Here is a 121896-nt window from a genome sequence, read left to right on the forward strand (position 1 = left end):
GGTGGGGGGGCAGCTGACAATGGTATGAGGTGCTTAAGTTACTTTTATAAGCACTTTTATAAAGTTACTTTTATAACTGGATAACAGTTATAAAATACTATAGTGCTCCCTCATTTATGGCGGGAAATAGGGCAAAGTAGCCAACTTTATTTGTTTACATTTATATATATGTACACTGTATATACGTATGTAGTGTGTTTGTATATATATATATATATATATATATATATATATATATATATATATATATATATATATATATATATATATATGTGTGTGTGTGTGTGTGTGTGTGTGTGTGTGTGTGTGTGTGTGTGTGTGTGTGTTTTAAGGCTGTAAATCCGCTCACAAATACACTTATACATGTTTCTTTATACATGCATAACATTTCTCAAATTTTGTTTGAATTTTAACGATCCAAGTACTAGACTGGACTAAGTCTAAAAAGTGACCCAATTCACCTCTCTGACCGTGCGTCGTCCTGGTGCCGTTCAGCTGTAGCGTATTTGTATCCTTGTTAAAATATTCCTCCTACTGTCGTCCTCCTCATCCAACTTCTCGAACCATAAATTCATGTCGTTGGTTTAGCTTCATTTTCTTCTTCTGTTGTTTATTGGCGGTTTGCAAGCAGCTCAAGCAGTTTGCAGTTCGCTCGCGACGACTTGAAGGACATTGATTGATAACACAACACAATGGCTGGGCTTTCCTTCAGTCAAGAAGAACTGTTATATTCTATATTTGGACGGCATTTGTCTACTGAGGGTTCCTAATTGCTGGAACCGGCATTTAAACACACAGAAGAGATGGAGCTATACAACACCCTCTACTGGTAGCAGTAGTAAATACAATAACCAATATACAACAGATCAATGATATATCACTTTAATACACCACAAGGACACAGAACACATTTTTTTTTTAATTTACACTTTACAATTGAGTGTGTAAGCTTTTTTACACTTGTAAAACAGTTAACAATGGTAAAATGTTATTTGAAATTTTGAATTCAGAATTAAACAAAATTTTCTCGGAAAAAGTGCCCATAATGTCAAGTATTGTTTTTTTTTTGTTTATTTTTTGTAGTTTTTTGCAGGGAACACAATTTACAATTAAGTGCCTGTTTTTACAACTGTATGATAATTAAGAAAATATTACTTAAAATTCATAATTTGACCAAATGACAAAATGTGTGTCTAATCATTAAAATTTAACATGTAAAATTCAGTATTCAACCAACTTTTCCGGGAAAATATGACTCTACTATTGTTTTTTGGAGGGAGGATTTTAGTGCTTAACTTATTTTTGCAACTGTATGACAGTTAAGAATGTTAAAATATTGCTTTAAATTCAGAATTCAACCAAATGTGTCATATGTGTATATTTATACATATTATAATCAAAAGAAAAAAATTACAAAGAAGTGGTTAAATAATTTTTACAGTTATAGGACCATTAAGAATGTTAAATTCTGGCTTAAAATTCAGAATTCAACCACAGTATCGGGAAAAAAAGTCTTGTTTTGGGGGGCTTTTTAAGATGAATTGGTAAACTTGTATGCCAATATTCTAATGTAAAGGTTTTATGATGCTACAGCATGCTGGAACATGGACCCACAACAGGAAACTGTCCTATCACATGCCGATCCAGGTTGCTATATCAACAATTGTAACAAGGTAGCTGCATTCAAGCCTACATTGATGGAAGAATAAACTCCTTGGAGCAGGTAATAAAGCGATGAGCCCATACAAACCAGATGGTAATACTGCACACCTGAAATAACTACGCTTACCGCCACATGATCAATCCCAGGTTACCATCACGCTGTAATTGAGTTCATGAATTCAGCTGGGGACTGTGACAGTGTTGTCCTGTTGTGTTGCGTGTTGTGTTGCCGAGACAGATTACACAACACGCTAATCCCGGCGGGGGCAAAAATGGCGCTATTTCCATTTTAATAGCCATTATTGTCATTGTCAAGGTTACAGCTGCTGCTCTGCCTGCTGACATTTTGTGTCTGTGAGGTGATGATGATGATGACGTGCAATCTGCCCTCTGCTATACACCGTTATTGGATTCCCTTTCTGTATTTATGCGTTTAATCCACAAGAAAAGGTAACAGAAGGAACAGGGACATGTACGGTACATCCAACATTAGCCCTGCAATCATCCTTATCACATCAGTTCAACTACTTCCTCAAAACGTTGTATTATAGTCAATTACTGTAATTAATGTAATTATTATTTGGAGTGAATATTTGACTCAGAAGGCCAACTTGTCCAATTCAAATAGAATGCAATTGACTATATGTGACCCAGAACAACAAAATCCAGTGAAAATTTTTTATATTCCATGAGGATATGCTATTCACCAACTGAATTCAAGCTGCATTTTGGGCTGACAAATGTCTGACATTTCTCCAGCCAGTTTGTCGATTCGACAAATGCAGGCTCTGAATGCTATAGTGTGGGCATTTTTTTTTCCCGTAATGAATTCATCATAATTAATACAATAACGTCCCTAATCATTACACAATAATGCTCCACACAACTCATTGATTTGTGCAGCATAGCAACATGACAGAGTCACTCACTAATGAAGCAACTACACTGCTGTTGTTCTGTTGCGACTAAATACTGCCTATTTGACGGATTGTATTGTTGCTGTTGTGTAGTTTTGCACTGTGCTGGAGAGCCAGTACGCAACAGTTGTACTACCTGGATATGTCCCACAGAAAAGGGTGTAAAATCCTGATCATTTAGAATAGTAATATTGAATCAACATGATCAAGACAGAGCAAATCTGTTTAGCATGTAAGGGCATTTAGATCAACAATACTATCTGCCCCAATGGCTGGACGGGACACACAAAAAATTAATTTTAATTTTAATTTTAATTTTAATTTTAATATGATCAAGACACATATTTTTCAGTAGTAACGGAACTCAATTGAATGACTAATTAAAATTGTAATGTTTTGTATAATGTTCTGAATGCTTGTCCAATTATGGCTTAGTATTTATAATACAATATAATAATACTAATAATGTGAATAAGACAGGACAACTTTGATGCCTTTCCCCTCTTTCAGTTCTGTTGCTAGCTCCCTAGCATCCAAAATGTGTTTATACCGTACTTCTAAAGGTGGTTCTTCACAGCAGTCTTCAGTCAAATGAAAGTGAGGCGGTGGTCGATATCACATACCCCGAAATTATCCAAACTGGTCACAGCATGCGTCTGCTTAAAGGGGACCGATTATGCTCGTTTTCGTCATTTTGTATTGAGTTGTGGACTTTTCTACGGCGAGTGGTTATCATACCTTTTGGAAAAGAAAACAAACGTACACTTTTGACACGATGAACAGACAGCGTCAACAAAACGTTTTGGCATGACCACTATTGAACAATATCGAGCTAACTCTATTCTTGTCCTTTTTCTTCCTTTCTGAGATGCAATCCGCTATACACTTTACAATAATTTCTACTAATTTGAATTAACATGTTGTTAATTTAAATGTTCACTTTCAAAAAAATCAAACCACGTGTCGTAATGTGGTGTCCGAAGGCCAACACAATTCAGGAGGCAGACTTCAGTTCGCACATTTAGGCACATTTATTTAGTTTGGCAGAGAAACTTATGGAAAACACTAAAAATAAAAAATAAAAAAATTGGAAAAAAACAATGACTTGACTTCCCAAAACAACAAGAAGAAAAAAAGTATTCGCTCACATTACTGAAATCTAGTACTGCAGCCTCCCTATCTGCCCAGAATGTCCCACTTTCGTCCATAGGTGAGTCTACAAAACACATCTAATCATGAAACTCTTAAAACTGGATTTCAACACCATCATCTGATGCGACCCCACTGCTACTACTAATCTCCATAAAACATTAACCCATACACATATTTCCCTACCCGAACCCAAGATTAAATACCCATCCAACCTTACAACCTCCTCCCCCCATCCCCAGTACATGGTATGGTCTAATGACATCATCAAACCTACAAAAACCAGAGACTCATGGCGGCTCCTCCCCAAACATTCCTGAAGGTGACTCCCCTGGAAAGTATCCCCAGGTAAGACCAACTCTGTACACCTGTTCGAATCCCAATTTAGCCTGGATTAACACAGGACTATTATCAATGACATAACAATGAAATCCTGAATACAATAATACCAGGAACAAGTGATGAGTTCTAACTCATTCACTTTGTCACACAACATAGCAGATCATAATTATAAACAACAGATCATATTTAAGCAAAGTTGAAAAATCATGTCAGTGACCCTTTCTTTTGCAATTTGAAGCTCCACTTCGAAATCCAATGTGCAAAATGTAAAATTTTGATCAGGAGTGAATGTGTGGTTTAATGGTTGGAAAAACGTCAGCTTTTATCGACCAATGTCAAATTATTTAGTGGGGCTAAAGAATATTTTAGTGAGGCTTCAGCCCTCCTGAAATAGACCTAATGACACCACTGGACTTGACAACATTTCTCCAGTCAGCGTGTCGACTTGTCAGATGTGGACTTACTGATCTGGCCGTCAAGTTCAATTAGAATAAAATATGACTAATTAACTGGGACTACGTCAATATAATAGTCAATAGTCGGGATGAGAGAGTACACCACTATCTGTATCTGTTCACACATCTAAATTATCTGTGGCTGTGGGGTAACCGGGAATGGGCGGAGCTTAACGCTGTACATTATTTCAGTCTGAAATTGATTTGGACTGATCAGAGGTTGCTATATGTATTGTTTATTATTCAGCTGTATATGTGAGAAGTTATATTTTAATTATTTATATACAGTATATTGTAATTAGGGATGTCCAAAATTGTTTTTTTTTTGTTGCCAAAAACCAATATGCAAATATTGTCCAACTCTCAATTTCCGATACCGATATATAAGCTGATACCGATATGTGTGTGTAACATGACAAATCTCCTGTGGTGCAATGAACACATATGTTTTATATAAATCGTTTTTCATGATTGGGAAAAAAAATCTGATATCACTATCAACCGATATTGCAATTTTAATGCTGATTATTTTACATCTCTAATTATAATTATAATTCATATGTATGAGCTCTGTGAAGTTGGTGGTTCATGCAAACATGGCATAAACATGATAATAATCTGTCAGCCTTGCTGATTGAACTGACTTGAAAAGAACCATCAGTGACTGATGCACAATCGTGCCCGCTGCCCGTGTACCTCGTAGTTGTGAAACAAGTTTAAGATTGCAAAGATTGCATATTGCAATATATTGAGAGGGAGTAATATTTTGTGTATGGCTTATGTCAGCGACACACGCTCTTATACAAGTGTACCTAATGTTGTGGCCAGTCATGATCACGCATGTTACGGAGCAAGTTTACCAAGTACAGTAACTTTAAATACAAACCAAAATAGTAGCGACCCAAAGAATATATATGTGTGTATATATGTTTTTTGTGTGTATACATATATATGTGTGTATATATATATATGTGTATATATGTGTGTGTATATATATGTGTGTGTGTGTGTGTGTATATATATCTATATATATGTGTATGTGTGTGTGTGTGTATGTGTATATATATGTGTGTATGTGTATATATATATACGTATGTACTATGTGTGTATGTGTATATGTACTATGTATGTGTGTTTATATATGTGTATATGTGTATGTATATATATGTGTGTGTGTATATATATATATATATATATATATGTGTGTGTGTGTGTATATATATATGTGTGTGTGTATATATATACGTGTATATATATACGTGTGTGTATATATATATTTCATTCTCTCTCTCTCTCTCTCTCTATCTCTTTCTTTTGTGCTTTATTCTACCACATGTTGTGCGTGTTATTGATTTCCTGCCGGTGTCCATAAAATTACATTTGGAAAAATAGACTATTCTCTCAGGATCAATATAAGGCAGGTGATTCCCTGATTATGGCCTCTTTTTTCATCTGAATATCTTCCCAGGAACTACTTTAAATCTTTACTGAGAACAGCGGGGGAAAAAAACAAAGACATACTTTTTACTTTTGTTATTTGTGGCACTGTCATGGCCAGAAAAAGGATTTTCAATACCTATTTTCTGCAGCACAGCGTACTTTACATACCGCCTTCAGTATCAGGGCTGATGTCGCAGTGTCATGTGAAGTCACACAGTTGCGTCAATAATATCAAGGGTTCTGTGTAAAATGCAAAGGCATACAATCTTCTTTGATGGCTCTCATGCAGCAGTTGTGCCAAGTTGTGCAGGTTAGAAGAAAGAATGACTAACAAGATGCATGAGTTCCTTCATTGCAAAGCTCACTCAGTCGTATCATCGCCTGAGAAAAAAGTTCCAGTCGGAGTTGTGGCTGTTTTTATTGTGGTCTACCTTTTGGCCCACCCTCCAGCGGTCCTGCAGCCAGTGAAGTGGACATGGAGGAGGTTTAAACAGATGGCTAACGAAGTTTTTTGAAGCAATAAAGACTCTTTTTGGATAGAGCATAAGTCAAGTTGGACTGGGACCGCTAAAGCTGAGGAAAGGAGGACGTTTGAAGTCAAATCCGAGACCTAACCAGTGATATCAATGTGAAAAAGTCCACCATCACTGAGTGAGCGTCCAGATGTTTGCCTTTATATTGTTTACCATACCTGGCTCAGGGGTGTCATTGCAAGTGTGACTGTTTAAAATGTGGTCTTAGGTAGAAGTGAGTCAAAATAGCTACACAAGCTCATCTTCTTCAGCGTCGTCATTAGCAGCAAAGAAGCGCCGCAAGTAAAATGAAAGGCGCGTCTGTCTTTGATGCACATCTTGAGAAACTGTGAGAACTGCTCAGATTAATTAAGAAAAAAAAATCTCTCACTTGTCATTCTAGAAGGTTTGCTCAAAGCCCAAACACCTTGTGATATCACACCTTTACTTTTTGCCGCTTTCATCCCCCACAAAGCCTGGATTGACATTGCATCTTTAATATTTGACTTGAGTTATGACTGGATAGCGAGTGACTGTGACAGAAAGATAGGTCACATGTTTATTGTTTATTGTTGTATTATTTGGTCTTACTTTACTTTTACATTATTTTGATAACTGCTTATCAGGGTTCAAGTCTTACTATACCACCATACCATAACCATAAAATATCAATTACATTACTTTTTTACCAGATCGGTCGAGGCCTGATGGGCAGGTTTGGTATTCAGGAGAGGAACGCAGAAGGTGGTTGACTTTACCAAAATGATGGAAATGGCTGTAGTGAATACTTTCTTCCAGAAGAGAGAGGAACATAGGGTGACCTATAAGAGTGGAGGTAGGAGTACGCAGGTATACTACATCTTGTTTAATCTGAAGGAGATCAGTGACTGCAAAGTAGCGGTAGGTGAAAGTGTAGCCAGACAGCATAGGATGGTGGTGTGTAGAATGACCCTCATGGTGAGGAAGATGAAGAGGCCAAAGGCAGAGCAAAGGATGAAATGGTGGAAGCCGAAAAAACAAGAGTGTTGTAGGATTTTTAGGCAGGAGTTGAGGCTCTGGATGGCCAGGAGGTGCTTCCAGATGACTGGACAACTACAGCAAACGGGATCAGGGAGACAGGTAGGAGTGTACTTGCTGTGTCATCTGGAAGGAAATTAAACAAAGAGACTTGGTGGTGGAATGAGGAGGTGTACACAGCAAAAAAAAAAAAAAGTTAGCTAAGAAGAAGTAGACAGGAGTAAAGAGAGATGAATCGTAAGGTGAAAGTAGAGGTGGCAAAGGCCAAACAAGTGGTCTATGATGAACAGTAAGGAGGGACAGATGGATCTATACTGGTTGGCAAGGCAGAGAAATGGAGATGGGAAGGACATGCAGCAGGTTAGGGTGGTTAATGAATGAGGAAAACGAGAAAGAAGGAAGAGTAGAAGAGGTGTCTGCTGTGGACCAGGAAGTAGCAAAGATTAGTAAAGAGGAAGTTAGAAGAGCATTGAAAAATATGAAGAGTGGGAAGGTACTTGGTCCTGATGGTATATACCTGTGGAAGTATGGAAGCGTCTAGGAGAGGTAGCAGTAGAGTTCCTGACTGGGTTGTTCAAAAGGATCTTAGGTGGTGAGAAGATGCCTCAGGAATGGAGGAGAAGTGTGTGGGTGGCCTTTTTTAAGAAGAAGGGTGATGTGTAGAGCTGTGGCAACTACAGAGGTATAAAGCTAATGAGCCATATTATGAAGTTCTGGGAAAGAGTAGTTGAAGCTAGACTAAGGACAGAAGTCAACCTCTGTGAGCAGCAGTATGGTTTCATGTAAAAAAACAAACAGTACTACAGATGCAGTATATGCTTTAAGAATGTTAATAGAGAGGTACAGAGAAGGTCAGAGGGAGCTGCATTGTGTCTTTGTAGATGTGGAGAAAGCCTAGGACAGGGTGCCTAGAGAGGAACTGTGGTATTCTATGAGGAAGTCTGGAGTGACAGAGAAGTATGTTAAAGTAGTATGAGAAGTATGAGAAAGAAGGGTTGGACAAACCATACTACCGATTAATCTAACCAACGTCTCTTGAATGAGCTGAACATTTTGACGTTGGATTGGTTGAGAAATGTAGGAGGACTAGGCAGATAAAAATGTGGCAGAACAAGAGGTACAGAAATAAATATATTAAAATTTTCATAGAATCTAAAAGTGTGGCCCACATCATGATGTATTTGAGCAGCATTGGCCTAAAGGTTAAATAAGCCAACTTGGCATCGGCCACAACCTGGACCGGAAGGGGTGGGGGCATGCAGCACTGCCCCCTCTTTGTAACCTATGACTTCTCCTCAGGCGCCACAGCTGCCAGCTGCTCCAGCGTGACTAATTTCATATTTTCCTTTTTTTTTTTTTTTTTTTTACTGTATGGGGGGAAAAAATGTCCTACATAATTATTTTTTAGAATTGGGAAAATAGTATTTAAAAATAACACAAAATGATATGAATATAATCAGGTTTAATGTGGAATATTTATTTCAAAAAACTTAATATCCATCTACAGGAGCAGACTTTAAGACTAATTACATCCAGATCTGATCTGATGGTCCCCACAAGAGATTTAAGCGCCGGAAGTACAAACAAGGCCTGAACGGCGCACACGTTTAATTAGGTGCATCAGCTTTAACGGCAGCAAATATTAAAGCTTATATCAGTTTGAATTAGGATTAGACACATAATCAAGAGGAAAAAAAGAAGGGTGTAATTAACGAGGCGATCGATGATGGAGGTAATTACAACAGCGTTTATTCTCTTATCGGCTGAAACTGCAGCACAGGCGTTCCTTTATGAATATTTTGTGTTTTGTCGCAGGTATTTCATACGGAGTGGAATCTGCAATCAATATTAACTCTATGTCTAGCGACATAGGGGAAACAAATGAAAATAAAAAGTCAAACTACAGACCAGAAGTACTCCATCCAGTTCACCGTCATGGTCGCACTATGCAGTCTCGCTGTAAGTGCCTATCGCCGTCCTAATTGCTTCCCTTTGGCTCCATGTCTGCTCCACTTTTCTCTCTGCATTGGGATCATTTCTTTATCGGACACTCTTTCCTTGAAGGCTTTTGGCCTCATCTCTGCATCTCCCATTGCCCCGCTTGCTCCCGCTCCACAATTATACTGATTAAAGTCCACATTTATAACTGGGGCAACATCAATCAACTCTTAACCACCACCTGTGTCGATGACGTTCACAGTGGGTTGCAAACATTGTTATAAGTCCCTCGTTTAATCATCACCTTGTAGTGAGAAATGGAAGAGTCCATTGAGTTGGGAGAATGGGAAAATTGAGCTTTATTTACCATATTCAGTATTACATATGTACAGTACATTGCAGTCCAATTTGTTTACGCCGCCATCTTGGATCACATGCCAAAAACGAAATCTCATGACTGCTTATTTCTAAAATCACAAATACTCCAACTTGCTGATATAGTTCATCTTCAAACAGCTTAAATAATGCATAAGGCTATAAACAACCAATTCCCTAAAAATGTCATCCAATACTTCTCTACAAGAGAGGAGAAATATGATCTAAGGGAAGAAGTACATTTGAAACACTTCTATGCTAGGACTACGTTATGCTAGCCATAGCATTTCAGTATGTGGAATCAAACTATGGAATGGATTGAGTAAGGAAATCAAACAATGCACAACGATGAGCCAATTCAAGAAACAATACAAGCAGTTGATGTTTGCTAAATACAAGGATGAAGAGTCTTGAACCAGTCATGATGTGCTATATATATCACTATATTGACACTTACTATGGTACCCATTATGGCATTGGATGCTCATATCACCTTGTACTTCGGTACAAGGTGCATTATTATTTAAAAAAAAAAAAAAAACCTTAAACTGTATTACGGGAAGCAGGAAGTGAACAAATGTAACAGTTACTGATTGTAAAAGTACCAGATGGAGGGGTAGGATTTAATAAGCTTTGCTTCTTCCTACTCCTTTTGGACATGTGGAACTGGGAACTGATTATGGGATGCATTCAATTGTAACCTGATGCATGTTCAAATTAAATAAAACCATTACCATTACCATGATACTTACAACATGCATTGCGGCATTTTGTTCGTATCGGATTTGCTGCGCTAGAGAAAGATTCATGAAGGGCAATGGACCATACCGAGATCTCTGGATTTTACGGCTTAAAGACAAGACTGTCGTCATTTCAGAGGTGTGGCTCCGTAATCGACTGCACTGCACACATCACAGTCTATCAACACAGAGGCACATCAATGGCTCTAATTTCATGACACAGCATAAGGTGGCGCAGGGCTGTGTTAAACCCTCTCACGCCTTCTCTCCTCCCTCTTTGCCACTTGTGTCGGTGGGAGGGATGGAGGGATGGAGGCGTGGGTGCGCGGCGCGGCGCTGCTCACAAAATTTGCAAAGTGCGCTGGCCACGCCACATTGGCACGGCGTAGGCGTGGCCCCCAGGTAAGTGTGCCGCCCCTGAGCCTGGTCGATGAAATTAGAGCCCTCTGTGCTTCTGCCGGTGTTATTTTACATCCCTAACAGTCATTTCTGGATCCAACAGCAAAACAAACATTCAAACTTAACATATAGCACAGTGGTTACCAAGGTTTTTGTAGTGCCCCCCTTTTGGAGACTAAATTATTTTCACTTCCGAGCCTGGTGACATCATAATATGAAAATTAGATGAGTTAATTTACGCCTGTCACAAACTGATGATTTTTCTCATTTGTAAGTATGACTTTATGTATTACCATTTTCAAGCTACAACCTTTTGAAATAGTGATATCAAAACTGATTATTCAGATTATTCATTATTCAGGGAATCAAGCATAACACACTTCCACGACATCCACTTTTGGTTTTTTTTTTTTTCATTTTCTATATTAAGTGACAAGGTACATATTTATCGGTTCTACAATGGTGATATTTAGTTGATATTCATTCATTCATTCATTCATTCATTCATTCATTTTCTACCACTTATCCTCACGGGGTGCTGGAGCCTATCCCAGCTGTCTTGGACTGGACTGGTGGCCAGCCAATCACAGGGCACATATAGACAAACAACCATTCACACTCACATTCATACCTATGGACAATTTGGAGTCGCCAATTAACCTAGCATGATTTTGGAATGTGGGAGGAAACCGGAGTACCCGGAGAAAACCCACGCATGCACGAGGAGAACATGCAAACTCACACAGCGATGGCCGAGGGTGGAATTGAACCCTGGTCTATTTAGTTGATAAATGATTACATTTTTTTCAAATTGTGGTTGCAGCAAAATAATGTATTTATTTTTTGTTATTTTGTTAATTGATGGTTTTGTGGGGGTTTTTCCAACAAAACTAAGAAAAAGTGACATTAAATATTCAGTTGTCCATTCATTTGGTATTTGTGATTATTTTTGCATCATTTTCTGCATGTAAAATGTGTTTGTGTTAACATTTTTGGGTGTCTGGAACAGATTAATTGGATTTATTTTATTTTCTGTTACAAAATTGGTTAGAGTCCAGTAGAAAATCCAATAGAAAATTATAAAATTTTTGACCACAAACCATAGGGCGCACCACAAATGTCATTTACATTCATGCGGAAAAATTCGGACACCTCTCGGGTTGTCTATGTGTTTAGTATTTTATTTCCCCCGTTCGTCTGGAGCTGAATGTTGGCTTCCCTGCGTATGATTGTTTTTTGTTTTTTTTTGTACAAGAGCCAGTCTTTGAATGAGACAATCTCCTCGAGACTGAAAGACAGCAGCCGCCCTCAGTCTATTTGAGCAGTGAAAGAAAAGTCCAATCTGCCTCAATGATTACTAGCTGACCCACACAACAAAGAGCCAGGCACACCTTGAGGCTTGGGGTTCGTCCAAGTGCCAGATGTGGTTCAGGAAAAAAAAAATCATAAAAACAAAAATGATAAACTTTAGCAGCGTTAGCGATGTGAGCTTGTGAGCACAGTGCTAACCTTTCACACACATATTTAAAGCGATGTCACGTTATGCTAGGTTAGCCTATGTGAAGCCTGTTTTTTGTTTTGTTTTTATAAAGCTAGCCTACATGAAGTGGTGGAGCGGGCTCAAGAAGGAAAAACTGCAACTTCAAAAGTAGAGATAAGAAACAACAAAAATTACATAAGCAAGGTAAATATTGAGTGTTTTCCATAGGACTGCATTTCGTCAAATTTGTATAATTTGCTATGATACATTTTCAATCATTCATCATTGCTTATCCTCGCGAGGGTCGCATGGTTCCTGGAGCCTATCTTAGCTGTCTTCCAGCGAGAGGCGGGGTACACCCTGGACTGGTGGCCAGCCAATCACAGGGCACATATAGACAAACAATTTGGAGTCGCTAATTAACCTAGCATGTTTTTGGAATGTGGGAGGAAACCGGAGTACCGAGGGATGGCCGAGGGTGGAATTGAACTCGGGTCTCCTAGCTGTGAGGCCTGCGCGCTAATCACTCCTCCGCCGTGCAGCCCCTACCGCTTAGGGTGAAACATTTTCAAAAAGTGACAAAAAATGTGAAATATGAAAACTACTATTTCTTATGGGCATTCGGAACTGATTTTTTTCTATTTTTGTAAATATTCCCAAATGTTCTCAATTTGATTTAGATCAGATTCCTCTGGCAGGCTAACATTGTGAACTGCAGCGCTGTCCCGTTAATAAAGCTAGTCATTACCACGCAGACGAGGACCGTCAGTCATGACGGATTCCCCCTGCAATATTTCCACATAGCCAGCTGCCGCCCCTGCACAACCTGATGCTCCTTTGTTCCATTGGAGCAACTTTGAAAGCCATCAGTACCATCAAGGTTACATTTTTTCTCATCAGAGAATAAAACTTTCTTCCACCCTTCAACGTCCCACGTTTGGTGCTCTCGTGCAAATTCCTAACAAGCAATTTTTATGGCATTTGAAGGATTTATTTTGTATGGATGTATTTTCTTTTCAAATGCCTTCCCTCATAGATGCCGTCTGATGGTTATTGGACTGCAATTGGCACCAGGAACAACCTTAATTTGGGCCGAGAATGGTCCCAATCGAATACTCGGGCTCAAGGTCGGTGATGTTTTTTGGAGTCCACGACTTGACCTTTCTGTTCCATAACCCTCAGTATCAAATGACGTTTCAAATGACTGCGTCCAACCTCAGCATCAATGCCGTACTGTGAGAGGCCTTGCTTATGCAGCAACAGTCCAAGAGCGTCGAAAGGGAGAAACTGTGTAGTGATTTGGCAACATTGCTGCATCACATGACACATGTGGGAGGCGTCACGCTTTGGGAGGGGATATAAAATCCAGCAAACAGACGATTTTTGCAATTTCCATTTGCATGTACAGTTGATGTCTTTTAGGCTCTGCTGGGAAATGTGTTGGAAAATGATATTGGCAAAATCAGTCGATTTATTGGCTGGCTTGACTTCAGCTGAGATTAAATATTATATTCTTCTGCTGAACCAATGTTAATCCCATTACAACTATGAAATGTTGACTCTTTAGCTTTGTCGCAGAGAAAATGATGGATTACGTCAACATCTATTATCATGCAAGAGTCCAACAAAGGCTTCCACTCTATGGATGAAGGCGGCGATGAATGTGTTGAATGAATGTTTGCATATTCCCATTGCTTGCATGGGTTTTCCCCGGGTATTCCAAAATTATGCATGCTAAATTGTCCATAGGTTTGATACATGCCTGTGTGCGGCCATCTTGAAAATATGTTTACCTGGTCCTCATTTCCTATATTTGTTGCATGTTAGGTTATGGTTATTGCTAAATAGTGTGAATGATACAATCTTCTATTTATTCCTCTTATTTCGACTCGTTTTTCAGTTTTTCGCTAACTACTCCTCCATTTCTTAACCAATTCAAACAAATCTAGCATCAAAATGTTCAGCTCACAGGTGAGGTCCGTTGTATGAATAAGTTAGTTTTATTTTGAGAGTAATATTGAGTGTAGTTTACAGCCGTCTTGGCATTCTTACGGGGCGCTGTAGCTCAGACAACACCTGCCACCTCGTCGCTGACCTTTGGGTCTTTCCTGTTTTATTGGATTCCCTTCAGCTGCCCTTTAGCCGTCAGACGATTATGAGTGATTATCTGATTTGACCTTTATGCCCACAAACTTCCCTTTTTTGCTGGAGAGTTTTAGTAAACTCCTGAAAATGGATTCTGGAGAGTCCACCTAGTTAAAGCTCATAGATCCGTTGAAATAAGGGGATGCAAATTAGGTTGAGCGGCAAGAATGCCGCTATTGTATCGGGTCTCATTGGCTTGTGCAGGTGTAGTTGATTTTTGTGGCCAGCGAGTGTATATTACACCAATGGGAGCCTGCAGTGGCCATCTAAAACAGTTTGTGGGAGGACATAAAGAAAGCGGCCAAAGTTGTCCTGTCGGGCCGTCTCCGTCAGGTTAAGCGCTTCAACTTGTGGCAATGTGCTTGCCAATGAGGTCGGTTAGCTGCAGAGTGTCCAGACGTCTCCCAGCAGAGCGAAACCGGCCCACGCAGCCGACTGCAACGCCGGCCAGCTTGAAGCAACAGCTCCCCCTTCAGAGAATGGGCGGACATTCCAAGCAGGCGAGGCCAATTAGTCAACTTGAGTCCAGATGTGGACCCTTGGGGAGACTTTCCAGGGCTTTTTTTCATGGTAGTCAGCCAAGGAGAGCTAAGATGCAAATGTAAACCACAGCAGCTCAGATGAGTATAAGATGGGAGGATTAACTCATGGAGCAGACTGAAGGATCTCTTTTTCTAAACGGTTCCGCTGTATTTAATTATGTATGCAGTCTAAAACAAGTACATTTAACTCCACTTGCTCACATCTGGAACTTACTGCAGAGTGGAGTCTGTTTGATTAGTTGAGGTAATTATATTAACTTGAAGCTAAAGCTGAAATACACAACACTCCCTGGGAGTATACAAAGTCTTTTGTCTGCATCTCCCCTAGGGATGCTGTGATCAGGGTTTAATGCTGCCTATTGCGATGATTCAGGACTCAAACCGGCCGATACCAGGTAATTCCTAATGGAATTATTTTTCTTTCTCGTTGGGCTTTTCCCTTCAGGGGTCGCTACAGCAAGTCAATCTTCTCCATTCTTCTGCATCTGTTTCTCTCACACCAACTACCCTCATGTCCTCCTTCACTACATTCATAAACCTCCTCTTTGGTCTTCCTCTACGCCTCCTACCTGGCAGCATCCTTCTACCAATATATTCACTATCTCTCCTCTGGACATGTCCCAACCATCTCAGTCTGGCCGATAACTGACTTTATCTCCAAGGCCTCTAACATGTAATGTCCCTCTGATGTACTCCTTCCTGATCCTATCCATCCTGGTCACTCCCAATGAGAACCTCAGCATCCTCATCTCTGCTACCTCCAGTTCTGCTTCCTGTCTTTTCTTCAGTGGCACTGTCTCTAGACCAAACAACATAGCTGGTCTCACAACACTTTTGTATATATAATTACTAATGGAATTAATCATTTATTAATGGTGGGGACAGTTTGGCGAACTTCCTATGAGAGCATCCCAGATCACTACCTTATTTCATGGAAAATGCATGTCACTTTAAATTATTGTTATTTATTCTAAATTAGTTAAATTATTTGTACAAATAACTGTTTACGCTGTACATTGTTGTTCATATTTGATGTCATCTATTTATTCTCCACATTATTATTTATTATTTATTATTACACAGGAGCCAGGCAACGACATTTCGTTGGCAATTTCACTGCTGTGTTATTGTGCAATGACAATAAAGAAAGTCTAAGTCCTACATTGTATACATTTTTTCCTCTAGTTTTACTCTAGAGTTACCATAGGTGTTTCATAATTAGCCATGGGTGTGTTACTGGTTTCATCTTAAAATATTTGAAATTTGTCACAAATGGCGATGTAGATGGGGGACAATGACTTCTGGGTGAGCGTTGTGAGTACATTGTCTAATAAAGATATGTTCCGAAGTACAAGTACAGGTTTAAATCCGTGCATTAATGTCAATGGTAATTCTGGATATGGCTATGGAGGGACTTTATTTTAAAAAGTTCTTGGATTTGTTGAAGTGCAGCAGCAGCTTGATACATAAGTCCACATGGACAAGAGGTGGTGTTTGTTGCCATTGTGTGAAATGAAGCACTTTGGTGAAAGCTAGGTATCATCTCCAGTAACCCTCAGCTGACTCGCTTTTTAATACTCTCCTCTCTCTTTGCATCCTCCACAACTTCACCTCAGGGCTTTGGAGGCCATTGTGAAAGACTGGCCTGAGTCCCCCAGTCCTCAGCAGGCCCCGGGGGGGTGAGCTCAGGGTTGACTGATCGCTGGATTTCACCGCAGGCTCCCCACAATTTGGGGATTGTTCAAGCAGCTTTGCTTTTCCGCTGAGACCCATGTGGATTAAGGAGGCCTGCACAGCTTCTGGTGCGGTAAAGTTGGCCCCACATGGCGTGGAAACGGCGCGGTCTGCCACACCTTTGCCACGCTTCTTCCTGCAGTCCAGCATCAGCTGTGGATTCTAATGTAGGTCGGCGATATAACGAAACGCTACTTATGTTGGACAATAGCGAGGATTACACAAGGAGAAGCCTACTTTCACATCTCCCAGAGGTCAGGAGGAAAGTAATTGCTGGACTTTTTATACTTAATAAGCTGGAGACAAATACACAGCCTCCACAGTTTGGCCTGAAAAGTTAAAAAAAAAAAAGTCATCAAGATTTTTCCTCTTTAATCCTTTCTTCTTGCTTCGAGATCTCCAAAGTACAAGTACTTGAAAGGCTTTTAAGGAAGCGTGGAAAGGAAAAAGTGTATGTGTTGGGAGGGAGGGGGATTGTTACGCTACTCCCGGGAATGTAAAGAAAGAAAAATACGCTCTGTAGTTGCTTTGTCTTATTTTTTTTATTTGGACTGAGATTTATCAAACAACACACACTAAATGTAGAACACAGCAGGTCCATCCAGAGTCCAACACGTGTTTCACTTCCCGATGACTCCAAAGGTAAAACAGCCAAAAAGATGGCGGCGGTAGACTATGTTGAAGGTCAAACCAGTTCTTATTTCTTGCCTGACAAGAAAATGCAATTCTACAGAAGGAGCTTTCATGTGTGTCATGGTCTGGGGCTGCATGAGTGCTGCTGCAAATGGGGAGGTACAGTAGTTGATGGGAACCTTAATTTCGACATGTACTGCGACATTCTGAAGACATGCTCTCTGAGTGCTGGTAGCATCCATGGTGCAAGGTTGCATGAGTGCTACCAGACTCTGGGGAGCTGTGATTCATTCATTGAATCCATGTCCAAGAGGATTAAGGCACTGATAAATAACAATGGTGGTCGAACTAAATACTGTATCCACACCAGAGACACAATTTGGACATTTGGTGTGTTAAGTCACTTTATATTTATTATATTATATTATATTGTCACTTGAAAAGACAAGATAGCTGTGCAAGATAAGCTAGGTCAGGGGTCAGCAACCCGCAGCTCTAGCTCGTTCCCTGGAGCTTTTTGAAAAATGTTTGAAAATGGAAAAAGATGGGGGAGGGAAATATCTTATTATTTTAATATGGTTTCTGTAGGAGGACAAATATGACACAAACATTCTTAACGTTTTCGTTTGTCGTCTATTGTCTATCATCTACTGTTGCCTGCTTGTTAAGCCCTTTGAGGCTCTTTTGTGATTAAGGGCTATATAAATAAACTTGACTTGACTTGACTTAACGTTTTCCAATGCTGTAAAAATGTGTAGAGTAAATATTACATTTCAACATTTGCGTCATAGCCTGTGACACACGGCAGGCTGTTGTAAACAAACTGGTGGCTGTGTGATGGGTCATGGATCCCAAAGGGAAAAAGAGAAAAATAACTGAGCAGAACAGAGGATTAAACGTTTCTTGGACCCAGTCATTTGCATTCATTGCATTCATCTTATATGCCCGATGTTGAGAAGCTGACCAGTCATGTCCGAAAACATAAAACGGGTAAGAACACAATCCTGTCATAGGCACATATTTAGTAACAAAGTGGCTGTTTTTATAAAGTGATTTCTGATTTTCATCAGTATATATTTGGAATGACACTTGACAAGGGATATTATTGTGTTTTGTTGCTCGGGTCCGAGTGTTACAGGCATTTGCCTTGGACAGCTATGTAGGGTGAACTTGCACGACCTTTGAACCAGGAAGTTTGTCCGGTGTGAAATGCCTCAGGGCTGGAATGTTAAAATAAAGTTGGTTGGAAGCAACAAGTAACATTTTCCTCCTCTGCTGAAGTCAGGTCGCCCTTACTAGGGTTCGGAGCTCAATAACACTGATAATTTAACATGAGGATAGCTACGTTGGTTAGCTAAATACTTTATTCATCTATCTACCTACCTAGCTACCTTCCTGACAAGTTAACACGAGGATAGCTATGTTGGTTAGCTAAATACTCATTATATATTATATTAATCTATCTACCTGCCTATGTACCTGACAATTGAACACAAGCATAGCTATGTTGGTTAGCTAAATACTTTATTCATCTAGCTACCTACCTCGCTACATGACAATTGAACACGAGGATAGCTACGTTGGTTGCATGTCAACAGAGAAGTGGACAGCTGCTGGGTTTTACCTTTGCACTGACTTGCTTGGCATTTGCACAGAAATCAAATTTAAACTGTATTCTTTTGATTTTATATACTTTACCTTTTCAAAAGGCTGCTGTTTTATTTTTATAAATGCAGGCTGCCTTTTATTGCACTCTGTTTTTTGCGCAGATAAGGGGCACGTTATGCACGTTCCATTTTGTTGTTTTTTCGAATCCTCAAAATAAAAATCACATTAAAAATCAGTTTTCTTTATTGCATTTCTTTAATTTAATGAAAACAATGAAACATAATTTATTAATATTGCAATGAAGTTAAAGTTGAGGCGGCATGTACAACAGCGTAGTCAAGTGGTGCGTCATTCCCTACAGGATGTGCTGCAGGGAAAATTAACATTTAATCATGAAGGCTCGTTATGTATTTGTAGCCAACTTAGTCATTTTGGTAGTAGGCTAATATAGCGAATATAGTAGATACATACAGCATGTGTTGCCTTCATTAAAAGGCTTTGGATTAGAATTTTTTGCGGCTCCAGACATATTTTTATTTTTAGTTTTTTGTTCAATGTGGCTCTTTCAACATTTTGGGTTGCCGACCCCTGAGCTAGGTTATATCCAAGTTCACTTGATATAGTATTGTCACTTTAAGAGACAAAATACCTTAGCAAGATAATGTAAATGCCAGAAGAGGGAATCCTTTCTCAAAGCATGATAGCAATGTTAGCAACACTCTGTCACTTCCACTTTCCCACGCCACATTCCCCCTCACATTTCCGACACTCCTACGCCGCTCATCATCATCATCATCTTCTTAGCGCCAGAAGAGTGTTGCGACTATTAAAATGAGCATGCGAAAACACTCTCTTCTCTGTGATTCACTTAGCGTTCGCATGCATGAATCAGCTGGTTCACGGCGACCTGCATGATGACCCGACATATCTAACCATCCGTGTCTGACCTGACCTTGAATGCATCAATTGACGGGAAGGATTATGTATGTTCAGCATGTTCACACACAAAAAAAAACACACAGCACAGACATACAGTTATACTGACTTTTGTATCAGGTTTGTCTTTATATTTAATTACATTTTCATTAGTAGAAAAAGTGTGAATTAATTAATTACAAACTAATTATTTATTTATTACATAATCTATTTGATTTGATCAGTTTGTTATACATTTAATAGAATTTTGTGATATATTATCATAGTGTTTACTATCTATGTATGGCAAGTATTAATAATTGTAATATTTATTCCATGACAAAGTAAAATATAATATTTCATGACCTTTATTTATTTAATTATATCACCCTTTAAAGCAGGGGTCTCAAACTCAATTTACCTGGGGGCCACTGGAGCTAGGGTCTGGGTGAGACTGGGCCGCATCAGGTTTTCCAAAAAAAAAAAAAACACACACATTTATTAAAAACAGAAAAATGAATAAACTTTGCTTTGGGTCCGATTTTCTACAAGAAAAGCTCTGATAAAACATTCCACTGTTCTCAAATATCTTAATTTTTATTTTTCTATACAAAATAAGATGAAAAATAAATAAACAAATCAAGAATAAAAAAAATCAATAATAATAATAATAATAAAACAGCAAATAATAAAAACTTAAGAAACCACATATAGTTGGTGGGTAGACAAATTATTTTTTCAGATTAAAATGAACAAAGCATTATTAGAGCCCTGTAGACATGACAAAACACGACTATAGTCACATTTATACTCTTTTTATTTACAACATATTGCGCAACTGCAGGGTCTTGAGACACATGCTAACTCGCAAACTAGAGAGCTAGCGACCTAAACGGTAGCCTTCAAGTTATTTCCTTTAAACTTAAATAGCCAAAAACTTACCACTTCCACACGGATAGGGAGGATAACTATTAACAGTTATTTAACCTTTAACATGAACATTAATCAAACGTGATTATTTTTTCTGGGTACATGATACCATACAGCATCCATATCAAACTTGCGTGGGCCGCACTAACATTAAACTTTCATATCAAGGCGGGGGCCTCAAACTTGTGTCCTGCGGGCCACATTTGGCCCGCGGGCCGTGTGTTTGAGACCCCTGCTTTAAAGTGTGAATTAAATGTCCAATAAATAAATAAACAGTAAAAACTGTACATGTTATTACAATAATAAAAATTTAACTGAATAAAAAAATTTAATGAAATCCTTAAAAACGCCATGAAAACTATAATTTGGTTATGACATGTATATTACAAAATTATTTGTTGAGCACAAATTGATTTGATTAAATAAGTTCACATTATTAAATGAATGCTCAAAGACAGCTGGGATAGGCTCCAGCAACCCTGGTAAGAATAAGCGGTGTAGAAGACGGATGATGGATGACTGGATGGACGAGCAGGGCGGCCATTAGGGTGTATATGAAAGTCCACCAGAGGGCAGTGCTGAGTTCTGTCATGACCTCAAGGCTGAGCTTGACAACCAGCAGCTGCTTGTCATCCCACCCACAACTGACTGGAGCACAGTCAGGGAACTTTGGATGATGACATCTATTATGAAGTGGAGATGTTTCTTAGATTAGCCTGCGATGGACATTACTTTCTGTCTGACGTTGGACGAAAAAAATGTAACATGACACAATTAGTATCCCAGAAATGACCGTCAACTATTCGAAGGTCTTTTCACAGACAATTAAGTCGCCGAAGGAGCATTAGAAAATATAGCCAGTCAGTGTCGTTGAGGCTTTTGCCGTCACCAATTAGAAGTCTGAATAATTACATCTGCTATGCTCTTTTATTATCTTATTAATGTTGACTGTGGGGCATAGCGGAGAGACTTGGTGTCCTGTGAGTGAACTGACTCTTATTGAGACAAAGCCTTTTACCAACACTTTATCACAGGCCTGATATACTCTACGGCAGGGGTCTCAAATATGCGGCCCGCGGGCCAAATGTGGCCCGCAGGACACTAGTTTGAGGCCCCCGCCTTGATATGAAAGTTTAATGTTAGTGCGGCCCACGCAAGTTTGATATGGATGCTGTATGGTATCATGTACGCAGAAAAAATTATCACGTTTGATTAATGTTCATGTTAAAGATTAAATAACTGTTAATAGTAATACTCCCTATCCGTGTAGAAGTGGTAAGTTTTTGGCTATTTAAGTTTAAAGGAAATAACTTGGAGGCTACTGTTTAGGTCGCTAGCTCTCTAGTTTGCGAGTTAGCATGTATCTCAAGACCCTGCAGTTGCGCAATATGTTGAAAATAAAAAAAGTATAAATGTGACTATAGGCGTGTTTTGTCATGTCTACAGGGCTCTAATAATGCTTTGTTAATTTTAATATGAAAAAAATAATTTGTCTACCCACCAACTATATGTGGTTTCTTAATTTTTAATTATTTGCCGTTTTATTATTATTGTATTTATTTATTACTGAATGATTGATTTTCTTTATTCTTGATCTTATTTTGTGTAGAAAAATAAAAAGTAAGATGAGAACAGTGGAATGTTTTATCAGAGCTTTTCTTGTAGAAAATCGGAACCAAAGCAAAGTTTATTCAGTTTTCTGTTTTTAATAAATTCGTGTTTTGGTTTGTTTTTTTTGGAAAACCTGATGCGGCCCAGCCTTGCCCAGACCCTAGCTCCAGTGGCCCCCAGGTAAATTGAGTTTGAGACCCCTGCTCTACGGCAATATACTTACTTTTGGTACGATCCAGAAAGTATTCTGTATGCCTTGAAAGATCAAAAATATGTAGAAATATCGTATATGTTCCAGAAATTGTACACAAACTTGCTTCTGCTACCCTCAAATGGTCAGTTGTGGTAGTTCAGAAAAATAGAGCAAGTGTTCTGGGAGTTACCTTATTTCGAGGAACTCCTCCTCCATCCTCGGCCTGAGTGGAAACCAGGTCAATGTCGGCGTGTGGTCTCTGTGTGATGCATTCTCTTACTGCTTTCCATCAAAGTGTTTCTCGCCCAGGCAGACGGGAGCTGCAACAACAGTGCAAAAAAAAAAAGATTAGCCCAAGCAGTCAAGCTAATGAAAAGTGAGCTATTAGGCACAGTCGCGGATGCCGTGTCTTTGCGGGTGCCACAAGGCGCTTAATTGTTAAGGCGCTTTTTCAACATCACAAAACCATGATGATGAAACCAGAGCACCGTGATTATCGCTCCGCCTGACAGCAGGAAACAGAAAAAAAGGGTTAGAATAACACGCTGACATGCTAGCAGAGGTTTAATCAAGTCCTCAGCTTTGGGAGCCAAGAGGGGTCTGCTGGTCCGACAAGATGAGATCTGAGCCCGGGCGCTGAAAGCCGAGCCCAAGACGACTTCAGAGGTGATATTTTGGGAGAGCGTCCCCAGTTAGCTTGCAGCCTGTGAAGATGACATCAATAGGCCCAGACGTGAGATCTGATAGGGACTGACTGGGAGTGAGTCGCCGCACACCAGAACCCGACAACACATTGCGCTTTTATTCAAACCGCATGGCTTCATGTTCATACATGAGTTGTGGTAGTTTACTTCAGAGGGGGGGCGGACGTAAATGTGCCCTCACACCAGGCAAAATGATTACAGTTTGTGCGCTTATGACCCAGCAAGGCTTTTCCTAGCTGGAGCCTATCCCAGCTGTCTTCCGGCGAGAGGCGGGGTACACCCTGGACTGGTGGCCAGCCAATCACAGGGCACATATAGACAAACAACCATTCACACTCACATTCATACCTATGGACAATTAACCTAGCATGTTTTTGTGGGAGGAAACCGGAGTACCGAGGGTTGGCCGAGGGTGGAATTGAACTCGGATCCCCTCGCTGTGAGGCCTGCGCGCTAATCACTCAACCACCGTGCAGCCCCTGCCGCTTAGAGTGACACATTTTCAAAAAGTGACAAAAAAATGAAAAGTAAAACAAATATGAAATATGAAAACTACTATTGAAATTTCTTACGGGCATTCGGAACTGATGTCTATTTTTGTAAACGTTCCCAAATGTTCTCAATTGGATTTAGATCAGATTCCTCTGGCAGGCTAACAGCAAGAGGCGGGGCACACCCTGGACTGGTGGCCAGCCAATCACAGGGCACATATAGACAAACAACCATTCACACTCACATTCATACCTATGGAATATTTGGAGTGGTCAATTAACCTAGCATGTTTTTGGAATGTGGGAGGAAACCGGAGTACCCGGAGAACATGCAAACTCCACACAGAGATGGCCAAGGGTGGAATTGAACCCTGGTCTCCTAGCTGTGAGGTCTGCGCGCTAACCACTTGACTGCCATGCCGCCCCATGCCCAGTATTATTCGTAAGATATCAGGGAGTGAGGTTTACCAATATACTCATGAATAGCTGGCATTCGTTTCACAAACACAGACCCCAGTTGGACTTTTCCAAATATTTTTTTAAGGACCAAAAACCTGTATTTGTGTACGCCAAAATGCATAAAATATATGTGAAAATATGTTGTGAAATACTACTTTTAAAAGGCTCCAAAAAACATTATTTGCATGTGGCAGGAAGGCAAAAACACACAGAAAAATGTGTGAAAATAATTGTACGTGTCGACATAGCCTTGATTAAAAATCCTTATCGTCACTCGGGTCACGGGTATGCTGGAGTCTATCCCAGCTGTCTTCGGGCGAGAGGCGGGGTACACCCTGGACTGGTGGCCAGCCAATCACAGGGCACATATAGACAAACAACCATTCACACTCACATTCATACCTATGGACAATTTGGAGTCGCCAATTAACCTAGCATGTTTTTGGAATGTGGGAGGAAACCGGAGTACCCGGAGAAAACCCACGCATGCATGGGGAAAACATGCAAACTCCATACAGAGATGGAATTGAACTCGGGTCTCCTAGCTGTGAGGCCTGTGCACTAACCACTCATCCCATTTTATGTATATTTTTATTATTTGTATTATTATATAATTATATATTGGTAAATGGGACCTATTGTGCACATTTTCGGCCCTTTGTATTGAGTTACGGACTCCTATAGAGCAGCTACACAAGATAACACACACAGAAAGCTTTCTAGAGCTTCCAGAATCTACAGGTATCCCAGCTGTATTTCCTTGGATATGGACAATTTGGAGTCACCAATTAACCTAGCATGTTTTTGGAATGTGGGAGGAAACCGGAGTACCCCGCGAAAACCCACGCATGCACGGGGAGAACATGCCAAACACGTGTAAAAAAAAAAAAAAAAAACATAAAAGACATATGTCTTTGTTAGCGAATGAGTTAATAAGATGAAAGGATACCAACTCGGTAGTCCCCGTTTTCAAAAAGTTGTATTTAAGGACCAAAACACTACATTTGTGTAGTGTCAAAAAACATTGACACACACATCTTCGAAACAAGACATGTTTAGTGTTATGGTGATTTTTTTACGAACACACGGTTTCATGCGGCAGAATCTGTCAAACAAGCATCTGGGCTATCAACCTGATGCAGGTATTGAGTATCGGCCATGGCCAAGTTTATGATTTTGCTAACCACCTTGCTATTTTTTCACTTTGGAACAACATCATAAGGTTATGCTATTTGTGTGTATATTAATATATACAAAATCATCAACGCAGCAGTCCAATTTTTAAAAAGCCATACAAGCTTCGGACCTAAAAAAAAAAAAAAAAAGTGGCAGATGTTTTATGACGTGGGAAATGTGTTCAACATGTTGGGCCCGCAGGAGACATTTAATGTGTTTTTGGAGAGTCTCACTGAATGCAAACAATACCATTTGGATCAAAGCCTCCACAGGAGTCCTGGCATGCACGTTTCAACATTATTAGTGCACTTAATGAAACACATGAAATTAACCTAACACTCTTTGATGGACGCTAATACGAGAGAGAGCCACTGGTGACGTGCACGACATAATATGCATGCTGAAGCCACTCGTGTCAGAGAGTGACATCCCTCCGGGATGAATTATGCATCCCCGGGGAGGCGGGGATGTGTGGCAGTCTTCGTCGTCGTCGCAGTCTCGGAGGAAACGTTTTTAACCGTGCGGCTTGTGCCATGTTGAAATAATCAGCGAGCTTGTTGTGTCAGAGGAGGTTGTCTGCCATAAATAGTGTCGGGTTACAAGCGCCATGTGTCGTTGTGCGGGTCGTCTTTCGGCCGCCATGGCTCACAGTAGGATGGCCTGTCAGTGCGTCCTAAGGTCTTTTAGAGAAAGCACAGCACTGCTGCTTGACTGAAGCGAGGTTCTGGGTTCGACTGTCAGCAACGTATTTTTTCAATGTTAAGGACAACACGTATGTTAGGTTTGCTGTAGACCCATAATGGTTTTTGATGGTTACAAAAGGTTTGTTTGGATATTTGAAGCCTGGAAATCGTCTTCACTGTTTACAAAGACATTAATGTTTGTTTATCTCAGACCTAAATTATCTGACTAAATTATCTTCAAAGTTTGTGAAAAACACATATTATTGTCAAAACAATAATAATAACCCTAACCCTAACTAACCCTAACTCTAACCCCTATCCCTAACTAACCCTAACCGTACCCTAACCCCTAACCCCTAAACCCTAACCCTAACCCTAACCCTAACCCTGAAAAACACATATTATTGTCAAAACAATACCCTAACCCATAACCCTAACCCTAACCCTAACCCTAACCCTACCCTAACCCCTAAACCCTAATTCTAACCATAACCCTGAAAAACACATATTATTGTCAAAACAATAATAATAACCCTAACTCTAACCCTAACTCTAACCCTAACCCCTAACCCTAACCCTAACCCTAACCCTAACTCTAACTCTAACTCTAACTCTAACTCTAACTCTAACCCTAACCCTAACTCTACCCTAACCCCTAAACCCTAACACTGAAAAACACATATTATTGTCAAAACAATAATAATAACCCTAACCATAACTCTAACCCTACCCTAACCCCTAAACCCTAACCCTAACCCCTAACCCTAACCCTAACCCTAACCCTAACCCTAACCCTAACTCTAACTCTAACTCTAACTCTAACTCTAACCCTAACCCTAACTCTACCCTAACCCCTAAACCCTAACACTGAAAAACACATATTATTGTCAAAACAATAATAATAACCCTAACCATAACTCTAACCCTACCCTAACCCCTAAACCCTAACCCTAACCCTAACTAACCCTAACCCCTAACCCCAACCCCAACCCCTAACCCTAACCCTAACCCTAACCTAACCCTAACAATAAGAAGACTACACTAAAGTCTCCAAAAACATGAACTGAACACTACATAATCTTCAAATACATAAGCTTTGTTCGTTGGACGACTAAATTATCATCACTTATTATAGAAAAAAGCATTAACTGAATATTAAATCTTCACAGTTTCTAGAAAACATTTACATAAATACACTTGGAAGGTGTAGAATAAAAAGGGTCTTAAGTTAGGTTGGGTTTGTTGACGACTAAAATTAACTTTGACGTTCGGGTAGTTCAGTTCGCAGTGTGATCATCAGCCAAACAGTAGATAACGTAGCATGGAAGTCCAGTTTGAGTTCCACCAATATACTCTCACATCTAAAGTCTCCTTAAAGGAGGCATGGCATCCTCTCTAAGTTTCACCAGTGATATATTTTTTCTTCAAAAAGTCAGTAAAATATGTTTATGTCAAAATTAAAGTGATTTTAAGATTCCTTTTTTCATATCATGTACAAGGGTATGAAACGGTTTAGGCACCCCTGATCCATTCATTCATTCATTCATTTTCGACCGCTTATCCTCACAAGGGTCGCGTGGGTGGGTGCTGGAGCCTATCCCAGCTGTCTTCAGGCATGAGGCGGGGTACACCCTGGACTGGTGGCCAGCCAATCACAGGGCACATATAGACAAACAACCATTCACACTCACATTCATACCTATGGACAATTTGGAGTCGCCAATTAACCTAGCATGTTTTTGGAATGTGGGAGGAAACCGGAGTACCCGGAGAACACGGGGAGAACACACAGAGATGGCCGATGGTGGGATTGAACTCGGGTCGCACCCCTGATCATTTTCAAGATTTCCCTTTATAAATCACTGGTTGTTGGGATCTACAAAAGTAGGCAGATGCATCAATTTGGGCACCCCAACATAAAAAAATGATATCAACATTTAGTAGAGCCTCCTTTTGGCTTCCAATGAGGGTCTGGATTCTGAAGGTTGAAGGTATTTTCGACCATTCTTCTTTCCAAAACATCTCCAGTTTAGTCAGGTTTGATGGCTTCCAATCATGGACACTACAGATTTCCAACAATATTTAGGTCTGGATGGCCATTCCGGAATGTACTTGTTCCTGTGCATGAAAGCCATAGTGGAATTTGAGCAGTGTTTACGATCATTGTCTTGTTGGAAGTTTCCACTTCAACTTTGTCACTGATTCTTGAACATTGTTGGCAAGAATCTGCTGATACTGACTGGAATCCATGTGGCCTTCTTACTGCAAATTACTTGAACATTGCTATCTGTTGGCTGTTCTGGGGCAATGATCCAATTGCCCCTAAAGCAAAATCTCCACTGAATTTAATACCACAACATACATGAAAGTTTGTTCCGTTGTTGTTGTTAACATTTACTCATCAGTAATTTATTGGGATAGGACTACTGGAATATTGGAATTGTTTCCCAACGTCTCTTTTTCAGTGCGAACACAACATATTTAGCCAAGCAGTTGACTGTGCGATGGGGGGGGTTAATCTCAGTATCCGTTCAGAAAGTACTAATCCTCGTCAGGAAAGTGGAGTGCATCAAGCTACAACACTCACCACAATTTGAAGTCTCTGGAAGAACACGTTAGATTATTTCAGCGGGAAAAAAGTTGGCTGCAAGGCGAGATAGTGACGCCAGCAGATCGACCCCGTGCTCAAATATACGCCTAATTAGCTCTGGGACCAGGTTAGCCGAACAAAACATAAAGAAGCCGACATTGATCAAGGGAGAGGCAACAAGAGAGCCTGGCAACCTGATTGCTCTTTAATTAAAAGTAAAAGGTTTATCCTTGCAGAAAAGCAGGCTGCTCTCCCCACAGGCCACTTCAATTACGGGGAAAGACAAAAGGAAGGAATCCTGACTGAGAGAAGCAACATGGAACGACTGTGGGAATGTTTCGCCCCGATACTATTTGGGACTTAATTTTTTAATGTTGCCATTGTCAAACGTTTTATTTTTGTTCCCATGTGACCCAGTTATAGTAAATGGTCTTTCACTTGTATATTTTATATTTGCTTTTCCACCTCCAAATCACTACTGATTAAAAAGGTTCAGTATCTTGCCCAAGGATACTCATTGATTAGTGTACATTTCTGTGATATCGATATTGACACATGTACATAGTTCTGTGCAATGATGTCACTTTTTTTTTACCTTCCAGACAGCAACTCAGCCCACACTAGAAACCTGAGCCAAAAACCAGACCGGAAGTGTTGGCAGACATTTATAGATGAATGATAAACTAAAGGGAAACAGAGCATTTGCGAGGACTGGAAGTTACACCCATGAACACACCTTACTTGTTGCTTTGATGTAGGTGCTGGAGCTATTAGACATCGAAAACGCCTGATGCACCCCTGTCTGCTTGTCCTGCAGAAATTAGCTTGGTAAATCGGCTGCTGAAATGCACGACAGCGTGTCATTTCCGTTGCATCATTGACTAGTAGCAGGACAGAACTAATACCCAAACTATCTCTGTGTTTATATTTCTGATGCTATTCATTTTATTATTTTTATAGTTTGTATGAAGATCAGCGAGTGATGGCTTCATTCTGCCATCAACTTCGGTGGAATTTTTAGCACAGAGCAGGTGCACATTTAAATGTCACTTTGTGGTGCATTGTAGTGTCATTTGTTATCGGTGATGAGGCAACCTCACTCACTCAAAAGCCAAGAAGCCCCTAAGGCCAAATAGTTCAGAATTCCACCATAACATTGATGAGAAATGAGCCTCTAAAGCAGTGGTCTCAAACACGCGGCCTGCGGGCCGGACACTAGTTTGAGGCCCCCGCCTTGATATGAAAGTTTAATGTTAGTGCGGCCCGCGCAAGTTTGATATGCATGCTGTATGGTATCATGTACCCAGAAAAAATTATTACGTTTGATTAATGTTCATGTTAAAGGTTAAATAACTGTTAATAGTTATCCTCCCTATCCGTGTGGAAGTGGTAAGTTTTTGGCTATTTAAGTTTAAAGGAAATAACTTGAAGGCTACCGTTTAGGTCGCTAGCTCTCTAGTTTGCGAGTTAGCATGCGTCTCAAGACCCTGCAGTTGCGCAATATGTTGTAAATAAAAAAGTATAAATGTGACTATAGTCGTGTTTTGTCATGTCTACAGGGCTCTAATAATGCTTTGTTCATTTTAATCTGAAAAAAATAATTTGTCTACCCACCAACTATATGTGGTTTCTTAAGTTTTTATTATCTGCCGTTTTATTATTATTATTATTATTATTATTATATTTATTTATTACTGATTGATTGATTTTCTTTATTCTTGATTTGTTGATTTATTTTTCATCTTATTTTGTGCAGAAAAATCAAAATGAAGATATTTGAGAACAGTGGAATGTTTTATCAGAGCTTTTATTGTAGAAAATCTGAACCAAAGCACTGAAAAAGTATTTTTCTGTTTTTAATAATTGCGTTTGTTTTTGTTTTTTTTGAAAACCTGATGCGGCCCAGCCTTGCCCAGACCTTAGCTCCAGTGGCCCCCAGGTAAATTGAGTTTGAGACCCCTGCTCTAAAGTCATCTCAAGAAGCTACTTGTTTTTTTTAAAATGTATAAATGATCACTGTTTCATTGTTGACTACAGTATAGTCTTGTGTAATGTGTCATGTGTAAATATTGAAAGACAAGTCTTATGTAGGTAGTATTCTGTCACAAGGTGTCAGTAATGTTATGTTGATGAAACATTACCTTACATTACATTACCTTAAAGGGCACCTACTGTATTATGCTAAATTTTTTGGCCCTTTGTATTAAGTAGTGGACTCCTATAGAGCAGCTACACACAATAACCAGCACAGAAAGCTTTCTAGATCTTCCAGAATCTACACCCATTCCATCTGTATTCAGTGCTTCCCGCTTTTTCCACTTTTCTGACCTATAAATGTTGTAAGAATGTTGTATTATTGTGTTAAACGAGGCCAAAGTTTCAGGCAATGAAGTTTACACATTTGGAAGTGAGCCCTGATGGCTCAAAATGCATTGCTTGGTTTCAGAGTTGTTGGCGGAGGTGGGATGTGGATGAAATAAATTGAAACAGATCGTTTTGGAAATCCAAGGAAATACAGCTGGGATACCTGTAGATTCTGGAAGCTCTAGAAAGCTTTCTGTGTGTGTTATATTGTGTAGCTGCTCTATAGGAGTCCGTAACTCAATACATAGGCCCGAAAATGTGCACAATAGGTCCCATTTACCAAAATATAATTATAAAATAATAATAATAAAAATATACATAAAATGGGTTGAGTGGTTACCGTGCAGGCCTAACAGCTAGGAGACCGGAGTTCAATTCCACCCATGGCCATCTCTGTGTGGAGTTTGCATGTTCTCCCCGTGCATGCGTGGGTTTTCTCCGGGTACTCCGGTTTCCTCCCACATTCCAAAAACATGCTAGGTTAATTGGCCACTCCAAATTGTCCATAGGTATGAATGTGAGTGTGAATGGTTGTTTGTCTATATGTGCCCTGTGATTGGCTGTACCCCGCCTCTCGCCTGAAGACAGCTGGGATAGGCTCCAGCACCCCCGCGACCCTTGTGAGGATAAGCGGTAGAAAATGAAAGTTTGAATGAAGTTTTGGATTCATGCATGTCAATTTTGTCAGTTGCTATCGTGCTATTAGGGCAAAATAACACATCTATCTCTAAATACCTCCATTATGTGTCCTTAAAGTGTTTTATTGTTTATGTTTTAGCATTGCATGACAAGAAGAATGTTAAAATCTTACTTAACATATTGCCTGTGCAACTAATTATAGTTTGATGGACACCGTTTGACCCTGGAACAGATCATATTTATTTGCATGATTTCCTGTGGGAAAAAATGAAGTGTTTGACTTTACAGGGTCCTTAGAGAATGTTTGATGATTGCAAGCAGTGGTCTCATACTCTAATGTAAGCGAAGGGGCAAGAAAGCCAGACAGGATGTGATTCCTCAGTCTCGGAACATGTGTGTAAGACTGTTTGGAAGGACTGGAAGGCGGGTAGGGGTGGGGTGTTGGGTCTGAGAGAGGGCGTCGCTCTCCTGGTCCCTCCCCAGGCCCAACCCGGCCCCTTTACATAGAGGAGTATCCTGTGTGTAAGGTCCCCTAAAAGTGGAAAGTCATTCAGGCCCCGGTGAATGGAGTGTGTCTTCAAGCGGCGAGAGAGTGGAGGACTTAACTTGCAGCACTAAAACATGAGAGCCCTGTCGTTTGCTCTGGCGGGCATCGTCCTGCCCCTGCTGAGCCTGCCCAGCCCAGGTCATGGAGGTGAGTAGTAATTATTACTCTGTGCACCCTCTCATACATCTGGAAGAAAAGTGGCGTTTGAATCAGGTGTAAGATGAACTTGATCACACAAGCATCGTGAGCTTCGTCTTTTTGAATGAAAGTCAAGCCACTGAGGTATGCTTCTTTTATGCTTCATTTTTCCTTCTTCCATGTCTGCACCCTGAGAGTGTTTGCATTTGCTGTCGTCAGAGGTCAGCAGTGAGAGAGAGACAGGTGAGAAGACCGGGAGGTCTCTCTCTGCATGCAGCCATGAATTGCTCTTTCACTACGTATCCAAACAGGGGTGCTGCCTGGGAAGAGAGGGGGGGTGGATGAAAGTCAGAGTGCAGTGTGAGTTTGTCAGGGAGGCGGGGGTCCATACAATGGCTCCATAGTGCACAGGCACAAGTCAGCCTCAGTACCTTTTTCAGTTGTGACGTGAGGGAGCTGTTGGACTTCCTCCTCACGAGAAGTAGTTTGTGTAGGATGCAAAAACCATCATTGCCTTGAGACGTTTAAACATAACATATATTGTATTTTGTTGATGTATTTGCAACTGAAATAATCAGCTTTTCCCCATAGGAAGTAATGGAAAAATATATTTTGTGTGCAAAGGTTAATGAGTTAGATCACATAAACAAATATATACAGTTAGAACTTTGCAATTTCATTCTGTTGGTTTAAGTGGCCAGACAAGAAACTCAAAATTAATGCAGTTGGCAGGATTGTAGAGGATCCGCAAAGAAGGAAAAATTGTATGAAAACATCAATATGGTTAGTTTTGCATTATTGCATTGACAACAAAAAGTCAACATACTCAAAACAAATGTCTGAAATTCTAATTTTATTACTAATTGTACACACCATCCTCTTTAATAATGGAGAACCGCAGTAAAAGGACACATTTTAGATCAGGGGTCTCAAACTCAATTTACTTGGGGGCCACTGGAGCTCAGGTCTGGGTGAGACAACAAAAAACAAAAAAAAAACGCATTTATTAAAAACTAAAAAAAATTTAAAAAAATTCTACAATAAAAGCTCTGATAAAACATTCCACTGTTCTCAAATATCTTACTTTTTATTTTTCTACACAAAATAAGATGAAAAATAAATTTTAAAAATCAAGAATAAAGAAAATCAATCAATCAGCAATAAATAAATAAATATAATAATAATAATAATAATAAAACAGCAAATAATACAAACTTAAGAAAGCACATAGTTGGTGGGTAGACAAATTTTTTTTTCAGATTAAAATGAACAAAGCATTATTAGAGCCCTGTAGACATGACAAAACACGACTATAGTCATATTTATACTCTTTTTATTTACAACATATTGCGCAACTGCAGGGTCTTGAGACACATGCTAACTCGCAAACTAGAGAGCTAGCGACCTAAACGGTAGCCTTCAAGTTATTTCCTTTAAACTTAAAAGGCCAAAAACTTACCACTTCCACACGAATAGGGAGAATAACTATTAACAGTTATTTAACCTTTAACATGAACATTAATCAAACATAATATTTTTTTCTGGGTACATGATACCATACAGCATCCATATCAAACTTGCGCGGGCCGCACTAACATTAAACTTTCATATCAAGGCGGGGGCCTCAAACTAGTGTCCTGTGGGCCACATTTGGCCCGCGGGCCGCGTGTTTGAGACCCCTGTTTTAGATCCTCCAAGGCCACCACAGTCTTGGTTTATGGTCAGGAACACAACATGCTAACCTTGTCTGTTTGTCACAAAAGAGGAAAAGGGAAAAGTAGCATGCGTTCATTAAAGCATGAAAAGAATCTACCAGCCGCTGAACTTGAAGATTCTACTTGTGTCATATTGGCAGGATCTTTGCATCGTCTTGCAACGACTGTCAGTCGCTCAATCTCGCACCACAAATTGCACTCCAATTACTTGCGGGCAAACCCTCTCCACGAGCGGCTCATTGGCGGCTAATGTGCCGAGGCATCGCCTGAGTGTTGCTTTGTTTCACTGTGAGTTTGACGCTCAGCCGGAAAAGCTGGAATCAATCCATCTTTAGTGGCGTGAAAACAGTCATCTGCCCTTCCATTTACAGGAGACTCTGTGGCATGTCCTCGTGCAACACAAGTCGTGATTTCAGTTAGTAACGTTTGGCGAATAGTGGCACGAAGGGTGGCATTTTCCACCTCATCAAATTGATAGAAGACAGGAAAAAAACATCAGCCCATATAATTGTCTTCTGGCACCCCCATTCCTCCTGCCTTGACCCTGGAGAGCTCACGCTAATGTTGGCCAGATGTAGCGAGTCTCAGATTAGATTCAACCTTTCGCTTCTACCAGCTGTCAGGATGGTGGCGGGTGGGGGGCTGTGGGGGTTCTCCACCAAGGTTCCATCACCATCCCCATGTTTACATCTTGAAATGTCACAGGCCGTGTACCACATCAAGTCCACATGCCAAAGCGGTTCCCGAGCCATTTGTTACAAGAAGTCTGCGCTGGGCACCCTTCGTCCAATCGGAGCCTCTCTCTTCAATCACAAGCAGATTTTGAACAAACGGGAGCCCAGAGAGTAATCTCCTGCAAATGTAATAACATTTTCCTTTCATGCAACCCACAACTTTTTCCACAATTTTCTGTCCTCATGTTACCCACTCAGAGGTTCCCCAGGAGCAGCCTTGAAGGCGTGTGCTTCAGCAAAAGGATTGTTGTCCAGCATATGTTGTCTCACCTCCTCCTCAGCCTTCCGGGTGCTAAATACCTTTGGACTTTACCTGTCCAACTTTAGTATCGACTGAACAGGAACAGGAAGAAGCCTTGGTGCACATTTGATGGTGTCTGTATGTGAAATTGGACATGATAGATCCATATCCTCGCAGCATTTCAGCCCTCTGTGGTTTCTGTCATGATGAGGACTTTCCTTCAACCAATGCCCAGAAGTTTGGAGAAAACTGACAAGCTTCTTTTCCTGACTGTAAATAAGTAGTGGTGTTTCCCGACATGGAGAGATGCTTGTTTCATAAGTCTGCTTGCAAACAGAAAGCTAAAAACCTGCTATTCCATGAATTTTGACTGAGGTGCGAAGGACTTGTGTATGTTCGTCGATATGCACTTCCTACAACTGATGAATGATCTATTCATTTGATGAATAGATGAATAATTTCATAGTTCAATAAATTGGTGGATGGTTAATAGACAGTGGAAAGGGTGCATGGTTGGGTGGATGGATGGATACATGGATGGAATGGATGGATGGATGGATGGCTAATCTATGGTTAGTTGGGGGTTGGTTGGATGGATGGATGGATGGATGGAAAGATAGATGAAGGTGGCAGGATGGCGGGATGGATGGATGATGGATGAACAGCTAGATGGCTAATCTATGGTTAGGTGGGGGTGAATGGATAGATGTAGATAGATGAAGGTGGCAGGATAGATGGATAGATGGATGGATGGATGGATGGATGGATGGATGGATAAAAAGATAGATGGCTAATCTATGGTTAGGTGGAGGGGTGAATGGATAGATAGATGGATGAGGGTTGCAGGATGGATGGATAGATTGAAGACTGGATAGATGGATAGATGGATAGATAGATGGAGGTGGCGGGATGGATGGATGGATGAAAAGCTAGATGGCTAATCTATGGTTAGGTGGGGTGTGAATAGATAGATGGATGAAGGTGGCAGGATAGATGGATGGATGGATGGATGGATAAAAAGACAGATGGCTAATATATGGTTAGGTGGGGGCTGAATGGATAGATAGATGGATAAAGGTTGCAAGATGGATGGATAGATTGAAAGATGAATGGATGGATGGATGGATAAAAAGATAGATGGCTAATCTATGGTTAGGTGGGGGGGTGAATGGATAGATATATTGATGAAGGTTGCAGGATGGATGGATAGATTGAAGAATGGATGGAGGGATGGATGAATGGTTGAAGCATGGACAGGTGGATGCATAGATGGATAGTGGGATGATGGATGAATGGATTGAAGGGGGTTGGATGAAAAGCTAGATGGCTAATCTATGGTTAGGTGGGGGGGTGAATGGATAGATAGATGGATAAAGGTTGCAGGATGGATGGATAGATTGAAGAATGGATGGATGGTGGAAGCATGGACAGGTGGATGCATAGATGGATGAATAGTGGGATGATGGATGAATGGATAGAAGAACGAATAGGGGGATTATTGGTGACAATGAATGGATTATAAAAATGTGAATGATAGAAATGATAGAGGGAAAGATAGATAAATAAATAGATAAATGAAGAGTGTAAGCCGAATAACTGTATGAGTAATACATGGATAATGGTTACATGAATAGAATGATGGGTAGATGATTGGATGATTGGCAGAATAGCCAGATGATGGACAGATGTTAGCTGTTTAGCAGTCAAATGATGAGGGATTGAAATAGACGGGTGAATAAAACACCTCCTACCGTAGAGTGGGTATAACATATTAATGATGGTAATCTAAAAAAGATGGCATAAATGTATGAACATCTAGTCGCTAACTCTTGTCTATGGAAATTTACACTTCAACTGCTCATCTGTAACCACTCTAAAAAGCATACAATCTCTGCCTCGTGGTTTGGGTCTATTATTATTTTCCAAGATGTCTCTGTTTGCAGTTGCACAGCCTAACTGGGGATTTGGATCCAGCCAGTTTATTGTCACCATGGCAACAAGCAGACAAAATAAATATGGAATCTGTCTGTGCCCTGTGTAGCGTCTCTATACAAGGTCTCAGTGCGACTAATAAGTCCATTAGTCCATTATTTGCATTGGGATATTGATGATTTACTGATGTTCAAAGAGGCTGGGGAGGGGGTGGGGGGGTGGGGGGATGTGCACTTGGTGACCCTCATCTCACCTCTTTGTTTAAACACAAAGTAGGACGAAATCCAAACAGGGAGTGTGTATAAATTAGCGGGATTTCTAGGGATGTCTTCAATATATGACACAAAGGTTGTAGTTGATTCGTTCAAGACACTTTTCAAACAAAGTCAAAGTTTATAAACGTTCTCCTAGAGCTTCATTTGCAGGCTGTGATGGTTTATTAATAATATTCAGAGCTTCCAGCATGAATATACGGGGGGCTAAAGATAGCCGTCTGTACATGGCACCTCCTTATACAGTACAGTGCTTACTAGATCTTGTTGCCAAAGGTGCAATCTTATATCTGCTGACCTGAAGCAACACGGCCGAGGTAGTGATTACACTCCTCTTCCCGTAATGGAAAAGCTGGTGAGTTTGATTAGTGTAACAGTTAATAACTGTTTCCAAAGTGTCCTTGAACACCACACAGAGCTGCTTTGGCTGGAATGTAAGTAGATATTATTGCTTCGTTATATTTACAGGCTTGGAAGCCGTCTGTGTAGTGTTTTTACGCTGTTTTTACGCAGTGTTTCTATTGGTTACAGAATAATCACACAAACATAAAAACATAACATGTCAGAAACATGTGAAACATGCTATTGCTGTCAGCCATGTTATCAAAGCACAAACTATTTCAAGGTTTGAAGCGAGACCATCCCAATTCTTAGCCAAATGCTTTCCCAGTTCAGACATTTGAAGGCTGATAATTTCCTAGCATGCTACAACGACTAAAAATATCTTCACGGTCACACTTATCCCAAGAATTCTTTATGCGTCAAAGGGAATATTTTAATACGCTGCCATTTAAGTCATGATGTGCTATACATATCACTATATTGACAGTTACTATGGTACCCATTATGGCATTGGATGCTCATATCACCTTGTACTTCGGTACGAGGTGCATTATTTAAAAAAAAAACAACAACAAAAAAAACCTTAAACCAGGGGTCTCAAACTCAATTTACCTGGGGGCCACTGGAGCTAGGGTCTGGTCAAGGCTGGGCCGCTTCAGGTTTTCCAAAAAAAAAGAAAAACAGAAAAATATACAAACTTTTTCAGTGCTTTGGTTCCGATTTTCTACAATAAAAGCTCTGATAAAACATTCCACTGTTCTCAAATATCTTAATTTTTATTTTTCTGCACAAAATAAGAAAAATATATAAACAAATCAAGAATAAAGAAAATCAATCAATCAGTAATAAATAAATATAATAATATAACGGCAAATAATAGAAACTTAAGAAACCACATATAGTTGGTGGGTAGACAAATTATTTTTTTCAGATTAAAATGAACAAAGCATTATTAGAGCCCTGTAGACATGACAAAACACGACTATAGTCACATTTATACTCTTTTTATTTACAACATATTGCGCAACTGCAAGGTCTTGAGACACATGCTAACTCGCAAACTAGAGAGCTAGCGACCTAAACGGTAGCCTTCAAGTTATTTCCTTTAAACTTAAATAGCCAAAAACTTACAACTTCCACACGGATAGGGAGGATAACTATTAACAGTTATTTAACCTTTAACATGAACATTAATCAAACGTAATAATTTTTTCTGGGTACATGATACCATACAGCATCCATATCAAACTTGCGCGGGCCGCACTAACATTAAACCTTAATAGCAAGGCGGGGGCCTCAAACTGGTGTCCTGCGGGCCACATTTGGCCCGCGGGCCGCATGTTTGAGACCCCTGCCTTAAAATGTATTATGGAAAGCAGGAAGTGAACAAATGTAACATTTACGATTGTAAAAGTACCAGATGGAGGGGTAGGATTTAATAAGCTTTGCTTTTTCCTACCCCTATGGACATGTGGAACTGTGAACTGATTATGTGATGCATTCAATTGTGATCTGATGCATGTTCAAATGAAATAAAACCATTACCATTGAAAGTAGAGGAAAAGCAGCCAAGACCGGATATATTAAAAGCTTGTATTGGGACCTAGCATATTGACATACTACAAAGGTACGAAACCATCAGTCGGTCATGTAGTCCCATAGAACCAGGTTTGACGAGACTTTCAGAGGTGCCTCAGAACCAGGCAGAATTTACAAGTATTTCCTCATGATCATCAGATGTTGTTTGTAAGATGGTTGCTGCCAGTGGGAACGTCTTACGTTTATCATTTCTACCGGTAGAAAGTCTAATCAAAGTCTTAACATTGGAAGAATCTATAGCAGTATACTACTATATAAAACCCTAATACCTACAGTACTGAGTAATATAATAACAGATTCCTTAAACGTGCAGCCTACTGTAATAGCCGTAGTCAATGACTTTCAACCCAACAGGGCAGGAGTTGGAAGTGTCGGTTCACCCTATTGCATCTTAGATACTAACACTCTGCTGTTTATACAGAATACTCAGAAAGCCAGCGTTTAATGATGTTACGGAACATGAGCAATTGATCATTCATGTAACTGATATGTGAGGAACTCAGGTTGAACATCTGGTGAAAGAACATGCACACTAAGTGCAATCATACTGCGATTTTCTGTGCTTCCCGACCACCTCAAAGTTTGGTGTTTGCAGTCTCTCGTCCAAATTCTTCAGCAGAATCCTGAAGCTAATCTGGAGAGGGCTTTCAACCCTCTTGGGGGGTCTGAACAATGCAGCGTTGTTTATTAGGTAATTCATTAAAAGGCGTCAAATGAACACATCTGTATTGTTTTAGCTTCAGTGATGCATGTATTGATAGACATACTGCATATTTTGCCCCATCTGGCCCCTAAATATTGGTCATTGATCACATAGTGTCATTATTCCCGATGTCAGGAAAATAAATATTCCTCTATGAAGTAGGAAATGCCTGATGAAGCTGTGAAAGTTTGATAACACGAACGACAGAAAAGTGCATTGTTGTCTTCAAATTTGCAAATGACGGTTCGCTCCCTCTTGCGCTCTTTGAGGCAGCCTGTCAGAACATGGTGATATTTTAAGGCCGTGATCCCCTTGGTGGGGTTAGGCAGCCCACACACAATCCTCATTTAGCCTTGGGTGCGTACACAAAGAAGTCGCTGTACGTAAACACAGACCTAGATCTCGTCCTCCATTTGGGAGGTCAAAGGGCTTGGCGTTGTGTTGATCTAACCCTGTCAATCAGATTAGTTACTCAAAAAAGGATTTAGTGATGGCCCACGCCCACATTTTAAGCCCACAAGTGGCAAATTGTTGATATAAGTGTGATTGTGACTGTGTTGCTGAGTAATTCCGGGAATTCCAAGGACGCAGTTTTGTCATGCCACATTAGACAAAGAACAGGAGGGAAATACTCTCAGATGCTCGAGCAGAGAATCGAACCCAGGTCTAATGCTAACCAGGCAAACCACTCAACCACCGTGCAGCCTCGGTTATATATATATATGCAGTATATATTTAAATTAAACAATATATACACAGTATGTTTATATACTGTGTGTCTGTGTATCATTCCTATTAGTACATGTTCTTACATCAATAGCTATGGCAATGTACTGCCAAAAACATTAGGCATTCCATGTATTAAAATCTATTTTTATTGTATATCACATTCATTTCTTCTAAACTTGAGAGGCCAAAATCTTATCAATTCCAACTTTTTTCATAATTTTTTCATAAATGTTCATACATTTATGCCATTTTTTCATGTCAGACATGCCATGGATGAATGAGTGACTTTAGGCAGCGTTAATGTAATTTAATGTAAGGTAATGTCTCGTCAATGTTATGTATCATTACTGCCATTTACTGACCAGAATTATACATCCTTTGTATTTCAATATGTTTTGTTTAAAATAGACCATTGTATAACTGTGAAACAGATCATTAATGGATTGTAAATAAGTAATAAGTAAATAAACAAATAAATACAAAACTGTGGTGAGACCAGCCATGTTGTTTGGTCTAGAGACAGTGCCACTGAGGAAAAGACAGGAAGCATAACTGGAGGTAGCAGAGATGAGGATGCTGAGGTTCTCATTGGGAGTGACCAGGATGAATAGGATCAGGAAGGAGTACATCAGAGGGACATTACATGTTAGAGGCCTTGGAGATAAAGTCAGTTATCGGCCAGACTGAGATGGTTGGGACATGTCCAGAGGAGAGATAGTGAATATATTGGTAGAAGGATGCTGCCAGGTAGGAGGCGTAGCGGAAGACCAAAGAGGAGGTTTATGGATGTAGTGAAGGAGGACATGAGGGCAGATAGATGCAGAAGACAGGGTTGGATGGAGGAGATGATTTGCCGAAACCTGAAAAGCTGAAAGAGAAACAAGAAACAAATAAACGCAACATAAAGCAAAACTAGAATTTGAATAAATTAAAAAGAAAGTCTGGCAACAACTTGCTAACCGCATACCTGCCTGACCAAAGACGTGTTTGGTACATCTGTTTATGTTACATCACCATTATGTGATTTCAAGTCAAAAAGGCAACTTCAAGGCTGCAAAGGAAGCCAAATGTAAAAGTGGAATGAATAAGGAAATACTACATAATGTACATAATGTCATTTCATAGCAAGTTCAGTCAATTCTAACCCAGAGCCAAGCCGCTGGAGGACAAACAGGCTTAGATGCAGTGTGTCATTATTTACCTACAGGGCCAAAAGGCGTGAACTGTCACTTTGAAAAATCAAAGTGCTGGGTGAAAGACGGGCTTACATCCATCGGCCTTCCACACAGCAGCAGCAGCAACTCAATTGGCGTGTTTATTTGCGATAAGAGCTTTTGGGGCGTCCAAAATGGAAACGCCAGAGAAAATTCTCATTATCACACAAGTGCCAAGTTTTCAATAAGAAGGAATTATGCATGACCAGATGTTCTGATATGGCCTCTGTGGCGCACGACTTTTTTTATTTATTTACCAAATGAATAAAGAGGATTCAGTTCTGTTTTCTCCGCCTTTTTATCACTGGAAATAAATTAAAATGATAAAAAACCAAAACGGGCAGTGGCGGCGGAATGATGTCCCCTGACGTCGGCTCTCATGACCTTAAGTCCTTATCGTCGTCAGCTGCTAATTGAATGACTCCACATCATCACGGGGGTATCATTTAACGTGTCCATTAGGAAGTTAGGACCAGCATGACATTTTGGAGATGTGTCGCATGTGTCTCACATGCCCCTGACGGACGGAATCGGGTTGACGGTGGCCCGGAGGGGACGCTCGTTTGGGCGTCTGGAAAAACCGTGTGAGTCATGGGAAGCAATATGTTGCTGAGTCATGCATTTGGAAAGTGCCTCCAACATCTGGAGACGTCTTGCTAAGCTGGACGGCAGTAAGAGGAATCGTCCGTCTGCTTGTCTATTGCCTAATATAGACAAAACAAAACAGTGCTGAATGCAAAAGCTGAATAATTTATGTTTATGGCAGCACAGCAGTACACATAGAGACATTTGTACATGTCAAGTGAGGAACAATGTGATACCTCGGATATGCATATGAGTCACCGCTTTAAATATAGCCGTAAGGAATCCACTGGATGTGCAGGGACTCCCTCCAGGCCCGAGGCTGCATGAGTCACAATCATAAGGCGGCTTCATCATGAGACCGCAGCCAATAAATTTGCTTGAGCTTCATAGTCCACAAGCATTCCATATTGGCAACCATAAGTGACGCTATCCCACTCAATCTAGCCTGGATGCTGGGATTTAGACAGTTTGAACGTACAGCCTTCCCATGTACAGACACCTTCTCTCTTCAATTGCCATCTCGACACAATCCATGCCTCACAAGCTCATTAAACACATTTTAGCAGCTACACAAGATAACCAGTACTGGAAGCTTTCTAGATCTTCCAGAATCTGCACCTATTCCAGCTGTATTTCTTGAAAAATAGTCTGTTTTAATGTATTCTGACCACGACCAGCCTCCCAGGTTCTCAGGAAGACTTCCAATGTATTGCAGATACCTGGCAACGTAGGAGTTGATAATAAACGGCGATGTGTGCCATATGTGTTAGATCCCGAATCCGATGCGGAAGTAGAAACTGGACAGTCTGAAGTTTCTCAAGAAAAAATGTCTCTGGTTGGCTTTAGTATTTTAGCGTTTTCGGTAATGTGTAATGTGGTCATAGCATGCTTTTTGCGGGACTAGCACGTATGCCTGTGCCTGTATGCACACTCTATAATGCTACACAGAAAACCACTTTTGTTGCATTACTTACACAAACTTACACAAAATAAACACAGTTAGGACACTGATAAATTGTTACTTACTGCTTGACCAAGTAACGTGCATACTAACCCATGTTCACAAAACAGTCCAATGTGAAATGCCGTTGATCCGGAAGTAGAAACTGGACAGTCAGAAGTTTCTCAAGGAAAAATGTCTCTCTACCGTTTTCGGTAATGTGTTATGTGTTCATTGCAGGCTTTTTGTGGGTCTACCAGTGTTTAAGAAAAATCTGGTAGACCCACTGATTGTGGTAGGAAATGAATGTTTCAACTCCAGATTTGATAAGCTTGTAATTTGTACCCTCCCCCTGTATGCACACTCTATAATGCTACACAGACTACCACTTTTGTTGCATTACCTACACAAAATAAACACAGTTAGGACACTGATACATTTTGAGGCCCCCACCTTGATACCAAAGTTTAATGTTGAAATCACAGCTTAAAGCTGTGTGCACACAAATGATACCCCGCCCTGTTTTGCTTTGGATTAGCAATGAAGCTAAAGGCTTATGACGCTGGGTACAAATAAATGCAGGAAATGATTTGGAATAAAACGGAAAATACACGTCAAGATAAAGCATCTCATCAAACATGTTGTTAAAGTTACGACGCTGCTCCCAGATGGAACTGAGTACGATGCTAACTTGCTAATTGGGTCAAATGATTAAGTTTCATTAATGTTCATGTTAAAGGTTAAATAACTGTTAATACTGTACATTTGAATCTGAAAAAAATAATTTCTCTACCAACTGTATGTGGTTTCTTACGTTTTTCTAATTTGCTGTTTTATTATTATTTGACTTATTTATTACTGATTGATTGATTTATTGTCTTTACTCTCAATTTTTTTTTATCTTATTTTGTGTATAGAAAAATAAAAATTAAGATATTTGAGAACAGTGGAATGTTTTATCAGATATTTTGGTGTGGAAAACCGGAACCAAAGTACTGAAAAAGTGTAGGGTATAGCAGAAGCAAAAGCATGGAAGATAGTTTTTTTATTGATTTTTTTTTCCAGTTTTTAAGAAATGCGTTTTTTTGAAAACCTGATGCGGCCCGGCTTCACCCAGAACCTAGCTCCGGTGGCCCCCAGGTAAATTGAGTTTGAGATCCCTGCTTTAGATTGTTCTCATGTGATAGCGCCAAATGGTGCTTTGGCATATGTTATATGTATATGACAGCCTGCAAACAGGTTTTCACATGGACAAAGATGCTTTTAAAACACAATGGAGTCTGAATCATCTTGTATAAATGTGGACAAAGCTTCAGATGATATTCCACGGCATCTAATTGCGGTACAATAATAAGCTGGTATTCTTTACGTCTTTACAATAGCCCGTCAGCGAGGGTCCTCATTTGTACCCTTGATCGTTGTTCCTGTCATACCTCATAAAAGGTACAAACAATGACTCTGTGAGTGCCATAATTATCCCTAATGGATTCTTCTTGCACTCCCGTGACCCAGCACTGCTGCTTTATTGTCTGTCCTCGCTGTTCTAAATCTTTTTGCATTGTCACAAGCGTGTAAAACATTCAACATGATTGCACAGGGAGCTTGTTGTCTGCAAGGAGGGTGAGGTTGTTGCCTCAGCTCCCCTGTGCAGCTGCTGTGGGATGCTTTGCTACCAAGAGCTGCTGCTGCTGCTTAAGCCAAACATCACGTAATTTCCTTTCTCTATTTTAAGCCACCATAACCAGCCAGGATGACCTTTACTGTGGCCCCTAATGCTCCCGAAACACCCCCACACACAGTATCTCCCCCCCGTCAATGGTGGTTCTGATGTCCACCTATTTTTACCCCGTGGTGGCTTGCTTACGCCCAGTACAAACCCCCAACTCGAATAATGGAGAACACTTAATAGCCCCCGCTAAGGTGGCATCAACATTTGTTGAATTTTTACATTTAATAACGGAACTACAAATAATCAATTCCAGGGTCAAGCTGTGGCCATCATACAACTTTTATTTATTGTGTGGACAACGTTTTTAGCAGCATTTTAACTTCATACACTGTGTAAAAAGTGTAAAAAGAAGTTTAACACAGTTAATAATAAAACACAGACAAATGATGGATCTATGTTGATGTTCTTATCCCATTGTAAGAAATGTAAACATTTATATTTCCCCTGAATTATATTAAAATAATTTATTAAGTGATTCATTATTAGTTGTTTTGAATATATTTTTATACACTTTAATATGTTTTTATGACTATATATTTGATATATTGTTGTGTTTTTATATATTTCATATTAATTTCATTTTAATTTTTAATTTGTAAAGTTGTTTTTCAGAAGGAAACACTAAATGCTTTTGAACGAAAGAAACAGAGCATGTTTTTTTTAATAAATGATTACATGTGATTTTTTAAAATGTTTTTAAATGTTTTATTTTAATTTCCATTTTTACAAAAAACACATTTTTGTTACAGTCTTTAAGAATGAAACAGTTTTCTTAATAATTATATATTTATTATATTACATACGTTTATGTTTTTACCTATTGCTGAAGTTAGTCCGACAATAGTGCCTCTGCTGGTTGCGGCCAGGTACTGGAGTGCATTTTGCCTATTCATCCATCCATTCATCATCTATGCCGCTTATTCTCACTAAGGTCGCAGGTATGCTGGAGCCTATCCCAGCTGTCATTGGGCGAGAGGCGGGGTACACCCTGGACTGGTTGCCAGCCAATCACAGGGCACATATAGACAAACAACCATTCACACTCACATTCATACCTATGGACAATTTGGAGTCGCCAATTAACCTATTCATGTAATTAAATACCAAATCTAATTGGTAAAAAGAGGTATTGGACTGTGTTTGGCCTTAGATTTTATTCTGTATGTTTCAGTTGGATGCATGTGAAGCATCTATAAGAGCCTGCATTTGGAGTCCCATCAGCTCCAGTCTACAGGGGGCCGTGTTCATTTATTGAGCAGAAGAAGCAGATGGGGGTCTTGCTCACATGTAGGTGAAGGGGAGGAGGCGCTCTTATCTTGATGTTTTATTCATAGACGGGCGACGAGGAGGGTATGTGTGTGTATGTGGGAGCACATCCGATTGATGGAAACTGTGGTCCAAACTTGCTCTAAAGGGAGGACTATCCAGGATTAGATTCAATCTGGTGGAAACAGGCGCCCCTGCAAACTTCTAGCGTACAATCATTTCCTCTTTGCGAGCAGCCGCCGTGTGACTTTGCCATCAGGTGGCGGTGTCAGATAACGGCAACAAACACAGGATTCCATTCCAGCCATCAGAATTGCAGATCTGGAAATCATATTTCGGGTTTATGGCGGCAGCAGCGACGGCGGCGGCGGTTTCAATACGAGTTTGCGGGGAGAAATTGCCGTGTCATTCAACGCGCAGCGACTCAAGAGCACAAATATTTTAGCGGCGGCGTTATAGAGTTTATTTTTCATTCGGAGCAGCTTGGCTCAGGTGGTTGGCATCCTTTGAGGAGATAAAGGTCGTGGTTTATACAGAAAGGAAACACAAGTTGCGATTAGTCCATTGCTGCAGTTTTACTGGAACTGGACGATATGTGCTGATGTACTTTATATTTGAAAGTAAGGATCCGATTGCTATACGACATCTAAAAACTTTGATTAATCAGCAATAAAACAGGGATCACGGACCTGTACCTATACTTAATAAATGACAAGTTTTGAGAGGCGCTGTTTATCTGGACCAGGGACTCTAAATCAGGGGTCTCAAACTCAATTTACCTGGGGGCCACTGGAGCTAGGGTCTGGGCAAGGCTGGGCCGCATCAGGTTTTCCAAAAAAAAAAAACGCATTTATTAAAAACAGAAAAATATACAAACTTTTTCAGTGCTTTGGTTCCGATTTTCTACAATAAAAGCTCTGATAAAACATTCCACTGTCTCTTACAAATTTCCCCACTGAGGGACGAATAAAGGCATATCTTAAATATCTTAATTTTTATTTTTCTGCACTAAATAAGATGAAAAATAAATAAACAAATCAAGATTAAAGAAAATCAATCAATCAGTAATAAATAAATATAATAATAATAATAAAACGGCAAATAATAAAAACTTAAGAAACCACATATAGTTGGTGGGTAGACAAATTATTTTTTTCAGATTAAAATGAACAAAGCATTATTAGAGCCCTGTAGACATGACAAAACACGACTATAGTCACATTTATACTTTGTTTATTTACAACATATTGCGCAACTGCAGGGTCTTGAGACACATGCTAACTCGCAAACTAGAGAACTAGCGACCTAAACGGTAGCCTTCAAGTTATTTCCTTTAAACTTAAATAGCCAAAAACTGACCACTTCCACACGGATAGGGAGGATAACTATTAACAGTTATTTAACCTTTAACATGAACATTAATCAAAGGTAATAATTTTTTCTGGGTACATGATACCATACAGCATCCATATCAAACTTGCGCGGGCCGCACTAACATTAAACTTTCATATCAAGGCGGGGGCCTCAAACTAGTGTCCTGCGGGCCACATTTGGCCCGCGGGCTGCGTGTTTGAGACCCCTACTCTAAATAAACACAGATAAATAGAGAAGAGCAGCAAAGCGAGAGACACGGAAGAACGAAGATAGAAACGGGTGACAGATTTGGATAAAGAGGACACCCAAATGAGCAAATGAGAAAAATATGTCTTCCTATCAAATGACAGCATGCAACTGAGACAAAAAACAAAGCTTTTGACCAGACATATCCATTCAGGTCTGAGATCAGGTCCAAGAAAATAAGCAGTCTTAGACCTGACCTTGCAACCTGCTGCACTTTCCCAAACACTCTTTTATCAAACCATTCCGAGCGTCATGTTAATCATCGGGTTTCCCTCTCAACAAAGCCTAATTGTAGTGGGATTCCGATGTCGTGTCGTGTACATAAACGGGAACAGGACTGAATGATGGTTCATTAATTGGGTGTCATTAAGACCTTTTTCAAGTGCTGGCAGCAAATGAACATAAACTATCACTCTCGCACCCAAGTGGCTAAGAATGTGGCCGGCGACCAAAGGATTCGTTTCTCCAGAAAACTGCGGGCTTCATTTTTAATAAATGGTGTTCATGTGCTAGCCCTCGTCTTCAGTGACTTTCTGCTGAGTAAGCACTTTGGGTTCGCTTTTTCGCTAAAAGTGCAGACAACTCCATTTTGGACTCATAGTCCTGTTTAACCGACTCCTCTTTACACCAGACTGGTGACATCAAGTCCATATTTCAAACCAAAACATGATTCAGTGTAGAAATTGGACGTGGTAGGTCTGCTGCAGAGGATGTAAAGCCAGAACATCACGTCGACATTCCTGAGCTTGCGGCCAGTGGGGGGGGGGGATTCGGGAGCCAAGTGCTCTGAATGATCTTTTCAGACGCTTCCAGTGGAAAGCAAATATAAAACAGCTGCTGCATGGGAGCATCAGCAGTTGCAGGATTGTGACTTCACCAATGACTGGTTTGTTCATCACGTTATTTTGCTTGAGGACCAAAAAGTGTACCGTTATTGAAGGAACGTGAAGGCACCCCGCTGAAGTTACTTTTCATTTCAAATGCATCTTAATTGTAATGGTAATGGTAATGGTTTTATTTCATTTGAACATGCATCAGATTACAATTGAATGCATCACATAATCAGTTCCCAGTTCCACATGTCCAAAAGGAGTAGGAAGAAGCAAAGCTTATTAAATCCTACCCCTCCATCTGGTACTTTTACAATCAGTAACTGTTACATTTGTTCACTTCCTGCTTTGCATAATGCAGTTTAAGGTTTTTTTGTTTTTGTTTTTTTTAATAATGCACCTCGTACCGAAGTAGGAGATGATATGAGCATCCAATGCCATAATGGGTACCATAGTAAGTGTCAATATAGTGATATATATAGCACATCATGACTGGTTCAAGACTCTTCATCCTTGTATTTAGCAAACATCAACTGCTTGTATTGTTTCTTGAATTGGCTCATCGTTGTGCATTGTTTGATTTCCTTACTCAATCCATTCCGTAGTTTGATTCCACATACTGAAATGCTATGGCTTTTTTTAACATAGTCCTTAATTATCCCATAGAAACAATTTATATAAGTTTGAAGACACTTTCTCATTCAATATGATACAATAATGTATCCAAATGTTTGATTGGTAATGTCTGAGAACTTAAACACAACTAACAGTAGAGACCGGCTGTCCCAATATAGGTTGTAACAAGAACAGACACCCCAGGTTTAACAATTTTAACCGTACACGTCATGGTAGAATGAGGAAAAACGCAATTTTCAGACATTTCTACATAGAAACAATATGACTTTGTCTGAGAATCATTGAGTTGACAATAAAAAGAACAAGAGCAGGTAATTAAAGTCTATTGTTGTGACCAACGAGGACCACAAGAGGAAATGGAGCGTTGTTGGTATTGTTTCTGTGGTAGTAACAACGTAGGACCCTTCCAGTGAAAACAAAATCTCAATCTCAAGACATTATTTTAGTCAATGTTTTTTAAAAGGTATATTTTTGTATGTGTTTTGGCCTTTTACCCACAAACAATGTTGGCTAAAATGGCCTTTGTGTTTGAGATTAGAGCACCAACTGTTTCTCTGTAAATGTTAGTTTTTTCAAGAAGAATTGCTTTGAATGGTCTGTATGTTCTACATTCAACAGGATTATACAGAAAACGCCACACCGATTTGTACGAAAATTGTTTTTTTTGGTGGTGCATGGGCTAGGTAAGAACAATCTAGATACATCAATTGTCAGCTAACTAACACATATGTATATGGACCAACAATAGTTTAGCCTAAGATAAGGTATTTATTGACAATTATATTATGTAGCCAGTCTGGCTAGCCAGCCCCGTGTTCCGTCTTGGGCTCGAACTAAGATCTGCAGAATAACTGTCAGGAGCGCTAGCCGTCGAGCTAAAAGCTTGAACTGTCAAGTGGACATCCAGGGCAATTCTTAAGGATCAGGGAGTGAGGTTTACTAATGTACAGCCGCACAGCTGCACCAGGTGGCATCCGTTACTATCCCTTTAAATGAACGGCAGCACTCATGCAGCCCCCTAATTATGACAGTTGGTCATTTTGGTGATTTCAGTTTGTGTGTTTTCTTTATGATAAATATTTTCTTGGCGGGGATGGACGGGGTCATGAGTGGTTAGCGTGCAGGCCACACAGATAGGAGACCTGAGTTCGATTCCACTCTCGGGCATCTCTGTGTGGAGTTTGCATGTTCCCCGGCATTCCAAAAACATGCTAGGTTAATTGGCGACTCCAAATTGTCCATAGATATGAATGTGAGTGTGAATGGTTGTTTGTCTATATGTGCCCTGTGATTGGCTGGTGATCACTGGGATAGGCTCCAGCACCCCTGCGACCTTCGTGAGGATAAGCAGTAAAAGATGAATGAATGAATGAATGTCCTTGGCGGACGTTTTCACTTTACTGACTGAGGTCCTAGCGTACTTAGACTACTGTACGTTTTTGGCAGTACTGCTTCTTGTTGGGATCCACCAGGAATCCTTAAAGCAGTCCAACAGCAACACAAAGCCTTGCTTCCGCTTTGCACACTGAAAAGTCACACAAGGACAATAAAACAAGATCTACACGCCGTCACATATTCAATTTGAGCTCCTTATTAAATCACACAGCTGTTCGGCATGCCGTGTCCTGAACTCCCGCAGGGTGGCGGGCGGTGCTTTTAGCCAAGACCACGACTGGCTGACTCGGGTGTCATCGACTATTGATGGTGGTCTCCATCTGAATTACAGTACACGTCTGCGATGAGGTCATGTGGAAGCGGTGGTCCTCAAATGTGCGCAGAGCAGACAGGAGCGGGGTTTCTTCTCCGTATGTGCGGTTAAGGAATTCAGCTTAACTATGAGCAGGTGTTTTGTGTCACATGTGAGATATATTTTCTTCCAAAATACATAATCCTGTGGAAAAAGGTCCTAGTGGCATTGCTGAGTGACATGGAGATAAATAACCTTCAAACACGCTGAGTGTGCACATCTCCACTGCATGCAGTGTATGCTTCTTTTCCAGAGGAACGCTGTGGCGATGTACACTCGGTTGCCAAATGCAACATGTCCAACCACGTAAGGCGTGGCAGGGTGGGGCACAAATGTCACAGCTTGTTTTTTTTATGCTAATAAACGATCTTATGACTATGACAGGGCAATAAAACAGACATTGTGATTCCTGACATGGCAAACAACAACAACAACAAAAAAAATCCACACTATGCCACAGAATGGTGGAATAAACAACTTCTTAGGGTGGAGAGAATCCTTTAATCATCATTATATGTGTGGTTTGTTTGTTCATAGAACACGCACAGAATGATGCACAACTCTGTATCTGTGTCCTTTCTTTCACCTTTCAAGCACTGCATGGTGTTTCATGGAGGATTGTAATGCATATTTCGTATGTTAGAGGCCGCAAAGGAAGCTGCAAGTGCCAGAATTGTGATGAAGAAGTTGACCAATGATACTGAATTCAATAAAGAGCTGGTACCAAAGTATGACGGTTGCCTCTGTTTCAAAAATTGTAATGTAAAGGAAACATAAAGTTTACATTCAAGCCAAGAACAAAAGATGAGCTCTTTATGACTTCCGGCCGCCCCTGCCTTTTTAGGCTTTTAAAGCATGACAGCTACAATATGTCCGTTGACAAACTCAAAGGTGCTAACAGCATTCAGGGAGAATTTCCACTGGATGCTCCAAGACGGAGGGTAACAATTGGACATTGCTTCCATGCAAACTAGTTTTTGGAAAGCTAAGAATGAGTCTCGCGTGCGATCTGTGCCAATTTTCAGCGCTCCAGATGAGTTTATTTCATTCCGGCTTTTTGTTTTTTTCTTAACAACCGTCTTTAGAACATCTGAACGCCAGCTGGAGGGTCTCGGCCTGCCTTCGGCGGGATTATTGGGATTTCTTATTTTTCGGTGCAGCCTTCATTAGGACACAGATATAAATACTGTATATAGGTGGTGCTGCTTCAATTGGCCCATGGTATTACATTGCTCAAGCTCATTGAAATTCCAATAAACATACATAAATATATTCATAACTAAAGGCCAAAATTCATTTCCATCTCATTCACAAGGAGGAGGCTTCCATGTTACACGCTACATGTTTCCAACACATTATCATATCTGGGATGCTTCCAATGCATGAGAAAAGCAATGCAGCAGTAGCAGGATGGATGTATTTTAAAAAGAATGTCAAGAGAACATGAAAGGGTTTCTTACCAAAGGTGCCACGGTTCAAACCTGGATTGGATTTAGCGCAGATGTTCACCAGGAGACTTTTACTTGATGTTTTTTGGGTTGTTTTTTTTTTTTTTTGTGGAGTGCTACTTGTGGAAAGATGGCAATGTGAAAAGGTCTTTGCACAGTAAATAGTATCAGTATAAGGAATGACATTAAAGTTGCTTTTAGAGTAGTGTAACTGAAGGTGCGCTGAAGGTGGGTTGGCTTCCTGTGTATTATGATTGATAGATTATTGTCATATATTGTATTGTATTTATTGTCATTGCACAATATCACAGCAGTGAAATTGCCAATGAAATGTTGTTGCCTGGCTCCCGCATAATAATAAATAATAATAATAATGTGGAGAATAAATAGATGACAAATATGAACAATGTACAGTGTAAACAGTAATTTGTACAAATAATTTAAATATTTTGAATAAATGATAATAATTTAAAGTTTTACATGTGCGTGTGGGCAGGTGAGTGAGTGGAAATTTAAAGGGAACCTATTGTGCTTTTTCCACTTTTCTGACCTATAAATGTAGTTATAATGTTGTATTCTCGTGTTATACGATACCAAAGTTTCAAAAGATAATGAGGTTTGTGCATTTGGAAGTGAGCCCTGAAAGAAGTTTGGAATGGCTCAAAACGCTCGGTTTCAGAAGGCGTGGTAAAACTATCCCTTTGTGATGTCACAGAGAGGTAAATTTCCTTATATGGTTCATAGTCAGGGAGGAAATACATCAGGAATAGGTGAAGGTTCTAAAAAAATGTTCTCTGTGTGCATTATTGTGTGTAGCTGGGGTTATAGGGTTGGAAAAATGAGCATAATAGGTCCCCTTTAAGAAATTTTGGATGAGTCCAACCCCATGCTAATAATAAAACAGTGATATATAACAGTGATACTCAGCGTTAACTTGATGTCTAACACAGAATGACAAAGCTGTGAAAGGACTCCAGTTATTTTTAACACCACATTCTTAACAGTCACACAAGTGAAAAAAGAATTTTTCCACTGTGTAACGCTGACGCAGACTTTCTAGACATCTCAGCAAGATTGAATTCAATTCGTCTTTCTCACCTTCTTATCAAATTGCTGGAATTGCTTTCTTTTGGCCCTTGGCAGGTTATTTAGCACTAAGTAAAACCATAACATGCATAGACATTGAGTCAGCTTTGTTTGGTTTGGTTTGATTTTGCAGATCGATACAACACAGAGCAAAGAGACTAGTTTCATTCATTCATTCATTTTCTACCGCTTATCCTCACAAGGGGTGCTGGAGCCTATCCCAGCTGTCTTTGGGCGAGAGGCGGGGTACACCCTGGACTGGTTGCCAGCCAATCACAGGGCGCATATAGACAAACAACCATTCACACTCAACATTCAACCTAGCATGTTTTTGGAATGTGGGAGGAAACCGGAGTACCCGGGGAAAACCCACGCATGCACGAGGAGAACATGCAAGCGCCACACAGAGATGGCCAAAGGTGGAATTGAACCCTGGTCTCCTAGCTGTGAGGTCTGCGCTCTAACCACTCGACCACCGGGCAACCCCACAGACTAGTTTGTTATATGCAATATTGTACATAAAAAATGATGTATGATTGAAAACCCAATCATACCAAAACTAGGACTTGGTTTGGCTTTATATTTATGAACAGAGACATATGGCATATATGGAACATATGGCATACGTATGGGACATATGTCTTTTAAATCAATTTAAAACTGGGTTACTTTGGCGGTCATACAGCCAAGCCTCACTGTCTGCATCGGTAAAAGTTGTGTGTGTGTGTGTGTGTGTGTATCTCAGGCTGTATGAGTGTGTTACACAAAAAGCCAAAGGTGCTAATTTTGTCACATAGCAAGAGCCAGAAGCCAGCTACAATCAAGACACGCAGCATCCATGGGTGTTTCCGACTTCTGGTGATCACACGCTTTTAATTCATTGCGTTGCGCTGCCATTTCTGTAGCAGCGCCACATCAGACAGACCGGGCCGTTAAGAAAGTGCAGCACGTTATTAAGGTCTTATGAAGCTGTGTCACAGAGAGAGTGACGCTACTGGAAACAAGACCAACACCCTGACGGCCCGCCAAAACCTCCACAAGGAACTGCCTAAAATACATCCCATGCCGGCCCCTCCCACCAGCGGGTACTTTGAGCGATTCTTTCCACTCCTTCGCTGCTCTTAGTCAAGTGTGGTTTACTTGTGACGGCACAAAGGCTCCTTGTACAGTAGCCATATGAAAAATTGCTGTTTGGGTTCTGGAAGGAGGATGATGGGGTGGGTCTCATGTGCAGCCCATAAATGTTTTACTAAGTGCCTGATCAAAACTCACCTGATGCAAATACATCACAAATCATCCTTTTTAGCCCGACTTCGTCCATCAGATAAAAAACACCAATATAAAATACAAGATAAAAGACAACATACAATAAATAGGGGGAGGGGACCATGTGAAGCAGTTAAAGGGAATAGGCAAGTTTGAACAGATGAGTTTTGAGTTTGGATTTGAATATGGGAAGAATGGCAGAGTTACGGAGGTCTGGTGGCAAAGAGTTCCAGAGTTGAGGAGCAGAGCGGCTGAAAGTTCTGCTCCCCATAGTGCTAAGACGTGCAGGATGGGGGTGATGTGGTGGGATGAGGGGGTTCTGGTGATAATCCGGGCAGCAGAGTTCTGAACCAGTTGTAGTTTATGGAGGGATTTTTGAGGAAGGCCGAAGAGGAGAGCGTTACAGTAGTTGATGCTACTGTAACAAGTGACAAGGCTATGGACGAGGATGGCAGTGGTGTGGCCTTCTCCATCACTGCCCCCACCCTCTGGAACTCTTTCCCCCATTCACTCCGTGCTTGCCCTGACCTTCCCAGTTTCAAAAAACAACTAAAAAGCCACCTCTTTAAATCTGTTTTTAATGTCTAACTTTTTATACCTGGCTGCTGTGCCCCGCCCCGCTTTTACTCATCTTTTAACTGTGTATTAACCAATCAATGTTGTATTTTGGTGTCTTCTACTCTGTTTACTTGCTTTTATTCAACTCCGTTCTTCTGTAAAGTGTCTTTGAGTATTTTGAAAAGCGCTATACAAATAAAATGTATTATTATTATTTTTGACAGTTCTGGTGGTGAATGCAGATGCGGTTCGGACATCATAGCCATCATTTAATTAATGATCACTGTTTTGTGGTTGAATGTGGTCTGTATTAGAAAACAATATGCATATTTAAGTACATTTTATGTATTCAAGGCCTAAATTAAGTATTTTCAAGCATAAAATACAAATATAAGGCATTTAAAAGTCATGATATGAAGTGTTATACACTATATGAAGCGTTCTGCAGTGTAGAGAGTGGCCGACAGCAGCTCCTGTGTGAATGTTGACTGCTTGTGTCCTCTGTTTGTTAATAACGCGATTAAAGTGCACCGTGAGTCTCTCCTTAACCATAAACAGTGGCAGTAGAGTAGTAGTCTAGACTGATTTCAAGGTGTCAGTAATGTTTCCTCAATGTTGAGACAAAAGCCATCGCAGGAGCTGTCAATGCTCACATATTTATTATTACTTTTTATTATTATCATTATTATTTATCTACTATATTGGGTAATACGTGTGTAAAGGTGACTATAGGTGTATTCTTTAATGTTTACAGAGCTCTTATAATGGTTAAAAATGTATTTAGAAGGTCATAAACAGGTTTTCTGAGCTCTAACTGCAAAAATATTCAATTATGTTTTAATTTTTATGTATTATTATAATTAATAATTAATTATTAAATTATAATTATATTATATTAATTATTATATTATATAATTCTAATCAATTATTTTTTAGTTTTTTAGTTTTAATTTTGAATGTATGTATATTTCTATTTATTTCAATATGATGGATTAATATTGAATCCTAAGATTACCAGCAGGTGCATAAATTGTGCTAACAGCCCTATTCTCTAGAGGGGTACTAACTGTATTGTAATGCAGTTCTTGCAGCTTAGAAATGGAATTGTTGGATAGCAGTGGTGTGCAGCCAGGGCCAGGAAGGCCTTCTCTGCTGGCCTATCCATCACCAGGAACGCTGACCCACATTTCAAACTTAAACTGAAGTATTTGTTCCATGAAATGATATTAATTGATCCCAATAGCCTATTCGTAGCATGTTGTTGACTTGACTTTTCCTCCAGTCAAAGTTCAGCTTCTATGTGTTGCCATATTGATCTAATCTGCTCAGGGCCTTCAGAATCAGGAGTGCTGGCCCATGTCGCATATATAAACTATTAGGACTGGTTGTTTTTTTAGCCAATCAGACTTCGCCTCTCAGGACATCAGCACTTTTCCATCCAGAAACAAACTAGTCTGTTAGGCTGCACGGCGGTCGAGTGGTTAGCGCGCAGACCTCACAGCTATGAGACCAGGGTTCAATTCCACCCTCGGCCATCTCTGTGTGGAGTTTGCATGTTCTCCCCGTGCATGCGTGGGTTTTCTCCGGGTACTCCGGTTTCCTCCCACATTCCAAAAACATGCTAGGTTAACTTTTCCATCCAGTCCAAATACAGTATGTTGACAAGCACAGAGAACATACGCTCTCTCCATCGTCTGCCATTGCACTCACGTCCTTCTCGCCACAATGACCCCAGCAGTACGTAACGCTGTGGTTTGCGCCTACCTTTCAAACGTGCTAAAATAGACACAAAAACAGCAACCGGAAACTGTTTCAGGCTTTGATAAATCGCATTGCGGGTGCTAAATGATAGCACTTGCATCTCCTCCTTCCTGTGCTTTGAGAGTTCTGATCATCTGCATATATTTTGCTAATAGAGGGGTGTCAACAATCCTCAGTGCGCCCTGTTATTAGATCAGCTTTGCAGCCGCAACCAAGTTTGCATGTGTTTTTACACATGCAAAGCTTTAGTAGTACAGGCCTTATATGTGTTGTTTTGATTTGTTAAAGTTGTGGGTTGAGTTGCTTGTTGCTCAAACTCAAGTCCAAACGGAGTCACTTTTTAGAAACTGGCCACTCGTGTTGCTTTGAGTGCTCTGTTGTTGAATTGCAAGTAATTTGGTCGGCTATTAACAGACCCGCTTGTGGTCTGGAGTCACAATAGCATCTGTTGTTCTTGTACCCGAAGAAATGTAGTCATGCTCTCTGCACCACACGGCCTCCAGTCATCGTTTATTTAACGACTGGAAGCCACGAGGGGGGACGAATACGTCACGTTAGTTATGACCAACAAAATCTGACAAAACAAAAGCGTGCTAACAAAACTGAGAAGCCCTTGCGTACACCACCCTGCACATGACTCAACAGGAAAGGAAAAGAAAAATACATCACGCAGCTAAAATGGCCACTTGAACCACACAACACAGCCTTGTTTGTCAGAGAGGAACACATAGACATCTAGTATTTGCTAATTATGCTTACTTTACCTCATGGAACTTTAAAAATACATATTTACATATGTGTCTTCTAGACGTTCCTTATATAGGTGGTCCTTGGTCTACATGAGTTCTATTGCTTTACTAGGGAGGGAGATCATGAGATCAGATGTTCAATGATAGCATCTTTAGCCATGAGAATGGTAGCAACATTCGAGACCGATCATGCAACCAATTTTGATAGCTTTTTACAATCTAATTTAACTCCACTCTTCACAAAGTATCATCGTCATTCTTCACCGATGTATTCTTCGATGTTGAGAGGCATCCTGACATCATACGCCACCCGCCTGGACAGAACCGGGGGTTGCAGTCTCATCGTTTTTGGACGCTTGCACCATTTTTTTTCTTCTTTATTTCGAACAATATCCAAAACACAACAAACCAAACATAAATGAACACAAATAAAAAATACCTAGTATGTACATATAAACCTACACATGTTCGAAAGGGAATGGGAAGAAGTCAAGAATTATCTAGTTCCACCCCCCCTAACCACCCAGATTCCAACCTCATCCCAACAAATCATATATTATTCCTAGTCTACCAGAATGAAACATTAAACATCAAAACAAGACGAACAAATAAACAGAAATCTTTAAAGGCCCATTACGGTTTAAATACTCTGTGACGACGCATTGGTCACAGTATCCGTAGGAACGGAACATGTTCTTATCTGCTTTGTGGTCACATTGAGTACATGAGAAGATGTGTGTTATGCTGACATTTTCGATCAACAGAAACACAAACGCATCGTAAATGTCATGGCAGGTGTTTTGATAGGATGTAAAGCGGAAGTTTGTTTTGACTTTTTACACATCGTCAAGCGACATCCTGCGAGCTAATCTGCAGATTTGTGATGAAGGCATCTGCGAGCATACAGTCTTGATCCCCGTACCAGCGACGCGTACACGTTCTTGTGAGATTAATTAGCGCCGGTGAACACACACGTGTGCAGAACGATGCCTTTCATGTCCTCATGTTTCACAAGCTGCACATGCTTACGTGACTTCAGGAGCCACAAGGTGAACACTTTCTCCTCCTAGATGGAGTATAATTCATGATAAATCCTCTTTTTCTCTCGCGTGGATGTTGAAATAGGACCAAGCTGATGAATGGCAGTGAACATCCCCAAAGCAGGTGTGCACCAGGGATTTCTGTGCAGGAGGTCAAAAGAAGAGTAGAGAAAGCCTTTCTGAAGCCTTGTAAATCCCCCCCCCCCAAAAAAAAAAAAATCTAACCTCAAATAGGGATTATCACCTTTTTTCTTCACTTCTGGATATTTGGCTTCATGGCACAGATCAAGGTTGTTCCTCCCGCAGATTAAAGTATCTCCTCTGCTCTCTTCTCCTCTGTGAAAGTGAACTTAAAGGTGCCGTGGTGTATTTTGAACATGCTCGCCACAATCCCGCTTGTGCACGGCGTGCTTAGCAATGAGCCGGGGAACTTTTAAAACATAGTGAGTGTGCAGCGTGTATCGCCTTACGATGCGCTGAAAACGCAACGTTTATTCATTCATTCATTTTCTACCAGGTGCTGGAGCCTATCCCAGCTGTCTTCAGGCAAGAGGCGGGGTACACCCTGGACTGGTTGCCAGCCAATCACAGGGCACATATAGACAAACAACCATTCACACTCACATTCATACCTATGGACAATTTGGAGTGGCCAATTAACCTAGCATGTTTTTGGAATGTGGGAGGAAACCGGAGTACCCGGAGAAAACCCACGCATGCACGGGGAGAACATGCAAACATGGAATGGATTGAGTACAGAACATGCAAACATGCATCGGTTTCAATATCGGCAATAAAGATCGATACCAATTGTATTTAGCAAACATCAACTGCTTGTATTGTTTCTTGAATTGGCTCATCGTTGTGCATTGTTTGATTTCCTTACTCAATCCATTCCATAGTTTGATTCCACATACTGAAATGCTATGGCTAGCACAGGGGTCAGCAACCCGCGGCTCCAGAGCCGCATGTGGCTCTCCAGCCTCTTTGTTGCGGCTCCCTTTGCAATGCTTGAATATTTTTTAGCACCCGTGTAGTGAAAATGCACGTCTTTGTTATGAGTTTACAAAAATCCAACTTTGTGTGAGACCATGAATGCATCCTGACTGAGTTCTGACTGGTGACTGAATGAGCAGACAGGATGCTATCCAGTTCTCTCTGACAGGTTAACATGAAGGGAAATGAGTAATACTTTGAGTTATTTGAGTTATTAATTATTATTAATGAGTTATTTGACGATTCTAAAAAATAAATTAGAGCTCATTTAAAAACAAAAGTTTATCTCCAGTACTAGCAAGAGTACTCCAACTCGTCTTTTTTTTCCCTCCAATGTTGTTTTAAACATACAACGTTTTGCGGCTCCAGGCTATTTTTCTTTAGTGGGCAAGTGGGTGAAATGGCTCTTTTCATAGTAAAGGTTGCCGACCCCTGGGCTAGCATAACGTAGTCCTAGCATAGAAGTGTTTCAAATGTACTTCTTCCCTGAGATCATATTTCTCCTCTCTTGTAGAGAAGTATTGAATGACATTTTTAGCTAATTGGTTATTTTTAGCCTTATGCATTATTTTAGCTGTTTGAAGATGAACTATATCAGCAAGTTGAAGTATTTGTGATTTTAGAAATAAGGAATTAGTATGTTCTCTGTAGGCGGCATTATGAATTATCCTTACTGACCTTTTTTTTTCCTTACTGACCAGTACATTTAGTGAGTGAAAATTGCTTTTATAGTTATTAGCCCATATTTCTACACAATAAGTAAGATATGGTAGAACCAGAGAGCAATAAGAGAGCAATTTGTCATTTTATTTGTGTTCAAAAACAAATTTTAGCTAGCTAGTTTCACTGCCAGTTGTTCCAGGGTTGATTTTGAGGCATGTCTTATTCTATGCTCCTTCTGTTTTAAAAGATCAAATATACATTAAATACTGCCTGATATTTCTGATGCTAAATATCTCCAATAACTGTCGTTTGTGTTGTATTTTTTATAAGATACTTATCAATATAGCCATATTTTGTGGCCTTTAGGACTTTGTTTTTGTTTATTTCTCCACCACCAAGTTTTCAGCGCTTTCAGCATCGACTTGGCTCGGAGCTTTGTTTTGCCCTTAAGTAAAAACAATGTGTCTGCCTGAGTGGAGCTCTCACCTCCAGCGGTGAATCAAATGGACATTTCTTTCCCTTTGGGGCACAGCGCTCAGTGACCGGCCACTATTGATGGTCTCTCCGCCTCCCTGGTTCGCATTGACGCTGTCTTTCAGCACTGGACCCTCATGGAGGTCCCGTCAATAGCTAAAGCCAGGAAAAAGCCACCTAAAAGAACGTAAGCATGCATTAACAACTACATCTTCAGTCAATAAGGTGATAACAAATTTTAGCATTTTATAAGTGATAAATGAGTCTTACAGGCTGGGTATGCTTGTTTTATAACACCACAAGTATCCCCATCCAACAACGCCAAGGCCAACCAATCCCTGTTACTTTGTTTCAAAACAACAGCGACATATCACATGATGTTTTGAGCAGATTATGGAAATCATGGGTATACTTTTGCTGAACGTCAAAACCAGGTGGCTTAATTAAACAAGCCGATTATGTTGATTTCAATGTTAAAAATCAATGCACGCGTGTCATTTTACTTTGCTGCACATCGTTACAAGTCAAGAGGAACATTACAGCACAAAAGTATGTATTTGTCTTGTGATTTGTTGTTCCAAGATAGATTTACATCCATTTCTCGTGTCGGTGCTGTCTAATCACGGTTGTTAATGTGGTTTTTCGATGAAATACTTTGCTATAAAACCATTTTTATTGCTCTGAATGCAAAATAAATGTTCCTGACATACGTGCTTGTCATTAGGCAGCATAAAAAATCAAAGGCTAGCATGTTTCTGAAAACTAGCAAGAGAATGCATCCTTCTTTTTACTTTTTGCTAATCAAATTCGCAGAAATAGCAGTATTTTAACTGTATTTTAACAAATTATATATAGAATACAAATGTAATTAACTACAGAACATACCAGCAAAATAAATGTTGCTGACATACGTGCTTGTCATTAGGCAGCATAAAAAATCCAGCAAAAAAAATCAAAGGCTAGCATGTTTCTGAAAACTCGCAAGAGAATGTATCCTTATTTTTACATTTTGCTAATCAAATTAGCAAAAATAGCAGTATTTTAGCTGCATTTTAACAAATTATATATATAATACAAATGTAATTAACTCCAGAACATGCCAACAAATGTTTGTAGCAAATGGCTAGCATGAAGATAAACCAGCTTTAGTTTCACCAAAAGGCTCACATAGAGGTAAGAAGACAGAACATGTTAACATTAAGCGAGACTGTAAACAAATAATTTATATATACATAAAAAAATATAAAATAATATAGAAATATAAAATATGTCAGGTGTGGCTAAAATTGCTAGCATGGGGCAAAATTAGCCTTAAGTCTTCTCTAAAGGCGCACAAAAAGGTAATTAGATTAATTAATTGTTGGAATTAAGAGAGACTCTTCATGTTGTTTCAACAAATTAGGACCAGACAGCTCTTTATTTGACAGAAGCTAATTATGAGCTATGACACAACTCATAATGCATTGCGTCTGAGCAAAGCAATTCAATGGAGGACAAGCGGCATAGAAAGTAGGTGGATGGATCAATGGATGGATGGATGGATGGATGGAGGGATAGATGGATGGATGGATGGATGATGGATGGAAGGACGGATCATTGGATGGATGGATGGATCAATGGATGGATCAATGGATGGATGGATGGATGGATCAATGGATGGATGGATCAATGGATCAATGGATGGATGGAGGGATAGACGGATGGATGGATGGCACTACAACGCTGCATCTGTCTACCAGAGGGAGCCAGAGGAGCCCAGATGGAGGCTTCCATCATTGCAGTGCCCCAACAACCACCAATTACTGCCTATGGGTGTTACGTTGCTGTGTGATGAGTTTAGTGTTCTTGGTAAGATGACACCACGAGTTATATTGAGTATTTAAAAGGTTAGTAGTAGTTCTGAAATAAAGGAGATGTCACAAGATTAGAACTTATTAAATAATTTCGCTATTTTATAACGTTTTATACATGGTGTAGGCCACACGGTTCAAAGTTTAAGAAAAAAGGAGCGGCTTATACACCAGAATTATGGGAATTGAGATTTAGGTTGTTGTCATTCAGTGTGTCTGTTAGTGTAATTTCAACAAATTAGGTGTTTGGTCGCACATTGAAAATATGATGCCTCAACTTGCTTCCTGTCTGAGCTTAGTTTGATTGTTGTAAAGCTATGTTCAGTTGTGAAAAGTGTTAAGTTGATGGGTGAGCCAATAACAGCGTATTCCCCTCAAATGAAATAAAGAAATAACACCGTCAATCAGAGGCAATGAGGTGTATTACTTGTAATTATTTTGTTGCCGGAACAACAGCCCTGCTTTGGTTATCATCTAAATGCAAATTGGATGTGAAAGGCATCTGCTGTGGATGTCAGCTAACGTCAAAAAGAAAGCAGCAGCAGCTTTGGCTCATTCTTGGTTTGCTGCCACTTGTTTTCTTTTTCAACCCCACAAGAATGCTGCGCAGTTGGTCGGCTACTGTTCATCATTTCCCTGTCTCCCTGGATGTGTTTTGTTTGTTTGTTTGTTTGTTTGCTTGCTTTGAGGCATCCAAGAGTTTCAGTTAGCAATAAAACGCATGAACTCATGGCGCCACGGCATCAAATTCCACTCATGACCCTCGTCACAAGATGCGCCCGCACGTAAAACCATGGAAAACGATGAACAAGAAAAACAGTAAAACAGGAAAACAATGCTCTTGCATCGGGAATTTAACAGGCTTTTTATTCAAATACTTGCTTTGACTCAAGTTGACATTTTCCGGGAAAGTGACCTCTTGTTTTCGTGCAAACAATGAAGGGAGCAGCTCGTTTAGTTTACGACTTTTAGGCTGCTGACTTCACTTCATCTTTTACAATCATTTAAGACAGTGGCCGTTAATTGGAAGCAGGTGATAATTAAAAAGCGAGTGTTATTCCCCAAAGGTGAAAACTGACTATATACTTCATAACAAGTACATTATTTAACTTTAATAATGTTTTGAATTGCATGAGACAGTGGAAAAAGAAAACGTACCTCTCTTCGACCGCATTTGTTAATCCGTGTATTTCAGAACACAGCAACAAGAGAAACGATGTTGGACTGGGATAATAAGCAAACTTCTCAGACAGCTTTAATAGTGCTGATTAGGGCTGTAACGAATACATGCACAGTGTTACCTGGGTTTTCCGCTTTTCGACAACTGAAATGTACGAAAACCGAGGTACTTTTTCTCCATAGGAATTAATGAAAATCAGATTATCAATCCATTGCAGACATTCATTAATTTATTCATTTTCTACTGCTTTTCCTCACAAGGGTCGCGAGGGCTGCTGGAGCCTATCCCAGCTGTCTTCGGGCGAGAGGCGGGGTACACACTGGACTGGTCGTCAGCCAATCACAGGGCACATATAGACAAACAACCATTCACACTCACATTCATACCTATGCACAATTTGGAGTCGCCAATTAACCTAGCATGTTTTTGGAATGTGGGAGGAAAACCCACGCATGCACGGGGAGAACATGCAAACTCCACAGAGATGGCCGAGGGTGGAATTGAACCCTGGTCTCCTAGCTGTAAGGTCTGCGCGCGAACCACTCAACCTCCATTGCAGACATCCAATATATAAACCCAAAATACATTTTATAGAGAGTCATGTTCAATAAGAAATGTACAAACGATGAGTCAGCAACGTATAGGATGTAATGTTGCTTGTTTTCGCCGTAGGATGCTGTTCAGACCAAATGGGCAAATTTGTTACATGCATGAAAAAAAAGGTGCAAAATTTTGAAACAAAAAACCAACCATATAAAAACTGTATTAGTACTACTTGTAGCAAAAGCTCCGTCCCAATGACTAACTCTACACTTTACAAGTGAGGGACAGGAAGTGCACATTCAGTGTTGTAATGTAAGTGAATCAAATGGTGCATTTAGAGGTAGATAAAGATGCCAGATGCTGGACTACTCATGACAAAAAAATCTGCATCGGGAAGTTGTCTACAGCCACAGATCTTCATGCCAATGTTTCTATCTTTTTTGGAGATTTGGAGAGATTGAGAGATGGAGATATGGAGATATGGAGATTTGGATTGAATGGCAATGGCCATAGCGTCTTTGTAACATTTATGAAAAAAGATAACCCACTTAAGAGTCTGTTTTTTTCAATGATTATATGGTTACATGTGGGAATAAACAGTCCATCAGTTCTTGTGTCTGTAAAAAGGCTTTAAAATGGACCACATATGCTCATTTTTGGCACTTTGTATTGAGTTGTGGACTCCTATAGAGCAGTTACACACGATAACCTTTCTAGATCTTCCAGATTCCGCACCTCTTTCTGCAGTGTTTCCATGGACCCAAACGATCTGTTGAATTTACTATATTCCTCCTCCTCTAGGTACGCCCACTCTGCTGTGATCGGTCACACTAGTGGAAAAAGCTTAGTAGGTCCCTTTTAAAGGGGAAATGCACTTTTTTTATTTTGCCCATCATTCACAATCCTTATGTGAAACATGAACACATATTTCTTTTCCTTTCCCTGTGCATTTCAACATGAAAACACTAGTTAATATGAGCTAGCTAACAATGCACATTATTAGGACATACCTATTCACCTATTTTGACTATGAGGCTATGATTATTTCCCATGAAGTCCATTGTTAGCTAACTCATTTAAACTGTTTTTCTAGCATTAGAATGCACAGAACAGGGAAAGAAATATGTGTTCATGTTTCATATCAGGATTGTGGATGGTGGGCAAAATTTTAAAAAGTGCATTTCCCCTTTAAAGATTGCCTAAGGTTTTATGAAGGCCAGGGTTTGACTATGGAACAGTCCTCTATGGGAAAAAAATAGGTGTTCAAGCTAAGATATCCTAGTGTATGCTACAATATTTCCTGGAACAGATTGTGTTTGAGTTCTTTGGGTTCCCTGTTGAATCTAGACTTCTAGTCTATTGTTCCTGTTCCCATCTGTGATAAGATTGCTGCTCCTCAGTGCACCTCCCTGTCTCAAATAATACCTTTGGATCCAGAGGTGGCTGCAGCAGCCAAAGCCTGACTTCCCCACCCAGCTCTGGAGCTATTTTAGTCGTAGGGCGACCGCGGCCGGGCCGAGTCTCAAAGGCCACAAAGTAGAATAAAATATACAGCTTCCACTGCATTAGACAGATGTTCTTATTAAGACTCTTTATTGCACAAAAGGCTGCTCTAGATGGACATGCAGACAAAAAGATGCTCTCTTGTTTTGACAAAAGATGGCAGACCGTTTTCATTTTTTTTAGAAGCCAAAAGGAAAAAATTGCTGCCTTGGATGACAGCATTGTGATTTCTTCCCTGGTAATATCTGCCATGGCGATCGACGGACGGTTGTGTCGAGCGTCGCCATGACGCACCTCAAAGGCCACTGCGGCATGCACGCCGGCCGCTGTCGGCGAGGCTTTTGGCATGGCATGGCACTGCAGCTTGGAAGCACATGTTTAAACCATTAGCAGGCCCAGAGAAAGCAGTGTTTAAATTGAAATGATGAAACCTTGTAATCCGTGTGCAGGAATGGGAGAGATTCCGCAGGGCATAAGGAAAAAATGAGGGATGAGTGTTGCTTTTGGAAAAAAGGGTGAGTGACTGCGCCAGAAGCAGCAATACTCAGTGAACCTAATATTGTTGTTTTTTTAACAACTCAAAAACAGACCTATCAACAGACTGTTCAAAGGTTGGATTTGTTCAAGTATCACATTGATTTTTCTCATGTAAAACAATAGCGCTAAGCGTCAAAATGTCTCCATCATTAAACAATTAATTAGTCTATACTGAGGCTAGGCTGCATATATGTATATCAGCCTCTCATAATATATATTCTATGGCAGACCAGTCCATAGTGTACACCACCTTTCGCCCAAAGTCTGCTGGGATAGGCTCCATGTCTTCACAGTCTGGAAGATCTAGAAAGGTTATCGTGTGTAACTGCTCTATAGGAGTCCACAACTCAATACAAAGTGCCATAACAGTGATAGATACATTTAAAATCTCTAATGTAAGCCAAATTGAGTACCATTTAAAGCATAGCGATCCTGTACTACATTGGTGGGTCACTGCCCGAGTTGGCCCAATGCAAATTAACTATAACAATGATGAGTGAAAATAAATTCTTGCATTTGCAATTTCTGATGCTCACTAAAATTTGTGCATAAACCTTCCCATTCACAATTCATTAAGTACAACCAAAAAAAAATCCTTACCGCCCTTGCAATTTTACACTTAACAGAGGCAAAATCATGAATTGTGAATGGACAAAAGCCAAAATACATCAATAAATACAAGCACATGAATCCTTAAAGAGGAAACCCAAAATCGGGAAGTCGTCTACAGCCACAGATCTTAATGCCTATGTTTTTATGTTTTTTAAGGACCCCAAGGGTTATTTGCATTGGCAGGCCAATCACCCGTCCACAATTGGAGATTTGGATTGAATGGCGATGGCCATAGCGTCTTTGTAACATTTATGAAAAAAGATAACCCACTTAAGAGTTTGTTTTTTTCAATGATTATATGGTTACATGTTGGAATAAACAGTCCATCCGTTCTTGTGCCTGTAAAATGGCTTTAAAATGGACCACTTATGCTCATTTTTGGCACTTTGTATTGAGTTGTGGACTCCTATAGAGCAGTTACACACGCTAACCTTTCTAGATCTTCCAGATTCCGCACCTCTTTCTGCAGTGTTTCCATGGACCCAAACGATCTGTTGAATTTACTCCACCCCTTACCCTCCTCTAGGTACGCCCACTTCGCTGTGATTTGTCACACTAGTGGAAAACGCTTACTAGGTCCCTTTTAAAGGGGAAATGCACTTTTTTTTATTTTGCCCATCATTCACAATCCTTATGTGAAACATGAACACATATTTCTTTCCCTTTCCCTGTGCATTTCAACATGAAAACACTAGTTAATATGAGCTAGCTAACAATGCACATTATTAGGACATACCTATTCACCTATTTTGACTATGAATCTATGACTAGCTAAGACTAAGCTAATGACTATTGTTAACTCCATGGACCCAAACAATCTGTTGAATTTACTCCACCCCTGGCCCTCCTCTAGGTAGGCCCACTCCACTGTGATTGGTCACACTAGTGGAAAAAGCTTAGTTGCTCACTAAAATTTGTGCATAAACCTTCCCATTCACAATTCATTAAGTACAACCCAAAAAAAATCCTTACCGCTCTTGCAATTTTACACTTAACAGAGGCAAAATCACAAATTGTGAATGGACAAAAGCCAAAATACACCAATAAATACAAGCACATAAATCCTTAAAAAGGAAACCCAAAATGCATGCTAAATATTTCCACCATGCTAGCCTTTATATGCGGTTTATTTTGGCCTGAAGGAAGCCTGCACGGTATACGAGGGAGCACTCTGTACTCTAATTTGTTTCCCCAGTAAGAGTTGGGCTGACGTCTGGGTGGAACAGGGTGGGCCCCCCGTCTACAGTAGCGATCTGGAAAAGAGACGGCGAGCTGACTCAGGAGGAATGACTGTCAATTACAATACTGCTCTAATAGTACATACTAATATGTGTTTATGTCTGTACCTCTGGATTTGGGTGTGCATGTTGGAATGGTTTGGCGTGACGGAAAAGAGGCAGCATCTGGATTAGGCATTTCTGTGAGTGAATAAGGGGTGTTTTCTCCAGGGTGGCTGGGGGGGGATCAGTCTGGGCTGCAAAGGGTCAGTCTACTGGTGTGTGCCTTCAGCTGGTTCCCATTACGGCAGGCTAATGTGACGCTCTGATCTTGAACACACACTGGTTTTGCTGGTCCTTCTTGAAGTCTACCGGTACATATGTGTTATTTCTTTTCAGTGGGGAGGATCGTTCACAGCAGCTTCTGTATCATTGTGTCCCCCCTCTCGGAGGACTTTGGGGAAGTCCAATTTACAGAAAGGTCATGGAAACTTTGGAGGTATGACGATGAAAAATAGTGTGGAGAGACGAGTTTTGCGTGCAAATAATTGAAGGCCGTTACGGCATTCAAAGGCTGTGCAAATTATATAGCACGTTCAAATGTGGCCTTCTTTGCTAATCTTTTTGGAGGACACACTGCTACTATCGTGAAACTCAAACACAAGGCTGTCCAAATGTTTCCCACCACTTACGGAAAAATAGCCTTGATATTTACCACCATTTTGATTATTAAGCAGGTTATAACCAATCCATGTAAGTCAAAGGTATGCGTCATTAAAACTTCTCTTTGGTAGTTTTTAATGATGATAATTTGTTCATTATTGGCTCAAGCTGAAACTCCAATCTACGACAGTAGCAAAACCAGTTTCCGTGCTTCTCCCAAAACCAATTTGTGGTTGTGTTTTGTTTGATGTGTGAATTTGAATTTGGTTAGTTTGTGGCACATGAAAAAAAATAACATCATGTTTAGCAACGTTGTCAGGGTTACAATGATAAACGGAACTGGATGTTTTTTTTTTCTGCAAAAATAAACATGACTCATGCTTCTCATGTAGCAAACGTGGTTGGAAACAGTGAAGCTGCTGTATTATTGCAGTATAACTCAGATGCAAATACACAACTCCAACTCAACTCAGGACAAGACGAGAACCAAACAAACTAGATGGAAGTCATTCCCGGGAGTAACCAAGACCTGAAAATATTGACTAAATCAGGGGTCTCAAACATGCGGCCCGCGGGCCAAATGTGGCCCACAGGACACTAGTTTGAGGACCCCGCCTTGATATGAAAGTTTAATGTTAGTGCGGCCCGTGCAAGGTTGATATGGATGCTGTATGGTATCATGTACCCAGAAAAAATTATTACTTTGATTAATGTTCATCTTAAAGGTTAAATAACTGTTAATAGTTATCCTCCCTATCCGTATGGAAGTGGTAAGTTTTTGGCTATTTAAGTTTAAAGGAAATAACTTGAAGGCTACCGTTTAGGTCGCTAGCTCTCTAGTTTGCGAGTTAGCATGTGTCTCAAGACCCTGCAGTTGCGCAATATGTTGTAAATAAAAAGAGTATAAATGTGACTATAGTCGTGTTATGTCATGTCTACAGGGCTCTAATAATGCTTTGTTCATTTTAATCTGAAAAAAATAATTTGTCTACCCACCAACTATATGTGGTTTCTTAAGTTTTTATTATTTGGGGTTTTATTATTATTATTATATTAATTTATTACTGATTGATTGATTTTCTTTATTCTTGATTTGTTTATTTATTTTTCATCTTATTTTGTGCAGAAAAATAAAAATTAAGATATTTGATAACAGTGGAATGTTTTATCAGAGCTTTTATTGTAGAAAATCGGAACCAAAGCACTGAAAAAGTTTGTATATTTTTCTGTTTTTAATAAATGCGTTTTTTTTGGGGGGGGGGCCTGATGCGGCCCAGCCTTGCCCAGACCCTAGCTCCAGTGGCCCCCAGGTAAATTGAGTTTGAGACCCCTGCACTAAATGATAGTAAAACACAATCCCAGCGATCCTTCTTACGATTCTGGAGTCAAACCTTTCAACCTGCTTTAACTTTAGAACCACTGTAGCCTGTTAAGAATACATCAAGTTCACTGAAGTGTGAAAAGAGTTTCAACAAAAACAGAGCCTATGGAATTCCAGATGGTTAATTTATGAGATCTGTCTGGGGAAAAATGGATTCCAAACAAAAGACAATCTTTAGCGAGCCTTCACATACCATCAAGTTGTAGTAGTTTCCAGCGTTTTAATTCATTTATGACAGTGAAGTGCAATTTACCAACCGCTCTTTGATTTTTTTTTTTTATATTTCCAGCTAGTGAAAAGCCAATGTCACACTATGGTAATTAGCAGCAGAGTGACGGATGCCCACACTCATAACTGCAGCTCCGAGGCGGTGGGGAATCACACTGGTGTCAATGGTAGCTGTGAATGGTGCTGTTGATATGTCACGACTGACTATGAGCAACGAGATGAGGCGTTCGTGATTGAAGCTGGCTCGCTCATTTGTGACTAAATAACGTTGGAAAGGCATCAGGCTTCAATAACACTTTGGCGGATAGTCCAGCTTCGGCCATTTTCTCAAAACAGTCCCATATTATTCTCTTGCTGGTCGGGAATCTACCACTCCAACCACTTCTGCCTGATGTTTGCCTCTTTAGATAAATTCATATCGGGCTCCCTTTGACATCACAGTGAGCTGATGTTGGAAAAAAGTCAGCGTTCAGAGCATCCCAACATTCTTTCACATCTCACTTCCTCATTATTAACATAGCCACCATCAAACTAAACGTTTTTGAGAATGTGGGGGACTGAGGAACTAATTCTGTATTACAGGCATCCCTTGTTGAATTTCAGCAAAGTCGGAATTAATATTAATGATTGGAGGAAAAAAAACGCATTTATTAAAAAGAGAAAAATATACAAACTTAATTTTTATTTTTCTGCACAAAATAAGATGAAAAATACATAAACAAATCAAGAATAAAGAAAATCAACAATCAGTAATAAACAAATGTAATAATAATAATAAAACGGCAAATAATAAAAACTTAAGAAACCACATATAGTTGGTGGGTAGACAAATAATTTTTTTCAGATTAAAATGAACAAAGCATTATTAGAGCCCTGTAGACATGACAAAACACGACTATAGTCACATTTATACTCTTTTTATTTACAACAAATTGCGCAACTGCAGGGTCTTGAGACACATGCTAACTCGCAAACTAGAGAGCTAGCGTCCTAAACGGTAGCCTTCAAGTTATTTCCTTTAAACTTAAATAGCCAAAAACGTACCACTTCCACAAGGATAGGGAGGATAACTATTAACAGTTATTTACCCTTTAAAATGAACATTAATCAAATGCAATCATTTTGTCTGGGTACATGATACCATACAGCATCCATATCAAACTTGCGCGGGCCGCACTAAAATTCAACTTTCATATCAAGGCGGGGGCCTCAAACTAGTGTCCTGCGGCCGCGTGTTTGAGACCACTGCTTTATACCAATATTGGAGCCCTGTTGACATGAAATAACACCCCTATATTTACCTTGACACTTCAATTACCCAATATAATAGACAAAATAATGGAAATTAAGCCAAAATAATGGAAAGAAGTTTCAGTAATGTTTTACATCATTAAAATATGGCAATATACTGTAAGTATTACACATTAGCATTAATGTACTTGTCAATGTATGATCACAGCATATATATCAAACGATACAATATTGTTAGAGATTTTTTCCAAGGGTTTTGTAGTCGAAATAGGTCCGTCCCAACGATGTGTATTGTTGCCTGGCTAAGTCGTTATAATTCACAGAAATCCACAAAATAAAAAAAAGTGCAGTTTCCATTTAATGATTAATTATGTTTTGAAAAAGCAGATAGAGTGCATGCTATTTGACCACAATAATTAGGGGGAGTCAATGTAATTTAGATATTCTATTATTCTCTATGGAGAAAAAACCTTCTAAATTGAAAGAAACCTTTATGCCTCAAAACGGGTTGTGTTCACTTTCAGTGGTTGTGCTGCATTTATGAGAAAAAAGAACAGACCCCTTTTTGATTGTGTGGGGAAAATCCTGACATAATATGAGCACCACTCACTCGGAAACCAAACGTCAGGTTTAGCATGTTCTCCCACACTGTGGCCAGTGGAAATATTTCCATGTTCACCTTGCTCCGTCACAAAGACGTACAGTGCAGAAATAGCTGACAAAAAAAAAGGCCCAAATAAGGCACGTAACCAAGTCCAGCAGCGTGTTGGCTAAAACGGCCGAGGAGTTCTGCGCTGCTGATGAGCTCACTGGCACATAACAACATTGTAAAACAAACAGTAGTGTGAACAGAAGCATTGAGGCCAGTCGAGGCCCTGCTCCAGTTTACGAGCGGCGGGGGCACAAAGTGGGCCTCTGTGCCGCTCAAACCAAACCGACATCCCACTTGGGTGGGTCTCATTTGGCGTAGTCTTACTGCAATATTGCATAAGTGTAACACACAGACGCTCATGTAGAGCAAAGGCGTTTATAGACTGAGCAGAAGCGCATTTTAGCATACTAGTTAGGAATTCCTGAGTGGATTCTAACAGTGTGAAAAATGACCACGTCTCCACTGTCTCCGCCTGTCGCAAGAGTGGAAAGTGCACCTTTTATAAATCTCATTTAATGTCGTTAAAGGATGCTTTATGATCCTGCAGGTGTAAGAACGAAGCGCGTCGGCGAGACAGCTCTCGCATAGCGCTGACGACCCCAGCCCAGAGGAAATGAGGCAACGCTTAAAAAGCAGCACCACTTAAGTTTCTAATAAGCGCAATGTCAATATCGGGAAAGAGCCTCTCTGTTGCCACGACTACTGATTAGTGCAGATAATATCACTCATTATATAGTCTGGCAGTTTTGAAGCATGACGGCATGAAAGCCCTAAAGCCAGGGTATCAAACAGGGGGCCAAAACTCAAAGGCTACGGAATTGGTCATTACACCCCACCCACATGGACATTTATTTACAGAGGAGTGGGGGAAATGTGCATTTTTACGCATGTGCTCTAAGGCAGGGGTCTCAAACTCAATTTACCTGGGGGCCACTGGAGCTAGGGTCTGGGCGAGGCTGGGCCGCATCAGGTTTTCCCAAAAAAAAAAAAAAAGACGCATTTAATAAAAACAGAAAAAAGAATAAACTTTGCTTTGGTTCCGATTTTCTACAAGAAAAGCTCTGACAAAACATTCCACTGTTCCCAAATATCTTCATTTTTATTTTTCTACACAAAATAAGATCAAGAATAAAGAAAATCAATCAATCAGTAATAAATAAATAAATATAATAATAATAAAACGGCAAACAATTAAAAAATTAAGAAACCACATATAGTTGGTGGATAGACAAATTATTTTTTTCAGATTAAAATGAACAAAGCATTATTAGGGCCCTGTAGACATGACAAAACACGACTATAGTCACATTTATACTCTTTTTATTTACAACATATTGCGCAACTGCAGGGTCTTGAGACACATGCTAACTCGCAAACTAGAGAGCTAGCGACCTAAACAGTAGCCTCCAAGTTATTTCCTTTAAACTTAAAAAGCCAAAAACTTACCACTTCCACACGGATAGGGAGGATAAGTATTAATAGTTATTTAACCTTTAACATGAACATTAAACTTTCATATCAAGGCGGGGGCCTCAAGCTAGTGTCCTGCGGGCCACAATTGGCCCGCGGGCCGCGTGTTTGAGACCCCTGCTCTAAGGCATTTAAGCATAGCAGGAACGTTCCGTTTCACAACAGCAGGGGTGTCCAAAAACTACAAAAAGTGTAATGTAAGCAAGATTAAATAGCTCATTTTAAATTCTAAATAGCTTTTTTGTGTTTTTTTGTAATTAATTTGCACAAAAAATATGAGTTAGAAGAACTTGGAATTCTCCAGTTACTGAATGACCCAATAATCGTCCTGAAGTAGGTGGTCCCTTAAGATACTTATTACACAGAAAGTGCCGGTTTGTTAGCACAATTAATTATTATTAGTGCAATTATTTCGTTATTGAGTGCAATTTTGATATTTAAATAAATCCATTTTCCGTGCCGCTTATTCTGACAAGCTGGAGCCTATCCCAGCCGGTGGGGTACACCCTGGACTGGTCGCCAGCCAATCACAGGACACATATAGACAAACAACCATTCACACTCACATTCATACCTATGGACAATTTGGAGTCACCAATTAACCTAGCATATTTTTGGAATGTGGGAGGAAACCGGAGTACCCGGAGAAAACCCACGCATGCACGGGGAGAACATGCAAACTCCACACAGAGATGGCCAAACAAATATTCCAACAAGATCTTCCCAATCTTCTGACTTAGAAGACATGACAATGGTTGGAATGCTGAATTTGGGAGTCTTATTTTTCCGATTTGTGCAACTTCGCAGGGGGTTCGAACTTTACAAGTTCAACTGTATTGCTGTATTGAGTTACAACATTGTTAAGAGTTAATCCTTTAATGCTCACTGATCTGAGGTCTGAACTCCAAAGGTTTGTGGTACTTCCAAGGCGTATATTTCCTGAAATTTTGAGGTACATTCCCCACAACCACAGGAGTGTTCCACTGTCGGGATTCCACTGTGTAATATTCCATAAATCAAGTCTGTTACAAAGACGACCCCCCCAATCGCCCACCCCCCTCCTGTATTGCTTCAAAGTTGGCCTCCCCCCCCCCGCCTTCTTTACTGAGACTTTTTGAGAGCACAAAGCCAAACAAGATGGATTCTTTTCTTTTATTTACTTAAAATAAACGATCCAATCTCCATTCAAATTGAGGGGGGGGTCATAATTTTCCCGCTTGTGTTTTAGAGATACAAAGCTTGTGGAATTTGAACAGAATCTCCCCCGCCGTGTCGCCATGAGCCGATCCTTTACGGATGGGACCTCCTGAGTCCTGTGACTGCAGAGGTGGATTATGGGGGAAGGTGGCCCGAATGATGCTGTGTTTGCTTTGAGGCAGCAGTGAGAAATGACTCTGTGAAGCCAGTAAAAGTGTGTCCCTGGTGACTTCTGAAAAGTAAGGCAGCGAAGAAGAAGAAAGGGGGTCCATATTAAGTAGTGCTGTCACGGAATGCAGAGTTGTGGCTCTGCTCTTTGCTGTGTGAACCTTGCTGGTGTTATCGGGAACTTTCCAACAAGACTTGAGTGTGCAAACACCAAAACAAGAACTTTCCTTTCATGTTTCAACACAACGTGGTTCCGCGTGCCACTGATTCAAACAGTCGGTGACGCAGCCAATGAACATTTAAAGGTAAATGTCACAGACTCATCTGCGTCATCACGAAATTGGGGAAACATCATATTTTGTAGCAATAACTGCATACTTGCAAATATGGAACACTACAAGCCACGGTCCACGAACCGTCAAGGCTCTGGACCCTAAGAATAGTTACATTTGCAAATCATATTAACAGTGACATTCCTTCTAAGACAGGGGTCTCAAACACGCGGCCCGCAGGCCAAATGTTGCACTCAATAACGAAATAATTGGACTAATAATAATTAATTGTGCTAACAAACCTGCACTTTCTGTGTAATAAGTATCTTAAGTGACCACCTACTTCAGGACGATTATTGGGTCATTCAGCTACTGGAGAATTCCAAGTTCTTTTAACTCATATTTTTTGTGCAAATTAATCACAACAAACACAAAAAAGATATTTAGAATTTAAAATTAGCTATTTAATCTTGCTTACATTACACTTTTTGTAGTTTTTGGACACCCCTGCTGTTGTGAAATGGAACGTTCCTGCTGTGCTTAAATGCCTTAGAGCAGGGGTCTCAAACATGCGGCCCGTGGGCCAAATGTGGCCCGCAGGACACTAGTTTGAGGCCCCCGCCTTGATATGAAAGTTTAATGTTAGTGCGGCCCGCGCAAGTTTGATATGGATGCTGTATGGTATCATGTACCCAGAAAAAATTATTACGTTTGATTAATGTTCATGTTAAAAGTTAAATAACTGTTAATAGTTATCCTCCCTATCCGTGTGGAAGTGGTAAGTTTTTGGCTTTTTAAGTTTAAAGGAAATAACTTGGAGGCTACCGTTTAGGTCACTAGCTCTCTAGTTTGCGAGTTAGCATGTGTCTCAAGACCCTGCAGTTGCGCAATATGTTGTAAATAAAAAGAGTATAAATGTGACTATAGTCGTGTTTTGTCATGTCTACAGGGCTCTAATAATGCTTTGTTCATTTTAATCTGAAAAAAATAATTTGTATACCCACTAACTATATGTGGGTTCTTAATTATTATTTATTTATTTATTTATTTATTATTATTATTTATTTATTACTGATTGATTGATTTTCTTTATTCTTGATCTTATTTTGTATAGAAGAATAAAAAGTAAGATATTTGAGAACAGTGGAATGTTTTATCAGAGCTTTTCTTATCGAAAATCGGAACCAAAGCAAAGTTCATTCATTTTTCTGTTTTTAATAAATGCGTTTTTTGTTTTTTTTTTGGAAAACCTGATGCGGCCCAGTCTCGCCCAGAACCTAGCTCCAGTGGCCCCCAGGTAAATTGAGTTTGAGACCCCTGTTCTAAGAGCTCTAGAAGTGTATGTACATTTGTCTTAATGACACCCTACCCCTCATATAATTACCCAGAAGCCTTTGAGCCCGTGTTGCAGAGCCGCAGCACGAAAGGAAACAAATGATCAACATAATCCCTATTTATAGCTTTAATGTGGTGATTGCAACTAGAGTTTGGGAACTATATCCAGTCTTTCTTTCTATGCGGTCAGCAAGTTCATCCGTCTCTTCCGGAGAAGGGAGAAGAAGAACAGGCAGCGGAGGAGAGGGAAAGGAAAACAACAAGGGTCATTCACTGGGTGGAAGGAAGACTCTGTTTCCTCTGAGCCTTATTAAGACGAGTGCATCAAATTATAGCCATCTGCATTGGCCTGAGACCAGGGTCCTACTTGACCCACAATTAAGTAGTGTGAAGTGGTACACCGACCAAATTAGTGTGCAGTTCAACTTCTGCGCAAGTGAAGTATCTCGAATGCACAGTTTTAAGCCAGCAAATGTTGACAACACTGGGAAGAAAACGGAGTGTTTCAGTTGACCTTTCGTTATTTGGATAGGAGTCTGTGAACGTGGTTGCAGAGAAATCACTTACAGAAGAACCTGAGAGTGAAACAAGGCGGGTCAGCGTTTGGAAAATGTACTATTCCTCAATGCAGCCTGTTCTACGCAGGGCTTTAGTCGGCTTAGTGGGGGGGGGGAAGGAGGGAGGATGCTAATGAATTCCAGGTCGAGGTACACAGCAGAGAGTAGAGCTATTGTGCGGAATCACGACAAAATGTGCTCCTCTTCCTCAAGGCAAACGGCGAGCGAGCTGAATTCCAACCAGAAAATCCCCGGGCGGAATTGTCTTGGCATCGCTTTCTCCTTCAGCGTTTTATCCCCACGCTCAGTGAACAATCCGACAAAAGCCACAGGTTTAAGACGTACAGAGCTCATTGAGGTTTTCTTTGTTAATGCAATTTGCCTGAAAGAAAAGATTCTTCTCCTCGTCTATTTCGCAGTCTGGGCCTGGAGGCTGCTGCTCAATTAGCGGAGGTCACTCATCTGGAGTACTTTCGCCTTGGCATCAATTACGGAATGCATACCATGATAGGCTTTGGCTTGGGATGTGGCAGCAAATTTCTAAAATCACAAATACTTCAACTTGCTGATATAGTTCATCTTCAAACAGCTAAAATAATGCATAAGGATAAAAATAACCAATTAGCTAAAAATGTCATCCAATACATCCAATAGAAATATGATCTCAGGGAAGAAGTACATTTGAAACACTTCTACGCTAGGACCACGTTATGCTAGCCATAGCATTTCAGTATGTGGAATCAAACTATGGAATGGATTGAGTAAGGAAATCAAACAATGCACAACGATGAGCCAATTCAAGAAACAATACAAGCAGTTGATGTTTGCTAAATACAAGGATGAAGAGTCTTGAACCAGTCATGATGTGCTATATCAGGGGTGCTCATTAAGTCGATCGCGAGCTACCGGTCGATCGCTGGTCGATCGCTGGTCGATCGCGGCGTGACATTAAAAAAATATCATCCTAGCATCAATGCCGTCACTTGATTGATATACAGGGCAGCCATTCAGATGACAACAGAATGTTGCCCTTCGGGCGACCAATCAAATCAAACAACGTCTCTAAGTGCAGCAGAACTTACGATGTCAGCCTATCATCCATCCCCGTTACTTGATTGACATACAGGACAACCAGTCAGATGACAACTGAATTTTGACCTTTAGGTCACCGCTCATGCGTAAACAACGATGCAAAGTGCTAAGCTAGTCGGCGAATTGCGAGATTTTAAAGCCCTCGCTAAAGTTTATGGTCACTAAAATGAGTGAAGGAGCTGGACCAAGTAAAAAGGCAAAAACTGGACCAAGTAAAAAGGCAAAAAACATATCACTTCCATACGGATATGGAATATTATACGGATATTGTGATACGGATATTATCCATGATAAACATTTGGAAGTGTGCTTGAGGCTGGCTATCAGCAGCTACTGTCCGGACTATGCATCCCTGGCTGGTTCAATTCAGTGTAAGTCATCAAAGTAAACTCAGGTAATTACAAAAAATGTTAATAGTTAATTATGTGTGTTTTGCAATATTGGCTCATTTGGTTATGTAAGGTACATCAACATACATTGTACGTACAAATAATCCTCAATACATTTGAAAATAAATAGATGTTTTGCATTTTTGTAGTGGGTAGATCATTTTGACTCGGTCATTTTAAAAGTAGCTCGCATGCTGAAAAAGTGTGAGCACCCCTGTGCTATATATATCACTATATTGACACTTACTATGCTACCCATTATGTCATTGGATGCTCATATCACCTCCTACTTCGGTACGAGGTGCATTATTTAAAAAAAACAATAACAAAAAAAAACTTAAACTGTATTATGGAAAGCAGGAAGTGAACAAATGTAACAGTGACTGATTGTAAAAGTACCAGATGGAGGGGTAGGATTTAATAAGCTTTGCTTCTTCCTGCTCCTTTTGGACATGTGGAACTGTGAACTGATTATGGGATGCACTCAATTGTAATCTGATGTTCAAATGAAATAAAACCATTACCATTACCAAATAACTAAAGCCTCTCAATAGTTATATTCTAAGGACACACCTAAAAAAAACTGGTGTTATGTGCCCTGTGATCGGCTGGTGACCAGTCCAGGGTGTATCCCGCCTCTCGCCCGAAGACAACTGGGATAGGCTCCAACACCCCCCGCGACCCTTGTGAGGAAAAAGAGGTAGAAAATGAATGAATGTTGATTATTAAGGGGGAGTTAAATCCTGACACAGGTGCTCCTACTTGTTGGCTACATGCAAAAATAGCAATGCTAATAAAATGCACAAATCACTTACTCCATACGTACGACACCCCTCCCCCTCTGACTAGCCTACTTCCTCTACGTGCTGGCCACAGCCAACAAATTTCCCAAAAATTGCGGCGCCCGTATACCACCCATAATATATTTCTTTCCCTTTTGTGTGCATTATAACACAAGAAAACAAGTTAATTTCAGCTACCTTATAATGCCGTCATTGGGATTTCGACTATGAAGCCCTCTAAAAAAACCTCTAACAACGTTGCATAGTTTGATATCAATGCTGTCATTCATAAACACATACATTGATGATAACATAGTAATAGTTGCAGTATCTTGCTGTATTTTGATGATTTAAAACCCCATCGAAACTTATTTTTGAGGCGCATGGTTCTGTCAACAACAGCAGCAGCATCGCTTACAATGTCCGCTCTCCTTGGGATGGCTGTGTCTTCCAGCACAAGACGTGCGCAGTAGTCCTCAGGTAAAAACGGCTGACGGCAAACGAGCATCTTGTTGAGTCTTTGTAGCAAAATGGAGAGCTAGGTTTTCCACTCTTCCGTCTTCCGAGTTGAGCGGTTAGCGAGGTACCGTGTTAGCTAGTATCAATGTGCAGAGGAAAGAAGTTTCGGTAGTGTTTTAAATCATCAAAATACAGCAACTATTACATGTACACACAGGAGTACACGGATAAGATTGTTACACCCAAAAAAAAAACATAGTGTGGACTTTTTTAACACACAAATTGAAGTTTTCTGACAAGCTTGTTAGATAATGAGGGCACAAAAATAAAATTTCTTGAAATTCTCATTTTATATTTACTCAATATAATGTTGGTTGCAATACAGCATGTGGTGCCGTTTAAATGGGTTGTCTCTGATATATATTTTGGGAAAGCAAGAACATTAATTTTCCTCGTCGGCAGGAGATGGCTCCTGTGCAACAATGTACAACGGAGAGAGTTGCTGAGCGTTTGGCTCTCCAAGCCTTGGAAGCTGAACCAGATGCCTCTTAGTCAAATCTCCCAAGCAATGAAGTGTGACGACGGAGGCTTTGCTTCCGTCCGTCCTTGCTGACAGCAAATGAAAGTGATTGTCCTGGTTTATATTTGCAGTCGTAGCTGCTGCTAATCTGGGAGGGTTCATTGAAAGGATGAGGAACGAAAAAGGACACTCGGTTGTTTTGTATTTGATGACAACGCAACACGGGTTCAAAAACACAATCACATTCTCCCACGTGGGGAAACGTATTTTATCCATTTATAGAGTTCTTTGTTTAACATCTTTTCTGACGCAATTATAGTCTGTCTATGTTGGGAATCTGCCCATGTTGTTTATGTTGGGGGGAATACTTAGAACCTCAGGATCTCATGGGAGATCCTAACTTTGCCACTTTAGCATCACACTCTGTGTCACTATTGCAAAATCACTATTGTTTAAAGACAGGAGATCTTCAGCTTGACCCAAAGAGCTTCTGTATCGGGAGCTGTCTCCTGGAAATACCCGTTCCTGAGTGTATATCTGAGAACAGTTTAGGGGAAATCCATGTCGAGGAAATAGTTGTCTTGGCGGTGGTCCAGCTTAATCTCCTATGTGCAATGGGAAATAATTGACTTCCTCCATGGCTTCCTGCATTTGCTGATGACAGCGAAGTGCAGAGTCTAAGTTAAAAGCAGAATTTGCGTACTATTATAAACATGAACAGTCAACTGGCCTTTTTCATGTTGATATCATTTCAATTTAATGTCACATTCAGGAAAAATGTCCTCCTGTGTGTGGCTACCAGTACACAATTTAACAGGTTTCTTGTGCTTTGTGTTGATATTCAAAGTTCCAATGTCCAGGAATGCACCTTGCATGAGTGTTGGTATTGGTGGATAATGAGGAAGTGTTGTGTATTTTCTGTACCGCTTATCCTCATGAGGGTCACAGACACGCTAGAGACCAGCTGTCTTCAGGCGAAAGGCGGGGTACATCCTGGATTGGTTGCCAGCCAATCACAGGGCACATATAGACAAACAACCATTCACACTCACATTCATACCTATGGACAATTTGGAGTCACCAATTAACCTAGCATGTTTTTGGAATGTGGGAGGAAACCAGAGTACGCGGAGAAAACCCACAAGGAGAAAATGCAAACTCCACACAGAGATGGTCAAGGGTGGAATTGAACCCTGGTCTCCTAGCTGTGAGCTCTGCTAACCACTCAACCGCCGTACCGCCCCCTTAGAGGAAAATATTTTTTTTTCATTGTAATAAACATTTTTAAATCATGTTGTTAAAATTGGTTGTATGTATTTTCATAATAATAATAATTATATATATGTATATTATTAATATATATAATATATATTGTAATGCATATATTTTTATTATATGATTAAAAAATGCCATAATACTATGAAGTATTAGAGAAAAATAATATTTTTTTTCATCGTAATAAACATTTTAAAATCATGTTGTTAAAATTGGTTGTATGTATTTTCATAATGATAATAATAATAATATATTATATATATTATAATATATATATATTATTATTAATATAATATAATAATATTGTATATATATATTATTAATATATATATTGTAATACATATATTATTATTATTATATGATAAAAACTTCATAATACTATGAAGAAGGGGGTGAATGTTCTTTTAGAGTTGGTACATCGTGGAAAAAGTCATGTCAGATAATGGACACTTCATACTCGACAAACGGGATCAAAACTAGCAAACTGTTCTCAGTGCTGTGCTAGCTTTTTGTATGAATGGTGCATTCAGGTGCATCAATTAACCTAGCATGTTTTTGGAATGTGGGAGGAAACCGGAGTACCCGGAGAAAACCCACAAGGAGAACATGCAAACTCCACACAGGGATGCCCGAGCGGGAATCGAACCAAGCTGTGTGGCCTGCTTGCTAAAGTTTTAGGTTAAACTATAAAGTCAGAATAAAGTTTTAAAATAAAAATAGCATCAGACTTCATGAACCTTTGTCAGGACGTTACAATAATAATGCAGCACATTTCACTGTCTGTAATTATAAAGGTGTAAAAGTTAAACTAGTAAATAATTAGATTACCTGGTACTGGAAAACAATAACTATGTTTGTTATTTTTGTCGTATCATTACTCCCAAAACTGCATACCAACTGACGCAACTGTACCCGGACATTCCATATGTCCATGAAAACTCAGCCGAGATTATGATTGATGTCTTGGTAATAAAATATTTAAGGCCATGGGAGCTTTTCTGGAACAGCTGGAGGACACCAGCAAGTGTTATAAAGAAGTTAGAACCATAATAGAATGTTTCCGGCTCCTCTTTTGACATGGGACTATACTGTAGCCCTAAATAACCTATTCAAACATCTTATTTTTCGCAGAATCCTACTTTGGGGATAGTTTCTGCAGCATCCAAGCTTTCCAAGATGTCTCCACGTTCCATGTGTCACTACAGATGAAAACGAGTCGGAGAAGCGGCCTGTTGCTGCTCGCTGCTGGAATGCAGGACTACCTGTTCATTGAGCTCCAAAATGGGAAAATCCAGGTGATTAGATCACTTAGAAATGATGGAAGCAAGTAAAACATTGAATTACGCAACATTATTTTGATATAAATCATTCTTCCACAGGCCCGGATGAACCTAGGACAAGATGAGGTGACCCTGTCATCCTCACAAGGTCTACAGCTGAACAATCTTCTGGAGCACAAAGTCTCCCTCACGCTGCAGGACGGCAAGCTCACCATGACAATCGACGAGCTCTTTTCAACGTTCGTCCCCGTGAGGAATGAAGGAGAGGAGCTAAACATTGACCTGGGCATTTGGATGGGAGGCACCGGTGATCTTGACGCTCCCTACCTTAGCAATGCCATTCCACCTTTCCGGGGCTGCTTAACTGATGTGAAATTCGAGTCCCATGACTTTGATATTCTCAGCACGCTTTTTAAACAATGCCACGACACCAAGGATTCCTGCAGCAGTGAATTTGAGGCGGGTGACGGAGAGGCGACTAGTTTCAGCACTCCCGATTCTTTTGTTTCCTTTCCCACTTGGAGCGGTGCAAGCGGAGCACCGAGAGTTTTGGAATTCCTCATGAAAACCACCATAGAGGATGCCCTTCTTGCTTTCCACCCTGGAAGAGAGAGCGACTTCATTGCGGTCGGTATCGTGAAAGGCTACCTGAAAGGTTTGCTGGACTACGGCAACGGCATGGAGGTACTGGAGAACACGGAGGTTCAGTTGGACGACGATCAGTGGCACAGAGTTAGGGTGCAGGTCAGTCAGGAGTCGTTTGACATCAACGTCGACAGTCAGGTCGTGTCCCTTCCTCTGGACGCGTCACAGAAACTGGACTTGGTGGGAAACTTGTATTTGGGAGGCATTCAGGCTAAAATGAAGGATCTCTTTCGCGAGAGTGGGTCATTGAACCGTGCAGAGGAAGAAATGACAGCTGAGTCTTTTATCGGATGCTTGGGGGAGATCAAAGTCAATCAGAAGGATAGGAGTCTGCAGGATGCACTAGTGACCAAAGACGTTCACGTTAAATGCGAAGGAGAGGACTATGACTACTCCAGTTATTATGACATTGACACGACAACTTCCCCCCCGCCTCAAACTCGCTATGTCGATATCGAGACGACCGAACCACATTGCTTCCCGACAGACGACACGCCAGAGATATTCAAAAATGTAACTAAGCTCCTTGACGTTACGCCGTTGCTGGTACCTGAAGGCGGAGAGGTTTTTCTTAATGTTGACAATCTGAGCCCAACCTTTGACCTCAGCGCTGCAGGGATGCGCCAGTCGGAGATTGTCTTTTCGCTCAAAAGCGACCCCTGGTACGGTGTAGTTGATATGAACATCAACACAAAGCGTACACAAAAATTCACTCTCTTGGATGTCGTGAACCAGAAAATCAAGTACATGCACGACGGACATGAAAGGCATGCAGATCGAATTCACTTGGAGGTGCTCGCTAGCAGTAACGCATTTCTCCCGGAATGTCTTAAAACATCGCAAAGTTATGTTGTGCCAGTTGAAATTATTCCCGTCAATGACATACCGCAACTGAGTGGAGGAGAAATCACCATTACAGAAAACGGCAGAACTCGCTTGAGCCCCGGCTTGATCAAAATCACCGATTCTGACACCCGCTGTGACAACTTAGTAGTAACTGTGACCTCGGAGCCTTCTGTAGAAGTAGGTTATCTCGAGAACAGTCAAGAGCCGGGACAAAGGATCACTGAGTTTACATGCAGGAATATGAAGGAAGGGAGTATCTATTATGTGCACAAAGGAGGCAATGCAGATTCAATGACCCTGGAAGTATCAGACGGACAATCTGTGATCCACTCTGCAACTTTTAAGCTGGCTTTAACTCAGCCACATATGACTATTGTTACCAATACAGGTCTCGTCTTGGCTCAAGGTAGCAATTCTTCTATTGGTATCAACAACTTGGCTGTGCTCACACACCCTCGTAATGGAGACGTCATTTATAACGTAACACAACCGTTGATGTTTGGGGTACTCAAGCTATTGACAAGCGAAGGCGTGTTGAAACCAGTCAACGCCTTCCATCAATCAGATCTGGATCAAAACCACTTAAGGTACATTAGCACGGATTCAAGTGACCAGGAAGATGTTGTTCTGGAACGGATTCAGTTTGACACACACTTGGGGAAGTTCTCCCTGTGGAATAATACTTTCTTAGTCAAGATCATGCCTTCTCCGGTGAAACTCTCCGCTCTGGTCCCACTAGAAATGCAGTCCGGTGAGGAAGTAACAATCGGAAATACCGAGCTTCAAGCAGAAGTGAAAGGAAAAAACTCAGACCCGGAAACTGTTAAGTACATCCTTGTTGAGCCTCCCGTGCTGGGTAGTCTCCAGCTACTGGACACAGAGTTGACTAAAGGGGACACATTCACTCAGAGAGACATTATGGACAATTATATCACCTACAGCGTCCTGGTGCAAAGAGCTGTTGACAGTACCGATCAATTCCAGTTCAAAGTATTTGTTGACGATCAGTACTCTCCTTTGTACACATTCCCAATTAACATCCTTGCTGATTCCGATGCCCCTACTCTGACCAATGAGGTGCTAACTGTCCTACATGGTAGTGAACAAGTTGTTGACAAAAATCATCTTTGGATGGAATCGACCAGCTCTGCAGATTTTATGTACCAGATCACTGAAGCGCCGACACACGGGCGACTGATAAGGGACTCCCCGCCAGGTCAACCTCGGTTTGATGGAGCGATTAGAGTGTTCAGTAATGAAGACCTCCAACTCAACAGACTGATATACCAGCATGATGGTTCCAGGACAGTTAGTGATGAATTTCACTTCACGGTATTTGATCAGAGCGCAGACAAATTTGGGGTTCAGGAAACAATTAGTGGCATCTTCAGGTTATCCATCCAAAGCAAGAACGAGCATGCTCCACTGCAGGTTGTTGATAAAGTATTTGATGTCGTCCGCCATGGTCAGCGTCTGCTGACGACTGATGACATCCGCTTCAAGGATGACGACTCGGGTTTTAATGACTCCCAGATTGTCTACGCTCGCGAGGGAATCCTCTCTGGTAACATCGTCTCTTCGCTGAATCCCTCACAATCCCTTTTCCGTTTCACGCAAGCCGATCTACGAGATAAAAAGGTTCTCTTCATTCATCACGGAGCTGATCAGGAACGCTTCCCGTTGCAAGTGTCCGACGGCTTTCACAAGACGACCACTCTGCTGCAGATCCAAGCCGGTGAAGCCTACCTGCGAGTCGTCAACAACACGATCATCGTCATTGACCACGGCGGCACTAAGACCCTCGACACGACGCTGCTGAGCGCTGAGTCCAACATGGACATCAGGGACGACAGCGAAATCACGTTTCATGTAACATCCCCTCCTAGTGATGGCAGGATTATTGTCAGCGGGGTCGAGTCCTCAGAATTCACCGAGGAGGACTTGAAGAAGGGTGTTGTTTCCTATGAACATAACTATGAGAGTCTGAGGTCCAAGGATGCCTTCAGCTTCACAGTCCAAGCAGGAGGACACTCAGAGGAGGGCACATTCAGGATTAAAATATTCAAACAAGGGTACCTCTCTGAGCCTGAAGTGGTGACCAATGAAGTCGTCATTGCCTACGAAGGCGAGCACACCGTTATCAACTCGGATTATCTCAAGGTAATTCCTGACCCTGTAAATATTTCATGTTGAAAATTAAAAAAAAATTATTTTTTTTCACACGGCAGTTTCAATGAATTTGAGAACGTCCGCATTTATTTGACGAGATGTGGTCTGCTTTTTCACCCCACCGATGCCTCGTCTCTCTAATCTACATTGCCGCCACATGAAAGTCACACTAAATGTGACAGCACAGGCGCTCCTTTTAATCTACTTTATGTACTAAATTGCAGTCTATTAAGTGTGGAAAACAGAGCACCGCGTATCCCGCGGGAAGCTTCCTGGAGCCCACTGTAATTTGTACGAGGGGGCCTGCCTCCCGTTCATCTGGAGAGTACTTCACGGGATTCATCTGTTAAGTCTGAACATGTTGTACTTTTAGACTAATGAAGAGTAATTTTGATTGCAAAATTCTATAAGTATACATTTCATATCCTTTGCACAGAGTGGGAAAAATTCAGAAAAACCAAGCATGCATACGCACTTGTTTAGCCTTGATGGCACCGCGTTTACAAATAGTAAAATATTGACTTGGCTGGTGGGAGTGCATCTAATATGTTTCCTACAACACTATGAAATGCAAAGTAGTGTGATGTGAAATATTGTGAAAGGGAGCCATGACTGCTAAACAGGCTCGGGGGCTCCCGGGAGCTGATTAAAAACTTCTCCGAGTAGGATGACCATAAATCTGCCTGTGTGTAAATGTATAATATGACACAAGTATACAGCCGTGTCCCAATTTCACACACCAGTGTTAATGAAGTTGTAAGCACATATTTTCCATACTCTGAACCCCGAATTATAGAAATATTGGCCTCAAAGTGACAGGAAACGGCACTCAGTGCCAACTGAAAGGAAAGACAGCCTTCTGGAGTTATTATACTAAATTTGATTGGTGTTCTTGGACCCGTAGCACAATTTCCTTGTATTTTCTCAGGTGTGAGAGCTCTTTTGTTACCGACATCCCTGCAGTAGCTTCAACAATAACCACACAGTCCTGTTAGGAGTAACACGGAGGGATGGGTGACATGGCCTAAAATCTATTCTGCGATATATCTTGCACATCACAACTCAACTCTATGCTATTACAATATTATTTTACTCAAAATATTACAAGTTTATTGTAATAAAATTGGGATTTTCGACTCATTCTTTTTTCACTTAATATTTTGACTTTATTTTTTACTTAGAGCTGTTTTTTCCCATTTCTTTTTTAAAATGTACAACTTCTTCTCAGAATTTTTTTTCCTCATATTTATGACTTTATGTCTGACTTTATTATTGTAATATTGTACTTTTTTTCTGCAAGTCAACTTCAGTCCTTGTTCTGTTTGTTTCACATAATATTACAGCTTGTAAAAAATGTGTTTTCCTCTTGAATATTTCATCTATATTCTTCTAAAATGACGTTATTTTTCCTCGTAATATTACAAAGTTATTGTACTTTTTTTCTGCAAGTCAACTTCAGTCATTGTTCTGTTAGTTTCACATAATATTACAGCTTTTAAAAAAAAATTCTCTTGAATATTTCATCTATATTCTTCTAAAATTATGTTATTTTTCCTCGTAATATTACAAAGTTATTCTCATAAAAATATGAGAAATATTTTTCTCATTAGACAACAACTTCATATTTTGGCTTTCTTCTTGTAAAATTACTGAACATTTTTGCTGTTTGTTGTTGTTGTTAAATAATATTTATAGAATGTATCGTGGACCAATGAAGAAACAGTGGAGGCACAGATGGTCCCAGGGCTGCATTTTTGGGCACTTCTGTGTTAACGTGTGCTAAGCACTCATTCTTTTGTTTTTACACCCTTATATTCAAGCTAGCTAATTTACATTGATGACTTGTTGGAGTCACTCTGAAATTTGACACTTCTGCATCATCAGTCACATTTATATTAATTCTATCGTGTATGTAATGCATTACAAATTAAAGCATCATCATATGTTTACTGTATATTATTTTATTTCATCTGCTTGTGAAGATCTGTCAACTGAATAATAATTCAGATATGGTGCCACTGCTTTGTCTTTCATTTAGGTGGAGCAAGCGGACATCCTGCCCACAGAAATGGTGTTCACCATCAAAGAGCCTCCTCGCCTCGGTCACGTGGTCCAGCTAACAAACAGCTCAGACGGCACCGACTCACCAGTCCTTGACTATATTCACTCATTCACACAAGAGGATGTCAATCACGGGCGCATCCTCTACGTGTCTGCATCCATCCAGGTTTGCTGTTTACTTTGTTATTGGTATGTGGTGACTTTTTAAAAAAAGGGACCTATTATGCTTTTTTTTTTTTTACTTTTAAATGTAGTTAAAATGTTGTATCCTCGTGTTAAATGATGCCAAAGTTTCAGATAATGAGGTTTACACATTTGAAAGTCAGCCCTGAAAGACATTTGGGATGGCTCAAAATGCTCGGTTTCAGAAGGCGTGGTAAAACTGCCCCTTTGTGATGTCACAGAGGAGCGCACTCCCTTATATGGGCGTGTCTGTAAGTCGGATAAGCTCTCCCAGGCTCTGCTTCTCTGTTTACGCTGCTAGCAATGGCCCGTAAGGGAAAGCCACATTTGTTCACAATTCCTAAAGACGTAACCATCAGTCACAAGTGGTTGGAGTTCCTGATTCCTTACCAGCAAAAGAAATGCATTTTAATCTGCCGGCATTTCACACAGGACTGTTTTGTGAACATGGGCCAGTATGCAGCTTAACTAGCCGACAAATGTATGCTGCTGAAGCCTGATGCCTTTCCAACGTTACTTGTTTGTGTGGAAGAGTCAGAAGAGCAAGCAGTAAGTAACAAATAATCAGTGTCCCAACTGTGGTTATGCTATAGTCTTGAGAAACTTCAGACCGTCCAGTCTCTAGTTCCGGATTGGATTTGGGATCATTTCAAAAAGATAAATCACTGTTAATTATCAACTCCTATAAAGTTAGGTTTGCAGCTAGCAAAGCACTCGGGAGTGTGACCAACCACAGCGGAGTGGGCGTGCCTGGAGGCGGGCCGTTGGTGCAATACCAATACATTAAAACAGACTGTTTATGCTGGAATAGGTGCAGATTCTGGAAGAACTAAAAAGCTTTCTTTTTGTGTTTTTTTGTGTTTTTGTAATATTGTGGGGCGGCACGGCGGTTTAGTGGCTAGGGCGCAGACCTCACAGCTAGGAGACCAGCCATCTCCATGTGGAGTTTGCATGTTCTCCCCGTGCATGCGTGGGTTTTCTCCGGGTACTCCGGTTTCCTCCCACATTCCAAAAACATGCTAGCTTAATTGGCCACTCCAACTTGTCCGTAGGTATGAATGTGAGTGTGAATGGTTGTTTGTCTATATGTGTCCTGTGATTGGCTGGCCACCAGTCCAGGGTGTAGCCCCGCCTCACGCCTGAAGACAGCTGGGATAGGCTCCAGCACCCCCTGCGACCCTCGTGAGGAAAAGCGGTAGAAAATGAATAAATGTAATATTGTGTGGAGCTGCTCTATAGGAGTCCACAACTCAATACAAAGGGCCAAACAATGAGCATAACGGGTCCCCTTTAAAACATGACATACTTGAATAACCCGCATAATGTCTTATGCAGGGTCTCGACGGCTTCACTATGGACGTCAACAATGGTTTTACCACAGTGGAGGACCTGCACATCACGGTCAACATCGTGCCTCGCCTCATCCCTATCGAGACCTTCAACTTCACTGTGAAGGAAGGCTTCAGCCAGGTCATCAACGACAACGTCATCAACATCTCACACCCCTTCTACAACTCCATCAACATCGAGTTTGTGGTGGAGGAGCCGCCGCAGCATGGGGAAATACGTTTCCAGGATGGAGATGAGCTCACGTACTTCACATGGGAGGAGGTACTGTATATGCGTATAAATATAATGACATTGTAAAAGCTGTTCAACTTATTTTAGATTTACTCGATAAAAAGTAAAGAAGAATGCAAAACTCACTTCTTGTGATGGTTTAGATGGTTTAGATGCCAATGTTTTACTACAGAAACTACAGAAGATGTAGTTTTCCAGAGAAGTCAAACAAACAACTGTGTTTCTCATGCGGAAATACACTGAAATGAAAAAATACTAACTGAACCACCAAAATAAAGTCCTAAACCTGGAATGAAGACAAAAGATTGTATACAGTCGCCCCTTGCTATTACATCATGGTTCCATTACAGTTATGCTACAGTATATATTTTAATTAGTTAAATTAATTAATTAGTGGAAATTAATTCATTCCGTGTTGTAGTGGTAAGTTTGAGGCATCTACTTTGTCCTTCCTCTCCACTCCAATTGAAACCCTTTTTTATGTTTAGAAGAAATACTTTTGAGGCTAGCTGGTTAGCTCTCGAGCAACTTTGTGGCTTCTCACTTGTCTTTCCTCCCCAAACCGGTTTGAAACCCTTTCTTAAGTTTAAAAGAAATACCTTTAAGGCTAACTGGTTAGCTTGCTAGCTAGCGGTTGTCGACAGTCCCTGTAGCATAACAGTTGCGCGATATGTTGTAAATAATGTAAAACAGGAGTGCAAAAGTGACAATAAGGGTGTTATTTCATGTCTACGGGGCTCTAATAATGTTTTTGAAAGTATTTAGAAAGTCATAACTATAAAAATAAAAATTATATATAAAATATAATATATATATATATAATATTTTATATAAAATAAAATATAAAAAATGTAAAAAATTATCATTAAATCCTATACTGATTAAATTTATTTATCGCAATTGGGTCTGCAACCAATTAATCACGATAAACGAGGGACGACTATATTCTATGAAAACACAAACAGAATATAGTAGCCTCAAAGAGAAAAAAGTAACATAATTTTAAAGAAAAAAAATCATAATATCACAAGAGCATAAACCCATTTAGGCACCCTTCAATTTCACAATACATTACAACAATCCAACGGTCCTAGTATGCAGTACTGCAACAACAAATATTTACATCCTACATCCATGGAAAGAAACTTCAAAGTTGAGCCCATCTTAAGAAGATTTCATTGAGGATTACCATGCCGAGCAAACCATTGTGGAACTTTCCCCCTCAAGTTACTATTGGGCGCTGTTTTGTCTCCGCCACTTTTGAGGAAAATATTAAAAATACATGAGCAGTTAGCAATGGAAAAACCTCAGAGAGAGCGGACCACATCGTTTGGGTTTTGTCACACAGACAACTGAGGAGCTCCCGCCTCATCCAGCCTCATGCAGAAGTACGCTGGAAAAACTGACGATGCTTTTTGACCGCCTGCAGCCAAAATAAACTGGCAGTGCACATTCCTATTATAAAGTTTGCACACAAACCCGCCCTGTGCTTTTGTTGCTGCCAGACCCACGTCTCTCAAAAAGTGGAAATCATGCCCCTTGGGAGGGGAGGCCAACATTGCATTGATATGATTTGCCACTATGGAAAACTCTCACAGGAATAATACAAAAGCTTTGAGCTTTTTTTTTATGTGTGCACTTCTTTTACTTTTACTCACTGGAGGAATGGAAGCCAAACTGTAATTTCTGACTATTTTCCATAAGTTCAACAGTTCCTAGCGCCACTCTGGGACACTGACACCGTGTGCATACGGAGGTGTGAGTGTGTGCGTAGTGGATGCGTCTTTTATATATATGCCTACAGTTTCACGCGCCGACTGAAGCTCCGCAAAAGAAGGTGAAATAAATCTGACGTGTCAGCTCCCAGCATGGAATCTCTATCAGCTATAATGTCATCTTTCTCCTCCAATAGACCTTCACTTCAATCAGGTTCCAACATCTTTCTATTAGGTGCAGAATGAACTATTAACACAAAAGTATCAGGACAACCGATACTGTAAGTAGTAGTTAGAAAACAGTGAAGCCACTTCTAGACAAAATGGCTGCAGATACGAGACTCAATCCAAATACATATTAATAAAAACTTAAGAAACCACATATAGTTGGTGGGTAGACAAATTATTTTTTTCAGATTAAAATGAACAAAGCATTATTAGAGCCCTGTAGACATGACAAAACACGACTATAGTCACATTTATACTCTTTTTATTTACAACATATTGCGCAACTGCAGGGTCTTGAGACACATGCTAACTCGCAAACTAGAGAGCTAGCGACCTAAACGGTAGCCTTCAAGTTATTTCCTTTAAACTTAAAAAGCCAAAAACTTACCACTTCCACACGGATAGGGAGGATAACTATTAACAGTTATTTAACCTTTAGCATGAACATTAATCAAACGTAATAATTTTTTCTGGGTACATGATACCATACAGCATCCATATCAAACTTGCGCGGGCCGCACTAACATTAAACTTTCATATCAAGGCGGGGGCCTCAAACGAGTGTCCTGCGGGCCACATGTTTGAGACCCGTGCCCTAAATGCAGCATCCTTCTACCAACATATTCACTATCTCTCCTCTGGACATGTCCCAACCATCTCAGTCTGGCCTCTCTGACTTTATCTTCAAGGCCTCTAACATGTAATGTCCCTCTGACATACTCGTTCCTGATCCTATCCATCCTGGTCACTCCCAATGAAAACCTCAGCATCCTCATCTCTGCTACTTCCAGTTCTGCTTCCTGATTCAAATCTAAAAACGTACAGTTTTCACTATTTATCATCATCTCAACATCTCATAAATCAGGGTTCAAGCTTGGTGTGGATTGGGTAAAAAGTACGATTCCTGGTTACAGGTAAAATCTCCCCAAAATGGCATTGAAAAAAATGGCTGACTACCTGCATTTTACAATATAGGATCTTTAATCATTTTCATTTTCCGATGTTTCACTACCCTGCGCTTCGTGTTTCATGATCAACACTTTAAAGGGGAAAACCTGCAATATTATCATTTTATCATCGCCCAACTGTCTAGTATACCTGGTAGAATTATGATGGGGTACATTTCCTAGGAGTTAGGGCATCTTCAAAGCAAAATGGCCGACTACTTGTGCATTTTGACAATACCTCCAGTTGACATGCAGATCCTTTTTGTCCCCCGCAGATCAAACTTGGACATATCTACTACATGCACGACAGCACCGAGAACACCAAGGACAGTTTCACCATCTCCGCCTCGGCTTATGAGATCAAGCGCCGCAGCCTACCCGTCACAGTCTCCGTGACTGTCTGGCCCGTCAACGACGAGCCACCGCGACTGACGCGCAACACAGGTCTGGAGGTAAGGTTCTGGAAAGTACCGTTGTTGCTTCTGTTAGTTCGCTGCTGACTCAGTCGCTGGTGAAACATTGCCGACAGGAAAATCTTTACAGCCTTTTTTTGTTACTTTGTTTTCCCGTCTCTGATGAGGATTCAAGGTGAGCACGAGGGAAATATTTCAACTTGAAATGCAACTTTTATCCTATCCTGAAGCTACAGTTATATCAGCTCCGGTACAGTAAAAGATGGCGGCCAAGCATAAAACTCACATTTCCAAAAAAAGCATTTTGACCAGCGATATATTTTCCTTAACATGATTGAGACGGGACAAAATCTTAGTAGGATTGTTTTCAGACTTAATGAGAAATTCCATGTATATACACATATTGGCTCTATAAATAAGATTTCCCAGCCTTGGCGGAGGTCCACTTATGACTTGTACAGACAGATTTGAACCCAAAGCAATGACCAGTGAGTATAAAGACCTCAAGTCAGACTTTTTCTCACAAATATATCATCAAATAATTACAGTTCAATGAGGGCCACATATCATAAAAGACGTTTGGAAGAAACTCTCCACGAGCTGGGTTGTGTGAGGAGGCCGGCAATTGGGAAGAACTCCCAGCACTGGAACCCAAGTGTGTCATTCAGCGCCACGGCTCCCTGGCAACGCGTATTTTTGGAAAAACCAAAAAGGCTTCATGATGAGGCCGCGGCTTCTCTGGCCCAGCGAGGATCCGGCGGTCGCGCGTCGTTTTTTTTGCTGCGGTTGCTTGATGTAACAGGATAACACACACACACGCATACAAGGCGAGTGTCACTGATTTAAAGCAGGAAGTGCGTGCGTGGTGACCTCTGAGTCCCGCGAGCAGACATGATGACTGGCATTGACTTAACTCAGGCGCGGTCGTGGATCAACCGTTGAGCTCTTGTAGCCCGGTCAGCTGCTCTTTCTTAGTCTTTACATACTCTATATCTGTCTGGTTCTATATATTTCTCATTTTAAATCATAGAAATCGTAGAAAAACGCCCAAAGACTGGAGCTGGAACAAGGTTTGGGGCCAGAGTCCAGATGCGGTGGCAGTACATTAGTAGCAGTACATTAGTAGCAGCCGCAGTCAGACATGTTGCAGGCCCTCAAATGTTCGTTCTCCAGCAGTTATTTAATCATCTGCTACTGTATTATTATTATTATTATTATTATGACCGTCTGAGAGAGGAAATGTGAGCCATCGTGCGTCAGCTCAGGTTATTGGATTTATATAGTTCATCCTTTTACGTTGTAAAAGCATCGATCGCCACATAAAGCATTCATTTTTTAAAAGCACAGCACTCAGTACTGAGAGCAAGGTGATACTTGTGGGCCGGAACAATGGGGCCATCTGGTGGTGACATTTTGGAACTGCATTCTGACGTCACGGGGGTCTATTGAGTGTGACCTCATTTGAAGGACTGATGTTGTCTGTGGGTTTAAAATTAATTAATTCATTTATAAAAGTGTCTTTTCATTCAAACAGTAGAATTTAAATAGTAAATTATTTGAACATTTATGGATGAAATCAATTATCCTATAAGTATTTATTATTTGTTAGCAAAACATAATTTTTCTTAAAATATTTAAATATCAAGTGTGTTTTTAAAACACAAAAACCTAAGCAATAAATAATGTCTTAGCCAATATTTTTTTCAAATGTATTCAAATAATAGTAGTAGCAATAAATACACATGTATGTATTGTATATTATTGTGTATTGTATAAAAGCAAACACAATACATACGTTTTTCTAATTATCTGAAAAACTCAATGTTTTTCAATTTCAAAAAATCAACTTTCTGCTTTTCAGTTATTTTCCAGACATTCTCTCGCCATCATAATTTAGTCCAAATTAGAGACATAATTGTACTACAATATGTTGCTCCAAAGATGAAGCACAGTGCCTCCTATCAATTTATCCCTTTTGTCAAAATCTTACACATTTCCCTGACTTTAAAGACATTCTGAGGCTTGGATGTTGCTCGCTGCTTCCTGTCGCTCAGATTAGTGTCGGCCTGGGAAGCATTGATTTTTGCTCCGTCTAGCAGGAATACCAGGAGATTAAAAACGTGCTTCTTGTTGTTTTTTTTTTTTTTGTGGCTCTTTTCAGGAATGTTATGGAAAACTTGATTGGCTGCGATAATAAACAGCTTTATTCTAGTGCTGATATTTTATTTAATTGGCTTGTTTTAATTGTCTTTTTATTGCATCCATTTCATAACAACAAAATGCTGAGTATTTGATTAATTCATGTGTATAAATAATAGATAATAAATAATAATAGATAATTATACCGCCTTTTACAAGGTACCCAAAGTACTTCAGAGTGAAGTGAACCCATTATTCAGTCACACACTGGTGGTGGTCTACATCTGTAGGCACAGGTGCCTTTGGGTAGAGTGGCAGAAAAGCGCTTACGGCCTCTACGACTTCCACCAAACATTCCTTCACATTCACACGCAAGATGGGGGAAAGTGACTGGGTGGAGGGAGCGGGGATGGAACCACCAACCTTCTAGTTTGTGGACAACTTGTTCTACCTCCTGGGCTACTGCCGCCTAATTACGAACGTCAAATTTTGAAGTGGAAGAACAGAGCAGTATAGAATTAAGACACTGAATAGCCGACTCACCCTATCCTTTCTCTGCTATGTGGGGCAGCTCCAAGTTGCCAAGGAAACAGTACAGCGACTGTGAATGGCACGCAACCATTTGCTTGAATCACTCTTTTTTTGGAGCTCCAATTAATGTGCGTCATATATTCTGCCTAGCAACAAGTGAAAACATGTAGTCAGCTGCTATGCCAAAAATATTTTGGTATATTTGTTATTAGTTATGATGTACTACAATACAATATTGTAAAGTCCTCTAAGATAATGGACACTTGAACGCATCTTTCACATCTCCGCTTTCTTGTCTTCTCCGAGGTCCTCGCCGGAGAGGAGGCCGACATCACATCCAGCATGCTAACCACGGACGACGCAGACACCCCCGCGGAGGAGGTGGTTTACAACGTGGAGATGCCAACCAGCGGCATGGTGGCGTTCAAGGACTTCCCAGAGGAGGGCATTGCCAATTTCACACAGGCTCAAATCAACAACGGGGAAGTAATCTTCATCCACGAGGGTGAGGAGGATAGAGACACACCCGAGAGTCAAAACACGTTGACGTGAAAGACGAGTCCTGATCCTGTCAGCACGCTGTAAATAAATAACTTTAAAAGTCGACTCTTTGTGTGTCTGCAGGTGAGGACTCGGGCGGGTTCAGCTTCACAGTGACAGACGGCGAGCACACGTCTCCTCTCTACAGATTCGTGGTCACGGCTAGACCCCTCACTATCACCATGGTAACGCAAGAGGAGCTGATGGTGTTCCCAGGTAAGATGTCAAAATCCTTTATAAAAAGCAGTCAAGGCAAGCAGCAGTGCTACAGTAAATATACAAGCTTAAAAACATTTATGGTGTTGTTTTTTTAGTTTATTATAGATTTAGATTATTTATTATCGTTTATTTTTTGCTTATTGCTTTATCGTTTTAATTAAAGTTTTTTTACTATTATTTTTTTTTTATTCTCATAAAAAGTAAATTCATTAATTCATTAATTTTTTACCGCTTATCCTCAAGAGGGTCGTGGGGGTGCTGGACCCTGGACTGGTGGCCAGCCAATCACAGGGCACATATAGACAAACAACCATTCACACTCACATTCATACCTATGGACAATTTGGAGTCACCAATTAACCTAGCATGTTTTTGGAATGTGGGAGGAAACCGGAGTACCCAGAGAAAACCCACGCATGCACGGAGAGAACATGCAAACTCCACACAGAGATGGCCGAGGGTGGAATTGAACCCTGGTCTCCTCGCTGTGAGGTCTGTGCGCTTGAAGTAAATTTATTTTTTGTAATTTTTTTATTTAATAATTTTGTTGTCATTGTGTATAAATGTATTATATTTAATGTATATTATTTAGGATTGTGATAGATTGTATAAAGGACAACACTTGTGTATATGTGTACCTGAAAATAAAATACAAATAATTCAATAAATATATAAAAATAAATAAATAAAACAATAAACATTACAGTAAATGTTTATAAATTATAAAATAAAAAAACAAACAAACAGAAAAAAAAATCTTTACGTGTTTTTTAAATAAAAATGTTATGTATAATCCAGGGTTTTGGCCGCACAGTGGGGGAGTGGTTAGCATGTAGGCCACACAGTCAGGAGATGGGGAAGACCTGTGCTCAATTTTCCGCTTGTGCATGTCTGTGTGGAGTTTGCACTTTCTCCCGGAGGGTTTTCTCAGGGTACTCCAGTTTCCTCCCATACTCCAAAAACACATGCATGTTCCGTAACCTTGTATGCAATGAAATAGTGTTTTAAAGAGTTTTAAATCAGTCACAGTAAAAAGTGGTTTTAACAAATTTCCTTTCATTATTATGAAGCACGCTGTATATTTTTTCCAAGTTGACGATGAACCTCACTTAACCCTTAGATGCTCGAGTGAGTGGACCCTACACTCTTCCATAAGTGGGTCAAAAATGACCCATACTAGAATCAATGCGTTTTTATGCCAATTTTGCCATTTTGGTTAGGAATAATCACTTGTATGATATTTAGTATTATATTTAGGACCACACAAGAATGATTTCATGTTAGAAAAGTCTTAATTTTTCACTTTTTTACATCTTTGAAAAAGAAAATGACCCTGTACAACAATAACAAATGTACAATATGTACAATATGTACAATATGTACAATATGTACAATATGTACAATATGTTCAATATGTACAATATGTACAATAAACAAAAATAAATGCGAGGATCCATTGTGTGTTGCATAAAGGTAAGTTAAAAATGTGAATGGCATGATATCGAAAACATGTTTTTTGAGGAATACCTGGAATATGAAATGATAACAATTTTTCATTATGAAGATATTTCAAGAAAACAACCTGACCGGGTCATTTTTGACCCACTTATGGAAGGTTGGGGTAGATACACAAAAACAAAAATGTTTTAAAATGTATAAAAGATAAGTTAAAAATGTGAACGGCATGATATCAAAAACATGTTTTTTGAGGAATACCTGGAATATGAAATGATAAAACATTTTAATTACAAAGATATTTGAAGAAAACAACCTGACCGGGTCATTTTTGACCCACTTATGCATCTAAGGGTTAATAAAAACATCATGAATCAATATCGCCAATCCTAAGCTCCCAACGTAAAAAAAACACACACACCGTATACGGTGTATATAAAAGCATGTAAAAAAAAAAAATACTAAATTGACTCTGGAGTCTGCTTAAGTTCAACTGCTTCAGTGAGGAACTTAATTTTCCGCTGATTAACGTGTGTGTGTGCGTGTGCGCACCCGTAGGAACGAGGCAGCCCATCACCAGTGCCAATCTGGGGGCCGTGACTAACGAGGATGGAAATGAGATCAGCTACTCGTTGGTCCACCCCCCTCGTTTGGGGAGGCTGATCATGGCCAACGACAAGAACCAGATGGAGGAAATCAGCCGCTTCTCCCAAACGCAGGTGACCACTTTGTGTGTGTGTGTGTGTGTGTGTGTGTGCGTTTTCATGAGGTCAAAGAACAAATTGTGAGACCATTTTTGTGGGCCTAACCTCTGTTTGGGTATAAAGGATACTGGTAGAGGACCTGTTGGGAAGAGCCAGACACTGCAATTCATTGGCCCTCTACCAGAAGGTAGTAGTCAGCTGAAGATGGTTACTTTACCTTATATATATTTTTTTTTTTTGGATGGGACTTAATTTGTGTAGTGTCATATAAAATATATATGCTCATCTCCATCAATAATTGGATTGCATAAGCAGCACAGCCTGCAAACTGCTGAGCAGAAACGTCTCAATGTGATTATTTGAGTTCTTTGCTGGCTATGTGTGTGTTTGTGTGTGTTTGTGTGCATAAGCATTATTCTACTTGAGTGTGTGTGAGACAGAGAGAGAGTTGAGTTCAGGACATGTTGACCTCAGAAAAATAAACAAGCCTCCACATTCCGACATTCAGTCTCAACTAGATGCAGAACGCCAATTTCCCTGCGGGTTTTTTTTTTTCCAACTTCCTGAGGGAAGAAGATGTCAGCTGAAAAATGTCAGCTGAGTGCCTCTAAAAATAAAAAATAATGAGTTCTCTGAGTGGAAAACTTAAGTTATTGTCCTACTGTATGTCTTCAATGCTGTCTCTCCTCATCCTTAGCTGGAATCAGGAGTGATCTTCTATGAGCACCAGATGCCTGAGGACCCCTTCTGGGTGGTGAGGGACTCTATGGAGCTCATCCTGTCATCCCAGCCCGCCCCGGACATCCGTCACATGCTGCCTGTCACCGTGTCATACTACGCCACGCACAGCAACATCTCCTCTCAGCTGTGGAGGAACAAAGGTAAATGTGTGGAAATACAGTGCAAGGAAAGCAGTGTTTTTCAACCTTTTTTGAGCCACGGCACGTTTTTTTTTTTTACATTGTAAAAATCTTGTGGCACACCACTAACCAAAAATGTTCCAAAATGTCACCACGACCTCACACGTGCATCAATAAGTCTATGGGAGGAACAAAGTAGGTGTTGCCACACGGACCAATATTACATTGCTCTGCCAGTCTTTACACCACAGACACTCCACAGTAGCCACGTTTTTACATCACCACTTTTTCTCTTTCCGAATGACCTTTCAGGAAACAATGGTATCCATGGAAAGGAATATTCCAATCTCTTGTCTACATGCGCCGTGAAAATCAACCAGAATAGTCAATAGGGCATGCCCAGTAAAACGTAAACACCAACATCACGTGATACCGGCTTCCCTGAGTTTTTCTTTCACTTGTTGGAATAACTCCGTATTGCCAGTTTTTCGTCTGTCCAGTCTTGAAATTTAGTTTGAATCAAAAACAAACTTTGCTTAGTCCAGTGCCGATTGCTGGCCTCCATTTTTAAAAGTGAAGAACGTCTGGATCTGCGTGTTACGTCATATCTGAGCATGCGCTGAAAGAACGCACCCGGGATAAATTTAAACAGGAAAAGATCACGTTCAATCTTGCTAATATTTTATAATTAAACTCAGGACATGTTTTATATAGATTTTCTTTTTTAATAAAACTGTACTTGTGAATAAAGTATAGAAGGGTTTAGATCAGGGGTCTCAAACTCAATTTACTTGGGGGCCACTGGAGCTAGGGTCTGGGTGAGACAGGGCCGCATCAGGTTTTCCAAAAAAAAAAAAACACATTCATTAAAAACAAAATTTTTTAAAAAAACTTCGCCTTGGTTCCAATTTTCTACAATAAAAGCTCTGATAAAACACTGTTCTCAAATATCTTACTTTTTATTTTTCTACACAACATAAGATGAAAAATAAATAAACATATCAAGAATAAAGAAAATCAATCAATCAGTAATAAATAAATATAATAATAATAATAATAAAATGGCAAATAATAAAAACTTAAGAAACCACATATAGTTGGTGGGTAGACAAATTATTTTTTTCAGATTAAAATGAACAAAGCATTATTAGAGCCCTGTAGACATGACAAAACACGACTATAGTCACATTTATACTCTTTTTATTTACAACATATTGCGCAACTGCAGGGTCTTGAGACACATGCTAACTCGCAAACTAGAGAGCTAGCGACCTAAACGGTAGCCTTCAAGTTATTTCCTTTAAACTTAAATAGCCAAAAACTTACCACTTCCACACGGATAGAGAGGATAACTATTAACAGTTATTTAACCTTTAACATGAACATTAATCAAACGTAATAATTTTTTCTGGGTACATGATACCATACAGCATCCATATCAAACTTGCGCGGGCCGCACTAACATTAAACCTTCATATCAAGGTGGGGGCCTCAAACTCTAGATTCTAGATTCTGTTCCACAGATGGCGGTAATGCATACGAAAGCTGCTTGCCAACCGCCAATAAACAACAGAAGAAGAAAAACACCACGAAGAAGAAGGCACCCTGACAACTTTCCGTTTGAGCGGGTACAAGATACCTCAATCGGATTGGTTAAAGGAATATTCCATCCCTGTTCAATTCTTTCCGTTTGAGCAAATAAACCAAATGCAATTGGAATATTTGGGTCCATGTATACTATTGACATAATGGCTATTGACATAATATTTGCAAATGATGATTAATAAATGTTAATTCTAAAAAGTGATATTGGATAATTCCTCACGGCACGTCTGATGGTTTCTCAAGGTACACTAGTGTGCCGCGGCACAGGGGTTGAAAATCACTGCTATAAAGCACCACTACTTGCCCAAAGGCAGCAGGTGTGTCCTGCTGCACTACCTTCTGCCAGAATTCCAGACCTCTAGGGAGGAACCAAAACACAACACCGAGCAAGAGAAAAAAAAACTGAAGCATGACTGTCATGTGGGAAATGACAGTAACGTCCCCTAGGGATGGATCCCAGATGTCAGAAAGTCCAAAATAATACACGGTGGGTGGACGGAGTACAGACACTGAGAGTGGAGCAGTGGTGCGACCAGAGAAGGCGAGTAGAGCAACTCTAGTCGCTCCACCGAAACCGAAAGCTGGCATGGCTCCTGCTCAAGGGATAGACACATTCGAGACATTCCCCCTTGAGAACAGGAAGGTGTAGGACGCTCAGGGGGGGAAACCTCCGGTCAAACCGGGACCAGTTGTCAAGTAGGAACAAGAGGAAGTTACCCTGCTGGAACAAAAGACAGGGATGGGTGGAGGGAGGTCTGGAGGAGGAGCCTATCAATTTGTTTTCATTTGCAGCTATGAATTTTCAAACCTAAGTTATTGGTCGTTTAGTGCGTCACATAGCTTATTAAGTGACAACCAGTCTGCTTTTTGACCTCCAACCTTGACAATAAATGAGTAGAAAACTAATGCTGAAATGAACGAATGGATGAGCCAAGCTGATTAATAGCGTAGATCGAAAAAAAAAAGAATCATTTTTGGATCCTCTAAGGAATGGGTCTCAAACTCAATTTACCTGGGGGCCACCGGAGCTAGGTTCTGGGTGAAGCTGGACCGCATCAGGTTTTCAAAAAAAAAAACAACACACATTTATTAAAAACTGGAAAAAAAATCAATAAAAAAAATCTTCAATGCTTTTGCTTCTGCTATACCCTACACTTTTTCGGTACTTTGGTTCCGGTTTTCCACACCAAAATATCTGATAAAACATTCCACTGTTCTCAAATATCTTAATTTTTATTTTTCTATACACAAAATAAGATAAAAAATTGAGAATAAAGACAATAAATCAATCAATCAGTAATAAATAAGTCAAATAATAATAAAACAGCAAATAAGAAAAACGTAAGAAACCACATACAGTTGGTAGAGAAATTATTTTTTTCAGATTCAAATGTACAGTATTAACAGTTATTTAACCTTTAACATGAACATTAATGAAACTTAATAATTTGACCCAATTAGCAAGTTAGCATCGTACTCAGTTCCATCTGGGAGCAGCGTCGTAACTTGATGAGATGCTTTATCTTGACGTGTATGTTTCATTTTATTCCAAATCATTTCCTGCATTTATTTGTACCCAGCGTCATAAGCCTTTAGCTTCATTGCTAATCCAAAGCAAAACAGGGCGGGGTAACAGGGTAGGGTAACAGTATGGGCGGGGCAAAATCATGTTAATTGTGTCTGGTGTGCACACAGCTGTCATTTCAACATTAAACTTTGGTATCAAGGTGGGGGCCTCAAACTAGCGTCTTGCGGGCCGCATTTGGCCCACGGGCCGCAAGTTTGAGACCCCTGTTCTAAGGAAACTGAAATGTGCTCATTGTTTCCCTACAGGTCTGGAAATCGTGCAAGGCCAGAGGAAAACAATTGATGAGTCCATCTTGGATGCTTCCAACCTCCTGGCCAGCCTTCCTGAGTCCGAGAGAGCCGAGACGGATGTGGTCTTTGAGATGAAGCGCTTCCCTGACCATGGACGCATCACCCTAAGGGGTCAGGACTTACCTCGGGATGCACCCTACTTCATGCAGAAAGATGTGTTCCAGGGCGAGCTGGAGTATCTCCATGACGACTCAGGAGCCTCCTTTGACAGCTTCTCCTTTAGGGCCCGTCTGAAATCTCAGAGTCGTACTTTGACCTCCCCGGCCGACGCTGTTGTCCTCGAGGAGATCTTTAACGTCTCCGTTAAACGTCGTGGCTCGGAATCCCCTGAGCTTGTCACTATTGACATGCTACTAGAAGTCCTGCAAGGGTCTATGGCCGTTTTGACCCAGAAACATCTGAACACCCACGATGAAGACAGTCCCCCAGATGAGGTCCACTTCAAGGTGACCAAAGCGCCAAGAAACGGGCATTTGGTGGACACTCACACCATGGACAGCCTCTCTGAGTTCACCCAGGAGATGATCAACCGCGAGCAAGTGGGCTTTCAAAGTGACGGCAGCCTGGCGGACGGCTTTGTGGAATTCATCGTGTCAGACGGAGAACATGAGACCGAGCCGCACACGCTCCACATCGGGGTCCTCGCTCGCACGCTCATTCTGGACAAAGCCCCGGAGATCAAGGTGAAGCAAGGAGATGACGAGACCCTGGTGACTGAAGAGATGCTGAGAGCAACCACCGGTGGTCCCGTGGAGGAGGACGTCCTGTACAAGATCACGAGCGTCCCCAAGTACGCAGCGGTCATGGTAGACCGCCAGCCCACTTCAGCCTTCACCCAGAAACAGATCAAAGAAGGAAGAGTCAGCGTCCGCTTTGTGAAGTCCACTTCACCTCGCGACAGCGTGGCCTTCATTGCTCGCAGTCGAGCGGCTAACGTGTCGTCTGTTCTCAACATCACGGTCCAACCTCTGGCCAAGATTGCTCAGGATCCCCGACTCCCCCGAGGCTCGCTTGTTCAACTGGACAGAAAGCTTCTCGACGCGACGCCCCTGGCGAACAAGACCAGGACCAACCCAACGTTCACCGTCATCCAGCAACCACGAGGAGCTCGATTCGTCAGATCTGGTGGTCCTGGTGCAGGCCAGCCGGTAGACTCGTTCAACCAACGAGACCTGGATGAAGGGCGTGTTGCTGTAGAAATCCCAAAGAGCTCCTCTGGGTCCCAAGATGGGGTCACTCAAGATGAGGCCCGATTATTGCTAAAGGCTCATGGAGTCCCCCCAGCAGAGTGTGTGCTTTCTTTTCAAACTGAGCCCTACAACGCCTCTGGGGTCTACCCTGCCACTCTGTTGACGGTCCCCTCAGGGGCCCCATCGAAGGACAACAATAATGTGGGCGGGTCCCCTCGTGCGACTCCTGAAAGCCCGCTTTGGAAAGCCAACAAGGACCAACCCCAAGTGGAGGCCACCACCGCAGCCCCCTCTGGCACCAGCTCCCATAGGAACCCCGTGGTTTCTCGACGGGGTAATGTGTGGTCCATTCTCATACCCATTCTGGTCATCCTCATACTCCTGCTCCTGGCAGCCATTTTAGCGTACTACCTGGTGCGGAAAAACAAAACAGGCAAGCACAACGTCCAGACGGCGGCATCCAAGCCGAAAAACGGAGAAGTGGCCGGCACTGAAACCTTTCGGAAAACCGACCCGGCAAATAACATCCCCATGTCCAATATGGATTCCAAGGAGGCTGATCCGGAGTTGCTGCAACACTGTCGGACGACTCCGGCCTTGAAAAAGAATCAGTACTGGGTTTGAGACTTTGGACCTCACCACCCCCCAAAAAGAGGCCCTTTTCCAAGTCTTCTTATCAGTATTAAAGACTTTTGATGGATTTTTGTGCTCCGACACCAACTGATCTCAACATTAACTGTGGACTGATTCTCAGGCAACAAGACACTGAATAGTTGTTGACAAAGCGAGAGGCAGTCTTTTATCTTCTGGTGCCATGTCTATTTATTTTATCATTCCCCTTTGTCAAAAGGCACAAACGACATAAACATGCTCCGTGTTTGCAAAAAGAAAATATTCTGGCTCTGCCATCTTTTTTTTTTTTTTTTCAGCCCACATTTTTACAGCATTTGTTCACCATTTTTATAATAGATTAGTTTAAACATAAAGAAGACCACGATCTGCCTCTTTTTATGTTACTGTTTCTTCAGTTGTTTCTCAGGGCTAAATTCAGTCATCACTCGCAACATTTCATTAGTTTGTCTATTTTTGGAGGATTTGGTACTACAGTAAACCTCGGATATATCGGATTCAATTGTTCCCACTGGTTTTGTCCGATATAAGCGAAATCCGTTATATGCGTATACCGGAAAATGTCCGTTTTACGCATATATCGGATTTATATCCGGTATATGCGTAAATCGGATTTTATCCGTTATAAAAAGGCACTTGCTTGACTATGTTTCCAATGAACCTGGACGCGCAGGCAACGCTGCAAATGACGTCGTATAGCGGCCTGTCACAATTCGGCGAATCGGAGCGCCACGATGCGGCCATCCGATATATGCGAGGGAAATTTAATGGAAATGCATTGGAACGGGACTGGAGATTTTGTCCGAAATAGGCGAAATCCGTTATAAAAAATCCGATATATGCGATGAATTTTTATTGGAAATGCATTACAGAAAAATCGGTTCTTTTTTATCTGTCCGTTGTGAGTGAATTTCCGATATATCCGAGTCCGATATATCCGAGGTTTACTGTAAAAATAAAACAAAAAACATGAGAAAAGTTGGTGTAAAAACTTGAATTTAGCTCAGAGTACTGACCAGTTGGTCTTAAACTAGGGATGGGGTTGTTCTAATCCAGTATCGGATTACGGTAACCAGCGTAAATCACGTATTGGAATTTGACAATACCACCTACAGGGATTTCCGATCCATGAGCCACGCCCATGTTTTGTTGTTGTCGTAGCCAAACGTAGCCAAAAGAGTAGCCATCCTCCATAACAGTCGTGTTGGTAGAGACTGGTACTCTTTTAGCTACATTTGCTAATATTCTTTTCACATATTATTACATATTAATACAAACTCAGTTCTGGTATCGGAATTGGGTCTGTATCGGTAGATATGTGGATCAGATATGTGGCTGGATGCATCCCTACCTTAAACACACCTTGATGGTTCAGATGTTCTAAGCATTCCATACTGTTGTAAGCTACATATTGTGATGTACTGAAATATTGTTGTTGTTTTTTTTGCAGACGTTTATGTCATAATCATGAACTTTGACTTCCTTGTTCGTCTCTGCTTGGAGGATAAAATAAAAATGAGCTAGACTAGAATTTCAGTTGTTTCTCCACTAAATGTTGTCGCTTTGTCTTACTTTTCACGTTAACGTTAAAAACTTACAGTAACTTTTAACGACCATTTACTAAATTGTTGTTGATGTGTGTTGAGATTTGGAGATGGCATAGAGCTCAGGAAGTGATGTATTTGGAGGACAGCGTATATATTTCCTGTGAAATGTTTGTTCTTTCTTACCACACATTCTCTGCATTTTATGCATTTTTAAAAAATGTAAATAATCAGTTTTTGGTGAGGTTTGGGGTATTCATTTGTGTTTGTCTGTACTCCAATTAAACATTTAATGATAACTAACCACCCTTTTATCCATACTGCTCCTTCCCTTTTGTTTTCATTCCTGTGTCATCACCACCACTTCCACCTTTTTCATTCATCAATTTATTTGTGTGATACAGCTGCAAATAAGTATTTGAACACCTGAGAAAATGAATGTTAATATTTGGTACAGTAGCCTTTGTTTGCTATTACAGAGGTCAAACCTGTGTATCATCTAGAATTCTGACCCTGAAAGACCTGTTAGTCTGCCCATTAGAAGTCCACCTGCACTCCATGTATCATCCTGAATCAGATGCACCTGTTTGAGGTCGTTAGCTGCATAAAGACACCTGTCCACCCCATACAATCAGTAAGACTTTAACTTGTAACATGGCGAAGACCAAAGAGCTGTCCAAAGACACCAGAGACAAAATTGTACACCTCCACAAGGCTGGAAAGGGCTACGGAGCAATTACCAAGCAGCTTGGTGAAAAAAGGTCCACTGTTGGAGCTATCATTAGAAAATGGAAGAAGCTAAACATGACGGTCAATCTCAATCGGAGTGGAGCCCCATGCAAGATATCACCTCGTGGGGTCTCAATGATTCTAAGAAAGGTGAGGAATCAGCCCAGAACTACACGACAGGACTTGGTCAATGACCTGAAAAGAGCTGGGACCACCGTTTCCAAGGTTACTGTAGGTAATACACTAAGACGTCATGATGTGAAATCATGCATGGCACGAAAGGTTCCCCTGCTTAAACCAGCACATGTCAAGGCCCGTCTTAAGTTTGCATATGACCATTTGGATGATACAGAGGAGTCATGGGAGAAAGTTTTATGGTCAGATGAGACCAAAATAGAACTTTTTGGTCATAATTCCAATAAGCGTGTTTGGAGGAAGAAGAATGAAGAGTACAATCCGAAGAACACCATCCCTACTGTGAAGCATGGGGGTGGTAGCATCATGCTTTGGGGGTGTTTTTCTGCACATGGGACAGGACGAGTGCACTGCATTAAAGAGAGGATGACTGGGGCCGTGTATTGTGAGATTTTGGGGAACAACCTCCTTCCCTCTGTCAGAGCATTGAAGATGGGTCGTGGCTGGGTCTTCCAACACGACAACGACCCAAAGCACACAGCCAGGAAAACCAAGGAGTGGCTCCGTAAGAAGCATATCAAGGTTCTAGCATGGCCCAGCCAGTCTCCAGACCTGAACCCAATCGAAAATCTTTGGAGGGAGCTCAAACTCCGTGTTTCTCAGCGACAGCCCAGAAACCTGACTGATCTAGAGAAGATCTGCGTGGAGGAGTGGGCCAAGATCCCTCCTGCAGTGTGTGCAAACCTGGTGAAAAACTACAGGAAACGTTTGACCTCTGTAATAGCAAACAAAGGCTACTGTACCAAATATTAACATTCATTTTCTCAGGTGTTCAAATACTTATTTGCAGCTGTATCACACAAATAAATTGTTAAAAAATCATGCATTGTGATTTCTGGATTTTTCTTTTTAGTTTATCTCTCTCACAGTGGACATGCACCTACGATGAAAATTTCAGACCCCTCCATGATTTCTAAGTGGGAGAAATAGCAAAATAGCAGGGTGTTCAAATACTTATTTTCTTCACTGTACATATATGCCAACACATTTAAAGATTGTTCATGATTTATATATGTTTTAAGTTTGACCACCAGGTGGCGGCATTGTCCATTCCCAGCTATATGTGAGGCGAAAACAACAATCTTTCTTCCTCTCTTTGACGTCATCAGCGCTCAGCTGTGATTATGCAAGGTTTGTATGTCTCTGCTGGAAACCTTTCAAGACGAAAAGAATCCACAGTCTTTGTTTGTTTGTTTTTTTTGCATACGTGCGCAAAGCGAGTTCATTTTGTCATCAACACTGTAAACTGTAAACATGTAAGGTGATGATGAAATAAACTGGAGAGATGATGAGAAACACATGAGGCTGCTTTGTTAAATATCCCAAAACACCATTACACATGTAGGCTATGCTTTTATAAGCCTGTGAAAGAATGTTAACAATATTTTTGAGATCTATTTATTATACTTCAGCTACCAAAAAGCGTTTTGTTTTGTTTTTTTTTTTGTTTTTTTGCATGTCTGAGCAGACATGATATTCCCACCAGATGCCTCAATCATGGTGCCGGAAAGAAGCAAGAATATTCTTTCTTTTCTGTCTTTGGCTAAAGTTGTCTTGCGTAAGTTTAGAGCAAAATGACTCCTCCAGTCTTTAAGAAAAAAAATAGGAAAACAACTGAGGACTGGGAAGAGGAGGAGCCATTCTTGGGATGCCAGGAGGATAAACACTTGTGTCCTTAAAAGTGGGCAAATTAAAGGAAGAGGGGAAGTTGTTGAGGTTATTTTTTTTTTTTTTTTTTTTTAACAATTTGCTTGAAAACAGGGGCCTGATCTGATAAATAATAATAAAAAAACACAAACCTCAGAGCCGACATCAGCTTGTTGAGCTCCAATATGAAAAAGTAAGCCTCTTAAAGGCTGTTTCCTGTTTCCCTGCAGTCACCTTATCTGGGCGGCCAATCAGAGAACATCATCATCATTATTGGCATGGTAGTGCAAGTTTATGCAACACAATACACACATAGAGCATGTTTAGTGGATAGAATAAAGTAAATAAAATCCACCTTACTACTATCCATCCACTTTATATGCCACTTATCCTCACTAGAGTTGCAGGTATGCTGGAGACTACTATACTGTATATAACTATGCTAATATACAGTTAGGTTTATAAATATTTGGACAGACACAAAATTTTTCCAATTTAGGTACTGTACACTACCACAATGTATTTGAAATGACACAGTTCAGAAGTGTTCAAGTGCAGACTTTCAGCTTTAATTTAGTGGGTTGAAAAAAAAGATTGCATAAAAATGCCAGGAATTAAAGCAGTTTTTAAACACAATTCTTTCATTTCAGGGGCTCAAAATTAATTGGACAAATTAAGTAACTAAAAACTAAATGTTCATTTTTAATACTTGGTTGAAAACCCTTCTTGAAGTCTTGAACTCATCACCAGACGCTGGGTTTCCTCCATTCCAATGCTCTGCCAGGCCCTTACTGCAGCAGCTTTCATTTGCTGGGCCTTTCTGTTCTAAGTTTAGTCTTTAACAAGTGAAATGCATGCTCAATTGGGCCATTCAAGAATATTCCACTTCTTTGCTTTAATAAACTCCTGGGTTGCTTTTGCTGTATGTTTTGGGTCATTGTCCATCGGTATTATGAACCCCACCCAATCAGTTTGGCTGAATTTGACTGGATCTGAGCAGGTAGAATGTCTCTGAACACAGCAGAATTAATCTGTCCTGTGTCACATTATCAATAAACACTAGTGACCCAATGCCACTGGCAGGCATGCAGGCCCAAGCCATCACACTACCTCCCCTGTGTTTGACCCAGTGTGCTTTGGATCATGAGCTGTTCCAAGCTTTCACCATACTTTTTTCTTGCCATCATTCTGGTAGAGGTTGATCTTGGTTTCATCTGTCCAAAGAATTTTTATTCTGGCTTTTTTAGTCCAATCTACCATTTCTATTCTTCAGACTTATGAGTAGTCTGTACCTTGCAGTGAACCTTCTATATTTACTGTAGTGCAGTCTTCTCTTTGTGGTAGACTTGGGTATTGATACTGGTACCTCCTGGAGAGTGGTGTTCACGTAACTGGCTGTTATGAAGGGGTTTCTCTTCACCATGGAAATGATTCTGCCATCATCTACCACCATTGTCTTCCGTGGACGTCCAGGTTTTTTTGCATTGCTGAGTTGACCACTGCCTGCTTTCTTTCTCAGGATGTACCAAAGTATAGATTTTGCCACTCCTAATATTGTAGCCATTTCTCGGATGGGGTTTTTCTGTTCTCCCAGCCTAAGGATGGCTTGGTTCACCTGCATGGAGAGTTCTTTTGACCGCATCTGGTCTTCACAGCAAAATCTTCCCAATGCAAACACCACACCTCAGAGCAATTCCAGGTCTTATATCTGCTTAATTTATATTGATATAATGAATGAATTGCCCAAACCTGCCCATGAAGTAGGCTTTTGGTCAATTGTCCAATTATTTTTGGTCCCTTGAAAAAGAGAGTGGCCGATGTTAAAGAGCTGAAACTCCTAAACCCTTCATCCAATTTGAATGTGGATACCCTCAAATCAAAGCTGAGAGTCTACACTTTATGTCCATTATATGACTATCTTTGGAGTATGTTTCAGTAAAAGGGTAAAAAAAAAAAACTTGTGTCAGTGTCCAAATATATATGGACCTAACTGTATCTTAGCATGTCGCCCTTTAATTTTTCATGTTTAGACACCCCTGCAGTCGACATTAAGGAAGCGTGTTGTAACACTGCATCATATCATGCATCATCATTACTAATACTGTGTAAAAACATACATGACTCATTAAACATTTAAAGAGAAACATTAAAAAAAAGTCACACCTTCCAGAAGTTCTCTCACATGCAGCTGTCTGTCAGACAGTGGTGGGACAGGGGTGGGGGCAGGGGGGCTATGGGGCCATATGTCGAGGTCAGGAGGTCGGCGTGACAACACACACACTCTGTGCACAATAAAGAAAGGCCTTTTCATAAGGAACACACATACCCAGACAGCTGGAGGGGAGATTGGCTCACTGCTGCCACTGTAAAAACTACAAATTCACACCATCATTCACGTACAAAAATAATATTCGTTGTATTCAAATAATACATTATAATGCTCTTATATTCATTTACGTATGTGGATATGTTAATAAGGAATCAGATCATCTTTGCAGAATTGTTGTCATTCAGCCACATTGGAGTGTTTTCCAGCATGAAGCACCTTTTTAAGGTCATGCCACAGCATCTCAATAGGATTCAGGTCAGGACTTTGACGAGGCCACTCCAAAGTCTTCATTTTGGTTTTCTTCAGCCATTCAGAAGTGGACTTGCTGGTGTGTTTTGGATCATTGTCCTGCTGCAGAACCCTAGTTGGTTTTAGTTTGAGGTCACCCACAGATTCCCAATTTCCTTCTGATGGTGGAGTCATGAACATTGATCTTAACTGAGGAAAGTGTGGCCTGTAGTTCTTTGAATTGCGTGGTTTTTATGACCTCTTGGATTAGTCATTGCTGCGCTCTTGGAGTAATTTTGGGAAGGTTCACCACTGTTCTATGTTTTCAACATTTGTGGATGATGGCTCTTGCCGTGGTTTGCTGGAGTCCCAAACATTAGAAATGGCTTTATAACCTTTTCCAGGGGGAAAACACTTTTTCACACCACTGTGTCTACATTTATAAAATATCAAAGTGGACCTTGCATCCTTTCATTATTCACTATGTGGCCCTCTGGACACCTCCAGTGGAAATAGTAGGCCATAGACACATGTGTATGTTATGTTTTATATTGTTATATTTTCATTCATTCATTCATTTTCTACCGCTTTTTCCTCACGAGGGTCGCGGGGGGTGCTGGAGCCTATCCCAGCTGTCTTCGGGCGAGAGGCGGGGTACACCCTGGACTGGTCGCCAGCCAATCACAGGGCACATATAGACAAACAACCATTCACACTCACATTCATACCTATGGACAATTTGGAGTGGCCAATTAACCTAGCATGTTTTTGGAATGTGGGAGGAAACCGGAGTACCCGGAGAAAACCCACGCATGCACGGGGAGAACATGCAAACTCCACACAGAGATGGCCGAGGGCGGGGACCGAACCCTGGTCTCCTAGCTGTGAGGTCTGCGCACTAACCACCAGACCGCCGTGCCGCCATTGTTATATTTCCATATGGAAATATGGGGTAATAACTCTGTGTGGAGTTTGCATGTTCTCCCCATGTATGCGTATGGCGTATGGGTTTTCTCCAGGTACTCCGGTTTCCTCCCACATTCCAAAAACATGCTAGGTTAATTGGTGACTCCAAATTGTCCATAGGTATGAATGTGAGTGTGAATGGTTGTTTGTCTATATGTGCCCTGTGGTTGGCTGGTAACCAGTCCAGGGTGTACCCCGCCTCTCGCCCGAAGACAGCTGGAATAGGCTCCAGCAACCCCCGCGACCCTCGTGAGGAAAAAGCAGTAGAAAATGAATGAATGAACTACAAAAGCAATCTTCACTCGCTAAATGTACTGCAGAAAAGGTCAGTAAGGATAATTCATAATGCTGCCTACAGAGAACATACTAACTCCTTATTTCTAAAATCACAAATACTTCAACTTGCTGATATAGTTCATCTTCAAACAGCTAAAATAATGCATAAGGCTAAAAACAACCAATTAGCTAAAAATGTCATACAATACTTCTCTACAAGAGAGGAGAAATATGATCTCAGGGAAGAAGTACATTTGAAACACTTCTATGCTAGGACTACGTTATGCTAGCCATAGCATTTCAGTATGTGGAATCAAACTATGGAATGGATTGAGTAAGGAAATCAAACAATGCACAACGATGAGCCAATTCAAGAAACAATACAAGCAGTTGATGTTTGCTAAATACAAGGATGAAGAGTCTTGAACCAGTCATGATGTGCTATATATATCACTATATTGCCACTTACTATGGTACCCATTATGGCATTGGATGCTCATATCACCTTGTACTTCGGTATGAGGTGCATTATTTAAAAAAAAAACAAAAAAAACCTTAAACTGTATTATGGAAAGCAGGAAGTGAACAAATGTAACAGTTACTGATTGTAAAAGTACCAGATGGAGGGGTAGGATTTAATAAGCTTTGCTTCTTCCTACTCCTTTTGGACATGTGGAACTGTGAATTGATTATGGGATGCACTCAATTGTAATCTGATGCATGTTCAAATGAAATAAAACCATTACCATTACCATGTTTGAGGTCTGTTTATGTCGGCTAATGTGGTCGCTTAGGTCTGATGTCTTCTTATCGTCTTGTAATGTCTGGCTTCAGCTGTTAAAGTGTCACAATGGCACACGTTCAGGATGCAGGCATCTGCTGGTGTTGCTGAGAAACGTCCTGCAGTGGCCACCACCTGTGTCGTCAGACTACAGCAGTCCTGGCGAACATAAACATAACCTGAGGGCTTTGGCTGTTCCACTCCAGCACCCCAAAATCCTCATTATGTATCATAAAGTTGCCTTTTAATGATTTCTCCTGGCATTCCATTCACAGCAAGCTACTTAAAAAGAAACATCATCACATGCCAACTTAACCACATATGGAATGACTTATAAAACTAAATTTACTCTCATTTAAACGCTGTTAGCTTGACCTGTTGTACAAGTTCTTGCATTTTCCAGTTAAGAAATAAAACCTCATATCCTTTTCACACTGCATCCAAAGCCAGAGAGCCGCCGCTGACATCTGGTGTTTGTCCGCAATAGGAAAGAGCATAATTACATGTCATGATTTTCTGTGGCCGCTTATGTAAACATGACACTTTTGTCCACCAGCTTGCTACCTTGAGATGTCCTAAATTCCAATAACACTAACGTTGCTACCTTGTTGCTAGCTGCTTTCGTTAGATTAGATTAGATTAGATTAGATTAGATTAGATTAGATTAGATTAGATTAGATTAGATTAGATTAGATTAGATTAGTAGTATATTATAAGTACCTTAGTAGTAAGTAAATGTAGGAAAAAAATGGACAGATCTATGTAAGAAACTACAGTAAACCTTGGATATATCGGACTCACAACAGACAGTTAAAAAAGAACCAATTTTTCTGTAATGCATTTCCAATAAAAATTCATTGCATATATCGGATTTTTTATAACGGATTTCGCCTATTTCGGACAAAATCTCCAGTCCCGTTCCAATGCATTTCCATTAAATTTCCCTGCATCGTGGCGCTCCGATTCGCCGAATCGTGACAGGCCGCTATACGACGTCATTTGCAGCGTTTGCAGCGTTGCCTGCGCATCCAGGTACATTGGAAACATAGTCAAGGAAGTGCCTTTTTATAACGGATAAAATCCGATTTACGCATATACCGGATATAAATCCGATATATGCATAAAACGGACATTTTCCGGTATACGCATATAACGGATTTCGCTTATATCGGACAAAACCAGTGGGAACAATTGAATCCGATATATCCGAGGTTTACTGTAATAACAGTAATATGTACAGTATTGCAATGAAGTGACTAGAGTACGGTTATTCCAGATTATATATATTATAAACAGTATGATCTATGAATGCAACAAGATATTACAGTAATATGTACAATAGTGCAATGAAGTAGTGCAATTAAGTGATTGGGGGGGCATAGATCAGCAGGGGGATGTAAGTAGTGGAAGGGGTGGGCAGTGGGGGGCAGAGTTCAACAAGGAGACAGCTGTTGGGAAAAAGCTGTCCCTGAACCTGGTGGTTCTTGTCCGTAAACTCCTATAGCGCCTCCCTGAGGGTAGGAGGGCAAACAGTCTGTGCGCTGGGTGGTATGAGTTCTTAGCAATTTGTGATGCCCTCCTGAGACAACGCTTCCTGTAGATGTCCCCGATGGCAGGAAGTGGGGCTCCGGCAATGCGTTGGGCAGATTTCACTACTCAAAAGAGTACGCGCAACTTTAGCAAGCTGGTGGTGTAAATTGCATCCAAACTTAGCACATGTTTTTTTTATCAACTGGTCCATCAAATGTTTGAAAGAAATGAGCTCAAAGCAGTAAGTAACTTTTACACAAACATGTCACTTTCTGCATGAAATAACTAAGTCCAAGTCTAAGATCTCTGTGGGAATGCATTTCTTTGTTGCTCTTTCTGCCTTTGTGATGGAAATGCATACTTATGTGAGGGATGAAACCCTGCAGTGGTTCAGGACTTGATAGAGACAATGGAGCAGGTCCAAGAACAACAACAACAAGATGAGTGGAAAACTTAGCTTCCTAACCTCTGATGCACCTCGTCTCTGCTTTAGCCTTCATTGCTTCCACCTTCCAAGAGTGTGACATCAGCAGGGCGGATTCCCGTCATGTCTTTCTGGGGGTCATGACCTTGTGTGTGCAGTGCAGCTGCAGCTTTGGTACATCTTTATTGTGCAAACAGAGAAGGCGGTTGCATCAGTTTGAAAAAGACAAATGAACAAATAAATTGTTGTTTGTGTAGTATTTTAATGTCTTGATGTTGGAAATGAATGTACTGAATACAGGCAGTGTCTAAGGTGGTCCTGGATGTATTGAAGCAGGGTGTATAAAGTCAAAGTACATAGAGTCGCTATGTTAAATTGGATGCCAAGCGGGAAATTATTTTAAGAGGAGAGACCGTGTGGAAATTCACTCAAGAGCTGTCAGGCCTCCACTGCTTTTCATCATCGATGTTTGCGTACGGGCCACTGCAGTTTCGCAATATGGAGTTCTACCAGCAAAGAAGAATAGGAAAAACATTAGCTACTCCAAAATGTGACATCAAACACAACCTTTAACTAATCACCATGGATTGCAACCTAGAGGACTGTGCGTCAATTCGGTTGATGGTTGTCACGATATGCAATGACAGTTTTTCCACAGGACTGCAGTCTATATGCGGCTGTTGTGAGCTGCACAGGAAGTGGGGGTGGTACTTGATGAAGATGTCGCCATGACAGTTCATTTAGTTTCCTTTCATGCCCTAGTTCCTGGTTCACGCCCTTATTTTGTATTCACTTCCTGCTCTGTTCTGTTTTCCGTTGCTTTGCACTTATCCCCCCCACACCTGTTTCCCATTTCAGTGATGTCTATTTAGTTCAGGTGCGTGCTCCTTAGGTTGTTGGATCATTGTCGTTTTTTGTGTTTATGCATGCAAGTGTTTTTTCTGCATTGCATCACCCATTAAAACATGTTTTAACTGCATTTGGGTCCTCATCACTGCAACCTGGGGTCGCAACGCTACGCCGAAAAACCAAACAGTGACAGACGACTTGCCTTTATTGCAACCATTTGTCCCGTCATATTAATATCCGCATTTTATCAGGATTTTTTTTTTTTTACCTGACTAATGTACACCAAATTTAGTGGGCGTCATCCCGACATCTCACTATTCCGGCAACCCATTATTGTTATTACAGCAATAACAACAACAAACCAAAAGTAATAATCATAATAAGAATATATAAACTAATTATCAAAATGACTGACGTGTTTTTAACTTTAATTTTAGTCAGGCCAGAATGTATCGTCCGTGGTGGTGTGTGTTGTTTGTAGAGCTATTGCATAATATTACGAATAAAACACAAAATAATATTATGTGTCAAAAGATAATATTTTTTTCTCAATCCGAGGCTAGCATTTCTGTTTGTCAGTCGAGTGATACCCATTTATTTTGATGTTAGCAAAGGATAAAATAACAGCTGGTACCACTAAAGTGATATCTTGCTACGGAGCTGAGGCAACCATACTTTCAACGACTTAAAAATTGCACAACTACAACAAATTAACTTAATAAGGTATGACTCAAAACGTCAGAATGTGACGTAGCTTCTTAGTAAACAGGTGAGGCAGTCGACTTACCTGAGTTGTGTTAACTTAATGTCAGACGTCTTCTTTTGGCCGTGTCCTGAAGAGAAAATTAAGAGATTAGTTTTATACACTAGTCTCACGTAGCGAACATTTTTCCTGTTTACATTTTTGATAACCAATCAGAGAAATGAGCGTTGTCACGTGGTTGTGTGTTGTTGTTTTTTTTGTGATGCATTTCAGTTCTGTGGGATTTTTAAAACTGCGTCCAAAATAAACCACACGAGACCTTAACAACAGTAAAGTCCGTCAACATGACTTCTGTTATGTGTTTGACCTCAGCAGTTTTGGATTTGAAATCACATTTGTTTTGGCTAGGTCCCCTTGAATTGATGAAAATGCCAGTGACAGAACTATGAAGAGAGATATCACCATGTCCTCATAACGCGTTTGAGGTCTTTCATGGTGATTCCAACTCATCTCCGTTCAGTTTATGATATTTTTATTTCAATTTATCATGTTTTCATATGGTTTGACTTTGAGTTATTCCAGTTTTGTTTGGCTTGTTGTCTTTGCAATCCATCTGATGCACCGCAAACAGCTCGGAATGTGTTTTCACCGAAAAGCAACATGACCAAAAAGTGTCTTTGTGTTTGTCTGCTTAGACTCTCAGTGACCCCAACGCATAGCAGGAGAATCTTTTCACTCTCTGCCAAGAAAGACTCGACTTGTCTTTATTGTTTCAACTTGAAGGTTAAAAAAAAGTGCAAAAAGGTCACATTTCCTGGTCCGGATCCCTCGCTTGGTGCCATAGAACAGGGGTCTCAAATATTTGAGGCCCCCGCCTTGATATGAAAGTTTAATGTTAGTGCGGCCTGTGCAAGTTTGATATGGATGCTGTATGGTATCATGTACCCAGAAAAAATTATTACGTTTGATTAATGTTCATGTTAAAGGTTAAATAACTGTTAATAGTTATCCTCCCTTTCCGTGTGGAAGTGGTAAGTTTTTGGCTATTTAAGTTTAAAGGAAATAACTTGAAGGCTACCGTTTAGGTCGCTAGCTTTCTAGTTTGCGAGTTAGCATGTGTCTCAAGACCCTGCAGTTGCGCAATATGTTGTAAATAAAAAGAGTATAAATGTGACTATAGTCGTGTTTTGTCATGTCTACAGGGCTCTAATAATGCTTTGTTCATTTTAATCTGAAAAAAATAATTTGTCTACCCACCAACTATATGTGGTTTCTTAAGTTTTTATTATTTGCCGTTTTGTTATTATTATATTTATTTATTACTGATTGATTTTCTTTATTCTTAATTTGTTTATTTATTTTTCATTTTATTTTGTGCAGAAAAATAAAAATTAAAATATTTGAGAACAGTGGAATGTTTTATCAGAGCTTTTATTGTAGAAAATCGGAAACCAAAGCACTGAAAAAGTTTATATATTTTTCTGTTTTTAATAAATGCGTTTTTTTTTTTTTTTTTTGGTAAACCTGATGCGGCCCAGCCTTGCCCAGACCCTAGCTCCAGTGGCCCCCAGGTAAATTGAGTTTGAGACCCCTGCCATAGAATGACACATCCATTGGTAGAAGACAAATATTTGAGTTTGGTTTCAAGAAACGTACATAGTGGCACATAATAATCCACTCACAAACAATATTTTGTGACAGCATTATGCAAAATTGGATACAATGTTGTAAAATAGACAAACAAACATTGTGCAATGTGTCCATCATGACAAGAAGTACTGCATCGTTCTAAGAAAAATAGCTGTGTTCCAAACAGGATGTATTGTCCTCTGAGCAACCTCTTGAATGTGCACACAGCTAGCACTTTGCGCTGACTCGCCTATCCAGAAGATCTCCGGCTCCCACCATGCTGCTCACACGCAACATGTGTGTTATCTGTCGGAGCCGTGCGGTCTGCCAAAAACGATAGGCTTTGTTTGACTAAAGCATTTATGATGTTATATTTGTTGTTTCTTGCGTCCTGTAGAGCCACTTTCCAGAGTGTTGTTTCTTGTCGCCTGGGAACAAGTGTAACTCCAAAAGCCACCATGCCAAACTTCTACCTGGTCACAAAATAAGCAGACCCATCAACATTGTTTGAAGACGGAGAGGCTCCATTTAGGGGTTGTGGCCTGCACGTAACTAAAGCGTGGATCAGAACATGACAGCAATTCTGGACAAAAACACATTTTATGTCTTTTTTAAAAGAGACGTGCCTTTTCCATACAGTTTCAGATGGCATCAAACACAACTGAACACGTGATACAGTTTTTACATGGAACTTTTTGTTAAAATCCCAACCTACATGGCCCTGCGTGAAAACGTGATTGCAAAAAAGTGATTGATTAATTGAGATCTATCAGTCTGGAATAGGTATAAAGCCATTTCTAAAGCTTTAGGACTCCAGCAAACCACAGTGAGAGCCATGGAACAGTGGTGAACCTTCCCAGGAGTGGCCGGCCAACCAAAATTATTAAGAGCACAGCGACGACTCATACGACAGGTCACAAAAGACCCCACAACATCATCCAAAGAACTGCAGGCCTCACTTGTCAGTGTTCATGACTCAAAAACTTGAACTTTTTGGAAAGTGTGTGTCCCATTACATCCTCCGTAAAAGTAGCAAACAGAAAAGAACAACAGTAAAACCAACAGTAAAATGTGATGGTGGTAGTGTAATGGTCTGGAGCTGTTTTGCTGCCTCGGGACCTGGAAGACTTGCTGTGATGAATGGAACCATGAATTCTGCTGTGTCATAAAAAATCCAGAAGCAAAATATCTGACCATATGTACATAACCTCAAGATGAAACCATCTTGGGTTCTGAAGCGGAACAATGATCCAAAACATACCAGCAAGTCCACCTCTGAATGGCTGAAGAAAGGTGACATGACCTTAAAAATCCCTCCAATGTGGCTGAATGACAACAATTCTGCAAAGATGAGTGGGCTAAAATTTCTCCACAGTGCTGTAAGAGACTCATTGCAAGTTATCACAGACACTTGATTGCAGTTGTTACTGCTAAGGGTGACCTATTGCCATGTGGGTTTGGACTTTTTTCATTCATTCATTTTCTACCGCTTTTTCCTCATGAGGGTCGCGGGGATGCTGGAGCCTATCCCAGCTGTCTTCGGGCGAGAGGCGGGGTACAACCTGGACTGGTGGCCAGCCAATCACAGGGCACATATAGACAAACAACCATTCACACTCACATTCATACCTATGGACAATTTGGAGTCACCAATTAACCTAGCATGTTTTTGGAATGTGGGAGGAAACCGGAGTACCCGGAGAAAACCCAC

The 121896-nt window shown here is 40.5% G+C and overlaps 1 protein-coding gene and 2 long non-coding RNA genes across 4 annotated transcripts; 1 reads left to right on the top strand and 2 right to left on the bottom strand.

Annotated features, from left to right (window-relative positions):
- The first annotated feature begins 32397 nt into the window (after positions 1 to 32397).
- Positions 32398 to 108242, top strand: cspg4 (chondroitin sulfate proteoglycan 4). Its single transcript, XM_058076147.1, has 11 exons — positions 32398 to 32537; positions 83668 to 83831; positions 83916 to 87467; positions 89515 to 89703; positions 91056 to 91331; positions 94467 to 94643; positions 97581 to 97779; positions 97899 to 98030; positions 100047 to 100207; positions 100890 to 101073; positions 104491 to 108242. The coding sequence occupies exons 1-11, from the start codon at positions 32465 to 32467 to the stop codon at positions 106347 to 106349; spliced, it is 6966 nt and encodes a 2321-aa protein (XP_057932130.1). The 5' UTR covers positions 32398 to 32464; the 3' UTR covers positions 106350 to 108242.
- LOC131131433 (uncharacterized) lies at positions 59284 to 61574 on the bottom strand. The gene is made up of 3 exons (XR_009130192.1): positions 61416 to 61574; positions 59515 to 59606; positions 59284 to 59411 (listed from the first exon to the last, which is right to left on the bottom strand). It is a non-coding gene; the product is annotated as an uncharacterized LOC131131433 (long non-coding RNA).
- Positions 108243 to 112237: 3995 nt separating the features above from the next.
- LOC131131696 (uncharacterized) lies at positions 112238 to 119517 on the bottom strand. Of its 2 annotated transcripts, XR_009130229.1 has the most exons (5): positions 118641 to 119517; positions 117418 to 117510; positions 117047 to 117184; positions 115022 to 115209; positions 112238 to 112752 (listed from the first exon to the last, which is right to left on the bottom strand). It is a non-coding gene; the product is annotated as an uncharacterized LOC131131696 (long non-coding RNA). The 2 variants fall into 2 exon arrangements; XR_009130228.1 differs by lacking the exon at positions 112238 to 112752 and having other exon boundaries at positions 114454 to 115209.
- Positions 119518 to 121896: the final 2379 nt, after the last annotated feature.

Source organism: Doryrhamphus excisus, chromosome 6 (genome assembly GCF_030265055.1).
Source record: "Doryrhamphus excisus isolate RoL2022-K1 chromosome 6, RoL_Dexc_1.0, whole genome shotgun sequence".
In the NCBI taxonomy this organism is placed as follows: domain Eukaryota; kingdom Metazoa; phylum Chordata; class Actinopteri; order Syngnathiformes; family Syngnathidae; genus Doryrhamphus; species Doryrhamphus excisus.

What these genes read in the sequence shown, in the direction of transcription:
- cspg4 (XM_058076147.1), top strand. Translation starts at nt 32,465, where the DNA reads ATGAGAGCCCTGTCGTTTGCTCTGGCGGGCATCGTCCTGCCCCTGCTG. An exon ending in CGTACTTCACATGGGAGGAG is followed by an intron (nt 91,332 to 94,466) that starts GTACTGTATATG and finishes TGTCCCCCGCAG; the next exon opens with ATCAAACTTGGACATATCTA. An exon ending in GCCGCTTCTCCCAAACGCAG is followed by an intron (nt 100,208 to 100,889) that starts GTGACCACTTTG and finishes CCTCATCCTTAG; the next exon opens with CTGGAATCAGGAGTGATCTT.